General features: G+C 41.6%; 3 protein-coding genes across 4 annotated transcripts; 1 reads left to right on the top strand and 2 right to left on the bottom strand.

Annotated features, from left to right (window-relative positions):
* Nucleotides 1-14,053: 14,053 nt before the first annotated feature.
* Nucleotides 14,054-24,762, bottom strand: TMEM80 (transmembrane protein 80). Its single transcript, XM_075187825.1, has 5 exons — nt 24,107-24,762; nt 20,453-20,469; nt 18,273-18,366; nt 16,057-16,149; nt 14,054-14,624 (listed from the first exon to the last, which is right to left on the bottom strand). Exons 1-5 carry the CDS (start codon nt 24,123-24,125, stop codon nt 14,419-14,421), a joined length of 429 nt encoding a protein of 142 aa, XP_075043926.1. The 5' UTR covers nt 24,126-24,762; the 3' UTR covers nt 14,054-14,418.
* Nucleotides 24,619-61,663, top strand: DEAF1 (DEAF1 transcription factor). Of its 2 annotated transcripts, XR_012679425.1 has the most exons (13): nt 24,619-25,020; nt 33,653-33,741; nt 33,850-33,979; nt 36,757-36,903; nt 37,364-37,503; nt 38,653-38,718; nt 43,742-43,868; nt 45,165-45,293; nt 46,457-46,671; nt 48,618-48,680; nt 54,008-54,097; nt 57,242-57,823; nt 60,862-60,929. XR_012679425.1 is itself a non-coding variant. In XM_075187824.1 (12 exons), the coding sequence occupies exons 1-12, from the start codon at nt 24,867-24,869 to the stop codon at nt 60,952-60,954; spliced, it is 1,443 nt and encodes a 480-aa protein (XP_075043925.1). In that variant the 5' UTR covers nt 24,619-24,866; the 3' UTR covers nt 60,955-61,663. The 2 variants fall into 2 exon arrangements, 1 of the variants encoding a protein (XP_075043925.1); XM_075187824.1 differs by lacking the exon at nt 57,242-57,823 and having other exon boundaries at nt 60,862-61,663.
* Nucleotides 61,664-64,422: 2,759 nt separating this feature from the next.
* Nucleotides 64,423-119,838, bottom strand: DRD4 (dopamine receptor D4). Its single transcript, XM_075187823.1, has 5 exons — nt 119,526-119,838; nt 118,996-119,423; nt 111,760-111,872; nt 101,470-102,035; nt 64,423-65,317 (listed from the first exon to the last, which is right to left on the bottom strand). Exons 2-5 carry the CDS (start codon nt 119,233-119,235, stop codon nt 65,115-65,117), a joined length of 1,122 nt encoding a protein of 373 aa, XP_075043924.1. The 5' UTR covers nt 119,236-119,423; nt 119,526-119,838; the 3' UTR covers nt 64,423-65,114.
* Nucleotides 119,839-121,896: the final 2,058 nt, after the last annotated feature.

Genomic DNA, 121,896 nt, shown 5'->3' with positions numbered 1-121,896 from the left:
ACCATATGAATTTCACAGCAGATATGGAGACCCTAAACGCTAGCTAGACATAGACAATCTCTCTCAAGACCAGCCAGCTTCCCCAGCGTTGGTCTCAGTGCACAAATGACACAAACAAGCTTTTATGCATGATACTCCTCCCCCAGCCTTAACATGATGGGCAGGTGACACACCCACCTTCTCTTTAAAAGGACACTCCCATCACTGGCTCTGTTTGCACTAACAGACACACCCTGTCTGTTTGCTGAGAGGAAGGAGCTTTCAAATCATGTAAATTAACCAAACTTTAAACTACACATAAGTTTTTACCTGGTTTAATCTCAATCTAGGTGCATAACTGCGCCAATGTTTTATTCTGCTTGTATGCTTTCTCTGCATCTTGTCAGATAAATGCCTCCCTTTGTTACAAAATATATATATACAAGTTAACCCGTGCATGATACTCGTGCATTCTAGTCAAATCAAGCTACTTAAGGTGTTAAAAAGGTTCTTGTCATGCATTTAGGGCTAGGCCAGGACTCCTCAGGGGAAGAGCGTTACTTCCCGACGCAAGCGCCCTTTTTTAACGTGGTTTTGTCCACATGTCACCACCTCATCATTTTTCTCCATCACCTTATCCTTCATCTTTATCGCCACATCTATCAAGATGTCTATCCAGACACAGGGATCTCTCTCAGCGGTCCTGAGTATCACACTCCTCTCGCTCTGTCACCCCCGGCAACCCCAAACCACTCCCTACTGTCACCCCAGGCAACCACCAACCACTCCCAACTGTCACCCCCGGCAACCACCAACCACTCCCAACTGTCACTTCTCCTTCAAGAAATATATATATATTTTTTTTAAATCTTTATAAACACTTTTAACAATTAACAAATTAAAAACATCTTAGTATACCAAATTTCAGCCCTTTCTGAGTTCTTTTTTCCAAACACACTAAGAATTTAGTAGGTCAGTGTATAACTCTGCCCAGCAGGTGGCGCTGCAGTTTTTTTTTTTTTTTTCCCACACACACACACAGACTAACACACGCCACTAGGCTTTTATATTATAGATATATATATATATATATATATATATATATATATATATATATGAGAACACAAAAATTGATATACTCAGGCGCTATCTATCACATCGGTAACAGTTATACAATATTCAGAGATTTTTTAAAGTACAATAATATTAAGTACAATGATAGTCCCAATATATCAGAAAAATCACTTCACTCTTGTGTGTGTGGCAGCCACACAGCCTGAATCCAGATGGTCAGTCCAGAAGGAATAGTTTACTAAAACAAAGCACAAGCAGGGCACCTCATAGTGTAATACCAAGATGATAATGCAAGGGAAGATGTATATATATGCGTACCGTCAAATTTGATTCGTAGAACTTTAGAAACGAGTGGATCTTCTTTGAGTACTGTAACTCTAGATCTCAACTCAGGAGCAGTAAGGAAATGTGGAAAAGGGCAAACATAGCATAATATTGTCGTATTCAAGTTAGTACACCACGTGAGGCTTAGAAACACTACAACAACTTGAAATGTGTGATATCCGGTGTTAGCTCGAGTGCATATATTCTAACCAGAGAGGAACAACACCACATCTATGTGTGAGTAACAAATCATATGCGTACCAGATAACTGGGGATCAAATAACCTTAAGAATAACATTCAGGAGATGTTTCCTTGGAGACAGCCAGATTCTTATAGAAAGCCACACTCCATTGGGCCCAGCTACCAGACACTGCAATGTCTCCTCTCTGCTTCCTCCTACACTCAGCAGAAACACTCAAATTTGACTGTACGCATATATATATACACATCTTCCCTTGCATTATCATCTTGGTATTACACTATGAGGCGCCCTGCCTGTGCTTTGTTTTAGTGATATATATATATATGACGAAGTCTATACGACGAAACGCGTTGAGGCTGTTCTACATACACTATTCCTGGTATACATAAGGCTGGACTGTCTACCTGATCCCTGAAAAGTTACCCCATTGAGAACTTCTGTGTGGAGCCCATTCTGTGTGGAGCCCATTGGTGTTTACTTTTTATACATCCCAGTGATCTATATCGTGTAGCAGTATCCTATGTCCACAGGATTAACAGATAAGCTTTTAAACCTTTTATATATTGTGAGTGTATTTTATTATGCTACATGCTGAATAAATTATTGCACATAAGTACTACACTATATGGCTTTTTCCTCTCTTAACACACCGTATGAGTGGAGTTTGTGAGCAGTGACTGTGCTGTGGCTGATGTTCCAGTTACCATATACCTACATAAGATATCTACACGTCTGTTCCTGACCTCTTGAAGCTGACTGGAGCTCATTGCCAAGAACCTCTGATACAGATAAGCTGTTTATTTATATCTTTTTGGTACGTTGCCACCTATCACTTGCTACTGATTGTCACGGATACATCTGAAACGTTGTTTTCTGCTTTCTTCTGTCTGCATTCCGGCATATGATCAGGAATATGAACATTGGTTTATACTGTTTACACCAGCCTGACATGTTGAACACTCTGTATTTATATTTCTGTATACAGTAATACTGACTGTCTGGACGCTCTGTACCAGTTAGCACTACTAGATTTGGCGCCATCATCCCTCTTTCTATATTTACAATACTTATTTTTCGATCGGAGTACCATCCGAAAATTAAGAGGGAGGCTGCCTACTCTTATGAAGAAAAGTGTACACCAAGTTTGGTGATCTATATCATTATTCACTCTCATATTTCGAGTTTGAGCGCCAATATTTATTATATCTAATAATACATATATATATATATATTTATTATAAAATAAATTACTGGTAAGTAAAAGAAAAAATAAATAAACATAACATGCAAAGTGAGCAGAATGTCCCCTTCACACCTGCCACCCTAAGCCTGGGGCTGTGTGCATGCAGCCTAGACATTCTCCGTCAGACCAAGGTACATTATAACCTAAAAATACACTACACTTTGTCTTTGAATTCAAAACATCCAACATTGTCTATTTCCCTAGTAACACTGCAATTTTAGATTTTGATCTAGTACCATCTCTGTAAGCTAAAATCTTATTGAGTGGGGTACGGTTTTTCGGTTGCGAAAAATCCGACACCCACCTGACCTGCAAAAAAAATCTAAAGTATTAAAACAGTGATGTCAATATTAATAGACTTACCTGAAAAGTGACTGTCTACATCACCGATGATGCAGAATGCTGAGCGCAATGAAGACCTGTCCGGCAGTACAGTTTATTGTACTACCACCCAAATTACAGTAGAGACCCCACCCACGCAGCAAAAAATTAATAGCATTTACGTTTAATAAATATACTTATTTACCGCAACCATCACTGCCATTAAATAATTCATATTAACATTTAATAAATAGACCTCATTCTCCACCTTATTCTCACCCCACATTCAATTAATAGTCCCCAACCCACACTATCTTAAATTAATAGGCCCCACTATTAAATTAAATTGCCCCACCATTACCCCACAAACAAAATAGCACCCACTAATTAGCCACCACCTATCTCACACTGACATTACATTACTACAAGCCCCCCTGCCCTCACCCACATTACCACAAACCCCCCTGCCCTCACCCACATTACATTACCACAAGCCCCCCTGCCCTCACCCACATTACCACAAACCCCCCTGCCCTCACCCACATTACATTACCACAAGCCCCCCTGCCCTCACCCACATTACATTACCACAAACCCCCCTGCCCTCACCCACATTACATTACCACAAGCCCCCCTGCCCTCACCCACATTACATTTCCACAAGCTCTCCTGCCCTCTCTCACATTACATTGCCACAAGCCCCCCTGCCCTCACACACATTACATTACCACAAGCCCCCCTGCCCTCACCCACATTACATTACCACAAGCCCCCCTGCCCTCACCCACATTACATTACCACAAGCCCCCCTGCCCTCACCCACATTACATTACCACAAGCCCCCCTGCCCTCACCCACATTACATTACCACAAGCCCCCCTGCCCTCACCCACATTACATTACCACAAGCCCCCCTGCCCTCACCCACATTACATTACCACAAGCCCCCCTGCCCTCACCCACATTACATTACCACAAGCCCCCCTGCCCTCACCCACATTACATTACCACAAGCCCCCCTGCCCTCACCCACATTACATTACCACAAGCCCCCCTGCCCTCACCCACATTACATTACCACAAGCCCCCCTGCCCTCACCCACATTACATTACCACAAGCCTCCCTGCCCTCACAACCATTACATTACCACAAGCCCCCCTGCCCTCACCCACATTACATTACCACAAGCCCCCCTGCCCTCACCCACATTACATTTCCACAAGCTCTCCTGCCCTCTCTCACATTACATTGCCACAAGCCCCCCTGCCCTCACCCACATTACATTACCACAAGCCTCCCTGCCCTCACAACCATTACATTACCACAAGCCCCCCTGCCCTCACCCACATTACATTACCACAAGCCCCCCTGCCCTCACCCACATTACATTTCCACAAGCTCTCCTGCCCTCTCTCACATTACATTACCACAAGCCCCCCTGCCCTCACCCACATTACATTACCACAAGCCTCCCTGCCCTCACAACCATTACATTACCACAAGCCCCCCTGCCCTCACCCACATTACATTACCACAAGCCCCCCTGCCCTCACCCACATTACATTTCCACAAGCTCTCCTGCCCTCTCTCACATTACATTACCACAAGCCCCCCTGCCCTCTCTCACATTACATTACCACAAGCCCCCCTGCCCTCACCCACATTACATTACCACAAGCCCCCCTTACCATCACACACACGCACACAAAGCACCAGCCCCCTTGTCAATACACACACAGCACTGACACCAGCCCCCTTGTCATCACACACACACACACACAGCACTGACACCAGCCCCCTTGTCACCACACACACACACACACACACACACACACACAGCACTGACACCAGCCCCCTTGTCACCACACACACACACACACACACACAGCACTGACACCAGCCCCCTTGTCATCACACACACACACACAGCACTGACACCAGCCCCCTTGTCATCACACACACACACACACACACACACACACACACACACAGCACTGACACCAGCCCCCTTGTCACCACACACACACACACACACACACACACACAGCACTGACACCAGCCCCCTTGTCACCACACACACACACACACACACACACACACACACAGCACTGACATCAGCCCCCTTGTCATCACACACACACACAGCACTGACACCAGCCCCCTTGTCATCACACACACACACACACACACACAGCACTGACACCAGCCCCCTTGTCATCACACACACACACACACACACACAGCACTGACACCAGCCCCCTTGTCACCACACACACACACACACACACACACAGCACTGACACCAGCCCCCTTGTCATCACACACACACACACACACACACAGCACTGACACCAGCCCCCTTGTCATCACACACACACACACAGCACTGACACCAGCCCCCTTGTCACCACACACACACACACACACACACACACACACAGCACTGACACCAGCCCCCTTGTCATCACACACACACACAGCACTGACACCAGCCCCCTTGTCACCACACACACACACACACACACACACACACACAGCACTGACACCAGCCCCCTTGTCACCACACACACACACACACACACAGCACTGACACCAGCCCCCTTGTCATCACACACACACACAGCACTGACACCAGCCCCCTTGTCATCACACACACACACACACACACAGCACTGACACCAGCCCCCTTGTCACCACACACACACACACACACACACACACAGCACTGACACCAGCCCCCTTGTCATCACACACACACACACACACAGCACTGACACCAGCCCCCTTGTCACCACACACACACACACACACACACACACACACACAGCACTGACACCAGCCCCCTTGTCACCACACACACACACACACACACACACACACACACACACAGCACTGACACCAGCCCCCTTGTCATCACACACACACACACACACAGCACTGACACCAGCCCCCTTGTCATCACACACACACACACACACACACACACACACACACACACACACAGCACTGACACCAGCCCCCTTGTCACCACACACACACACACACACACACAGCACTGACACCAGCCCCCTTGTCACCACACACACACACACACACACAGCACTGACACCAGCCCCCTTGTCACCACACACACACACACACACACACACACACAGCACTGACACCAGCCCCCTTGTCACCACACACACACACACACACACACACAGCACTGACACCAGCCCCCTTGTCATCACACACACACACACACAGCACTGACACCAGCCCCCTTGTCATCACACACACACACACACAGCACTGACACCAGCCCCCTTGTCACCACACACACACACACACACACACAGCACTGACACCAGCCCCCTTGTCACCACACACACACACACACACAGCACTGACACCAGCCCCCTTGTCATCACACACACACACACACACACACACACACACACAGCACTGACACCAGCCCCCTTGTCACCACACACACACACACACACAGCACTGACACCAGCCCCCTTGTCACCACACACACACACACACACACACACAGCACTGACACCAGCCCCCTTGTCATCACACACACACACACACACACACACACACACACACAGCACTGACACCAGCCCCCTTGTCACCACACACATACACACACAGCACTGACACCAGCCCCCTTGTCACCACACACACACACACACACACACACAACACTGACACCAGCCCCCTTGTCATCACACACACACACACACACACACACACACACACAGCACTGACACCAGCCCCCTTGTCACCACACACACAGCACTGACACCAGCCCCCTTGTTATCACACACACACACACACACACACACACACACACACACACACACACACACAGCACTGACACCAGCCCCCTTGTTATCACACACACACACACACACACACACACAGCACTGACACCAGCCCCCTTGTTATCACACACACACACACACACACACACACACACACACACACACACACAGCACTGACACCAGCCCCCTTGTCATCACACACACACAGCACTGACACCAGCCCCCTTGTCATCACACACACACACACACACACACAGCACTGACACCAGCCCCCTTGTCACCACACACACACACACACACACACACAGCACTGACACCAGCCCCCTTGTCATCACACACACACACACACACACACACACAGCACTGACACCAGCCCCCTTGTCACCACACACATACACACACAGCACTGACACCAGCCCCCTTGTCACCACACACACACACACACACACACACACACAACACTGACACCAGCCCCCTTGTCATCACACACACACACACACACACACACACACACACACACACACACACAGCACTGACACCAGCCCCCTTGTCACCACACACACAGCACTGACACCAGCCCCCTTGTTATCACACACACACACACACACACACACACACACACACACACACACACACACACACACACACACACACACACAGCACTGACACCAGCCCCCTTGTTATCACACACACTCACACACACACACAGCACTGACACCAGCCCCCTTGTTATCACACACACACACACACACACACACACACACAGCACTGACACCAGCCCCCTTGTCACCACACACACACAGCACTGACCAGGCACAGGCTGGGAGAGGGAAGCCCGGGGGGCACACAGGCGGCCGCATCACATGAAACGGGATGCGGCTGCGTCATTGATGACGCGGCCACATCGCCTGTCATGTAATGCGGCTGCCTGTGCGCTGACGCGGCCGCATCTCATGTCATCAGATGCGGCCGCCGGTGAAAAGGTGGTATATTGCATAAGGGGGCCGGCCTACCCCCCCCGGCCCTAATAGCGGTCTGACTGCCCCCCTGCCACCCAGGCCAGCCCGCCCCTGGCACTGACACCAGCCCCCTTGTTATCACACACACACAGCACTGACACCAGCCCCCTTGTTATCACACACACACAGCACTGACACCAGCCCCCTTGTCATCACACACACACACACACAGCACTGACACCAGCCCCCTTGTCATCACACACACACACACACACACACACACAGCACTGACACCAGCCCCCTTGTCATCACACACACACACACACAGCACTGACACCAGCCCCCTTGTCACCACACACATACACACACAGCACTGACACCAGCCCCCTTGTCACCACACACACACACACACACACACACAACACTGACACCAGCCCCCTTGTCATCACACACACACACACACACACACACACAGCACTGACACCAGCCCCCTTGTCACCACACACACAGCACTGACACCAGCCCCCTTGTTATCACACACACACACACACACACACACACACACACACACACACACAGCACTGACACCAGCCCCCTTGTTATCACTCACACACACACACACAGCACTGACACCAGCCCCCTTGTCACCACACACACACACACACACACAGCACTGACACCAGCCCCCTTGTCACCACACACACACACACACACACACACACACACACACACACACACACACAGCACTGACACCAGCCCCCTTGTCACCACACACACACACACACACACAGCACTGACACCAGCCCCCTTGTCACCACACACACACACACACACACACACACACACACAGCACTGACACCAGCCCCCTTGTCATCACACACACACACACACAGCACTGACACCAGCCCCCTTGTCACCACACACACACAGCACTGACCAGGCACAGGCTGGGAGAGGGAAGCCCGGGGGGCACACAGGCGGCCGCATCACATGAAACGGGATGCGGCTGCGTCATTGATGACGCGGCCACATCGCCTGTCATGTAATGCGGCTGCCTGTGCGCTGACGCGGCCGCATCTCATGTCATCAGATGCGGCCGCCGGTGAAAAGGTGGTATATTGCATAAGGGGGACGGCCTACCCCCCCCGGCCCTAATAGCGGTCTGACTGCCCCCCTGCCACCCAGGCCAGCCCGCCCCTGGCACTGACACCAGCCCCCTTGTTATCACACACACACAGCACTGACACCAGCCCCCTTGTCATCACACACACACACACACACATAACTGACACCAGCCCCCTTGTTATCACACACACACACACACAGCACTGACACCAGCCCCCTTGTCATCACACACACACACACACACACACACAGCACTGACACCAGCCCCCTTGTTATCACACACACACACAGCACTGACACCAGCCCCCTTGTCATCACACACACACACACACACACACACACACAGCACTGACACCAGCCCCCTTGTCATCACACACACACACACACACACACAGCACTGACACCAGCCCCCTTGTCATCACACACACACACACACACGCACACAACACTGACATTGCACCCCACGCTTCACACTTACCCTCCAGTCACGCTGTGTTCTCTGCTCACATGGGACAGCACCTGTCCCATGGTGCGCGTGATATCTAGTTCTTATGGGATTGACCACATATAGGGGGTGGGAGGGACGGATCCGCAGCCACTGGAAGGTAGGTGGCTGGTCCCAGGAATTGGTACTAGCCACCTTCCTTGTTTAAAAAAAAATATGCACGGCACACCTACCAACATTTAGTGGCACACCTGTGTGCTGCTGCACACTGGTTGTGGAGCACTGCTCTACACTTCATTAACCCTAGTAATTGAAGGCGCCACTAGATCTTCTACACAGACTGCACTAACACACACACACACAAACAAAATAATGTCTTATCCTTTCGCTCTGGCCAAGTCGTCAGTGAAAACAACTTACTATATAAATACCGTGACTTGATCACTTATAAATAACTTATGGTATAAATGTATTTAAAGGAAATAGCGCAGGGCGCTTGTTTATATAATTGCAGATGTACTGGTTTTGTTGTATCGTGTGGCTCTTTGTTTAGGAAATGCATTCATTTCTGAGGTATATGTCTGAATAATAGTCCTCCTGCACTTGATGCTGCAGCACACTGTGGCTCCCGACTTCAGGTAACAGGAGGGATCCTGGGGTCGGACCATTCAACTTGCTACAAGAGGGGTAAGACCAGGACTACGAATAACCATTAAGTTCCTGATTACATATTCGCTCTTCCTCTCCTGTCTCACTTTTTCTCTGACCTTTCTCTGATGTTATATAATAATGTGTTTTCTGATAATATTATACAGTAATGCATTACGTGATAATGTTTTATATAGCAGTGTTGTGTGTTATCTTATGTGTGTTATGCAACCCTTGATTGCAGAAACAAGATTAGTATAAAAGTGTTAGGAGAATAGTGAGCCACTGGTATAGTAAAGCAGAGCCCCTTCATTTCTTATCAATAACCCACTTCACAGTGTAACAAATTACTGTACATGTAATAACCTCATAGGAACCATTATTGTTAATATTATTTAACTATATTTGCCTGCTTCTTTAAGGAAAAGAATCTTTACATGTGTACATAAAATAACTTTTCTTTCATTTTGCTTACAACACAGCTCAGGATGAAGAGGAGAGCAGTGGCATTTGGACGATCGAAAATATCTTAGATATTAAGATTAAATTAGATATTATAAAGGTTAAGATTAGATTTTATTATTATTATGACTAAGGCTAGATATTGTTATTATTAATATTATTAATATTATTAAGGATCAGATTAGATATTATTATTATTAAGATTAACATTAGAGATTATTATTATTAAGATTAGATATTATTTTTATTATCATTATTATTATTAAGAATAAGATTAGATATTATATTTATTATTATTATTGTTAAGAATAGCTATTATTAAGGTTAATATTAAATATTCATATTATTATTATTGTTATTATATATATTATTAAGATAAACAGTAGAGACTATTATTATTAATATTATTCAATATTATCAGTATTATTAAAAATATCATTATTATTAATAAAAATATTATTCTTACTATTATTATAAATACAATTATATATTATTGCTATTATTTTTATTATTATTGTTATTATTAATAATAATATTGTTATTATTATTATTATTAAGATTCTAAAAAAACATCCTAAAAATGGAGTGTGATTGACCGGCTATTTAGGGGAGGTGGAGGCCGAAACTTTAAAATTTAAATTACATAGTTTTATACTAGTATATACAGTATATTTAAATAGTATTATTATTATTATTATTATTAATATTATCTTTAAGATTAGATATTATTATTATTGTTAAGATTAGATATTATTATTATTATTATTAATAATAAGATTAAGATTCTAAAAAAGATCTTAAAAAAGGAGTGTGATTGGTTGGTACTTAGGGAGGTGGAGGCCAGAACTTTAAAATTTAAATGTCACAATATTAGACTTAATTCTTACAAATGGTGACAGATTATTTGATGTGGGTGAGAACTTAGGATCCAGTGATCATCAAGCAGTATGGTTTAGTATAAAGACAGAGACTGACAAGTCGCAGTTCTAATAGCTGTGTGGCACCAGTATATAAAGCCCTCAAAAGTGCCCAGTAGGTGACCGGAGGCTCACTATAATATATTAGAGAGTCTGTGCCTGCAAACATACAAATCCATCTGCATAAGCATATTTGAATAAGAGTGTATACTGCATATACATAAGACTCCATAAACTGTATTGGCTGCTGTACTACAAGCAGATGTGAGTACCTGCATTCATCTGTTGTTATCATCTTAATAAACAGCAACCTGTTTAAGAAACAAAAGCATTGTGGCTTAACATCCACATTAACACCGCTGAACACCTTAAATAACATCAATATGTATAACCAACAGAAAGGAGTGCAGGAGAGGTTACAAAATTAAGAAGTGCAATATTAAAAGCAACAGATCATTGTATCAAACGGGTTAGGAAAAGCACAAAGAAAAGAAGTATTGTGGATGCAAAAAAAGAAGGCCCTTAGGAAATATAAGCAGACTCAGAATAATGAAGACAAAGATGTGTATCTCGTTAGACAAAAGGGGGCTAAGAAGGTAATCAGATGCTCAAGGGCTCAAACTAAAGAGAAAATGGCCCAGTCACTAGGTTAAGGGGAAAAACTTTTTTTTAGGTATATAAGTGAAAGGAGAAAAACAAAAGGAGGAATAATAAGAGTAAAGACAGAGTGTGAGTCTTGTTGAGGGAGACAAGGTAATAGCAGATCATCTTAAAAATTATTATTGCTCAGTGTTCACTACAGAAAGAGAAGGGAAGGGGCCACAGTTACGTTGCAAGTATATTAATAAAAATGAAGTAGATACAAGTACGTTTACAGAGGAGAAGGTCCTAACAGAGCTCTTAATACTGAAAGTGGATAGAACAATGAGGCCAGATGGGAAACATCCAAGGATACTTAAAGAACTTAAAGGGGTGCTGGTAACATCATTAACAGAATTATTCAACCAGTCACTTGCTACAGGAGTAATTTCTGAGAACTGGAAAAGAGCAAATGTGTTTAATTTACGGTAATTCAGGCGATGGGTCCCAACATTGGGTCCATGACCACTGATGTAATTTCTGACCGCACACATATGGATAAGTCACTCTTTGAATGTGGAGTTCATTAAAGCAGCCAAAAATTCTGGATGACTGTTACATGCTAAGTAGTTTTTTTTACATTGTCGTTTTCATACTTTTATTTTCGTGTGTCAAGAAGCGGTATTGTACAAAGCACCTGTGTGACACTCCCTTAAGCCACACAGTTTAAGAAAACAGAGAGCTGAGTATGCTTGTAGGATGATAAGCACCAAGGGCCTGATTCATTAAGGTACGGATCCGTATCTTTCCGCATTGTACGGTGCGTAGCGCACTCTAAGAGACGCAGACACTTACGCTATAGAAATAAGCATCCCAAAGTCGAAAAACACACCCACCTGCGGTCCTTTAGACAACGTAGAAGAAGAGGCAACGGATCCCAAGCACTTTACGTTAAGCTAAGCAATGTATACGTCACGGCCAATGTGGGGGGTCCGACGAGTTTGTTTACACATATCAAAACACAATCCCTGTGGGTATTTTAACAATATAGCTGGAACCTAGCTGATTCATTATCAAGTTTAACAGACGTGGTACACTTTGAACAATGTTTTTCGATTGCTATTAATTAGCGTAATCAACACTTATCCCTAAAAGTCAGATTGCAGAAGGGCTTTGTGTGCTGTGGAGTTCAAGTGCCCGCATAGTAAGCAAAATGCATGTACATCGCTCGATTAAAATCAAATGAATAAAGAATCTCTGGAAATGTATGTAGTTGTATAATTCCACCTGGGTCGTTATGAAAATGCATAGCGTACTCTTCCATAAGCGATACACACACACATAGTAGAGTGCATATAACCACCACACAGATAAAGGGTGTGTGTCTGGATTAGAACTCATGACTGCCTTTTTGGAAAGTGGGGTAGCTAACCACTTACACAAACTGCAATTTGAAAAAACAGGGAGAAGAGCAACAAGACAGCATGCGTGATACACAGGAAAGTGATAGTTAATAGTACTCTTCATTATTCAGACAAATTACATACAAAATAGGAATCTCACAGGTAGCGCAGTGGTTAGCACTTTGGACTAAAACTGCAGGCGTGAGTTCAAATACCAAGCATACCCATAACATTTGTGTGCAGATTGTGGACCTTAATCATTCATCTAAGAAACACCTCAGGAACTTGCCCCATTATGTATGGAGCCCACCCTTCTCTCTCCATACATAACCTCAGGGACCCATATCAGCTTTTCCTGAAGCTGAATACACTCTTTGGGAAGATCCTTCCCATACAAAACAATCTCCCTGGAGTTTAGAGCACATAAGACAGACAGCCTAGGACACATATACCTGCCATCTGCTACTCCCCAGTACTTCTATCACAGTAACTTATTTATTACTTTCAGGAGGGTGTGTCTGTAGTAATAATGCAGATATTTGTACACAAAGACATTTTTATATATTTATACTGATTTTCAAATAGAGTATAAAAATAAATCAATGTAGTCAGTAAAAAAACATTTCTATAACATAGTTATACAAGTGATCACAAAGCAGACACATATAGAAAGTGGAGGAAAAGCATAAGGCCACAGTTATGCATTTGACTTTGGTACCTTTAAAACTATTATCTTTTACAAAAAGTGACATTAAATAACAAAAGGCATTGTAGCAAGACATGTATAAAAATAGCTACAATTTGAACAACATATATTACAAGTCACAAACAAACCATGTTTTTTTACATGTCTTTCAACAAAATCAAGGCCACCTTTAAACCACTTTAATATATTTACACCAAAGTGCTGTTTACTTTTAACGGAAAAATCCTGCAATGGTGAACACCTCTAGGATGGCTTCCAGACCATACAAGACCAATAGGACGGCAATAATAATGACATCAGCTCTCAGGATATAGGTCTGCCATACTAAAAAATATACAGACAGGAGGACATTGCTAGCAGTGAAGAACAGACTGAATCCTAAGGGGAGTCCTTCTTCTGTCAGGTTTCCCATTGTACCTGCAATTAAACATTAATGTAATGGTGATGATGTAGTTGCACCAAAAATGCTATCATTTTAACAATTTATGATGAAGATGATATTTTTGGGCCTGATTCATTAAGGAACGCAAAGTTTATGCAAATTGCGTTTTTTTTTTTTAAAAGAAAACAGACGGAAAATACAAGCAGGTTCCCCTGTATTCAACAAGGAGAGGATCTGAAGAAACGTTTCTAGCTGAATACAAGGTACTTCTGTGTGCCATATGCACACAGACACAACACACTGAAGGATAACCACAATGCATATGTATATATAGAATCCCATCTGAACTTACAGAAAATATACAACATATTAAATACATTAACATCTGTTAATAATATAATCATTAATAAAAGTACTTTAAAAAAAAAGTTTTTTTTTCTATTCCCTCCCCACATTAAATACATATATCACAATGTTCTACATGCCTACTGTACATAAAAGGTATTTTTACAGTTGCTCTTGACTACAAACACATGTTCTAGCGTGCATAAGCAACCGTCATCGCTAGCAATCGGCAGTCACATCTGTCTGTAGCTGTATGGCTAAAAATCACGTCAGAGATTCCCAGAGCTTGAAGCGGATGGATGTGCTTGCGCTCCTCCTTGGCACGTCATTACTGTACATTGACTACATCCCACCCCTGGCTGTCGGAAGTGTCCTTTGGGTTTGAAGATTAATTGAATGCACTGGTGTACAGTCCGTTTCATGCGCAGAGCAATTTTCCAGAAAATAAGGCAAGTTTTGCCCTTTACATTCCTTACAGGTGCTGTATGTTTCAACTTAAATGGGTATGGGTGAAGAACCAGGGTCATTTGATCTTTAACATAGTTAATAGTGCAAAGCAGGTTCACAGTGCAAATGCCAGGGCAATTTACACAGTTATTGGCCAAAATCAAAGCAACTCTTTCATGAAGGTCATAGGACACGTAGATTGAGTTCTGCTGATTAAAGCATATATTGATCTTCACACACCAAGATAAACTGTTATATTTGCCAATGCTTTCTGCACAATTTAATACTAAGGGATACATGTATCAAGCTGAGAGTTTTCCGGCGGGTTTGAAAAGTGGAGATGTTGCCTATAGCAACCAATCACATTATAGTTATCATTTTGTAGAATGTTCTAAATAAATGATAGCTAGAATCTGATTGGTTTTTCAAACTCGCCGGAAAACTCTCAGCTTGATACATTTACCCCTAAGTGTTTAATCAAATAGGTAATCAACTAAGACAACAGTCACCCAAACAGTTGCCCTTCTGTCTCAGTACGCTACTAGCCAAAATAATCAATCTAACTGGCAGAGAGAAGAATCTGTTGATAGAATATTTTAATTCACTGGAGCTTCTTTGTTTCGTTGAAGCTTTGCGCATCTGAAAATGTGTTATATACTGTGATTTGCAACTTACCCATGTACAGCCTCACAGATTCAAGAATTGCCATAAGGAAGAGCAGACCAAGATCTAATGCTAAGTTAGAGTCAGGATAACTGAAGACCTGACCTGCAAGTTAAATGCACAAAGTCAAAGTGCATATTAGAAAGGAATAATCAACTTGGCAAAGTCCAAAGTAGACCACATGGTGGGCTAGATTCATTAAGGCATGCAAAGCATATGTAAATTGCATTTTTTTGACATAAAGTACCAAATGAACGCACAGAAAAATAATAAAAGTATTCAATGAATCACCTGTTAATAATATAGTCAAAGTTGTTTTTTATTTTTACAGCAGAGCGCATCTAGACCCACATTCAACAACACACATATCTTGAGATCCGTTCCTAGTTTAATACGGACATGTGTATGCCTGATTTATGCACGTTTAAAAAAAATAAAATGCAATTTACTATTGTTTTGCGTGTCTTAATGAATCAGGCCCTTAATGTCTAAACTGATTACATTTTGTATTAGGTCTAAATAGTTAGGAAATCATTATAGAGTACTTTGAAGGGTAGAAACTTGGGGGTAAATATATCGTCGACTTTGCAAGGCAAGTTTAAAACGGCAATGTCTTTACAGGCAAGTTTTAAATCTGCCCTGCAAAGTCGACAAATATCAGGTAAGTTGTCAGAAGGGGATTGAACAGTCTACATGAGCAGTTAGCAATAAAGCAACCTCAGTTCTCAAAAATAAACATTAATGCATGACCAGCTCAATAGAGATCACCTTGCTATAGTTCAACTCTTTTTGAATAATGTAATCTTGGTTGGCAAATCAAAGGGTGGAACTGACTGCAACTTCAGATCTCACATTTGGTGCAAATGAAAAACTGTCATTGAACAAAGACCTCCATACCAACCGTAAAGCATGGATGTATGAGCATTAAGTGTTGGGGTGCTTCATTGCTTGGGCATCTTGCTACAACTTAGTCAACTTTGAATTCCACAGTGTACCAGATAAAACTTGTGCAACGTGTTGATGCTCTACCTGTCAAAAAGCTAAGCTCTCTGAAATATCACACAGCTGAAGGAGCTCTATGTAGAATAATGGGACAAAATAGCTCCAGCTCAAAGGAAGAGACAGACGAAGATCAGATATTCATACTGTCTGACCAAATAGGTTAAAAAAGAAATATACCAAATGGAAAGTTTTGTACTTTCTCTCTTAACTGTATTACCACAGAAACTTATAATTACAAATAGAATGAATGGAACGAACATACTGTACTAACGTTAATACAATAATTGCAGATTATATATTTTTTCATTATTAATTTTTATTTATAGGGCGCCACTAGGCGTCCGTAGCGCCGTACAGGGACAAACAAAGTTACAATACAAGGTGAGACAGCACAGTACAGTAAACAATAAGCACAGTAACTCGGTGAGCTCAAAGCACAGCTAGAGGTGCGGGGGAGGGGAGAGGGGAAGGTCCTGCATACGGCTGAGCCTGAGAAGGAGGGCCCGGATGACAGGGAAACCCCCAGAGGGGAGAGGAAGGAGCGAGAGGGTCCTCGAGGAGGAGGGCTAGGTAGCTGGAGAGCCGAGTTAAGAGTGGTGAGGACAGGAGGAGAGATGACCCTGCTCAGAGGAGCGTACAATCTAAGGATTATAATACTGTTGTAGCAGAGCAATGATGTCAACAATTAAAATTCAGTCATATTAAATAAAAAGTAATGGACGCTCAAGACACACTGTAGCCTGGATCATTGCACAATATAGTCACAAAAACATGTGGTCAGAATGCTCTGATAGGATTGATCAGGTGCTTAAAAGAAGAATAACTACAATAAAAGAAGTTAAAGTATTTCCCTGTGTTAGTTTTCTTATATTTTGCAGTGTTCTGGGTCATTATATATTATAATTTATTAATTCATATCTCCCAACTGTCCCGATTTAGCCGATTTGAGGGTACGATCCCACTATCCTATTATCGGGACTTCGATTCGAGGGCAGTTGGGAGATGTGTCCTTATGAATGATGTACCGTCAATGCCAGACAGGTGCATGTGTCATTGAAGGGCTGCTTTTAGGGGAAAAGAAGGGGGCTGGGTACTCCCCCATTGTGAATTGGCGACGCAAGCACTGTATCCCAAATGTAAAATCTTTAATGTTGGGAGGTATGTTAATGACTGTTTTCACTTGGAATTAACCGGTTAGTTCCACTTAACGGCCACAATTTACTTACTTTTGTAAATGATCATAAGTAGTGTAGCTAGAAAATAAAAGATAAAATATACAACACTGAAATAGAGAAGTATTTGCAGGGGTACCGATGAAAGCTGTTAAAGAGATATTAAGGAAGTTGGTTTTTAACAAATTGTAATATTTATAAATGAAAAGACATTTACTTTCAGGGAATCCCAGCAACAATGAAATGTCAATGCTTAATAAGAAATGGTCAAATGCACAGGGATAATTATCCATATGCATTTGACCATTTCTTATTATGCATTGTTATTTCACTAAGTGTGTGAATTTCATTACTCACCAGTAACCTCATAATTTCATTGTTTCAGTACACAATTGAAACTGTTAACACTAAAGAATATGGGCGTAGTGCAGTGGATTCCAAACTTTTTCAGTTCAAGGTCTCCAGAATATTTTCAAGGCACCCGTAAGCCAAAATAATTACCAAGTAGTCCCCCGCCTTGCTTACCACTGGCCCTGGCCGAGGCACCCTTGTGAGGTCTCCAAGGCACCCCAGGGAGTCTAAGTGCACAGTTTGGGAACCACTGGCTTAGTGCTCGAGTTTTTGTCTTTATCAATGTATGTAAAATAATGTAACTTACAAAATTGACATTATTTTCCCTATAAACCTGGGTCTTTTCTTCTCCACAACGAAAAGTCATAATTAGTATTCGATGCACCGATGATGATCATATAGAGAATAATGAGCACGATGTCTGATACTTTACAGACACAGGAGCGCCACACTGGGAAAGGTGTCCACTTCAGTTTGGGACGCCAGACATTTGGCCTCAGGCAGTAACAGTTAACATGCCAACATTTTGTGAGCTTTAGTTAATCTTCAAATAATAAGGTGCTTCTTGTGCTAGCATGTTATGTGCACAGATACAGTTCATATACTTTTAGTGGTAGAACAACAAAGACTGAAGAGGACTTGAATACCACAATCCCTACAAAGGCTTCTTTCTGGCTGGTAACACAGGATTCTTTCTCCTTATTTTCTTTAACGGTGCCAAAATAAGCTAGTTATACTCTTAGTATTGCCTTCCAACCGAGTCTGGTGAATGCAGCCAAGGCCAGTGCTAGGGTACTATGCTCCATAGGCAAAGCTTTGGCCCCTCCCACTAATACAGGTGGCATGGTCATGATGCCCTCAGTTTCATGGCTATGCCCATTCCATGTCATGGCGTAGACCACATCTAACTCCCTCCGCATCCATTTATCCTGGAGATTCTGCGCTTTGCAGAGCAGCATGAAGCGGGCATACCTACTAAATGTCCCTTCAGTCACGGGACAGTCCCCTAAAATTAGAACAATTGGGGTGTATGTATCATATTCTATTGTAATTTATTCCACTTCCTTAAACTCAAACCCTGTCTTCTCCACCTATTAAATATTGATAGAATAAGTCATTTTCTTATCCAAGATGCATTCCCCTCACTTATCTATCCCTGCTTCAATCTATTCTTTATGCTGCAGCAAGACTGTCCTTCCTCTCTCAATTATAATTACTGCTGCCCACTAGCCACCAATAATAAATAGATTCCAATGAGTCACTTCACAATTTCCAAAAAAAAAACCACCACTCTTACAGTTAAATGGAGGAGATAGCAATATCTAGGAGTTCTAAAGAACCCAGCAGCAAAACATCACGTCCAACCTTCTACCACTTTAATACCACACCTTTAACTTTTACACTTTTCCATATTTCTCCCCAAATACTGCTTGATTTATCTAATATTATCCCTTATATTATTATATGGCTTATATTAATCATAAGAGTGAGGGGATATGCGGCAGGTCTGTGTGTGAAGCTTATATTCCATTTCTCAGAGTCAACGCCTCTGCTGAAATTCAACATGGAGCCTGAAAACAGGTCCCGTTAAAAGTGTAGTACGAAATCTGAAGACCATTAACTCTGAGCTGGTGCAAAATTATAGTCCTTTAATAGAGTGGAAATGGTCGTGCGCCACTCCACAGAGCAAGGAATATCTTTATAAATGTGCCCACTATACACCATTATCTCATTTTAATAATCAATCAATAATAATCAATCAATTACGTTTTCTTCCACTGCAGAACAGACATTTTGCAATTTGAAAATAACCTCATCTGTGTTCAGAAATCATAAAATCTGTGACCAATACATTTACTGTATATTTGAAGTGCAAAGGATACAACCAATGAGCTCTTCCCTGTGAACAAAAAAAATCAACAATTAGAGAAAAGATGAAATAATTACAACACATGATAAACCATTATTTGGTGGACAGCCCTCTTTTTGGCACGTGCTTTAGCCATGTGGGTGGCTAATTTGGATGAGATCCGGAAGTTTGGTGTACAGGTCAGATTACATAGAGATTCAGTGGAGCCTGTTAGTGAGTTCGTAAATGTCTGTGTGCATAGGACGACAGCAATCATTCCAACCACATTTACCAACATGTTATAGATAAAGGGCCTATTCATTTCACTATGATCAATATTGGGGATTGTGATAATTTTTGGAGCACATATGCAGTATGCATGGCCAGCATTGTCCTTATCCAAGAATTTTTAATTTCCTAATAAAAAGTAGACAAATAAATGTAAATTATCTATGAAACATAACATCTGCAGAGTACATCACGAGCACTCCAGCTACTCGGCAGCATAATTACTACAGGACCAATCTGCCCATGGCAAACCAGAGTATGTGTAGCCTTTGCTGTAATGATCAAAAAGTGTTTTATGATTTAACATAAATGTTTCAGAACACAGTGTGCTTATACCATACAATGGGCCTGATTCATTAAGGATCTTAACTTAAGAAACTTCTTATTTAAGTCTCCTGGACAAAACCATGTTACAATGCAAGGGGTGCAAATTAGTATTCTGTTTTGCACATAAGTTAAATACTGACTGTTTTTTCATGTAGCACACAAATATCAACTTTAAATTACAGTGTACAAATAAGCTATCAAGTATTTGTGTGCTACATGAAAAAACAGTCAGTATTTAACTTATTTAAAAAACAGAATAATAATTTGCACCCCTTGTATTGTAACATGGTTTTGTCCAGGAGACTTAAATAAGAAGTTTCTTAGGTTAAGATCCTTAATGAATCAGGTCCAATGTCTTCAAATGTCTTGTTGCAATATATTGTATACAGTAATAAAAGATTACCATACTTACCAACTTTCTTGCATGGTCTTCCGGGAGCTGCCGTGTGGGAGGTGGGCATGTGGGGGGCGGGGCTCCAAAAATTGCGTCATTTTGGACCTGCCCCCGTGACGTAATGACGCAAATACGTCATTTTACAGTGGGTCGGGGACAATTCCCGGAGAATCGCGGTATTTTGGCCCTAATTCTTCAGATGCGGGATTTTGCCATACTCTACCCGAGAGTCTGGGAGACTCACCCAAAATGCGTGAGTCTCCCGGACATTCCTGGAGAGTTGGCAAGTATGAAGAACACTGAATGCACATTTATCACTATCACAAATAAACACACTGCGTTCCACTCTTTGTTTGTAGTTTTGTTTGCGAGGTTAGATGTTAATTTTCAGATGTTAGGTATGTTGAGTTACCAGATCATGCATGTACATCGAAAACATATGACATTCACAAGTTGTATGGTATTTGCCCACATGTATGTCAGTCTGACTGAGATGTTTTTGTCTCATATGACAAGACATGTCCTGAAGACCTGCATTCCCTTCATCCCCAGTACTTCCATCACTGAGCTAAAAATAATACAGTCACACTGGGGCCTATTTATTTATTATTATTTTACTGTAAATTTGTTTTCAGGTAATACATGCAAAATTAAGTATTCTTCAAATTTATTAATAGTGCATCGCAGCAGATATCATAGATACCTGTTGCTTTGCATTTTTCAAAAATAACGGAGCAGTCCCCATAGATGTCTATGGGGACTGCTCTGTACCGCAATTTAACAAGTATTGAAAGGACATTTACACATCCGATAATGTGTGCTAGCTCATGCACCTACAGCACAGGCTGGTGTACATTACCGTATGTGTAAATTTTCAGTTCTGCTCTATAGGGAAAGCATTGCGGTACAGGGATCTTTGGATCCCTCACTGTATCTTACTGCTCTCCCCTCCGGTCACTATCGCAAAGGTGGTCACCTTGCAATAGTGACCATAGAAAAGATAGGAGAGGGGTCTTTGCAGGAACAGCAGTCTTGTGTGATTGCTGTTCCTGTTGAAGATTTTTAATAAATACAAACGATCTTTCAATCCTTATCATTGCGATAAGGATTGAAATAGTTTGTTAAAATTGCTGTTATTAATAAATAGGGGCCTTTGTGAGCGAGCACACTCTGACACAGAGCAATGACTAAGTGCCAGCACTGACAGGGAGAGTGGAAGAGGTGACCAGTAGAAGGAATGGGTGAAGGTACACTGGAGGTGAGCGCTTCATGCCCAGCCCTTGCTATGGTCTTCTGCCATGTAAAGGAATGGGTGAAGGTACACTGGAGGTGAGCGCTTCATGCCCAGCCCTTCCTATGGTCTTCTGCCATGTAAAGGAATGGGTGAGAGTACACTGGAGGTGAGCACTTCATGCCCAGCCCTTCATATGGTCTTCTGCCATGTAAAGAAATGGGTGAGAGTACACTGGAGGTGAGCCCTTCATGCCCATCCCCTCCTATGGTCTTCTGCCATGTAAAGAAATGGGTGAGAGTACACTGGAGTTGAGCGCTTCATGCCCAGCCTTTCCTATTGTCTTCTGCCATGTAAAGGAATGGGTGAGGGTACACTGGAGGTGAGCGCTTCATGCCCATCCCCTCCTATGGTCTTCTGCCATGTAAAGGAACGGGTGATGGTACAATGGAGGTGAGCGCTTCATGCCCATCCCCTCCTATGGTCTTCTGCCATGTAAAGGAATGGGTGAGGGTACACTGGAGGTGAGCGCTTCATGCCCAGCCCTTCCTATGGTCTTCTGCCATGTAAAGGAATGGGTGAGGGTACACTGGAGGTGAGCGCTTCATGCCCAGCCACTCCTATGGTCTTCTGCCATGTAAAGGAATGGATGAGGGTACACTGGGGGTCAACGCTTCATGCCCATCCCCTCCTATTGTCTTCTGCTATGTAAAATGAGAGATTAAATTTGCCTCATCCTAGGATGGGCTCATTATATAAAAACTGCGGATATGGTGTACTGAGGTGGACTAACTGCAATCAGGGGAGGGCTGGCAAATTTTAGCCCGGGGGGCAAGACTCAACTCAATAGCCCATTAGGAACATTTTAAAGGAAGAAAAGTACAGGTGGCCCAGTGACTCAGCCCAAGGTGTCCCACAGGCGCCCCCCTGCCCCTGACTGCAATGCAGCTACACAGCATATGTAATTTATTGTTCCCCAAGTTTACGCAGCTGATCTGGTAACACTAGTTATATCATATAATATACTGCAAAAGCAACGATATATTAGAAGCATAATAAAACATAAACTATGGCAATCATACATTATTCCAACACCGTGCCCATTGATAATGTGGATGACTGGGTTCTGTCCTTGCAGTTAGAATAATTGGTGGCTCTAAACATCATGTGTATTGTTAAATATGGATATAGTGTCCAAGCACAAATATAACACTTGTTATCATATCCTGTACACAGCATTCCCTAGTGTCTGTCGGCTATAGTCAGACATGGCGGTATACACTGGTCTCTCCATGCAAATAATCTAACACGGATCACATTATAGATTGTTTTACTATGTCAACCTATAGCTGTTACAATTGCGCCTAGAAACACAGCAGAAGAAGGGGTACAATGCCTAGTTGGAGGGGAACAGTACATGTAACTATGGCAACGCGTCTTGCACGTACCTCTTCTGGACATCGCCATATTGCTGAGAACTTCGTAAGGTTTCGGTTATCTCCGTTAAAAAGATCCGAGCGGAACCTTAATACAGAAACCGGGGCAGCCATCTTTACCATGGGCAAATTGAAGGGCAATTTTAATAAACTTCGTTTTAAAAAAAATTGTATTTTGTATTGGGATAGCATTGATTGTAGTTAGAACTTTAGAGCATATGTGACTATCCATGAGGTAATGTAGGAAGAGCTAATTCATGTTGCTGTAATTCTACTGGGTGGACATAAATTATACTTAATGAGCTGACAGTAAGACTTAGTCATTTTCTTTAATTATCGAATCAAAGCTCAAACAGTGTATATATATATATATATATATATATATATATATATATATATATGTGTGTGTGTGTATGAGAGAAATGTGCCCAATTCCAAAATGGCTTCCTTTGAATAATCGTCTCCATAGAAACGCAACGTAGTCTGGCGTTCAGACGACGGCGTGTCTACGCATGCGTAGTAGGTCTCGCGTTCGGGTGTGAACATTCGGCCCCGCAGTCATCTTCGGCGGGAATCGGCTACACTCGGTGGTTTCCGTGAACGGGCCAGATCACAATCTGGAAATCGTGGAGAGCTCGGACATTTCCGGAACTCATCGGGTCTTTTCGAATTATTCTTTTTTTTTTCTTCGGTATTTCGGAAAGGGTGTTCGGGTGGTGTCGATGTCCACTTTCGTTTGTTTCCGGAAGTAAGTTCGGTTCTTTCCGGAAGGATGGATGAGACTCAAGCGTCCCGGCTCGGGTTATCGGAAGCGGCGGCAGCGGTGGCTGCAGTAGCTGCGGCTGTACGGGATGGGCCGGAGGTAACGTCGGTCACCGTCATGACTGGGCCTGATGGCAGAAGTGCGACAGGAAACGGGTATACAGGTGAGATCTCTTGCTATTCCAGTTTACGTGCGCTAGATGGCGCTCTACGTATATTGCTGCAGCTCCTGCATTTCTTGTTGTAATGCCCTGTATTACCGCTAGATGGGAGTGTCTATCTGAGTTAGATGTGGTCTTATTTGCCCACAAATATCTTGCTCAGGATTGCAGCTGTATCAATCAGCACATGAGGTTGTTATTAGGACAAACAGCATGAGGGTTTAGGAGAACCTGTCTCTATAAGGGCTCATGCACATGGGTGTTAATATTATGTGTTCTTAAAGTCTGGTAAATATCCTTTAATAGCAATAATATAAACCTCCCAACTTATGCACTTCTGGAATCAGGACAGCAGTATTGAAGACGAACGCTTCCCAACTGTCCTGAAATTGGGACTGTCTCACCTAAATCTGGACAGTTGAGATGTATAGATAATCCATAAAATAACACATCGGAATGGTCCTGTACACAAACACTTTATGGCAGTCCTTTGCTTTGTGTCACTTTCAACATTGCCGTTTTCAGGAATACTAAGGCTAAGTACAATATAATGCAGTATACTAAGGGAGGCTTTGCAAAAACTCTTAAAGGAGAGTAAGTCTGATTGTAGAGGGTTGAGAAGGGAGTTAGAGTAGAGAAAACAAGGTAGGTGGCTGTATGTAAGTAGTTTGGAGGCAAGGAGATTAGGATGGCAGATGAAGAGAGACTGGGGCAGAGCATCTATAAAACTGCAGGTCTTGTGGGGTGTTTCTGGTATGGGTCATTCCACATCAAATCAACAAAATTTTGCAATACATTTTTTCACTTTACATTCTCTAATTTCAATTAAATTTGGTATAATAAACGCTGCCATGGAAGTAAAGAAAACCCCCCCAAATCTTAGGCTGATATGTGCACTGGTTTTTAAGTTATAAGCCTTTAAAGTTGCAAATTTTTAACTAAAATTTTTTTTTAAAATTGTTTTTAAATTGCATTTGTAGCTCACCTAATTGAGCTAGAGAGTTGGGCAAGGTCTCATTTTAAAATCCTTTAATGGGCTTTCATGTGATATACAACACAGCAGTATGTTTCAATAAAAATTTGTAACATTTTCAAAATCAAAATTTTGATTTTCTCAAAACGCCATATTTTTTAATTTTTGAAAAAAATCTCAAAAATTGTTCATACTGTTGTTAATACATCCCCGCAGTTTTATTTTGTGATCATGATGGGATCATCTGCTACAAGAGCTTTCATTTTTGAGTGATTAATGAATATTGTATTTATTGAGGCACTACACATCATCATCATTGTCATCACCATTTATTTATATAGCGCCACTAATTCCGCAGCGCTGTACAGAGAACTCACTCACATCAGTCCCTGCCCATTGCAGCTTACAGTCTAAATTCCCTAACACACACACACACTATTAACCTACCAGTATGTTTTTGGAGTGTGGGAGGAAACCAGAGCACCCGGAGGAAATCCATGCAAGCACGGGGAGAACATACCAACTCCTCACAGTTAAGGCCATACACATGTGAGAAAATCCACAAAATATTTTTTTTTTCAGCTCATATCATTAGAGGAATGTACGTTCCTCTTCAGGTGTGATTGGGGACGAAATTCTCCAGACAGCGCCTGCTCCCACTTCTGTGCAGGGGTGTAAACTTAAGTGGAAGGATACTCTACGTGAAAAGACACTTCAATTGTGTTGAATAGGCCCGTCTTTTACAGGGACAGGTTAGGTTTGGGTGGGCTTTACTTAGTGAAAAAAAGCCATTAGGTCACTTACAGTGGAGTATCTGGGGTATATTTACTAAGCTGCAAGTTTGAAAAAGCAGAGATGTTGCCTATAGCAACCAATCAGACTCTAGCTATCATTTTGTAGAATGTACTAAATAAATGATAACTAGAATCTGATTGGTTGCTATAGGCAACATCTCTGTATTTTCAAACCCGCAGTTTAGTAAATCTAGCCCTGGGAGAATGTGTGCTGGGAGCAGGGAGGAGCAGAACCTTGCAGAAGGGGTACACAACACAAAGGCAGTCTACTGCTTCCAGAGGAAACTCATAAACTTGTTGAAGACAAACTTTGAGAAACCACCCAATTTTTTTTCTCCTTCTCTGATGGGTCAGCCACACAATTTAAGAACAAGAAAAACTTTGCCAACTTACGCTCTCATAGAGATGATTTCGGTATAGAAGCAGATGGGCATTTTTCAGCGACTGCTCAAGAGAATGGCTCTTGCAATGGTGTATGTGGCCCAGAGAAGAGGTTAGCATCCTGAGCAAGCCTGCAACGGCCATATGATAAGGACAACACAACAGCTTTTTGACTGGGCAGAGGAAAACCTTACAGGAACGCATTTTACTTTCTCAACACAAGAAAAATATATTGAGACATCAATATTTGTAGATGATCACTTCAAAAGCACAGTAACAATTCCTGGGGCCCTGAAATTCCATGTGTTCATACGTACAGCATCCACAACAATGATCTTTGTGAAGACGTTTTCCTTCTCACAAAAGTCATTGGAACGGACAGTGACAACATCTCAAGAAAAGCTTCCACTTGCTGACATCAGAGGGTCTGTGACTGCTCTGGAGAAAGATGAAAACATTGATGAAGTGACAGTGACCTTCCTCCATCCAGCTGGTCTATCACCATCTTTTTCATACCCAAGGAAGCCACACATTTTATGGATCACTATGGTAGATCTTCTGTGGATGGTGAATCCATTAACTCCAACAGGTGGAATGTACACTCTTTCTGAAATGGAAATACTAAAAACAAGTGAAGCCTTCAGCCAGTTCCAACTCATCGAGTAGCACCCTCCACCCGGCAGCAGCAAATGGTAATGATCTGTAGTAAGCTTTCCTAAATTATGTCTTTTACGTATAAGTCATACATGCCAACTCTCCCGTAATGTCCGGGAGGCTCCCGAATTCCAGGGTAGGACTCTCAGAATCCCGGGAGAGCTGGCATTTCTCCCGCATCAGAGCCGGCATGGAGTTCTGTATGGGCGGAAGGGGGGGCTTGGCGAATTGTGGCATTTTGGCCCCGCTCCAGGGACGTAATGCCTGCTTTGGGTCTTTTTACACTGGTAAAATGACCCAAAACAGACATTACGTCACTGGGGGCGGGGCCAAAATTATGCAATCCACAAAGCCCTGCCCCCTTCTGCCCTCCCCCTACACCCCTCTTCAGTGATCCCCCAGAGGGAGCCAGCCAAAAGTAGGCAAGTATGGTATATCAGAAATGTTTTAAATATTTTAGTATTTCCCCTTTCAAAAGTGGTGAGTAATTGCCCCATAGGAAATGCACTTACATCATCATCATCATCATCATCAACATTTATTTATATAGCGCCAGCAAATTCCGTAGCGCTTTACAATTTACATCGAACACACTTGAAAACCGCATGTAATCAAAACTGAACCGATAGTCTGCCTCCTCTAGCCATCCCCAAGAGGGAGATGAATCTCTATATGTTGTTATGAAAGAAATATATAAAAGGGAGAATCTAGTGCAATATGTTTGAAAAACAACAATTTTAATTGAAAAACAAAACAGAATACAACCGGGGAATTTCAAATGCTCGAACCGAAGAATAGAAAGATGCTCGCATGTAGACAAAAGATGTCAAATCTAAATCATCATACTACCGACCCTCTCTATATCCGTCGAGAAAGAGTAAGTAGTCCACCCCTGATAAACTCCCCAACGCGTTTCGACTTTGACGAATAAGTCTTTTTCAAGGTATTGTATCGTACGGTAAGATCCTCCCTTTTATAGTCTCCAACAATCGCGTGACTCTAACTGGCCAATCACGGACAGAGCTCTTTGTTACAAAGTATCCAACTTCTTAAATGTTATGTAGATAAAGTTTACACCGAGTAATAAAATGTCCAACAAAGCGGAAATTCTATGATAAAAACATATCAGTCTTAACAAATATGTAAATTGCCTTTAGAGCAAATTTTCTTTCTAATCAGGACTATTCTCTAAACATGTAAAACCTCGCTATCAATCCTATACATATTTATTACCTCCTAGTGTTCCATGGCTAAATATAAATAATACAAACATGAAATGCATACGTCTGTTAGAATACATATATCATGTTTAGAGATAGACAAATATAAATATAGGAGATCTCTTCCTCTTCATATCCATAGGGTATTATCTCGAAATAAGAGAGAAGGAACAATTTGAAAAACATACATAATAAAAAGACATATAATAATAAAAAATGTATATCATTCTAAAAAACACATTATGTTAAAAACATTATTCTAAAAAACATTTCAGTTCAAATTCTTTGTTCAAACCCACAGGTGAACCACAACTTAATTTATAAATCCACAACATCTCTCTTTTCGATAAAGCATTTTTTAGGTCTCTATACTTCCAATTTGTTTGTATGTGAACTATCCCCAGAATTTGTTTTTTACCCCTTTTACAAAACAGTTATGATATTGTTTAAAATGAAAAAAGAGGTTTCCTTCTATTAATTTTATGCCAATCTAATTTATGATGAGGAAAAGGAGAGATATTCCTAATTCCTTTATTCCTTCTATCACGATCATCAGTCCTATAGTCTTGTCTGAATGATGTTTTTCTATTCTTAATAATAGGACTTGTTGGTGATATATAGTCTTCTAAAAAATAATGGCTAATTTTCGAAGTATCTGGTTGAGTTGAAGAGGAAGTTTCTAATGTTTTTCTGTTTTTTTGGAAATACGTTGTTTGGTGTTCTTATTAATCCTATTCATACTTGCCAACTCTCCCGGAATGTCCGGGAGACTCCCGAAATTCGGGTCGGTCTCACGGACTCCCGGGAGAGCAGGCAAGTCTCTCGCATCCCGCAACTGCTTTCCCAAAATGACGAGATTTGCGGTGAATCGCATCATTTTGGCCCCACCCCTGCAACAAAAATGCATTTTCGTTGCAGGGGGCGAGGCCAAAATGACGCGTTTGGCCGTGCCCCGCCCCCTCCCGCCCTCCAGTCACGCCCCTCTCCTGGATAGAACTTGCTGAAAGTAGGCAAGTATGATCCTATCCCTGATATGTAACAAACTTTCCTGGACGGAAAGAGGTGAGGTGCCAATCATAAGTATTAGCAGATATGGTTGCGCTGGTACAATTCCGAGGATACAATACATTCTACAGACTGACTAGTATATCCACAGGCTGGGTTATTAAATGTACATAAATTCTGTTTTATATGCATTGTTTGTTTATCCACTGACAGTGCCATATATGTTTCAAATCTCTGTATTGGAACAACTGCTATTATGTCAGCCCTTTCATTAATAATTGTTTATATCCTATAGTTAACCATTTACCTAACTTGTTACTATATTTTTAACCTGGATAACTAACTTGTCAATTCATTGATTTAGATTAACAAATGATTGTTTTTCTTGTCTTAATTTTTGTTTGTATTATAAAAATCTTCCAATAAAAAACCCGATAAAAAAAATAATAAAAAAATGCAGTATTATTAACATACTGTGTCATTGTACATAATATACATCAAAGGGAGTTTGCGGAGGTAAAAGTAATGAACAGGCCTAAATAGTTGTCATTCTCATTATTTTAGCAAACAGTGGAAAATAAAAGTTCTTGGGGATTAATTAACAGCTGTATGAACAATTTTTGAGATGTTTTTCCAAAATGACAAAATATGACTTTTTGAGAAAATCAACATTTTGATTTTGAAAATATTACAATTTTTATTTTTATTGAAACATGAAGTTATGTTATATATTATATAAAAGCCCATAAAAAGAGGTTTCAGATGAGACATTGCTAAGTTCTGTAGCTCAGGTAGCCAAGCTACGAATGAAATGTTAAAAAAATAATAAAAGCAATTTTTTCGTTAAAAAAATTGCAGCTTTTAAGGCGTATAACTTCAAAACCAGTGCACATATCAGCCTAAGATTTGGGGCTTTCCTTTACACTCATGGCAGCATTTATTATATCAAGTTTTATTACAATCTGAAATGGTCAGTTTGAAGCCCTGTGTTGATTTGATGTGGAATGACCGTATGCAGTGGTTAGTATCTACCAAAAGTGGCCCAAGGAAGGACAACCAGGGAACCAGCGACAGGGCTATGGGTGCCCAAGGCTCACTGATGCACGTGGGGACAGAGGACTAGTCTTCTGGTCCAATCCCACAGAACTACTGTAGCACAAATTACTGATTAAGTTAATGCCGGCTCTGATAGAAAGGTGTCAGAACACACAGTGCACCGCAGCTTGCTGCGTATGGGGCTGCGTAGTCGCAGACCGGTCAGAGTGACCATGCTGACCCCTGTCCACTTCCGAAAGCGCCTTCAATGGGCACATGAGCACCAGACCTGGACCATGGAGCATGGAGCCTGGTCTGATGAATCATGTTTTCTTTTACAACATATGGAGGGCTGGTTAAATGTGTGTCATTTACCTCAACAAGAGATAGCACGCGGATGCACTATGGGAAGAAGGCAGCTGACGGAGGCAGTGTGATGTTCTAGGCAATATTCTGCTGGTAAAGCTTGGGTCCTGGCATTCATGTGGATGTTACTTTGACATGTACCACCTACCTAAACATTGCTGCAGACTAAATACACCCCTTCATGGCAGCGGTATTCCCTGATGGCAGTGGCCTCTTTCAGTAGGATAATGCCCCCTGCCACACTGCAAACATTCTTCAGGAATGGTCTGAGGAACATGAGAAAGAGTTCAAGGTGTTGTCTTGGCCTCCAAATTCCCCAGATCTCATTCTGATCGAGAACGTGTGGGATGTGGGATCGGTGTGTATATATATATATATATATTGCTTGAATGTTTCCTCTATTATTTGAAACTAAATAAGTCATCTTGCTGTCAGTGAGGTGGATATCAATTTCTATCACCATACAATACAGGTTGCATTGATGACATCTCTGTGAACAGGTTTTAAAAATAGCCATGGCAAGAATTTGTACCTACTAGTAGAAGGTCCAAGTCTGTACTCAGCAATCCAACTCTTTCCCTTGTTTATAGGAATTAAAGGAATGTATCATTATAATCTCTATTGTAGAAATATTAGCGTTTATTATAATAACATGTTGATAAATATACTCAATTTTCCATTGATAGAAAGGGTGTGACATCTATGTAGGTTGGATAAGGTTATTTTAAACATCGATCTGTACTGCTAGCAGTGCAACTCCTTTACTGAAAGGTGCATATGTGCACTAAACTATAGTGGTCAATTAGACTAGACCATACATCATAGTTGGCTACTCTCTTGGAATGTTCGGGAGACTCCCGAAGTTCTGGGAGTCCTCCCGGATTCCTGAGAGAGCAGGGCAGCCTCACGGATACTTTCCATCTTAGTTAATTCAGTGGTGGGCGCGGGGCTTAGGACAAAAATTTATGTGTCATCATGACATCGCCCCCTCCGGTTATTACCATTTATGGGGTGGGGCCAAATGACGTGATTCGCAAACCTACCGATCACCCGGAAGACAAATTGCCAAGTATGCCATACATGCTCAATCTCCTAGGCACGTGGGCCTTTTGCGCCTGCAAGGTTATATCTTGTAGGGGATTAAGGGGTGACCTAGTGCTTCTGAAGCGCTAGGCACCCCCCTTTACCTGCTGGAGTGGTACGCCCTACATGACGTGTCCCAGCCCCTGCCACATGCTTCTATCCCCATGAGGACTTTCACAATATTGAGAGGTATTGTGTAAGTGCTATGTATTGTACTTTGTAAGCAGGTTTACTCTCAACACAACCCTCTGACCAAAAAAAGGTTTCACTACTACATAGATAAAAGCTATTTGCTGATGTTAGTAAATAACACTCAGGATGTGCTGCTCTAAAGTGCACTTTAGTGCTTGTCATTTTTGTTTTAATTTTCTTTTTTAGCTTTATCAAGACATTAACTTTGCTTTGTACAAAGTTTATATAAATGCACATTGTTTTACTGATTATATGAGTAAAAATGTAAAGAATACATTGCATTCTTGAATATTATTTTGGGATAGAGAATATGATGTCAGATGCGGTGGATGCAGAGCCGTTCCTAACATGATTAATTCTAGAGGCAGGAGAGTTCTCTGCTCCTTCATGTCCGTTCCTTACAAATGTCTCCTGAATTATTGATTACAGAAGGAATTGCAGTACAGTACGTAACAAACTTAATCCTGCACTTGCTGTATTATCAGAGCAGTGACACACAGCAGAACACATTCTCCCTATCCAGTAATTACTAGACTCACGTTGTGAGTACAAGTCTAATGCAATGAGTGCAGGAGAAATGATGATTTGTATATTCGTTACTCTGTGCCTCCTGCACCAATTATTCAGGAGCGTAGTTACTAGTTTCACAGCAGGAATCCAGGGAATCAATGGAGTGGGGTAAATCATGCAATGAATATAGTCCCTAAATATGAGGACAGGTCTACCCTGGACTGGGACATGTGGTTCTGTCTGTCACTGCCTGCATAGCGCCTCCTGGATCTGTCAGTGTGGACGTAGCCTTCAGCGGCCATGCACTTGCTGAGATTGGCTAATTTGGGGGAAGATATCTATGGTACAGAGATAGTCCCTTATGTATAGTAGTACCCTGTAAAGTCTTTGATATGAATTTAACAGCCTGCTTTACTCCACAGAGGTGACCGTGTCCAGCGTTGGAGCTCCAGGGGAGAATGTTTTCACCACTTCAGTGGCCAGCACGGCCTCTCTCTCCGATCATGTGCTTGTGAGTATGTGTCTTCAGAACAACTTGTCCTTTTGGTCACCTGTAAGGTCTTAGATGTTGGTTAACAGATTAGTCCCAATATAATTTGCACCCTCCTCTAAATTGTAGGCGGAGAGGGCTTCACTACAGATTGGGGACAGTTTGAGCACAGAGAAAGCCACTCTGATTGTGGTGCATACTGATGGGAGTATCATGGAGACCCAGAACATTAAAGTGCCAACAGCCTCAATGACACCAGGTGAGAAGACTCCTACGTTCTGCCAGTCTCTGATATGTGTACACCACACTACTGCATGCTGTGCATCGCACTCATGGCATGACACACACAATATACTATAACAGACTGATGGAAATAAGAATCTGTCAAAAGAAGACTAGTTTATGTTGGATATGGTTAAATTAGTTTCTTCAGCTCTGCCTAACTAGTGCTCGAAAATGAATGCTTAATATCCTCATGGGTGCAGTAAAAGTGTTTGGGGCACATTTATCAATATTCACATAAAGTGAAAAGTAGTTTTCAATCCTTATCGCAATGATAAGGATTGAACTACTTCTCACATTTATGTACAGCCCTGCACAGAAACAGCAGTTCCGAAAAACTGCTGTTTCAGAGATAAAAAAATCATACTTACCCCCCTCTTCGGAAGCGCTGTCTTCGGGTCTTCTCTTCACTCTTCAATTGCGCATGTCCAGTTCCAAGAACTGGACATGCGCACACAGATCCCCTCTCTGTCTCTGCAACGATAGTTGCAGAGAGAGAGCGCTGAGTGACAGGGAGGGATCATGTGATCCCTCCACACATGCGCTGTCCAGCTCTGCTCTCCGGAGCAGAGCTGACAGCATTAGATTTCTTCAATTCGGATGATGTACGCCAGCTTCAGCTGGTGTACATTAACATGACAAGTTCCCGAAAAAAATGTTTTTTCGGGACTTGTTAGATTGCGGCCAGGAGCAGTCACCATTCTGTTGAATGGTGACTGCTCCCAAAAACGAAGAGGAATGCAAAGCAGCAGATATCCATGATATCTGCTGCGATGCACCCTTAATAAATTTGCGGAGGACACTGTGGGACCTTAATGACCCGTTAAAAGCACTATCGTGCTTTATTAAATATGCCCCTTTGAATCTTATTAATGATACTACAAAGTTATACTAAGCTAGTTGTCCACATTTGTACAATCCCACGTCATTATGACCATCCTCATTAGCATATAGGTGAGGTGTGATGCCCCCCCCCCCCCCCCCCGTTACCTGAACCTAAGGGCTGATCCATGCTTTATTCCTTAGAGAGCTGAGTCTGACCAATCACCTTCTCCAACACTGACTAGACGAGTTTTATTCAGCGCTATTGAAGAGGACAGAGCGATTCAGTGCTAGCGCCGTATGCTCACAGCATGAATCTGCCCTGTCTTAGGTAAAGGGGGACACATTTTACTTAAAAGGCAGCACCCAGTTGAATGGTGACAACACCTTAAGGTAGTGGATCCCAAACTTTTTCAGTTCAAGGCACCTTTAGGGTCTCCATAATTTTTTTCAAGGCACCCCTAAGTCAAAATAATTACCAAGTAGTCCCCTGCCTTGCTTACCACCGGCCCTGGCTGCGGCAACCCTGTGAGATCGCCGCGGCACCCCAGGGAGCCGCAGCGCACAGTTTGGGAATCACTGCCTTAAGGCATATTTATTAACATGGTACTAATAGGTATCAGCTGTCAGCTTTGAACAGTCATGTGCATAGCTGATGAAACCAAGTGCTTTCTGTGAGTAGCGCACAGGATAATTGTACTATTATTTTATAGAGTACAGAGCCTTAGAGTATTTAGGTGTAGTAGATGGGGACAGAAAGCCCGTGCAGAGGACTTTACTACATGTATATTGATGTTGAAACCCTCTGCAACTCAACAGCGGCCCTGTTATGCGTCCTTATAAGGTTACAGCAAACATGAGTTATGGAATTTGAGAGTTTAATTAAAGTTTCTCATAAAAGGATTCAGCACTCCACTGGCTATGCCAAGAACACCAGTTATAACCAATATTTACATAATAGATCATGCAAGGAATTAACTTACTAAAATTAACCATAAACAAATCGCTCATAATCTCAAAAACCCATTCTACTCTAAGCCTAAAGGGCTCATTATTTATCATTCATTATGTAGCTGTTTTGTTTAGGATTAGTGTTTCAGCAATGAGTTCACCACAGAAGCCCCATGACGGACCTGCACAGGGAATTCTGGGAATAATAGTTTCCAGTCAGCCAGTTCAGATAAACGCCTTGGAGAAACATCCAGCGTTATTGATTTAGAGTTGATTGTAAAGTGGCCCCTTTTACATGTGAGCAGATGCATCTTGCACACTTGCGTTTCACCTCTTAAGATACGTGCAACTTTAAATCTAACAGTGTCATAATCATCATCATGAAATCCAAAATTGCACCCGGTTTAGGTACAAAATTTACATCTTGTAGCTAATGTGTTTCAAGGTCCATGTAACTCACAATGAGACACAGGGCTTGCTTACCTTGCGTCTGCACGCTGTTATTGTACTGCACTTGCGTGTTAGCTACATCTCTCCAACTGTTCACATCTAAATAGGGAGGCAAGTTGTGCAAATGCACTCATGTACAACTCTAAATCAGGCCCTATGTGGTTACTTGTAAGCATAAAATGATGGCATATGGGTCTGTGTTTGCTATTGTTGGTACAGCGATTACCTTATTCACTTTCCAGGCAGCTTGGCCTGTGATCTAGTGATTGACGTTGCTGGGACTTGGTCACGTCATAACATGTTCCAAGTTTCTATAATGTGAAGGTATGGCGGATCAGGCATGGCTCCGTGTTATCTGACTCATGATAGATCGTTTCCTCTAACAGAAACACATTGTAATATACCCAGACAGGTTTTGGTCCAGTAAACAAAATCTCTAAAAGATTGGGAGCAGGCAAATACAACTGAAATTTTAAGTAGATTGGACATTTCCTTTAATGAATATTTAAGGAACTATTTCACTGTGTTTAGGATCCGACGGGTCATCCACCCCGCAGTCCCCAGGACCAGAGAAAGATGGCACAAAATACAACTGGGATCAGTCGGCGTATGATAATGAATTACCCGTGCGGTGTCGTAATATCAGTGGCATCCTGTACAAGAACCGCCTAGGATCAGGTAGAGCATGTTACAAGACTTTCTTCCAGCTGGCTTATTTGTCATCACCGGTACATTTTAGCCCGATGGCACATAAGGTATAAACTACAGCAATGCTCATTTACACATCATATATATGTAGGTGCTGCCAATATGCTGTTTCTTCCTCTTTTGTGTTGTCATGCTCCTAGTTTAGGGACACGCATGTATTTAAGGGTCATGGTGGCTGACCGAAGGACCTTGATCTTTGAGTTGGCGGTAATTTGGTGCCAGTCCCTACTTTCAACACACTGGAATGATAAGAATAGACTCTGCTTCCAGATTTTTCCACTTTATACATGACCATCATTGTCTTAAATAACCATTTGTGTGGGAAATCTTATGCTCACAGTTCAAAAAATAAATAAACAAGAAACAAATGAATAAGGGAGGCAGGTATATGTCTGACGTATATATTTTGTCACTGTGCGTCCTGTCCCAGGGGGTCGGGGCCGCTGTGTGAAGCACTCGGATGGGTGGTACACTCCTACTGAGTTTGAAGCCATGGCGGGCAGAGCCAGCAGCAAAGACTGGAAGAGAAGTATCCGTTATGCTGGGAGACCCCTCCAGTGCCTCATACAGGTAAATACCTAATGTACGCTCATAGCTGTCACTCTTCTGCTCTGAATGGTGGGGATGTTTGGCGCTGTATTGGGGTGTAGCGTTCAAGCCGAGATAATATTGTCTATTTCACCATGGGAAGTGGCTGAGTGGGTTTCTAGGAATGTGTCTCCTATTAGTAGAAAGTATTCTCACACACAACCTGCGACTGTCCATCCTGCTGTCAGATAACCTTTTGGTCTAAACAGCCGCCCGCTTAATTTCTAGAAAGCGGTGACATAGAGACGGAATATATATTTTCCCTTCCTAATGATTGACACATTGAAAGTAGAAGACACTAGCACATGTATGATTACATAGGAAACCATTGTAGCGTGGTGCAGATATGAGGAATATATTATGATCTCCCTCTACCACAATATTGTATTATCTTCCCACCTCCGCTACAGCCACACTACTGGGTAATTTATCTACAGGGCTTATTTACTGTCTAAGAACTTAGTTTCTGGACAATGGGACTTTAACTCTGTAAATCACTTTTTTTTTATATTTCTTAAACTGTTTATCTATTTAAGTTATTGCAGGAAACTCTTTTATTTGGCTGCAATGTATCTGTTGAACATAGACCTGTAGCCGAATACAGATGTCACGTAACATGCTATTTATATCCAGCATTTGCAGATGACAATAGCAGCCTTCTAACATAAAGACAATATCACAAAACAAATACATATAAAGCTGCATTTACTTTGTAATGAACTAAGCAATATATTAAAAACAAATGCAATGTAATTGTCGGGGGAGTGCCTCTGGATTGGTCACAATGGCTCTCTGCGGCGATGTAATACTGCGGATTTCTCCTCGCACCTCATAGAGGTATATGCCGGAAAATCCGCAATGTTGGGGTACAGTAGTACCTGGAAATGTGTGCAGCGATGTACAGCGGATCATTGCGCACAATTAAATGCATTCACTTTGTACATGAACCCTCTACATCATCCTGCATTGTATAACTACTGAATAGAATTTTACAAGAGGCTTTTATCTAATTGCGCTAAAGAATATCACTAGTCTGAGACATTACTACTGTAAGTGCTATCATCCAGGGCTGTACTATAATCTCTTACAATGCAGTATTCCCAGCGTTTAACTGTACACCTGTGTTTTTAGGACGGCCTGCTGACCCCCCATGCTGCGTCCTGCACTTGTGCAGCCTGCTGCGACGACCTCAGTTTGGTAAGGGCACATGTCATATAGAGAAATGACCGCTGGGATATCTTGGGTGTGTTACACTGTTTATTTCATTGAATATTTAATCTAGAACAGGTGGACACATTGCATACTTTATATTATTGATGGCGATTATTATTATATTATTGATGGCGAACAGAAGAAAAGTTAAACAAAACTAAGATGTCAAAAATCTAACCCAAATCTGTAAGCAAAATTATATACACAAAATATTATTCTACAATGTATCTCTTATTGAATTACAACAAATGTAATTTTTAGTTAACAAGTGATTATCAGCCGTTCGATTGGTCATTTTCATGAGAGCGCTCACCCAAACACAATGCACCATAGACACGTTGGAAAAGTCCATTTATGTGAGTTGAAAGTGCAACTTTAATGCGCTACAGTTAAGGGTCATTGAACCATCAAGTCCTTGTGATAAATGTTTGATGGGCCCAGGATGCAAGAAAATGCTTCTTATAGTTTACAAGAAGGTGTACAAGGATTTGTAATCTAAAATCATGGTCTGCGAGTAGCTTATTCTTTTGTTCATGGTCCATCCAGTGTTCATATTTATTGAAGGTTAATCTTCTTCATATGGATCAACAATTCCTACACTATGATGTATTGCGGTTGTGTTGGGTATGTGGGTAGAACTACACTCAAGTTACTCAAGTTACACGCAAGTTGCGCTCGAACATGAATCGGCCCAACGTGATTAATAGCCCCTCAGTGCATCATACCACAGATGAATGGAAGCACCGTTGTGTATCAGGACAAGACTAACTATAGGGTTTAGGAATAAGACCATCACGTAATGTTTTGACCTTGTGTATCCTCCTACTTGTGGATTATTAACTAATGAGTTTAGACACATATTTTATCACTATCAGTGTCAGCTGTACTGGGTGCACTGACCAGCAAACTTGAGTACATCTTTTTTTAGGAAAGAGTTTTCTTTAATTTCCAGAATGCACAGGCTCTGTCATACATGATAAAGTGGAACAATTCAAGATCATTTCAAAGTGTTCTGATCTTTTCACAGTTTTTAGGATGTGAAGCATGTGACCTCTCCAATGCCCCCCTGGGATGGTGTTTTGCTGATTTGTCAAATTGTATTTTCTGGTCCTGCTGGAGTAATTGAAGGCACTGGCAGTTCTAGGCACCATTTCAGAGGAAACGTCAATCTTGTCTGCAGGGCCAGGCTTTGGAGGCTTTGGAAGAAGTGCTGATTCTGCCACCTATACTCGTCACCTCATGCACTTAATTATCTAGTTACAATGTCCTGTGGCATTTTTAATTTTATTCAGGTGACATGAAATGCTTGGTAGCCAGTGGCTACCATGGTGGAGGAGATTTTCTAAGCCATCATTCACTGACACTGAAAAGGTATTTAGCATAAAAATTATGTAAAATGCTGCAGCAAAGTTTATTTTTAAAATCTTTGAAAGTCATGACAGCATATATTGTTTATTATTCCATTTATACTCCATACATTCCAAACTAGTACAGGCTATGTTTTTTCTCTATCAGACATTTTATGGCTAAAGTTGGCCAAATGAGGTTTCCTGCAGTGTCCTTCAGTAATAGTACTGACAGGAAGTCTGTGTGTGCAGGAAAATATATCCTCACAAACAGAACTTTGTTTATTCAAGGATGAAACGCCCCATGGCCATTATAAACAGTGCTCTCACTGAAGGTACCCCCACCGGCACCAATAGCTTTCCAATATTTAATAAGCAACATGGCAATACATCATCATCATCATCATCAGCTATTTATATAGCCCCTCCTGCTGCAAACTCTTCTCTCTCTCGGCCTTTCCGGTTCGGTCCATGCCTGGTTCACCTCATACCTTGCTAACCGCTCTTTCTCTGTATCCACGTCTGGTTCTTCCTCTACCCCCTCCCCTCTCCCTATTGGAGTCCCTCAAGGCTCTGTTCTGGGCCCTCTACTATTTTCGCTCTACACTTCCTCCCTTGGCGCTCTCATCTCCTCTTTCGGTCTTCAGTATCACCTCTACGCTGATGACATTCAACGCTACATATCTTCTCCTGATCTTTCCACCTCCCTCCTCTCTCGTGTATCTGACTGCCTCTCAGCCATCTCATCCTGGATGTCCTCACGCTTTCTCAAAATTAACATCTCTAAAACTGAACTCATTGTCTTTCCCCCACCTCGACTCCCTTCCCACCACGACCTCTCTATCGTTGTTAACAACTCCACCATCTCCTCTGTCGGCCAACTCCGCTGCCTTGGGGTCACTCTTGACTCCTCTCTCTCTTTTGCCCCCCACATTCAATCCCTCGCCCAAGCCTGTCGCTTCCAACTCCGCAACATTGCCCGCATCCGTCCCTTCCTCTCTCAGGAAGCCACCAAAACTATCATACACGCACTCATCATCTCCCGCCTTGATTACTGCAACATCCTCCTTACTGGCCTCCCCCACTCCCACCTCGCACCCCTCCGCTCTATACTCAATGCGGCTGCAAGACTCATCTTCCTTTCACGCCGCTCCTCCTCTGCCTCCCCTCTCTGCCTTGCCTTACACTGGCTCCCTTTCTCCTACAGAATCCTTTTCAAACTCCTTACCACCACGTACAAGGCTCTCTCTCAGTCTACGGCCCCTTACATCTCTAACCTCATCTCCATTCACACTCCTGCCCGCTCCCTATGCTCAGCTAATGAACGCCGCCTCTCCTCCACTCTTATCACCACTTCCCACTCCAGAATCCAAGACTTCTCCCGTGCCGCCCCCCTCCACTGGAACTACCTCCCTCGCTCCATCCGTCTCTCTCCTAATCTGTGCTCCTTCAAACGAGCACTCAAAACTCACCTGTTCCTTAAAGCCTACCAACCTTCTACCTAACCTGCATCTCCTCCAAACGTTTTACCCTCTCTCCTCCCGGTCCCTCTCCCCACACTTCAACTTCCTCCAATTGTGTCTGTTTCGTTCACCCACCCTTAGGATGTAAGCTCGAATGAGCAGGGCCTTCTTCCCTCTTGTCTCCACACCTGTTCTTCTACTCCGCCTCTACTGCATTGACCTAACTGGAGTTTCTGAAGCATTGGTATTTTTGTTTATTGTTCTGTACTGTTATACCCTATATAGTCTACTGTTTGCTTTGTGTACGGCGCTGCGGAAATCTTGTGGCGCCTAACAAATAAATGATAATAATAATAATTTATATAGCGCCACTAATTCCGCAGCGCTGTACAGAGAACTCATTCACATCAGTCCCTGCCCCATTGGAGCTTACAGTCTAAATTCCCTAACACACACACAGACAGACAGAGACTAGGGTCAATTTGATAGCAGTCAATTAACCTACCAGTATGTTTTTGGAGTGTGGGAGGAAAACGGAGAACCCGGAAGAAACCCACGCAAACACAGGGAGAACATACAAACTCCTCACAGATAAGGCCGTGGTCTGGAATTGAACTCATGACCCCAGTGCTGTGAGGCAGAAGTACAAATCATTAAGCCACCGTGCTGTACCACTGCAATACTTGTTCTATTATCACCTTCTGAAGAGGGTGATGACAGAAGAAAATCAATGAAACAATGCTTTATTCTTTGAATAAATAATAAGCTGACTGAATCAGCCCATCAGAAATTGTTGAATAACTCTCAACATGTGTTAGAACACGGCAGCAAAGCTGGAAAGCTGCTAACAAAGAATCTGTACTCTGCCACTATTTTATCAGTGATTTATAATAGAAATGGTGAATCATTAACAAACCCTAGAAATATCAGTCATTGATGTGCTGAATTTACTCTGCCTTATAAGCTTTAATCTGAAATTGAGAAGTATTTATCATTTGCTCAGAACTTAGATTACGTGTGCTTTTTAGAAGGATATTTTACACTTGAGGAAATCCATCTGAAGCACCAGGCACTGACTGGTTACCAGCAAAGTGCTATAAATCTATATGTACCAATCTGAGTGGTTTATTAATCCCTACTCCTTCTATGAGAGAGGCCTTGATGATAATAATAATATTTAAAGCCTGGAACAAAATGTGAATCTTATCGCCTTATTTCCCTTATCAATAGGGGCACTAAAATATTAGGAGACCGTTTGCACGCAAACAATTTTCACAATGGTAGTACATAGAGACCAATGTGGGTCCATGCTAAGAAGATCTACCGCCACAAATGTTCATGAACTATGTGCTAACATGAGAATACTGGTTCTAGCGCATAGTGTCAATAGAAGCTGTTAAGGCGTTCCACTCTTAGGGCTAGATTTACTAAGCTGCAGGTTTGAAAAAGTGGGGATGTTGCCTATAGCAACCAATCAGATTCTAGCTTTCATTTATTTAGTACCTTCTACAAAATGACAGCTAGAATCTGATTGGTTGCTATAGGCAACATCCCCACTTTTTCAAACCCGCAGCTTAGTAAATCTAGCCCTTAGTGGGATCTCCTTTGGTCTGCCATGTTAGTAAAGGGGTTTGGCCCTACAGTAAGGGACCCAGGTATTCCGAAATTTAAACATTACTATATGGCAGTGCAGCTCTTTCAATGTGCTCAATGGTGCACCCCAAAGACCTCAAAAATGTGGGCTGCAAGTGAGACAGACTCGGTTAAGGTCTCTCTGACTACAGCAGGCCTCAGCAAAGGCTTTGTTTCATCATTTTATATGTCCGAAGCAACCCTTGGATACAAAGCCCACACGTGATACTAATATTAATTTAATCAAGTTGTATATTATGATTAATCATTTATGTAATGTTCTGATGTCATTAAACATATATGCTAATCACCTATATGCTTGTCGTTGCTAATATTGGTAAATAGGAATTTATGCACACCAGTTGTTTTTAAATTTCATTCTTATGTTGTTTTTTCCCAGTCTTTAGTATATAATATTGTAATTTATTTAGTTATGTATTGTTCTATTAAATAAGTAATGCAACAATAGAAGGAAATAATATATAAACAATATACACAAGTCAATATAAAATACAAATGTGTATTGTATTTTTAATAATAAGATCTGTTTTTTTGTTTTCCCAATAGAGTGGCCCCGTCCGTCTCTTCATACCTTACAAGCGGCGTAAAAAGGAAGGGGAGATGTCGGCAATTTCAGCTAAAAAAGATGAAGCTAAGAACATCAACCTACTTCCATCAACAGCGGAAACCACTTGTAAGATTCTGCAGGGATACAAATGACGGGACTGAGTCATTAAGGAGAGTAAGGCAAAAAAAAAGGAGTAAATTTGATCCTGAACAAACCATGTTACAATGCAAGGGGTGCAAATTAGTTTATTATTTTGCACATAAGGAAAATACTGGCTGCTTTTTCATGTAGCATACGAATACTTGATAGCTTTATTTGTATACTGAAATTTAAAGTTGATGTAGGACATGCCCTACCGCAACTATAAATCTGTCCCCACATGTTAAACTTACCTCCCCCTCCAATGCAACATGGTTTTGCCAAGTTACTCCTTTTTATTTTTTTTTTATTTCTTTTCCTTAATGATTCAGGCCCGACATGTTTATAATGGAAGCAAGCCTTTAAAACTATTTATCACAGATTACTTTTCACAGAATATTGTGAATGTCCATTGAACATGCAAAGTCACCGACTTTATATACCAACTTCCCCAGTCATCATATAAAGTATATAAACTGCTCTTGATAGCGTCAGTGTTTCTTAAAGCCGAAATGATTTATCTGTGTGCGTAGACAAAAGCTTTCCTATGATCATGGAATATATTACATTAGGGACCCTTGTAGAATGATTACAATGTAATCTCCCAATCTGCAAAGACTGAAATTGTAGACCTGATATGTCAGTATATACTGCCAATTTCTCACCATCAATAGATGCTTCTTACATGTAGCTTTAATCATGTTCATATATTTTAGTTGCCCTGAAATACACTGCTTTGTCCTTATGCCCTAGTAATGTGATTTTCAGCCATGTGCATTGGAATGTCCTGCCCAAGGACAACAGTAGTGAATAACTCTGTCTGAACACAAGGCTGATAAGCACAAAAGGGCAATAGAAAGGAAAGGCAACATACAGTGATACAAGGACATTTGTTGTTTAGTTCTATTTTAACATGTAATAACTTGATGAACTATTAACAGTGCATACTCCTGATCCTATCTTCAAGGTCATTAAGAAATACATTTAGGTCTTTGTATATAAAATATATAATGTCCCTTTAATGTATGTGCCATTAGCCTCCATATTGTCTAGTACAGTGGTCCCCAAACTGTGTGCCAGCGGCTCCCTGGGGTGTCTCGGACAGGGCCGTTGGAAACCAAACCTGGGGACTACTTAGTAATTATTTTGGCTTAGGGGTGCCTTGAAAAAATCATGGAGACCCTAAGGGTGCCTCGAACAGAGAAGGTTTGGGATCCACTGGTCTAGTATATAGGAATATACAGCTTTGCCATCTACAGTGTGACCCTGGTTTTCCTGTTGCAGTTACTGTAACGTCTTCTGGACAGATCACAACCACAGACTCGCTGACCTTTGAGAGAGAAGCTACTGCGGAGGCAACTACTATCCTGACCGATAGCCCTACACAGGGAGATGTGTACTCGGGGGCAGCAGGTGAGGGGCAGATTTGGTGGGGAGTGTATTATTATTTCATATCATTTGTCCTATTGTTATTTATTTATAAAGGGCACTGTACAGTGTAAGTAACACCTACAGCGCATTATAACAAGTACATGGTTTTTACATTTACACTGACATGTGACAGGAGCTATGAGAACCCTGGTCGGATACATAGTTTTCTGCTTTGTTCTGTTTCTCTTGTTTGTTGTACACTGTATCTTTCCTCTTATGGGTTATATCTTTATATAACAGGCAGCACATCAGCTTGGATGTGAGACTTTACAGGGCTAAATTTATATACTCTTTGTAGTGTTTGGAGCTCCAACACCCTAAGGTGCAAATTGGTCTCAAAAGTATCAGAGACACATCTGGGAAAAGTTCTCTTCTCCGTCACCCGCTGATCTTCTTTATAGTTCATTGTGACTGCTGAAAAGCATTGACTCCTTGTTAATTCTCATGTCTCTTAGAGATCTTACCTAAACTTTTCTTTTTTTTAATACCAACCCCATATCTGTTCAAACAAGCACCAAAGCCAGAAAGTAATTGGTAGCTGAGAAGAATATTGGTCAATGCCTCAACAGTGATCTTGAATAAACAAGTTAGAGATCCCAATATAGTACAGTTTCTCCAAGTACTCCTTAGTCCATAGTTCACATCTATAAAGTCTTCTCCCACTGTATATCATAGACTACGGGCCTGATTCATTAAGGATCTTAAATGAAGAGGTATCTTGTTTCAGTCTCCTGGACAAAACCATGTTACAATGCAAGGGGTGCAAATTAGTATTCTGTTTTGCCCATAAGTTAAATACTGACTGTTTTTTCATGTAGCACATAAATATCAACTTTAAATTTCAGTGTACAAATAAGCTATCAAGTATTTGTGTGCTACATGAGAAAACAGTCAGTATTTAACTTATGTGCAAAACAGAAAACTAATTTGCACCCCTTGCATTGTAACATGGTTTTGTCCAGGAGACTGAAATAAGATACCTCTTCATTTAATATCCTTAATGAATCAGGCCCCACGTTCTCTAGTTATTTTTCACATTTATTTATATTTTATTATTTTTTATATTTCTTTACACATGCAACAGACTATCTCTTTATCTCTCCCGTCATTGCTCATTGTTTGCTCATATATCCTGTTCCCTAAAGTGTTGTCCTCTCTACCGGCGTTGGCACTCGCACCCAGCACTCCCACTAAGGAGTCTTCCACTGGAGTGATGAATGGGCTGGAGGTCTCGGAGCATCAGCGACCCTGGCTGTATCTGGAAGAAATGGTGAATTCCTTGCTCAGCACTGCACAGCAGCTGAAGAGCTATGTGGAACAGGCCAAAAGTGAAGCAGCAGCCGCCGCTGAACGGAAGGAGGTAGGAGGACATGATGTAACTGGGGGAGGAGCTGGTACCAACACTGACAGTTTTGTGACTTTTGGACAACTGCTGCTATTAGTCAGACCACCCTCCCTGTAGTCCCTCTGTGATATTTTCCCTGACTTGTAAAGCAGAGAACTGACACCACAGCTGGGCTGGAGAGTCAATCTCCCATTGCTGATGAAAAATATTATATGTGGCTCCTGGAAAGGAGTTGCAGTCAATCTAATAGCCACTATGGGCCTGATTCATTAAGGAAAGTAAATAAAAAAAAAGAGTAACTTTGAACCTTTGCAAAACCATGTTGCATTGAAGGGGGAGGCAAATTTAAAATGTGATGACAGATTCATAGTTTGGGTAGGGCATGTCCGAGATCAACTTTAATTTTCAGCGTCATAATAAAGCTATCAGGTATTTGTGTGCTGTATGAAAAAACAGCCAGTATTTATCTTATGTGCAAAATAATAAACTAATTTGCACCCCTTGTATTATAACATGGTTTTGCCAAGGAGAAAACTTACTCCTTTTTTTGCCTAACTTTCCTTAATGAATCAGGCCCTGTATAATACACACTTGTTTACTAGCTTCTTGATGGGTCCAAAGTGAACCCGTAGCCATGTAACATCTGTGGAGGGACCACAAAGGGACCATCAGGGTAGGGGGAGGACCTGCCTGTGAGTCGGGATTGCCCAGACGTGGATACCCCTTTAATCATCACTTCTTTAGCTAGTGTCAAAATGTGTACTTAAAACAGACTAAAAGAGAACGAAAACACACTTCTTACGATTAAATATTTTTAATAGCTTCAAAAACCTCCCTCCCAGGACACTGAGCAGAGGAATAGAAGGATTACGACACATAGTACATGCAATAATAAGGGAGATGGTAATCTGACCACCTGGCTATTGTTTGCACTGTTTATTTCTACCTTGTTTCCTTTGGATTTCAATTGAAACTCTCATCATAAGCAGCATTTATTGTAAAGGACAATTCTAATAAACAAGGATCTGATGAATAAATGTGAAACAAACGAAGAATAGAACATATGCTATAACATCAGTGTCATATGTCTGATACATTCCATGGACATTATATCATGCACTCTTTTTTTTCTGCTATCCTTCCACAAGGGTCAGAGGTTGTGACCCTTTTTCCAGAACAGTCTTCACCAAGGCATTACCAGCTCACCCTCACCATGCCTATGACACAGGTCAGCGAGATGATCTGTAATTAAATCTATAATCTTCTTATGGGACAGACAGGACCCATTGAGTCTGAAACCTGCGTTAAATCCTTAATGGTTGAAGAGATTGTTTCTCTTTCAGAACCTCAGACAGTGGGTGTCAGATAACCAGTGTCAGTGAGTTTGCTGGCAAGCACTCTTCTCTGACTGCCAACACAGCCACGCCAGGGGCCGTCTGAGTGCTAGCCGTGTACAATGTGCTTTCATGTGGCTCACTCATACCCACATAAACCAGACTGTATCTTTTATAGTTTTATTTCCATTTATATTTCAATGTCAACACTATACGAATCACTACTGTTTGCCACTTATACATGTTGTAATATTTCAGCAGTATACTTCAATGTATACTCGATTATCATTGGACATGTTATCAAGTTTTTTTTTCCATAGTGTCTTTGCAGGGGATAAGGCATATACACAGTGGTGGTCAGGACAATAGAGGGTCTCAGTGCTAAACATAGAATTCCCCAATCCCCGAGTACTAAATATAAATATTAATAATAAATATAATACAGCTAAAAAAGAAGCAAAAACTAGTAATGCACACACATGTTTTATATTCTATACTCCCTCCATTGAGCACTATACAATGCAATATTCTCCATAAAAATACTTCCCCCCCCCCCCCCTGACCCCATAGTAATGCAGAATGTACAGATTGTTCCATTGTTTGATCTTAATAACTCTTTCCCTGCAGTTCCCCGGTCATCTGTTCCAACAGACTGAGGAAATAGATGGGAAACACGAGATTTTGCTTAGGGTAAGATCCACATTTGTGACACTCAGATCTCTTTCTATCTCCATTATACTGCGCAAACGAGCCGCACACGATTTGCCAGTGCACTAATTTCCGGGTACTCGCTGTCTTCCCTGCCCACCTTCATGGTCTGTTCTGGAGGTACTCCGTGGCACATTGCCGAGCCTCTTTTAAAGTTAGGAGCCTCCAACTAGACGGTGTGGTGTTGCTTCTTGTTTCTCTGCTGGGGGGTGGAGGGAGGTTTGGGGGCTAGGTCCACTGTAAATCTCAGTGATAAAAGAAAGCTGCCCAGTATTTGTGTGTTACAGGCAAAGGCGGGCTATATTATCCCTGCATGCAAAAACATTGCACTTGCACCCCTTTCAGTGTAACATGCTTTGTCCACTATATCTGTTTTCTCTAAATGAGGTTCTTACTCCCATTTCGTTTGCTATCTCTTGAGAAGAGTCTTTTCTGTTGTGAAATATAACATGATATTTTTCAGCAAAACCTCATGGGTTCAATACTGTGACCTCTGCCGGGTTCTATATATGTGATAATTGTATTTCTACTGAAGAATTACACGTAAAACACACGTTTTTGATTATTAATGCAAGAGTCTATCTTTAGGGTGTGTGCGTCATATCTATCTATATATATATATATATATATAATAAATATATATATATATATATATATATATACACACACACACACATATATGGAGTATATTCCCACACAGAGCAGTTGAAGTGTGACAGATTTCTGAATGTATCGTCACAGCGGGTCACACCTCCCTCCTCTCTCACTCTGCATCTCATTACCTCTCGCTATTTTAAGGTTCTCTTGCTTCCTCTTCTTCACACTCTGTCCTCCACCCCTCGTGTTCTGTTTGATCATCTCCTTGCAGCCCTGGATTCAGGATCTATCCTGTGCTAAGTTATTTATCGTACTATCTATCTTACGTCTCAAGCTTATTTTTCTAATTCTGTCTCTCTAATTGCTGGCAAAAGTATTATTTGTGTCTTATCTCTGCTATAATTCTATTCTACATGGCTCTATCTCTCATTGGTTCCTTTTTATACACGAGTGTCAATGATACAAGTATAAGCTTCTGTAAGTAATAACAGTCATGCCCTAGCACTTCTATGTATTATAGGAGATACTGTAACGTTCTTGTATTGTAGGTTATATATAGGATAATGCAGCTCGTACTGTGAAAGAGAAAGATTTGAGAATCCGCTAAGGAGTTCTGTGCCCATATAAAAGCAGGCCAAGTACTTTTATTTAGGGCACAGTATTCCACTGTGACTTCTTATATGTCACATTAGGGGGGGAAGGGGTTGTTCCTAATACATATAATTATAGTTTTTGACAAGGCAACATCTATTTTTACTCAATGGCGTTTTGGTATATTTGCCTTTCTTGTATTAGAAGCTGTGTAGCAGCTTTCATTTCTCTAACATTACATAGTTGTTCTTTTGTATAAGCCGGAAAGTTCATTATGTATCGAGTCTGCCAAGTTGCTGCGCTCACTGGTTGCTTAATACAAATTGTAGTTTAGCTGGAGAAATATATCAGTTATCTATAATATAAAAGCCTAGCGGCGTGTGTTAGTCTGTGTGTGGAAAAACTATTTTCTCAGAAAGGGCTCATCCAATTGACCTGAAATTTGGTATACTGACATTATTTGACCAAAAAATTAGAATAGTGAAGTCAGTTAACTTACATCATCCCTCCTTCCCCCCGTGGGAGGGTTAGTAAAGGCTAAATTTATGAGTTGAGGGCTCAAACTCATTTTCGTGAGGTAATTTTACCTCATGAACACACATGTGTACAGTGGCGGATCCAGGGGGGTGCGATCGGAGCAATCGCCCCCCCTAGCAGGGGTTTGCTGCCGACAGCTGCACAGTATGTGCAGGTCCGTTTGGCAGTGACAGTGTGCTGACCGGCTGCTCTGAGCAGCACACTGTCACTGTCGAGCGGACCTGCACATACTGTGCAGCCGCCAGCAGCCTCAGAAGTCGGAAAGGGGGCGGGGCCTAAATCGCCCCGCCCTAACAGCGCCCCGGGTACAAACATTTTCTAGTTCCGCCCCTGCATGTGTAGCGGCGGCGTGTGTTAGTGTGTGTGTGTCTGTGGAAAAAACTATTTTCTCAGAAAGGGCTCATCCAATTGACCTGAAATTTGGTATACTGACATTATTTGACAAAAAAAATAGAATAGTGAAGTCAGTTAACTTCCATCATCCCTCCTTCCCCCCGTGGGAGGGGTAGTAAAGGTTAAATTTATGAGTTGAGGGGTCAAACTCATTTTCGTGAGGTAATTTTACCTCATGAACACACATGTGTAGTATATTGCTGTGCTATCCGCCTTCCTAACAACTTGGCAAACACCTACTATTACTACTCACGCCTTCCTAACAAGTCGCCAAAAATTACTACTCACGCTCTACTGACAAGTCAGCAAAAAACTACTACTGACGCTTTCCTAACAAGTCAGCAAAAATTACTACTCAGCTCTGTACTAATAAGTCCGCAAAATATAAACCACAATCTAACTTCTATAGCCCTCACTATCAAACAATAGCAAACAAATTCATTATCTTATTTTTATATTTTTATTCTTATTTAAATGGGGAGATCAAAAAAATACGCAAATGAACAAGAGAGGCGAAGGGCGAAAACTGCCCAAATGCGCAAATCAAGACAGAGTCAGAGTGAAGATATGCAAAAATTTCCCAGTTGAGTTTTTGAATACCTTGACTTTTTCCGGAATGCCAAGGCGCAGATAAAGATTGAAAGTTGGAAGCATTATTATGCTATTGAGAAATCTGAATGTTAAGAGAGGACTGTGCAATTGTGCAATGGCACTCGATTAGTAGTGACATCACTGAAAACGAATGTGATACAAGCAGAAGTTTTGACTGGCTCTGCTAAAGGAGAAAAGGTGATGATACCTCGGATTGACTTATGTCCATCCAAAACAGGACTGCCGTTTAAGCTAAGACGGCGGCAGTTCCCTTTGAAGGCGGCATTTGCTATGACCATTAACAAGTCACAGGGTGAAACACTTGACCGCGTGGGTATTTATTTACCGCAGCCTGTATTTGGTCATGGACAATTGTATGTCGCATTTTCACGAGTACGGAGAAGCAGTGATGTGAAGGTGCAGGTTATGAATACTGCCCTTCAAGGAAGACTGATTGAGCACAGCGATAAGGTGTTTAGCAGAAACGTTGTGTATCGAGAGGTTTTAGAACTGTAAGACGATGGAGATGAAGGATGTGGCGATAAAGATGAAGGATGAGGTGATGGAGAAAAATTATGAGGTGGTGACATGTGGACAAAACCACGTTAAAAAAGGGCGCTTGCGTCGGGAAGTAACGCTCTTCCCCTGAGGAGGCCTGGGCTAGGCCCAAATGCATGACAAGAACCTTTTTAACACCTTAAGTACCTTGATTTGACTAGAATGCATAAGTATCATGCACGGGTTAACTTGTATTACATAATTGCAGTATTTTTTCTAAATGAAGACGTAGCCATGTTGTCCATTAAGCTAGCCATCCCTTGTCTTCTAAGGTTTTCCCAAATAGTTCCTCCCAATGTTTCGTGGCTTTGAAATTTGCGCACGGGTGGTCGCGCAAAATACAACTTCAAAATCATGCCTGGGCCTGGGTATGTCTAAAGAAAGGAGTTCAAATTAAGTTTCCGTACAGTCCATGTGTGATCCGGGGCTGGCCCTGACAAAGTGGGGTGCCTGTAAATATTTGAAATAGTGCAAATCACAAATACAGCAGGTGAGATCATACTGACAGTCATGTCAGGGAAGTATACTGTGGATGCTGACGAGGTCTTGTAATTTATGTGTTTCGGTCGGTCTCCAATTCTGCCAGCTCTATAAAAACAGGCTAGGTGTAAAATGTGGGTTGTCAAAAGTGGGTTCCTATTTGCTAGATTTTGGATAATCCCTTAATGAGATCCCACAAATGTAAAGGGTCCTTGATGAAAGGAGAAAGGCCATGAGGAGGTCTATGGATCATGGGCAACCACAAGAAATCAGGAATATAAACAGGTGGCCCTATATTATTTTCTATATATGTCCATATAGCCCCCACCATATAACACTGGATCATCTGGACCAACATGACTGATGTTAAATTCAGTTGGGGAACAGGAAGGCTGAAGCCATCCCTGCTCTACACCTAGTCAAGAAACTTTTAGAAATTTTAGGCTTCCCACATGTGCAGCAAAAACCTGTGACCACCTTTTGCAAATTATTAAAATATGGTCTCAACACAGGGATAGGTAATGACCTGAATGAGTAAAGCATTACAGACAGCATCAACATTTTTTCCTTCATAGGGATATGTTATACTGACTCCATTAGCGGAGTTGATCCAGCAGTATCTTTAGGAGTAGGGAATAATTTATTTTATATAACTGTTCTAGATGGCTGGGGATCTTAATGCCTAGATATTTAATATTGTTTTCCACCATACGCGCCTGTAAAGGCGGCATGCAGATCCTCCAGGAGAGCTACGGACAAAGTCTTTTATATGGTTTTGTTAACTTTACAACTAAACACAATGCTGAACTCTGCCAAGAGAAAGACAGGTTTGGTAGAGGGATTCTGGGGTGGCTGAATATAAACAATGCTATTTTTACACTGTTTACCGTTACCAACCCCAAAAGTGCTATTTTAAATTCCTCTCACTGCTGTCTTGGATACAACCGGACTAGCTTGAAGAAGAGCCAATATAGTGGGCTCCCCCTGTCTGAAAGGAACCTATTTTTACACAAAGGAATATGGTAAATTTATGCTGGAACGGGAAGGTTTATACATTTGATCCAAGTCACTGCATTGGGTTTTGGCCATGTGCAGTGAGTTCATTGGGAAATATGGTCATGTGCAGTGAGTTACTTCTGAGTTTTGGCATTCAATGAATAGAAAAATTATGCAGTTTGTTCTTCTGTACAACATAGCAAAGCATTATTTTAGGCTTGGTTCTACATAGAGCAACCTACGGCACTTCAGCTGCTGTTGAACAACAAGAGCTGGAGACCTGTGGGTGCATACGCAAGCATTGTGTTAAGGCACAGGCAAAGCAGAACTAAGGCACTAGTGTTTTGCAGTGTGGTATAACACAGCATGAATGGTAGGTTTTAGTAGTGGATAATTGACACATGAACTTCTCATCAATGATTTTATTTATTTTTTAGCTGGATGACCCTTGTATTTAATTTATTTTATTGCATGGGAGATGGTGGGATTTATATGTAGCCATGAAGTGCACTCTTTTGACAATGTCTTTGTCTTTCTAACGCTGCTCTGGTCTGCTCTGTATTTAGCAATCCTGCGTGAACTGCGGCAGAGAGGCCCTTAATGAATGTACTGGCTGCCACAAAGTTAATTACTGCTCCATCTTTTGTCAGCGCAAGGTAGGAAGTATCTCACGTATATCTGTGTGAGCTTTGTTACTGTGCAAACTGTACTGTACATTGTACAAATGGTATTTTGACATTCATTCAACAAAATAATTGATATGGAACATATATATTTTAATCATGTATAGAGAGGAAGCAGGGCTTGTTTATAAGAACAGTCCCTGACCTGTCCCACCAAGCTTTACGTGTACTGTGTACATTCAATCGTGCCGCACAGATGTATGATGGCGACAGGTACAATAAAGCAAGATCACTATTACTCCCTTCATTGTGCCCATAATCACTATGTTCCTATTAACAAGCCCTGTGGTAGCATCAGTTATAATTAGAGATGCTCAGGCTCGGTTCCTCGAGAACCGAACACACCTGAACTTAGCAGATCCGAGTACCGAGCTGAGCTGAGCTGGCCCGGTTCTTTTGTGCACCCTCAGAATTCAAAAAGGGGCAAAATGTCATTGTTACGTTGTCGGATCTCGCAAGTTTTGTATTCTATAAATACTGCCCTCCATGGCGATTCAGTGGGACACAGGAGGAGTAGCACGGTTCTTGGCAGTCTCTAGTGCAGTTGGACAGCGACATAGCTAGAAAAGAATGAGGAAGGGTAGCAGTGTTCTTCAAAGTCTCCAGTGACATTCAGGAGAGCTCCATTGCTAATTGTCATTGCTGAAATAGAAATAATAGGGCTGGCAGTCTTGGTCTAAATTTGCAGTCACATTGTACAGTGTTATCAAAATGGATTCACAGCAGTACACAGAAGACCAGGAGCACCAAGCAGCTGCTGGCACCAGTCATGATGATACTAATCTACGTCATCTGCTAAAGCCTATGTTAAAGTACATAGTGTTTTTAAGTCAGGGAAACAGAAATGTAAAAAAATACCTTTTACCTTAAAAAAAAACCTGTAATACAGGCAAAATTATCTGCAGAAAAAAAAAAAATTGCCAACATGCCATTCTACACACACAAGAAAAGAATGAGGCCTTCGTCTTTCTCTAGGTGTGCTAGTTCTGCAACTGTCACTAAGGCATCTTCTTGTAAGGTCAGTCATGACCAAGCAAGACCTTGTCATTCTGACTCCAAAATTGGTGTCCAAATACTTTTACGTGTAAAAGCAGAGATGGAAGAAAACAGTTAGGCATTAGAGGAAAATATATGTTCAGATTCAGAAATTACACAAATCCCTGAGGAGAGTGTATCCATGAGTGCTATGTGTAAGCCTGACCTTTCTGATAGTTTACCCATAAAGAAGGCCCCTTTCAGCATTTCTGCTGATGTATGCCTGAACAGCCCAAGTGTAGCCGGTGATACACAAATTGAGGATGCCACTTCGGAATTGCAACAGGATGAGGGGGATATTTGTGTAGCTGACAAGGGCGTTAATGAGGATGTTGATGAGGATGATGTTGTTTGTGTAAGTCCTGCCCTAGTGGAAGCAGTTCTTGCACGTGATAAGAAGGCCATTGTCATGCCTGGGTATAAGATGAAAAAATACACCTCTTATGTGTGCAATTATTTTTACCCAAATCCTGACAACAGTTTTCTAGCCATTTGTAGCGTTTTTAAAGCCACAGTCAGTAGAGGTAGGGACCTTAACCATCTAGAGACCTCATCCATGTTACGCCATTTGAAGACAGTTCCTGGCAAGCTGTTAAGAAAATTTGAAAGTTATGCTAAATAAATAACAACAAGCAGTCCAACATCAGCCAGGTCCCTTCTCTCATCTAGATTCCGACACCTGCAATCTACACCCACAACACCGTCCTCATCAATATCCTCAGTAGCGATCGGAGTTAGTCCTGTATCCAAGTTGCTAAGGCTAGATGACTCCTCCACTATCCTGGATTCCTCAGAAGAATTCTTGAGTGTAAGTCCCATTGCTGCTGCTTCTGCTGGGGGTGAATCTTCATACCAGAAGCAGACCAAATAGTTTACAACAATTGACTTTTAAACAATCCTTTGCAAGAGGAAGCAAGTATGAAAGCTGTCACCCAGTCGCAAAGCGGATCACAGACGCCATGGTGACTATGCTAGTTTTAGATCTGCGTCCAATATACACTATTAATGCAGCTGGTTTTAGACAGTTACTTGAGGTCTTGTGTCCCCGTTACCAAATTCCATTACGACACCATTTTGCTAGATAAGCTATTCCTCACCTCTACTAGAAGCTTTGTGAAAATGTAATTATTGAGCTACAAAATGTCATTCTGCACACTCTACACTTAACCACAGATATGTAGACAAGCAGAACTGGGCAAACTAAATATTATTTTACTGTGACAGCCCATTGGGTTGGGGAGTCACCTTCACCAGCCGGAACAGCAGCAGCATGTACCCAAGTACGTCACTTTTTTCAGAGGCAGGCTACTCTGTCTATCACCAGCTTCATTAAGAGGCATACAGCTGACAATCTGTTACAAAAACTAAGGGATGTCATTGCAACATGGCTTATTCCGCTTGGACTCTCCTCTGGATATATAATTTCTGATAACGCCACCAATATTGTGATTACAGCTGGGTAAATTGCATCACAATCCCTGTTTTGCTCACACAATAAACTTGGTGGTGTAGAGCTTTTTAAAATGACAGGGACGTGCAGGAGATGCTGGACATTTCCGGCATTCGGCAACAGCATGTTGGAGATTGTAGCAGCTACAAGAACAATTTAATTTTCCCTGCCACCAACTGAAGCAAGAGGTGGTGACAAGGTGGAATTCCACCCTGTATATGCTTCTGCAGATGGAGGAACAGCGAAAAGCCATCCACGCTTTTTCCACAAGCCATGACATTGGGAAAGGAGCGGGGATGTATTTTAGTCAAGCGCAGTGGAGAATACTTTCCGTGTTGTGCAAGATGATGAAACCTTTTGAAGTAGTCACCTGTGAAGCGAATTCAGACACTGCTAGCTTGAATCAAGTGATTCCCTTAATTAGACTTTTGGAAAAGCAGCTTGAGAAACTGCAGGAGGAGATTAAACAAAGCAATTACGCTAAGTATGCCGGACTTGTAGATCAAGTACTTTATTTGCTTCGCCAGGATCCAAGAGTTTTCAAAATCTTGAATCGGATCATTATGTTTTGGCAACTGTGCTTGATCCTAGGTTTAAGAGCTATGTCTTCTCTTTGTTTCTAATTGACCCAGATCTGAAGAGATGCAAGAAACTCCTAGTGAGCAAGATGGCAACTCAAGTGTTATGTGACAGGACGGCGTCTCCACCTTCAGTTTCTCAGTCAACTGCTGTTAGGAAAAAACTTTCCCAAGAGACCCAGGGATGATGCAGATGACTCGGCACAACATTTTGACATCTGGTCTGATCTAAAAGAATTGACCAAAACACGTGACACCTCTGCTGTAATTCCACCTGATCCTACTATCAACATCCAAAGGAAGGTGGAGGATTATTTTCACAACAGCGTAGAAATCGACACATCAGACAGTGCCTTTACATACTGTGAGGAAAAAAGGGAATTTGGAGACCCATGCATCAGCTGGCTTTGCACTACCTAAGCTGCCCACCCTCCAGTGTGTACTCGGAAAGAGTTTTTAGCACAGCCGGGAACCTTGTCAGTGATCGGCATAGGAGGCTACATCTTCAAAATGTGGAAAATATGATGTTCATAAAAATTTACTTCAATTTCCATGAGGAAAGCCTTTCCTGCCAATTACATAAACATACTGAGACTTCTGTAATGGTGGATTCCAGCGGTGTTGAATTAATAATGTGTGAGTATGATGTACACACTGATGAGAGTGAGGATGAGGCTGAGGATGATGACAACAACATCTTGCCACAGTAGAGTTCATTAACAGCATTGTTACCTTAAGTGCCTTAAGGCCATTGTTAGCTTTCGGGATCTCATCCAGTGGGTCACATTTTAACCTAAGTATGGTCTCCTCAACTGCATCTATATATTGGTTTAAATCTCTGTTCAGTGCACCTTATTCCAACTTGACAGATTCCATGCTGCCCACATGTTCTGTGTCACAGTCTGTCTGAAGCAGATCTAATGCCACTCCAGTTATAATATCCATTCCTGTGTCTACATAAGTTTGGCATTTCTTCATGGATGAGAGAGAGGTATCCACAGAAGAGAAGGAGATTAAAGATGCATCACGAGCAGACATGGTTTAATAATGTAGAGTTCCTTGACAGCACTGTTAGGCAGCTAAGCTATTGGTAGCTTGTTTTGTGGGGTTCCACTTTTGAGGCACTCCAGCCTCAAAAGTGGCACTTCTTGTCGCTGAAGTGCTTGGTATGTTAAAGTGTGCATGTCCTTTTTAAGATCCAGCATACGGGAAAAAATGTTTGACACCCGTCTATGATGCAGATGACTCGGCACAACATTTTGATATCTGGTCTTGTCTACTGTAAAAGAATTGACCAGAATTAGTGACACCTCTGCTGTAACATTACCTGATCCTACTATCAACTATCAACGTCCAAAGAATGGTGGAGGATTTTCAATTTTTTTGAATGGTATAAAGACAACAGTTTTATTAACAAAGAATAACGTTGCTTGCAGAAGTATTGTAAGCATGGATGTCTAAATAGACGTGTATATGTATTACCTTCCACTTTGCTGCTGTTTCATCAGGTGTTTAATCTGAACTTTACATAAAAGGTACCTAACTATATTATAATTTTGTGGGAATTGGGGCTCATTCAAAGCTCAGTGATGAACTCACTTTTTGCTGGGAATTACAATGGCTCTGTTTAGTGCATTGTCTGGCACCCTGGATTGGTCTAGGTCTGATAAAAGCACTCATCCCCGGGAGGGGGGGGGAGGGGGGTGTCAGCGCTCGTCGCCATGTATTAGCTTTAGAATTACCACAGTTATTCAAGGAATGGGTGGAGCGATCAAATGAACCATAGCTGATTTCATGATCCAAGGACAATTTCATCTTGCACCACTTTTCTTTTCTGCCACTGCTGTGTGGCACTGTTTCCTAGATGTGCTAGGAACTGCCGTGTGTTTGAGTCACTGCTCTGTCACTTAGCATCCAGCCAGGTCGCTGCCGTCTTTGTTTGAAAGTATATGGAAATAATATTGTGACCTGTGAGGTGGTCAAAATTGACTGCAAATGATTCGAAATTAGTGTTATTGAGGTTAATAATAATGTAGAAGAAAAAAGGAAAATTATGTGATTTTAGAAAAAAAATTGGGATCCAAAACCAAAACACGCAAGGTCGGTTTTGCCTAAACCAAAACCAGAACCAAAACACAAAGTTGATCTAGATCCAAAACCAGAACACGGGTGTTGGTGAACATCTCTAGTTATAATCAGGTTATTGACAGATTATCACCTAATAGAAAGTGTCAATAAACAATTGTTTATTGCAGTTACCATTCCAGCCAAACATTTTTGTAAAACGTAACGTTGTTATTGTGATTGCTGATCTGCTGGGACAGCCAATACCATTACATTAATGAATGTGTATGAAGGAGACAGCTGTCTGCGTCCTAGGAAAACAAAGTGTAGCCTGACCTGGAAGGCGCAGCAATGTCTCTAAACCACAGACTTTTTATTATATCACAGCAGACAGTGTTTTTATTGGGGTGGTAAATGCTCAGATAACATTTTATTGAAGATAGACAATATTTATTGATGAATTATGATTACAATTACAAACAGCAATATAAATACAGTGTGTACCTGGTGTCTCTTTCATTGTTGTCCTGTGACTCTTGTCTCTTAGGAGTATGTTTACTAAACTGCAGGTTTGAAAAAGTGGAGATGTTGCCTATAGCAACCAATCAGATTCTAGTTATTATTAATTTAGTACATTCTACGAAATAACAGCTAGAATCTGATTGGTTGCTATAGGCAACATCTCCACTTTTTCAAACCTGCAGTTTAGTAAATATACCCCCTAATGTTAATTTTGTTAATACAATATATTTTTAATAGCCTTGTGGCTTTATAAAGTATGGAGGCCACATGCCTTCTTCTGTTACTGTGTCCAAAGTTTAAATACTACATATGTCATCAGTACTTACTATTATAACAAGGTAAAGGTAAATCCCGCCTAAAAAGGAGAATCACATCGTACAAAATGAAAGGATTATTAGAAGTTATACTGGAGTTCCAATGACATGTATAAAAGTACCTGCAAGTGAACTTGGGTTGTCATATGGAGTGACACTCCTGGGTGACTTCAGCTGCCATCATATATGGGGAACAAGCCTCCTGGCTCTTTTTGCAACAGCAAGCATGACACTAGAGAGAAACACCAGGCTCCAAACTGACAAATAACCACATTATCGCCTGTGCAGCATGCAAGCAAAAGCCTCTTCTAGAACCTGTAGAGGTAGGACGTTCCGTTATGATGAATGGAGAAGGACAGCTATGGTTGCCAGCTCATTTGGGCAAGACCATCTTTATCTTCTGTTTCATGTCATTTGTTTGTGTCATGTCATCATCGCATCAATGTACAGCCCTGCATAATATGTCAGTGCTCTATAAATAAAAAGATACCATAATAATAATGTACAACAGAGGAAATATCTGTTGTAACCCATGTAGTTTTGCGGTCATTATATACCTGTGTAAATGTGGAATAGTGATCCATTAATAACTCATCGTGTTCTGCTAAGATTACTCTTAGTTCTACAGCTTTTTTTTTTTATTTATTTTTTTATTTTCTTGAAGTCTGTTTATTTGTAAAAGTTTTAAGGTAATATATAACGATGAAACAAGCAAACTTGTATGGCATTGCAAAATAACTTTTTTTATCTACACCTCTGATTTGCTATTTATAGGACTGGAAAGATCACCAGCACCTCTGTGGTCAGGCGGCTACCTTGTCAGTTCATGCTGAGGATGTTCACGTCACAGAGAAGGATCCAGTCTGATCATCTTTAGTTACTATGTCGTGCAAAGAGCTTTTAATATTCTGTTGACCAAAAGCTGAAACTAAAGTGCAAACACCGTCTCTAGATGGTTTGTTTCATTATTTTTCGCCCCAGACCAGGGAGAAATTTCTTACCAATGCAGAATGCAGTGCGCGGCCTGAAATGTGTCTGCGGAGAACTATTTATCAGGCATAAAGAGGACCTCATTGTAATTGGCTCTTACTATTATGAAAATCAAAAATCATGCCATACACTAAAATGACGACTAAATATTATGGTACCAGTATACCATAAATAGGTTTCTAATGTTCTGCTGCGAGCAACGTATTAAACAAATCTGACATCACTGGATGTAAGGTAACTAATATGCTGCTTAGATTATTCAGAATACAATGCCCTATGAGTGCCGAGGACAACATTGCTACAGGTGAGATGTTAGAATGGGAAACACAAGATTGCTTGTAGATGGGATATACTGTGTACTTTGTCACATGAATATGTGGCCCGAGCCTTCTGTCTATACAAAGACTGAATTGATACAGTGTTTACAATGCCCATTTTGTGATTCATTTTAAAGTGTACAGACATGTATTATATATGAGAGAATAAGAACAATGTACTATTTTTATCACACTTCTGGAAATGCTAGATTGATTCTGCATGGAGCTGCTGTTTTACTGACATTGTTTAATAAATACTGCAAAAAAAGTTTCTGCTTTTCCTTAATTTATTTTTTAAACTGAATGTAGTGCCACCATTTACATAAAAATACATGCCGTCTTAATGACACCCCCCCCCCTTCCTCCCCTGAATGTCCTCTCGTTATTTAAAGGGGACCTGTAGTTTGCTCCAGGTCAGACCTGGGCGTCTTCTGGACTTTTTTGTGCCTCAATGTTATACTTCTGCAGAGAAGAGCAGTTTCAGGCATATTATGAGTAATGTAATAAAATACTTCACATACACAATAGCCACATGGGGCCTGATTCATTAAGGATCTTAACTTGAGAAACTTCTTATTTCAGTCTTCTGGACAAAACCATGTTACAATGCAAGGGGTGAAAATTAGTTTTCTGTTTTGCACATAACTGACTGTTTTTTTCATGTAGCACACAAATACTTGATAGCTTATTTGTACACTAAATTTAAAGTTGATATTTGTGTGCTACATGAAAAACAGTCAGTATTTAACTTATGTGCAAAACAGAATACTAATTTGCACCCCTTGCATTGTAACATGGTTTTGTCCAGGAGACTGAAATAAGAAGTTTCTCAAGTTAAGATCCTTAATGAATCAGGTCCATGATGTCTAAAACAAGGAGTATTTTAGGAGAAAAAAGTTTATTTTATTAAAAAGGGGAGTCATATTGCTGAAAGAGGTTATATTTAAGTAATATTAAAAACGTCATTGATATATTCACCTAGATATGTTGAAGTAGGAATAATCAGTGGTCATATAGGCAACAAATAGTTAAATCATAAAATAGCACCTTGTCAATCAAAAGATATCTCCATCCCACACCAAAGGTTGAACTTACATATCCTACATTTCCACATACAGGGCCTCATTTAAGAAATACAAAATGGCCAAGGAGCAGCACCTAATCCTGTGGAGCAGGCATGGCCGACCTGTGGCTCTCCAGATGTTTGCGAAACTTCAAGCCCCAGCATGCTTTGCCAACAGATAACCAGCCGATAGATGGCAGGGTATGCTGGGACTTGTAGTTTCACAACAGATGGAGAGCTACAGGTTGGTCAGGCCTTGATTTGCACATGTAGAGATCAAGGTGGTTCTAATGCAGTAAGAGATCAGACTTTTTTTATGTGACACTTTTTCACAGATTTTTTTGCTTTTCTACACACCATAGGCAAACCGAGGGGGGGGGGGTTTCCTAGTGCCTGGAACCCCCCTCCAAGCCTGTGGCACTGTATAATTGAGGTGGCTGGACCCTGTCACACGGCTCTGCTTGAAAAGGAAGTGCTGCGTGCACCTAACAGTAGTGCACTCAGCATTGCCCATGTATATTATGGGGATAGCAAGAGTTGGAGAGCAGCCAAGCACTGGCTAAAATTATAGCCACGCCCCCATGCATGCTGGTCACGCCCACTGGCGGCGTGGTGTGGAAACCCCCCTCTACAAATCCTGCATTTGCCCCTGCACACCTAGTCACACTAGTGCCGCAGAGGTGTGTCACTGATAGCACCTATATGATAGGGACTTGCTGTAGTTAAAATGTAATAGTGGTGATGATCTCCCCATCTGCCTACCAGGGCTGGGCCATTATCCTGTGTGCAAAATGTTGCTCAGAGTGCATTCTCCTGCACAACTCCATCCTCCTTGTTATTGTCTTGATTTGACACATCAACATGCATTTCCTGCCAGCTCACAGGGCTGGCTTTGAATAATAACTTCAGAAATAATGTTTCTACTATTTCTTAACATCACATGGTTCTTCACCTGTTCCGAGACTTACAGAAGACCCATCTAACACATACCCTGGCTAAAACACAACAATATAAAATGTAATTAAATAGAAACACCTCCACAGCTGTAGTTTCTACCTTTAAAAATCAAATGGAAATTTTCTTTCCTGCAGTAATATAAAAGTAAATGTCACTTATGTACTGCAAATAGACTTAATGTGCTATAATATACCCACAATGCTAATGATGTAAGTACTATGAGCCGGAGGGGTTAATACCCAGCCAATCAAATTCGTTAGATAGTGCTGCTGCTGCTGCTAGTCATCATTATTGATTATTATTCCTCCAGCACCCACAAGTGATAGGAATCCTAAGAGGTGTATTCGGTGATGTGTCTACATGAACACACCCTTACTGTACTCGGCTTACCCATGCCCGCACTTGCCTGTCCCCATTGTGCCCCCTCCAGATGTAAGGAATTGCTAGTTGAAGATCATCATCATCAACATTTATTTATATAGCACCAGCAGGCGCTGGCTGGGAGAGGGAAGCCCGGGGGGGCACACAGGCGGCCGCATCCCATGAAAAGGGATGCGGCCGCATCATAGATGACGCGGCCGCATCCCCTGTCATGTGATGTGGCCGCCTGTGCGCTGTCGCGCGCGGCCGCATCTCATGTCATCAGATGCGGCCGCGGGGGAAAATGTGATACATTGCGGCCGGCCGGCCTACCCCCCCCGGCCCTAATAGCGGTCTGACTGAGCGGCCCGGGGGGGCCGCTACCCCACTGCCCCCCCGGGCCAGCCCGCCCCTGAGCACCAGCAAATTCCAAAGCACTTTTCAAGTATCTGGATACAGAGCTATGTGCATGATTTTTTTATGCATATGCAGCATGAAAATGTTTATCCTACACAATTAAATAATCCATGCATGTCCAACTCTATATGAGCCGCTAAGACTATTCGCCAAGTGAGGTTTTCAGTGTTGTATCATGTACTCACATTCAGTAAGAGAGGGAACATTTTGTTGTAACAAACAATCCGTTTATTGAACTATACAAAATCTTTCTCCTGTTCTGCATTATGGGTAATTGTTGTACAAACATACATTTCGCCAGTACTGTTTAGGGTCACAAAGTAAGTATTTTTTCAGGGATCTCCCCTCATTTCATTAATATATTATTTATAGGTGGCTGTTGTGGACAGGTCTTCTCCCCGATTCTGCACAGCAGAAAGTGGTTAGAGATAACAAGGTAACTTTAGTACATACTTCCACTCATGGAAAGCTCTTCACAACCAAACTTTACTAAGAGATCTGTATAATCATTGTAACTTGTATGCATTATTAAGCCCTGCTAAGAACTCAGAATAGATGATCTCATTATGAAGTCTTAGATCCCAACAACGAGGGCCATGATATAGTAGAGAAAATTGAAACTACATTTGAAGATGACCCATTTCTATAGTTTACCTGTTTTCATCTGTAGTACAAAATAAACCAAGGACATTTCCAGACTTACATCGGGATCATCAAAGAAGCACGGTGAGATGTGTAGCATTCTTCTTGTCCTGCGGGAGACTCCGATCACTTACCAGGAATTGTCCATCAATAAAATATAGTTGAGTTGACAACAATCTCTCAATTAAAGTCCACTGTGAAGTTTAGAAGAACTGATTTCTTAAGTTATTACATAATCAACAGGACACGTTGTCCTATGTACTGTCCAAAATCCAGATGGGTCAGCAACACAACCGAAGGACTTTGCGAAAATAGTTCCTAAACTCGGTGTTGAATATGGTGTAGATGACAGGGTTCAGGGCACTATTGACGTATCCCAACCACGTGACCGTGCTGAAGAGCGGCTCAGGGATATAACACGACTCACACAGAGCCCGGGTGATGTGCACCACAAAGAACGGTGTCCAACAGAACAGAAATGCACCTAGCAGAGAGTAAAACATAGTAATTAAATCAGTAAGAAGACAAATAACAGAATAAATTGGAAGAAAATAGAATGTAATAAGAAAATAAATAACAAAGTATTCTGGCAGCCATCAAAGCTATTGTCACTGAGCAATATCCAATGAAAATTGTTTGAATCATTTTTGGGCATAATGGTAAATCCATTCGGCAGAGGACCTATATAGTTTTCTGTTGACCACATTAAAGGTGTGCTGCAGAGGTGGATCTGTCAAAATCGTCCAATGGGACCAACTATCCACATGTGACCCAATCCCATTGCTCAGCTGAAGTAACAACATATGTTTCCATCTGCCAGTGTCTGGCAGATTTTAGCTTGGGGGACAAAACTCAACTCAGCAGCCTATTAGGAACACTTTAAAGGGAAAAAAAATGCAGGTGGTCCAGTGACCCAGTCCAAGATAGCCAACTATGGGACCGGGGTGGGGGGCAAATGCCCCCCTTCCGCTGGCCAGTGTCATGCTCAAAATAGATAATGGTTTATGGATGAAAACAAAATATTATTCTAAAGTGAGATTTACTAATGTTACCTATGTGCAGTAACCAATCAGCATTAAGATCTCTCAGTCCGATAAAGGTGAGACTAACTTAAGCCAAAGTTGGCTTTCTGCACTTTATCACATTTAAGGCGTTTTAGTAAATCACCCCAAATGACTAAAAGTGATACATAAATGGGTAGAGAAAAGATGGCTATGAGCTTAAAGCATAAAACCCCACTACTGACAATTGAGTCACTTTTGTGGGGTTACCAAAAACTCTATAAAAATATGTATTGTGTGTAGTGGATCAAAGTTTATTTTGCGTAAGTATGTATCATATTGTATATTGCCTTACTTCAAAAGTATGGCCATCAAACAAATTGCGCGATGACAGATTTAGCACATAAATCAGCCATTTTGTCATCATGGTGACACATCACATTGTTATAAAAATGTCTGGCTGAGTAACACACAAATGAGATACTCAGTAACTCAACCCATTGTATTTACTGAAACAGCAGACCTTAGTTGCAGTTAGTGTTTGCTAACTTTTTTCATCTTGTGTTTATAGAGGTGCAGTGCAGTGGTCGCAGTGGAAATTTAGAAGTGGCGGTATGGAACATGTAAGTGAATGGAGTTTGATAGCGTTACAATGAAGTAGGAGAAGTGGCGGTATGGAACATGTAAGTAAATGGCGTTTGATAGCGTTACAATGAAGGCAGTAGGAGAAGTGGCGGTATGACATACCACAGTATACCAGCCCACAACCACCACTGGGTGAAGGTATTCCCTTGATCTGACCTTGGGCCTTTTGCAATGGACATCCAGTAATATTGTCCTGTACTAGGTCAGAAGTTTCTCCCTGGCTTGTTTTAATCTTCTCACACAAGTAGCCTACATCTGTAGTTACCTTATAACCACATTTATTAAAATATCAATGTCAACAGTATTATTTTCAGGTATGCAGGTCAAATTGAGACCACATATGCTGCAATATTGTGCTAAAGGGCCAATGTCATTGCAGATATCACAGCACGTGTGCCAACATAATTTATACACTCTACTCTCCATTGTATATACTCTGCTGAGCACGTTGTCTTTATAGAGAGTCAGGTGACCCCCTGGCGTACCTTTAAACTTGACCCCTGGCACATAGGACACAATAATCTAGATATGTCTCTCCCACTTAGGTCTCACTAACAAAACTGACCTGCTTGTTGTGTGGTGTGAAGCATAACTGTTGTATGAGTATAAAAATAAACAAGCCATTTGACTAAATTTCTAATCAAAACCATTGAAATGCAATATACATGTCACATTAAAGCATTTAGAATCAGTATTGCTGACAGCTGCATTGTTATGGCATACCTGCATATCTGCTGTGCAGTATTACAGCTAACGTAAATGACAATTATCTATTTTTAAAATAAGCTTTACTAAACTGGGATGCTGGGATTGGAGCTCACAGTCAGTTAGTGATTTAGAAGCTCAATGATGTCAGCAGTCTGCACTAATCATTAGCAGAAGGAGAGGGAGGCCTGCAGACTTCACTACAGCAATGACTAGTTTACTTGAATATAAAGATGTGATTTGCAGATTGGGCTGAACAGCGATACACAAATTAACAAAGCTAGGTGACTTATTGTATAGTCAAACAAATTAAATAGGCATTTATTAAAGCAAATGAAGCCTAAAAAGAACTGGACTGTTTGTTTAATAGATTATCGGCTAGTACAAACACGGTTAAGTAAAATTTTTGTGTCTAGTATTCAAATCTGAGCAAATATGAATGTCAAATGCTCAGGGTCAATCTCATGGAGTATATACATAGGACAGGTACAAATACATAATTTACTTTGAATACAGAGAAGCAATGTACATGAGAGGAGCACACTGGCTATTTTCACACAAGTTGATTGTATCACATCATAAAATTCAAGTATAATAACTTATCTCCAATACATGAAATTTAAGTTGCTCACAGTATACATGAAGCCAAATTGCTAACACATTTGTGTGTACTACAAACACCCTAGAATGGCTATGTTGAAGGTGTTGCTTGCCAATTGGATTGATTATATAACTATAAATGGACCACTATGGACATCCCTTTAAATGTAGTTGTCTTTGTGGAACTTTGCATGCTGAGCAAAAAAAACCACCATCCTGCATTGATGAGCCTTAACATAGGGGAAATATACTGTCTGCAGGTTTAAATTCTGACTCAGCACTGGTCTGTGCTATTGCTTGAAAATCGACTGGGTAACAGTGGTTGAGGTGATGGTGTATACAGTGGTATGCAATGCCACCACTTCTTCTACTGCCTTCATTGTAAAACAAAATTACATTCACTTACATTCTCATTACATTTTCCATACCGCCACTTCTAAATGTCAACTTCCACCACTGCTGGGTACAGTATAGAATCAAAGGCAAATTTATTTTCTATAAGGGTCTTGATACTTTCCATAAAATCATTTTTTTAAAAAATGCTTTCATTGTTTTACTAATTTACAAATTCTTAATATTCTGGCCACAATTTTCCATGGAACAGTCCACATCTGAAATGCTCTGGTGGTGATGTTCTGCTCAGGTACAGCAATTTACTATTTATTTGCTGGTACAATAGAGATGATCTTATGATTCTTAAGTGCATTAGCCTAACAGCTGATAAGCCTATAGCAGCAAGGTCCAGACTGGCAGGCATTAGATTGGAACTGATCTGTCAGGTCAGAAAATTCTGAAAGTGGAAGGGAGCCGCAATCAGACAGACCCAGAGGGGCTGATGCACAGTTGAACTTAAGCTGGGTACACACTGCAGAGAATTCATGCAATTATTGTGCAGGTTATTGGCAGAACCTTGGTGGTGTCTGTAAAAGGTGTCAGCAGTGTCGGATATGGATGTTAAGCAACGTACATTTAAACTTAAACAAGGTGTTGGTTTATTGAGCAGTTCTAACAGATGTCAATGAGGTACTCACAGATGTCAATTGCTGCAACAGTCAGGCAGTTGAACAGACTTATGCAGGTTGTGTGCTGAATAATTATCTGTATACACATATGCAATTGTTATGCTCTATAGTATGCTGCACATCTGTGCAGAATATGTTCTGGGCACTGTTAGGACAGGTCTCTCACTATTTATAAAGCCTCCGGTCACTGATAGAATGTGTCCGAGCAGACACAGAGATGCAGCTACTATAATATGCGCCTTCACTCCTCACATACAAGGTGCGAACCCGAACTTCTGGTCTTAGCGTGCGCTGTAGCATCATGCTGACAGACGGACTTTGCCCCACTTTCTGTCTCACTAGACCACCAGGGAAACACGTAGGAGATGGAGCGTAGCGCTCCATGTCGACACGATAAGCCACCGTTTAGTCAGATATTGCATGATAATGTTTTATTGTACAAAGCACATCGCATCTGTTAATTTGGTTTTAAAAGCTTCCTAAAAATCACGATCAACGATGGAAGGATGTCGGGCAAATGTGTAAGTGTGTACGCACTCACGACCAGCAGTGTAGGTGTCACGAGCCGCGGCGGTACTCACAGCCGCCGCGGCTCGCTTCCTGTCGGTCCCAACGTCCTGGCCGTCACCATGACGACCGGGACGTCATTTCCTTTCAACTCCCGACCGTTACCAAGGCAACGGTCGGACGCTTCCTCAGCGCCGTGTCCTGGCAGCCAGGCGCGCATGCGCTCTAGGGACAATCAGGCAGATTTAGCCTGTGGCTGAATTAGCAGGCATTAGCCTGCAGGTTTGGATTTCAGGGCTAAGCCCTGATTGGTCTTGCTAGGTGCTGGCAATTAGCCTACAAGTGTGGCCTTGTCTAGGGGCAGGTTCTGATTGGTTGTGGGTTGTATTTAAGGCAATGAGGTCTGCTGCCTCATTGCCGGTTATAGCTTCTGTGCTCCAGTCTGCTGACCTGCTTGTTCCAGTTCCTGTATCTACGTTTTGACTTCCCGTGTATGACCCTTGGCTTCGTATTTGACTTCGCTTGTGTTTCCTGTGACCCTGATCCTTGGCTCGTTTACCCGTTCTGCTACTTTGCCTGTGACCTCTGACCTCAGCTTGTTCATTGTTACTGTTACCTGCTGCCGACCTTTGACCTCTGCGTGGACCTGACTCTTCTTGCCTGGGTTCTCCCCAGCCGGTACACACTTCATGACCCTCTGTCAGTCTGCAGCCCAGTCTGTCCCCACCATCAGGGGCTCCAGTGAACACCTGACTGGCAGAGTAGACTCCGGGTTGTGTAGTGCCGGCTGGAGGGGTTCCTAACAGTAGGCAGATCTCTATAGAGTTTATAGTTACGATCTTTTCAGCAGATGGTTATGAGAGATGAAGAGCACAAGGTAAACTGTGTAGGTGTGTACCAGTAGTCGTACAATCCTCGGGACTTTCAGTCATTGGTAAAATCGTTACAGATATTGCATCTGCAGTAATTTTATGTAGTGTGTGCCCAGCCTTACTCAGTTTGCCCAGCGTAAATTGTGCACATTTGTACTAAGTATGTCCACAAAGAGAAAACGGATGAAAATGCGCCAATGCACACTGGTGGGTGTGCGGCACTTTGCCCCTTTCTACTGGCGGAGGAGAATGTGGGAGGGAAGGGGCGTGCAAATGCAGGCTGACTACAGTAATGGTGCAAATGCATCTCATGCAGAAATAAGCATACATGCCTATCATGTGTATTTGGTGTTGTTATAGCTCTTATGCTTTTGCCAGAGTGGGGATTGACAACTTTGTAATTGGATGTGAGCAGCTGTTTCTGCTTCCCTTGATAAGTTTATATGTAGCCTTTATACAATCTCTGTGGGGCAGTTTTGATCACAAAGGAATAGTTTCCTTAGGTCTCTTGCTTTTCTCTTAGCCCCGAGGGTGCTAAAGTAAGCTGAAAATGAAATAAGAATGGTATTGGGTACTGGTAGGCAGTGCCCACTTTTGCTGGAAGTGGTTGGAATTAAAATGTTGTTAGTATAAGCCAATGATACTGTATAGTGAATGTGTGTATGTATATATATATATATCAATCAGTCACAACCTTTGATGATTACCAAGTGGTCTACACTTAATGATATTCTATGAAGAGAAGAATGTTAGAGATGGATAACATTATATGATTTATGAGTTGAAATTTTTTTCAATAGTTGTAATTTGAAGGTGAGTCTTTAAAGGAAATCTTAATTGAAAGCTTAAATTTTAGTAATGAACAGAGTTCAGTATGTTAAGCTAGTGGTGAGGCATTCATCCTATATGGTAAGTCTCCTGATGCCTCGGACGGTCTAGCTTTGATCCCCTCCTCACTGTGCATCTCCAGCTACCCTACGTCAAATAAAAATGAGAAGTATATCTGACCAGCCTATTACAGCATACAGGATACAGCCAGAGGCCCCATTGGATTATTAGAATGGCACTGGTAAATACTACTCTTTATATTAGCTTAACATACTTAACTAGTTTTGGGTGTAGTTCTCCTTTACGTTGCTCACTAACCCTCACTTGGAATGAACAATGTAGCAACTGTAGAACAGCCTTCAGAAACAATGTTGCCAGCTTCATGCAATTCAGTTTGGCTCATTCCCAACCGTGCCACAAGTTACTGAGTTATGAGCTCCCCAGAGTTGGGTGAAACAGTGTGTGTGGATCTCTGTATTGCTGCCTGAAACCATAATCAAGTGTAGTATATCAGGGTCTCAGAAGTATACAATTAGTACTTACTCAGTTGATTAATGAACATATCATTTCTGAGTGCAGACTGTATACCAAAATAACCCCTCACCCCAAAATAACCAAATAACCTCTGAAACCATAAATGAAGCGGAGAGACTCAAAAGTGGTAAAAAAGAGCCTTGAAGATTCCACCCCCCTTTCCTTGGCTTTAAAAAGGACCCCCGACAAGGATGGTATAGTTTATATCGCTGCACTGCAATGGGGAACCAATTATGCCACTGATGGCGGCTGGTGGCATTGTTTCTGCAGCAATGTAACCCATCTGCAATAAGTTAGTATAACATCCTACATCTTAGCAGGGTGGAAATTTCAAAGTTCAAAGTCCCCAACAATATACATTCCTTAATGGAAAATACGCCACATCCCAGTTCACTGAACCATGCCCAAACACTCTTGGACCATTAGGGGTAAAAACTATCAGAATAAATATCTGGACTGTCAGCGTCTGGGTGATTTTATGTAGCACAAGGCCAAACCAAGATTTGAGTGAAATGAAAGAGTTACTGCTGGAGATACACTGCTATTACTGGCGGTAACCTGTGTTAGCAATTTGATTTTTCTTTCGCATAGGAAAGCCTACTTAATAAGTATGGAAATTTGTTCAATACCACTTCAACTTACCCCCCTAGGTGATACCAGCCCTCTTTTGCTTGCAGTCCCCCTGGTTCCCACCACCTCACCTCCCACGTGATTGCATTCTGCATTTCCTCTCTCCAGGGGTTCGACACTCTCTGCACATTCTCTCCTCCAGCAACTCCAGCCTCCCACAGATGCTCCCTGGCCTTTTCCTTTGCCACAGGCAAGCACCATCGTCAATGAGGACCCTACCTCCTCCCTTCTCACTACACATCCCCCCACAATTTCATTCTGGGTCTATGGCTTGCACCTCCCCTTCTCCCCTGGTTTACCCCTGCTTTTTATTCTCCCCTATTTCCACTTAGATGGATGCCCTACCACCAGCTTGCACACTGGGATCCAGCCACCACACCTAGGCTGCCAGCCCACCTTCCCATTTGCTCACATAGCACCCCTTGTCCATCTACTACACCCCCCCATTGGCCATAAACAGAGCAGCTGCACAATCAGGGTGGTAAGAAAGGCACCTTATGGTCCCCCAGTACATGAGGGACAGTTGCAACCTCCAGTCCTTTTTTATGACAATCACCTCACTTTCACAATTCAGGCCTTTGCATCAGAAGATCAGGGAAGGTAATGGACCAGATAGCACTTAAGAAAGCAGATTCCCCAATTAATTCAAATACCATGGGAAATGATTAGGATGGTACCAAAGCAGGGAGGATCAAGAGTTTTTATCCAAGGGGTCTACAGGAGGCTTTAAGATACCAATAGCAGGGAAGGGTAGAAGTGCAGTGCCACGCAAGATAAAGATCACCCATAGAAACGTCTGTGATAAGATCAGAAAAGGGCTAGAGCAAGGCCACATAGCAGTGCAGGCTGCAGTACCAGTGTTTGTTCATAAATCCCTGGAGATTGTTAGAGCTTGTAGTGAAGGTGTCTTTGACATTAAATCAGCATTCAGATTAGAATCCCGACCTAGATCCTGAAACTTTCAGATTTATGATTTTCAAGTTTAACAAACGGTATTTCATTGACAAACGGTTGATGCACCTTTTTTGAAAAGTTCAATTAATTTCGGTGTTGGTGCCCAGAGAGGGGGACACATTACAAAACTGTTGCACATTAAGTTGATGATTTTTTGTTTATGGGGCCAGTATGCCAAGGCCAAGAAACACTCATTAAAAGCGGTATTCCAAAATTTCTGGTGCTCCAATAGCAGATGATAAGACAATGGAACCAAACACAAATATTTCATAGGCATGAGATACACATGTAGATGGTAGCCTACATGCGAACACTGACAGAACACTGATAGAACAGAACCCCTGATAGCACTGACAGCACAGACCCCTTGACAGCACAGACACAGCAGCACTCAGACACACTGATGTACCTCAAACATCTCCGCTCACTTGCTGATAAGTGTCAAATCAAATGGCAGATGAAGGGCACTTATCGTTATAAAATTGTTATAGTGTGTACACGGGAATCAGCATGCTGATTGGGACATTTGTTTTTGTTTTTTTTGCTAGTTTTTTGCTAATATTGGTGAAACTATTGCAACGGGAGAATTTTCTTGTATTATGTACCTAACCTTAGATAACAATGCTGCAGATGTATTCCTCTGTGAATCAATGCTTTCAGGCTAGCGGCACCCAAAGCACAAACTTCCGGTCCCACATCAGTAAATTTTTAGCACCCACTCAAAGGAAATACATTAGACCAGGCAATGCATGGAGCATAGCAGCCGGTCCTGCGCTGTATGTCTAAGGAGAGGGGGGAGTGGGATCACTCACAATTTTACCTAAGAACACAACAATGAATAAAGAATGGTACCAAAACATCCTCCAAGAGCAACTTCTCCCAACCATCCAAGAACAGTTTGGTGATGAACAATGCCTTTTCCAGCATGATGGAGCACCTTGCCATAAGGCAAAAATGATAACTGAGGGCTCAGGGATCAAAACATCGAAATATTAGGTCCATGGCCAGGAAACTCCCCAGACCTTGATCCCATTGAGAACTTGTGGTCAATCCTCAAGAGACGAGTGAACAAACGAAACCCACAGATTCTGACAAACTCTAAGCATTGATTAGGCAAGAATGGGCGGCCATCAGTCAGTATGTGGCCCAGAAGTTGATTGACAGCATGCCAGGGCGAATTGCAGAGGTCTTCAAGAAGAAGGGTCAACACTGCAAATATTGACACTTTGCATAAACGTAATGTAAATGTCAATAAAAACCTTTGACACTTATGAAATGCTTGTAATTTTACTTCAGTATCCCATAGCAACATCTGATAAAAAAGTCTAAAACAACTGAAGCAGCAAACTTTGTGAAATCCAATTTTTGTGTCATTCTCCAAACTTTTGGCCATGACTGTAGAGACTTTGGGAGATGAGAAGGACCATAGATCCCTTAGACAGAGCTGCAAGTCTCACAGATAAAGCTACACACTTAATAAATAAAGCTGCCAACCATAAAAAGAAATATGTCAGTCTTTGCTTAAGAGCTGCCAATGTAATAGGAAGAGTTGTCAGATTGCTAGAGCTAGTTAAAAGAGGCCTCTAAGTACTCAAAACTGGTCAGTGTCTGCTGCAAGTGTGAGTAACCTACTAAATACTACAGTGCACCATACCAGGAGCCAATTGCTAGTATTGCAGCCTATTTGAGTCAGAGGTTTAGTTTCGGACTGCTTTACTCTACCGGGACTACTCCTCACATTGCACTTATTTGTCTTTATTCTTAATCAAGGGACAGTACTTCTTGATGTTTAATAAATCTGCAGTTGCTACTTTAACTGGATATTCTTCATACTTATTATTTGCACTAGAACTCCAATACTCACTCTTTTACACAGTGAAGGTTGACTTCTTCAGACGTTACTTTTTGTTATTCTTCCAAATTATTATTGTCTTCATTAGCATATAGGTTGCCAATAATACATTTTGCTATCTTCTTTAGATTCAAGGCTCTAGCTATGGTTCAGAACATGCACTTAGCAGGGGTTACCGTTTTCCATTTCCTCTCTGTCTCCTGTATTCAATTTCTTGTAATAGGATGTGTTTCTGTAGGTATAGGCAAGAGTGATACCTCTCTTAAAGCCACATTAGCCCATTATCCCAGCAGAGTATAACTTTTAACATTGTGAAGTACACCACCCATTTTAGATGCCTAGAATATAGTAAAAGCTCTGCTTAAGAGTCATTTAAAGGTATCCTAACTGTGGATGTGCAAATTCACACTGGTTACTATTATTAACCTATGGACTTGTTATTAGGTATTGCTTATTTCAATTGTCTTCAGATATTGTCTTCTTATATGTGATTAGTGAATACCATATTTCAGTTAATCTTTATCTTCATTAGTACATTGTACTATTGTCCTCTGAACCAGACCTTGTTACCTGGCTTCTCAGCATTGACTCTTTGAACCATATTATTGACCATTCTCTGCATCTGTGGCTTCCCGAGTTATCTATGCTATAGCTGTCATACCCTGCTGTACTTGTTGCCACACCATTTATTGCAATCTAACCTGTGTACATGTGTTAAGAATAAACCACTTTGTTCAACTTACGCTCTCTCTCAGTGGTCTTCATATTGGGATTCCTGACAGTCGCCAACTCAGAGACCAGTCTCACAGGTGATATGCTGAGTAAAAAGGAGACCTTACAGGTCATAATCTTTAAGGGAACAGATTCTAAGGTGGCAGAATTTTTGGAACAACGCAGGGAATTGAATCTGCCCATAAAGTTTCAAACAGTAATTCTACAACAATAAAAGAACCAAATTCAGGTCCCACGGCACCACCGGCAGAACAAAGGGTGGTTTGATGTGAAGGACCACCTGAGGAAAGGTGTGGACCTCCAGCAACAAAGCCAGTCATTTTTGAAAAAAGACAGATAAGGCTGATACCTAAAACTTCAGAGAAGCCAAACACAGGCCCTTGTCCAGACCATCCTGGAGGAAAGACAAGAGCTAAGCCAGACGGAACAAAGAAGTGGGTGCACCTTGCCGTTCCCACCAGCCTATGTAGGACTTCAAGACCCAGTGAGAATTCATAGAATACTCTGGTTTCCTGTCCTTAATCATTGTCTGAATGACCCTGTCAAAGAAACCTTTTCCTTGGAGAATCAGGGCCTCAGCCGCAAGGCCATCATAGCCAGCCGTACTAAGTCCCGATGAAAGAACGGACCCTGGTTAAGAAGATCCTCCTGAGAGGAAGTCTCCAGGGCAGTTCTATCACCATGCCGAGAAGATTGGTGTAACAGGATCTTCTCGGCCACTCTGGTGCCATCAGAATTATCTGCACCCCGTCCCTCTTGGCCTTCTTAGCACCTGAGGCAACATAGGAATCAGATGAAAGATATACAGGTAATTCCAGTGAACTGTCATGGCATCCACTGGGAATGCCTATGGATTCTTGGTCCTTGCGTGATAACAGAACACATTGTGGTTCAGCTGAGAGGCTGATTCGAAGCTCAGTGATGACCTTGGTTTTTGCTGTGACTTTCAAAGGCTTTTTTTAGTGCATTGTCTGGAACAAGATCCGATATGCTCATGTTAGAGTAATCACAGCCAATTTTTGGACACCTGGCAGATTTACCCTTCTGAAGTTTGTTTTCAATCATTCATTCAATTGCTTCTCTCTTGTACGTCTGACCACATACTTTATTTTACACTGGGTTCACCATCTCCAACCCACCGAGGCACCCTGATTTGGTCTTGGTCTAATAAATGCACACATCCTGTGGGGGTCAACGCTGGTCACCATGTACTAGCTGTAGAATTACCACAGTTATTCAAGGAACGGGTGGAGCGATCAAATGAACCATAACTGATTTCATGAGCCATTCTCAGTTTCACTGTACTGGCCGTGTGCTCATGGTGACAGCGATCTCCTCATCTTCATTTTCCAAAGCTTAGTCTACAGGGGCCAGCGACACACCCATTTGTTTTCTGAGGTCTCTTAGCTGTTCTTTAAATTGGACATATTTATCATCCTGCCTCAGGGCCTCCTCTGTATTATTCCTCTGAAGCGCAGTGTGTCTCTCGCGTACAAGCTCTCTTAAATCCGGGATCTCATCCAGTGGGTCACATTTTAACTTAAGTACGGTCTCCTAAACTGCATCTATATATTGGTTTAAATCTCTGTTCAATGCACCTTATTCCAACTTGACAGATTCCATGCTGCCCACATGTCTGTCTGAAGCAGATCTAATGCCACTCCAGTTGTAATATCCATTCCTGTATCTACATAAGTTTGGCATTTCTTCATGGATGAGAGGGAGGTATCCACAGAAGAGAAGGAGATTAAAGATGCATCATGAGCTACAAAAGTGGCACTCCTTGTCGCTGGAGTGCTTGGTTTGTTAAACCGTACATGTCCTTTTCAATATCTTACATAAGGATGGATGGGAGGGTCCAAGGACAATTCCATCTTGCACCACTTTTGTTTTCTGACACTGCTGTGTGGCAATGTTTTCTAGATGTGCTATGAACTGCCGTGTGTTTGTGTTGTTGCTCTTTCGCTTAGCATCCAGCCAGCTCGCTGCAGTCTTTGTACGAGAGTGGATGAAAATAATATTGTGACCTGTGAGGTGGTCAAAATTGACTGAAAACGACTGGAAATTATTGCGGTTAATTATAATGTAGGAACAAAAAGAGTTGCAAGCAAAAGGCACAAGTGCTTGTTTCAACAAATTGATCAGACACAAAAAACTGAATTTGGCATTGGTAATAAAGACAAGATTGAGCTTAGGGAACTAGAACCAGGGTACTTATAGGACTTGATTGTTTTTTCTTAAAAAAATACTTTTAATACAATACTAAAACTTTTAAAGGGTAGAGTTTCAACAAATATGGGGGGAGGGTAGTGAATTCCATAGAATGGGACCAGCACAGGAGAAGACTTGGAGACATGCGTGGGGCATGGTAATATGGGGAGATCATAGACCTAGGTCATGAATATATCAGAATGGACTGTTGAAGACAAGGTGGTTGATGCAGTGTTTTGGAGGGTTTATAGGTGACCACAAGGATTTTAAAATGTGCTTTGAAGGAAACCAAATGCACAGTTGCCAGAAAATTAAGGAAAATATAGGCATGGTTATAGATACATCAGGCATACGACAAAATAAATGACAATACTAACTTAAATAAATAAAGATATTAATTGAAAAACTGTTCTGCACATCAAAATTATTGTGGATAAAATAAAATAAAACAATTAACATTAAAACAAAATTTACCCAAGGACCTACTTTGAAATTTATGTAAGAAGAGTCAGGCACGCATGTAGTTATTCCTCCTTTATAATACAACATGAATTTTGTAAAGAGAGAAAGGCTATTATGTGATGCTGATGATTAAAGGATCCCTTTTCAAAACTGTTATAACCTACTTATTAGATAATATAATTCTCACACACTGTGATAGATTTCCTCGAAGCTGTGTATAAAAGATATTGTCATGTTCTATATTTGGCAAAATGACAGTACATGTCAATGCTCATTGCCTGAAAATACACTACTTAATATAGATTTCTAAATCTACACAGGAAATCATTTCTTTGACAAACTTTTGTTTAGAAGACACATCTAGGGTTACTTATAATTGGGTATCACCGGAATAGAGCAGTACAAAGGACAAGATGGCTCATTTGTGATGTCAATGCGTTTGAGACCAATTAAGATTGGTTTTACTATGTCAAGTTAGTAGCAATGCCATTGCTAAAGGCTTTTGGGACCTGAAGCAAAATCTGGCTGGTGCTCTGCTTATCACATCTCCTTAGCCTAATTCCTACCCATAAAAATATTTCTCATACACAGAAAACATACATAGGAAACACATCAACCATATCTCGTCTCTAGTACAATCGCATATGTGGTGTATACTCTGTCTCCTCTAATGGTTTTTGTTAGCAAACTCTGCCTTCACCTACATCTGTTGTGAGCTCTCTGTGTGCTTGTGTTTAGCACCCCCTGTTACAAGTCTGTCATTGATACCTGTTTTCTCACTGTTATGTGCTTGTCTTTATGAGACAACTGATATGTTAAACATGTGTCAGGACTGAGAGCTGGATGGTGCTACTAACTATTAGCACTACTGTACAAGGAGTCTAACGCACTCCCGGTTTTCACCAGGGACCCCCACAAGGAGGTCTGGACTTCGCTGCTAGAGGTGCGCAGGTCGGAGTTCTCCAAGACAGTTACCAGGGAAATAGCATAGAGCAGCGTTTCTCAAATCCAGTCCTCAGGACCCACTAATAGTGCAGGATTGCCAGGTGACCAGTGAAATAATTATACCACCTGCTACACTGTGTCAGTCAGTAATGAATACACCTGTGCTCCAGCAAGGAAATATGGAAAACATGAGGACTGGAGTTGAGAAACACTGGCATAGAGGGTAGACAGGATAAGCCGGGTCAAACCAATAGGACAATGTAGTGCTGATGGAGATTCACGAGAATGGTCAGGAAAGCCGAGGTCAGACCAGGAGAGTACACAAGCCCTAAACAGGATCCAAGAGGGTAGTCGAACAAGCCGGGTCAAATACAGGAGATCTGAAGTATAAATATAGGAACGCTGGAGGCAGAAAATAGACCTGATACTCTGGCACTCAAATGGTGCCAGAGTCAGGTTTAAATAGAGGGACCCAGGACAGGATTAGTCGGCGGACAGGATGTCATATACTGCTGATCGAAGCTAGAAAATAGTGTCCCGTTGCCTAGCAACAGGGTATCGCCCCTGCACAGACGGAGCTTCTGACGGCTGGGGGAGACTGCTTCCCTGTTACCTAGCAACAGGACTCCCACGGCCGGAAATGACAGGCGGCCGTCCCCACTTCCTGATCGCGATGCTAGGACACCGTCTGACAGCATGCTGCAGTAGTGAGCAGTGTTGGGCCGATGGTCCAGAGTGTCATTCCTCCAATTTAATATGTCTACATCTACTACAAATACATGACATGCTGGGACTTTGAAATGTAATTCCATTGACAGACTGAATGATGTGGCAGGAGGTGGGTCCAACATTACATTATATTGCAATCTGCTCTACAAATGGGTGATGTTTGTGGAGGTAAATTTCTTAAAGGTCCCACCGGCATTGAGAATAGCAGCCTAATGGTGGTGGGAAATGATGCCCTGACAGCCAAAAACAGAACAAGCCTTCAGTCTGGCTCTTCTCACACCAGGGGATACAGGCGATACTACAAATTGATAAAAAATCGTCATGCACTTACTTGAGAAAAATGTGGGCATGGTTCAGCTCTGCTGTGTTCTCTGCATGTGCTACACCTGTATCCAGAGAACAACTTTGTGTTGTAGCCAAAGGCAGTACAAAAATTATCTACCTGCTCAAATCAGTAGAGAGGCTCAAAACTGTTTCAAAGTGGTCTCAAACCAATTTATTCAACCAGTGCTAAAGTTCAAAAATGTGAGTTAAACTCTCAAAAATTAGGGGAACAGTTTCAATGATATTTGAGCTTAGAGGGCTACATTCTATTGTATTTGTAACATTTTTCCATGTGAATGGTGAATTCAAACAGTAATGTTCGCTGATGAATATATTTTTTTTTTTAAAAAAAATAAAAATACCATAATATTTAAACTCAAACATGTTTAAACATGCAACGGGCCAGATAGATTTTATGCTATTAATAATTTAAAAATAATTAAAGGGAAAAAAAGGTAGGTGGCAGAGGAGGAAGATAAGGGATGGGTGAGCCGGGCTTGACAAATAGTGTTACTGTTATTAGCTAGCAGCATTAGGACAGTCTGTGAACTATTATTCAATTGCTGGAGGCTATCAGACAGAAAGCTGGAAAAATGATGCAAGAACCTCATGTACCAACAGTACAATGTATTCAGTGATGTGGAAATATCACAGGGAGACCCACAGAGAAACCCAACACCATCTATGTCTAATCTGTCCTCTTTCAAACGAACATTAAAAACCCACCTTTTCCTTAAAGCCTTCCAGTCTCATGCTTAACTCCCACCGGTCGGCTACCTCTCTTTCTCATCCCTTCTTCCCTTCTCCCCCTTCCTCGACTCCGTCTCCGTTTCTCCCGTCTCTCCGTCTCATCCATGTGTCTGTCTGTCTTCCCCTCCCTTTAGATTGTTCGCTCCTTTGAGCAGGGCTCTCCTACCTCCTGTTTCCATCACTTTTAACTGCGCTCTCCAGCTACTCAGCTCACCTCCTCTCAGTCCCTCTGCCCTCTGTCTCCTCTCGCTTCTCTCCGCTCCCCTCAGTGACTCTCAACCTGTCATCCGTGCCCACCCTCTTGGGCCATAGTTACCTGCCTATACTCACTTTTCCCCTCCCTCCCCCTCTTTCATGCTGTGCCTGAGCCCCCAGAGTTATAGTGCTTACTGTTACTTGTACTGTGCTGTTTCACCTTGTACTGTGCCATTGTTTGTCCTTGTACAGCGCTACGGATACTTTGTGGCGCCCTATAAATAAAAATTAATAATAATAATAATAATAATAATAATAATAATCTATGTGTACTCCGATAGCATCATCAGAGTACAGTGTCATGTCAATGTGCCCTTTTATCCACTCAACCCATCATATTACATGATCCATTCCCCCACATCACATTACATGCTCCACTTCTCTCCATCACATTACATGCTCTGCTCCCCCATCACACGCATGCTCTGCTCCCCCCATCACATTACATGTTCCACTTCTCCCCATCACATTACATGTTCCACTTCTCCCCATCACATTACATGCTCTGCTCCCCCCATCACATTACATGCTCTGCTCCCCCATCACATTACATGATCCACTTCTCTCCATCACATTACATGCTCTGCTCCCCCCATCACATTACATGATCCACTCCTTCCCTCATCACATTACATGCTCTGCTCCCCCCATCACATTACATGATCCACTCCTTCCCTCATCACATTACATGCTCTGCTCCCCCCATCACATTACATGATCCACTCCTTCCCTCATCACATTACATGCTCCACTCCCCCCATCACATTACATGTTCCACTTCTCCCCATCACATTACATGCTCCACTCCCCCCATCACATTACATGCTCTGCTCCCCCCATCACATTACATGATCCACTCCTTCCCTCATCACATTACATGCTCTGCTCCCCCCATCACATTACATGATCCACTCCTTCCCTCATCACATTACATGCTCCACTCCCCCATCACATTACATGTTCCACTTCTCCCCATCACATTACATGCTCCACTCCCCCCATCACATTACATGTTCCACTTCTCTCCATCACACGCATGCTCCACTCCCCCCATCACATTACATGCTCTGCTCCCCCCATCACATTACATGCTCCACTTCTCTCCATCACACGCATGCTCCACTCCCCCCATCACATTACATGCTCCACTCCCCCACATCACATTACATGTTCCACTTCTCCCCATCACATTACATGATCCACTCCCCCCATCACATTACATGTTCCACTTCTCCCCATCACATTACATGCTCCACTCCCCCCATCACATTACATGCTCCACTTCTCTCCATCACACGCATGCTCCACTCCCCTCATCACATTACATGCTCTTCTCCCTCCATCACATTACATGCTCCACTCCCCCCATCACATTACATGCTCTTCTCCCTCCATCACACGCATGTTCCACTCCCACATCACATTACATGATCCACTCCCCTCATCACATTACATGATCCACTCCCCCACATCACATTACATTCTCCACTCCCCCCATCACATTACATGCTCCACTTCTCCCCATCACATTACATGCTCCACTTCTCCCCATCACATTACATGCTCCACTTCTCTCCATCACATTACATGTTACACTTCTCCCCATCACATTACATGATCCACTTCTTCCCTCATCACATTACATGCTCTGCTCCCCCCATCACATTACATGATCCACTCCTTCCCTCATCACATTACATGCTCTGCTCCCCCCATCACATTACATGATCCACTCCTTCCCTCATCACATTACATGCTCTGCTCCCCCCATCACATTACATGATCCACTCCTTCCCTCATCACATTACATGCTCCACTCCCCCATCACATTACATGTTCCACTTCTCCCCATCACATTACATGCTCCACTCCCCCCATCACATTACATGCTCTGCTCCCCCCATCACATTACATGTTCCACTTCTCCCCATCACATTACATGATCCACTCCCCCCATCACATTACATGTTCCACTTCTCCCCATCACATTACATGCTCCACTCCCCCCATCACATTACATGCTCTACTTCTCTCCATCACACGCATGCTCCACTCCCCTCATCACATTACATGCTCTTCTCCCTCCATCACATTACATTCTCCACTCCCCCTTCATCACATTACATTCTCCACTCCCCCCATCACATTACATGATCCACTCCCCCCATCACATTACATGCTCCACTTCTCTCCATCACATTACATGCTCCACTTCTCCCCATCACATTACATGCTCCACTCCCCCCATCACATTACATGCTCTTCTCCCTCCATCACACGCATGTTCCACTCCCACATCACATTACATGATCCACTCCCCTCATCACATTACATGATCCACTCCCCCACATCACATTACATTCTCCACTCCCCCCATCACATTACATGCTCCACTTCTCCCCATCACATTACATGCTCCACTTCTCTCCATCACATTACATGTTACACTTCTCCCCATCACATTACATGCTCCACTTCTCTCCATCACATTACATGTTACACTTCTCCCCATCACATTACATGATCCACTTCTCTCTATCACATTACATGCTCTTCTCCCTCCATCACATTACATGCTCCACTCCCCCCATCACATTACATGATCCACTTCTCTCCATCACATTACATGTTCCACTTCTCCCTATCACATTACATGCTCTTCTCCCTCCATCACACGCATGCTCCACTCCCCCTATCACATTACATGTTCCACTTCTCCCCATCACATTACATGATCCACTTCTCTCCATCACATTACATGCTCTGCTCCCCCCATCACATTACATGCTCCACTTCTCTCCATCCCATTACATGCTCTGCTCCCCCCATCACATTACATGCTCCACTCCCCCATCACATTACATGTTCCACTTCCCCCCATCACATTACATGCTCCACTTCTCTCCATCCCATTACATGCTCCACTCCCCCTATCACATTACATGTTCCACTTCTCCCCATCACATTACATGATCCACTTCTCTCCATCACATTACATGTTCCACTTCTCCCTATCACATTACATGCTCTTCTCCCTCCATCACACGCATGCTCCACTCCCCCTATCACATTACATGTTCCACTTCTCCCCATCACATTACATGATCCACTTCTCCCCATCACATTACATGTTCCACTTCTCCCCATCACATTACATGCTCCACTTCTCTCCATCACATTACATGCTCTTCTCCCTCCATCACACGCATGTTCCACTCCCACATCACATTACATGATCCACTCCCCTCATCACATTACATTCTCCACTCCCCCCATCACATTACATGATCCACTCCCCCCATCACATTACATGCTCCACTCCCCCACATCACATTACATGCTCCACTTCTCTCCATCACATTACATGCTCCACTTCTCTCCATCACATTACATGCTCTGCTCCCCCCATCACATTACATGCTCTTCTCCCTCCATCACATTACATGCTCCACTCCTTCCCTCATCACATTACATGCTCCACTCCCCCCATCACATTACATGCTCCACTCCCTCATCACATTACTTGATCCACTCCCCCCATCACATTACATTCTCCACCTACCATCAGATTACATGCTCCACTCCCCCCTCATCAGATTACATGCTCCACTCCCCCCTCATCACATTACATGCTCCACTCCCCCCTCATCAGATTACATTCTCCACTCCCCCTTCATCACATTACATTCTCCACCTACCATCACATTACATGCTCCACTCCCCCCTCATCAGATTACATTCTCCACTCCCCCTTCATCACATTACATTCTCCACCCACCATCACATTACGCGCTGAGCCCCCCATCACACTACATGCTCCAGTTTCCCACATCACATTACATGCTTCACTTCCCCCCTTCCCATAACACAGTAAATGCTATGCCCCAATTCACATACTTTGTTGTGGGTGCCATGTGGCGGCTCCTAGTCACTCATTGACTGGGAGCGTGCCGCACAGTGACGATATCACCGCGCCTCGCTCTCCCAGCCTCAATGTCTGGGAGCCGCCTCATTGCGAAGTGGGACAGGAGACAGGCGGCCGGGCCCGGACAGACAAAGGGGTCTGTCTGGATCCCCTTGTCTGTCCGGGCCCCTCACAGCTGTACCAGCCATAGCCCCCTGATGGCGGCCCTGGCAACAGCACTGCCCAGTAGTAGTCCTCATCTGTAAAAAGACTAATTGACGAATGCATGCCCATGCAGAGCTTAAGCCTATTTAACAAGGATTGTGGCGGTATATATCAGGATAGTAGGAGAAAATTAAGAGTGAACTGGTCCAGCGAAGCATTAAGTTATCTCTTTTCGCTCCATGCTGGTATTCCCTAAGCAGCTAAGCATCACTCAGCTGCCTCTTTGAGGCTTTATTAGTAAATGATGGCAACATATAAGCCCTATTGTCAGATCTTCATAAATAGACTCCTAAGCCCAGGCACCATTTTGGCTGCAAGACCGCAGCTAGGACAAATCACTGATGTAAGATGAGAGATAATATTTTCTTGATCCTGCAATGGTTCTTATTTTTTGTATATTGACAAATGCATAGTGCCACTTCTCTTAACACACTTAACTCGTAACACAGCCTTGGGTTCAGAAAACTACAATTCCCAGCATCCTGGAGCTTTGAGGAGACAGGAAATTACATCAGAGCCGACCAACAATCAGGACTGTGGCGCTAAAATCATAAGAAGGGGAGGAGTCAGAGAGGAGAGTGGCAGAGGAGTGAGGAGCCATGGCCATTGTCTGTTCTGTAGTCACAGGGGCAAACGCAGGAATTGTAGAGGGGGGTTTCCACACCACGCCGCCAGTGGGTGTGACCAGCATGCATGGGGGCGTGGCTATAATTTTAGACAGTGATTGGCTGCTCTCCAACTCTTCCTATCCCCATTATATACATGGGCAATGCTGAATGCACTACTGTTAGGTGCACGCAGCTCTCCCTTTTCAAGCAGAACTGTGTGAAGCAGGAGCAGGGTCCGGTCACCTCAATTATACAGTGCCCCAGGCTTGGAGTGGGGTTTCCAGGCACTAGGAAACCCCCCCCCCCCTCTCGGTTTGCCTATAAGTCATACTCATAGAAGCCCACTGTAAAAGTAGTAAGTAGAGATGGGCGGGTCCAGTTCCCCGAGAACCGAACCAACCCGAACTTTGCCTATCCGAGTACCGAGCTGAGTATGCCCGCTCCGAATCCAAATCGAGGCCGAACGTCATCGTGACGTCGTCGGATCTTGGGGCTCGCGATACTTCAAGATTATAAATACACGCCTCCACAGCAATCCATCACCATTTGACAGAGGGAGAGAGCAGGGTGTAGTCACAGGCTGATTAGAGCAGGGACAGAGAATCCAATATTCTTCTTGCAATATAATCCATAATTGTGCATAAATATTTCTGGCTGTCAAAAGTCATATCTGTCAGCAGTATCTACCAAATAATTTTTAGCACTCCCCAGTGCTTTTGGGGTGTCCCCCATAATTGTGCATAAATATTTCTGGCTGTCAAAAGTCATATCTGTCAGCAGTATCTTACCAAATAATTTTTACCACTAGAAGTGCTTTGCGCTCAGAATGGATGCAAAGCAGTCCACATATGATCAGAATGAGCAACCAGGTTCTGTCACCAGTCCTGATGTTAGTGTACCCAGTACGTCATCTGGGCAAGGCGATGTCAAACTACAGAGTGTTTCGAAATCAGTCCAAAAAACAAAGTCCCCCCCAAAAAATTACTGTGTTGAAGCGAAAAAGAAGTGTTACTGAGCAAAAGTTAAGTGCCGATAAAAAAAAAAATGTCAACATGCCATTCTACACACGCAGTGGCAAAGAGAGAATGAGGCCTTCACCTTTGGCTATTAGTGGCAGATCCAAAAATGTTACCGAGCCTACAAGTGGTGCACAACTACTGTTACGCGTCAAAGCTGAGCTGCAAGATAACAGTAAGGCATTGGAGGCTAATGTTTGCTCTGAATCAGAAAGACACCGATCCCTGTGGAGAATCCATCCAACAGTGGTATGTCTAATCGTGAGCATTCTGTTAGTGTACCCATAAAGAAGGGCCCTTTCAGCAGTTCTGCTGATGTGTACCTGAACAGCCCGAGTGTAGCTGGTGATACACAAATTGAGGATGGCACTTTGGAAATAGAAGAGGATGAGGGGGAGATTTATGGAGGCGACGAGGGCGCTAATGAGGATGTTGGTGATTATGATGCAGACAGATACCAAATTGCCTTTCTCAATTTCTATTTATATTCTAGATTATAGAACAGCTGAATAGTTTTCCATTTTATTCCTAGTGGAGAGGGGATCTGATGCAGACAGATACCAAACTGCCTTTGTCCATTTCTTTGTATATTTGAATTTCTAGTTCTACAGTCTATGCAGGCTGCTTTTTTTTCTATTTTACTACACGTGGAGGGGGGATGTCTGATGCAGACAGATACCAAACTGTCTTTGTCCATTTCTTTGTATATTCAAATTTCTAGTTCTACAGTCTATGCAGGCTGCTTTTTTTTCTATTTTACTACACGTGGATGGGGGGGGGGTGGTCTGATGCAGACAGATACCAAACTACCTTTGTCCATTTCTTTGTATATTCGAATTTCTAGTTCTACAGTCTATGCAGGCTGCTTTTTTTATATTCAACTACAAGTGGAGGGCGGGGGGGGGGCTTAGATAGCCACTAAAGTACCGTGGTCCATTTAATTTTACTTTCTAGCTCCACAGTCTGTGCAGGCTGATTTTTTTATATTCAACTACAAGTGGAGGGTGGGGGGGGGGGCATAGATAGCCACCAAAGTACCGTGGTCCATTTAATTTTACTTTCTAGCTCCACAGTCTGTGCAGGCTGCTTTTTTAATATTCAACTACAAGTGTAGGGTGTAATATACACCCAAAGACGATGGCTACATTGCCAATAATCAAAGATGGAGGAGGTAGACAACCAGGTTTGACTGTATAATTTGCAGACAAGTGTTTGCATTAAGGACGGCCTACCAGGGATTAAACTGTTTTTTCATAATTTATTAGCTTTAGAATTACCTCACTTATCTAAGAAACTGGTGGAGCACTAAATTAGGTTATTTTAGACCAAAAAATTGTTTTTTTTTCAAAAAAAGCAAAACAAAACCAAACAAAACCAAAACCAAAACCAAAACACGCAAGGGCGGTTTTGCAAAACCAAAACCAAAACACGAAGGTAATCCAGATCCAAAACCGAATACAAAACCAAAACACGGGGGTCAGTGACCATCTCTAGTAGTAAGTGTCTGCAAGTCTGCAAGAGTGAGAGAAACACACAGCAAGAGATCCTGTCAACACAATGCTTAGAAATCCTGAAGCCAGCCAGAAAAGCAGAGAAACTGCACAGTACTTGGTCATTGCAACTGCTGGGAAATACACAATACAAATACTGTGTGAGTAGTATGAATGTGAGAGCTCTGCCACCAATCAGCATAATATAGAAACTTTGCCACTCAGAGTCACCAGTCACAAAGCAAGCTTCTACAGACTAGATAACAAGACTCATGAAGAGGGCTGTTAGTCTGTCAGACAAGGCTGCAAGAATATTAAAGCTATTTGCCAGACAATCAGAAGGAATGCCAATCAAATAAATAGTTCACTGTGTATGCCCCTTGTTCTACACAATACCTTACATAACCAACTTATATAAAATAAAGACACGGAGACTTGAGTAACGTGGCACTAAAAATATTTTATTATAACCTAACTAGAACCTGGTGTCGGAGAAAGGGCACTGAAGATCAGCTCCAGCGATACCCAACCAAGCGTGGACATGGCAAAATAGCCTTAAGTCCACCCACTTCACTCATAACCCCACTGCTTGGCCGGCCCTAACCTGGCGTCAGAGTAAACTGCACTCACGTCACTACTCACTCCTCCTCCCTCACTGAGCCGGGCGAGGCCCCTCCCCACGGAAGGGACACGAGTAACCGATTGCCTTGTAAGGGGACAGATACCTGCGACCAATCACGATAGAGCCGTATATATCAGCCGCTGATCGCAGTGCCTTCCTCCCCCACCAAAATGTAATTAAACCGGCTTTATGCTAAACATCAATAAACTCTAAGATTACTTAAAAATGGCGTGGGTGGGCGGGATTTTGCAAGCCGAGTGACTAAGATCAGGAAATCTCTACAAAGCCACAAGGCCCTCCCCTCAGTATCATTGGCCAGCTCTAAACCCCATGTTAACTCTTTCAGGTAAGTGCAACTACGAAGCAACACTGTCACTATTTAATTTCGTTCCTCTAAAAGGGGACTCTCTTGTACTAAAGCTCCTGTACAAGCTGACAGAGAAGCAGAGGAAATCCATGTACTGTTCAGGAAGAAATAGAAAGCAAGACATCAGTCATGAGGAACAGCGAAAGAATGACACCAACACAGATAAAAAGAGAAAGCAAGAAGTCAATACAGAGGGAAGAAGCTCCCTTCACTTTGCCATATGGTGAGGAGAGTAACCGGAGGAGATTCCAGATCTTCGATTCAAGTGCAGAGACTCTTGACAGTTTCCAGAGTTGGTCAGTGTCTGCTACATGTGTGGGAATAACCTGCACTGCACCACAAACAAACACAAGCAGAGCTATTTACCACTGCCTTGCATTACTCTATACTACTGACACTACACCCTCAAACACGAGCATAGCTAGAGATTTATGTTTTGGGGAAAAAAATTCTCAACTCTAATTCCTCAAATTTTAAACTCAAGAGATGTGCAGCTAAACCCTGCAAACCAACTTTCCTTTGTGATAAATAACTGAAGAAATGCTTTGTAGCGTTCACATCAAGGAATTTTAATCACAAGGACAGGGAAGGCAATTACAATGTGATTCAAATTCCTTGTGATTTTCACATCACAATAAACAATCTAATTAATAAAATAAAAAGCCAATAAATTATCACATAAACGATCAAAGGAGAATGTAACTTCACACAACATAGTACCAGTATCAAAAACTGCTTTGTTGACTGTGACATTGATTGAATGAAGAAATGCCATATGGAACATCGCTTGTCTATGATTCTGAAGTGATCTGCAAACTCCAATGCTTATATAACATCTAAAGATTGCCAAAGGATTGCACTATCTCTGGCAACAACACACTTCTCTATTTTAAAGTTGTCTTTGAAATTATTTCAAGCTTATTTTGGCAGAACGCAAACAACTGGATTTTCCCAACTATGATGTCAAATTGCCAACTTCCAAAATCTAAGCCAAACAATACCAAACAAATGGGAGGCGAATCTCCCCTCCCCCTACTCTTAGTGATACCTCTGCCCTCACCTAACCATACCATTCATTTAGTAGTGACTACCATTTTAAGGACTACTCTACCCCTTTTCACTACATCTACCACTACCTGTAGAGGAACAGTGTATTCTTACAGTGTTCTAAATGTCTATTTATGCCGCACTTTGAACATACTGCCTGCATTACATTCCTCACATCAGACAAATATAGGGACTATAACTCTTATCATTGTTTTTTGCATTTTCTAAAGTATTCACTAGCAGAGACATTTTCAAAGTAAGGACTAACTGTCCTAGCCTGATACAGGTTTTAACAAGAGTTAATATTATTACATCACATTTGTACCAGTATCACTGCATGTCTGTGTACTACATTATTAGTCTATGCTATTGTCCAATTTAATTTCAATTATTGCTGTTATGAGCAATCATTTACAAACACCACCCACTAGTCACAAGTTGTTAGGCCATTGGTTAATGGACCTTTGTCCTAATAGATGTGCCATGTGGTTGATCCCGTTTACCTGTGCGTGTGTGTACCTGCAAGTGGTCTTAGGGAGTCAGGTTTTCCCTAGTCGCCCTCTGGTAAATCCTGCCAAGATCCACAACCTGGCACTTATATTACTTGGATTATACCATTGGGCTCATGTCCCCCACAGTCCCATGTTCACCAAGTACAGCCATGTATGCTGCATAACAGACCCATACACACCATACACAGCCCTGTGTACACCATTACAACTCCAAGCCAAACATGGTACTGTTTGTGCCAACGATACACATTTATTCAATTTATATAAGATCCTGTAACCACCATCATAGTCCCATGTCATTCATCCAGTCCCAGTTACATACTCTGTGCTGGCTAATGTTCTATCCACATAGGATGCTAGTGTATAGAACCAATGGAAAGGAAGCCTATTGATTCCATACAATAAACCTGTTCCATAAAGTGAAGACACAGGTTTTTCAACCACTTAAACCCCTATGATTTTCCCTTGTTGCACAGAAGCTGTCGTATGGGCCACAGGTTATAGTCTCCAGTTGGACAGAGCAGGTTTACAGAACATGTCAGTCTTTGCTTTGTCAACCTTTAATAACTAAAATTACATGTGACACTATTTATGTTCTATATTAGAATAGTGAATCTGCAAACTGTCAAATTAATGTGTTGAATCTGACCATTGTATTCTTTAGCTCGTTCTGAAGTTATCGAACTTTCACTGTGTTCAGTGCAGTATGTCTAATAAGTCACAGCAAGTTTGCATCACTAAGATCTCTGTGTGTTATTGTGTGAGCCTCAATCATTGCTCATACACTATAACCAGTGACAAGGAATCTACCAAACCCAGATTGCAAACAATACTACCAGCGTAGAAATTAACTGACTATTGAAATTGGCTGTATCATTTGGGACATGAGAACCATAATCCCTGCAAATTTGCAGGCGAGAATGCTAGAAGAAGTTCATGTTGCACACCTCAGATTAAAGCGCTTACTAGAAGTTTTGTCTGGTTGCCAACAGGTACAAAGTATGACCAAATCATCACCAATATGCTTGTGTAAATGACTGACTACACCGTGGAGTTCATGTTGAGTTTGTGAGGCTGTTCGTTGGTGGTCCAAAGCATTTATCATGGCCGGCCACTATGGTTACTCACTCTATAGAGGTGCCACAGAAACGGGTTTGCCAGAATAGAAGTGCCAGAATAACTGGTCAGCAATAACGGACCCCAGTTCACAGCCGAAGACTTTCAAATATTCCCGAAGAAGAACAACATTCTTGTCACTACATCCCCCATTATCATCCGGCCATGAATGGAATTGCTGAGCGGTTTGTTCAGACAAGCATGTTGGGCGATGTCCAATGATATGGGTATGTTACAACAAAAGGTTGCTACATTTCTATTCATGTATTGTAACGTAAGATGCTGTTACCAAACAAACTCTGGTAATACTATTCTTCAGACAGAATCTGTGACCCTGGTAAGATCTACTGAAATACAGCACCAGCTGCCTGGTATGCCACCACCAGACATTAACTAATTGTGGCACAGAAACCTGGAAACTACACATAGGACATACTGTGTTGGCACAGACCTACCAGGGCAATCAGAAGTGGATTCTTGCAAAGGTTAAGTAATAACAGCAAACGTTCTCCTACATAGTGGAACTAGCTGCAGATGTACCACCATATCGACCAGTTACAGATATGTATTACAGCACCAGAAGAGGAATTGAATGGGTTTTCTGAAGGTACCCCCGTATCATCTGAAGGACAGACCACCCATAAAAGTAACCAGAAAGGTCAGTCTGATGTCATCCAACTAACAGAGCCCAGTAACCTGACTCAGGTCAGTCAGAGAACCACAGAGCAGTCACCTGCGCCAGTTATAGCCACGGGTGATCCATCCTCTGCGGTTACTGAATAGCGTTGCCAAAAACATCGTAATTTTGGCTAGGTTTGTAGTTATTGAATCTGCCATACTTGTTGAATTGAGCGTTGCTGCATTCTACGGTGTACAGTCCGGTTCTGGGCATGTGCAGAGTGATTTTATGGATGACAAGCACAAAATCGTCAGATACACTCTTTGATTAATCAGGCCCTCTGTGTCTTATTGTGTGTGCCTCCATCATATCTAATACACTACAATTATATCAAACATATCCAGTATTGTAATTGTGTGTGTGTTTAAGGCTTGTTGAGAGGGGCATTTCAAGCTTAACGCTGAAAGCCAGTTTGTCTAGGTACTCCCCCCACATGGACCAAATCATGTTAGCACCATAATGTCACATTTTCAAAAGAGCAATTGGCTATAGATGTGTTTAAATACATTTACAATTACGGAATGTGCGGGAGAGTCTCAAATTCTAGGTAGGTCTCCTGGACTCCCGGAAGAACAGGCAATTCTGCACACTGCCCACTTTCTAGTAAAGTGGGCAGGTTGGAAGCCTCAATGACAAGATTTGTGGTGAATCGCATCATTTTGCCCCCTCCCTCCCACAACAAAATGTTGATTTTGTTGTGGGGGCAGGGCCAAAGTTATGTGATTGGCGAAACCCCCCCTGCCGCCCCGATAGCGATAGCAGCTGCGATAGAGGAAAAATGCTTCATTTAATTAAATGTTGTGGTTTTTTTAACATTTTTTATTTATTTTAATTTATTTTTTCCTAGTTTTTAATTTTCATTGAATCTGCTCCTGGAACACCAAGAACAGGCTTCCACTGTAGTTCACAAGGCCGCTCTGGCAATGCATCGTCACTATGTGTAGAAGGGACCCCATCTCGAAGTAACTCTCTGCTTACCACTGCCAGTCAGTGTTGCCAGGGTGCTGAGCATTGCTCAACTGCCCTAGTGACCTTTCATTGATAAATAGCAGTGATAGAAGATCAAAATGAGAACTACAAACAACTTGCTGGATGAAAACCTGGATTTCTGCATTGGTGACAGGAAAGGATGTGGTGTCACATTAGTGATTTCCCCAGTGTTTTTCTTGAATGAAGGGAAGCCGCGGGTGCTGCCTGGGAGACCTGTCTCATATCTCTCTCCTCTGGTAGCACTGATTCAGTTTGACTTGGATCTAACAGTGGCTGATATTAGAGTTACTGAAAGAGCGTGGGAGCAACAAGTCACAAGTGTCAAAACTAATGTGAGGGGATGTAACACAGGACATATGAAGGACAGCGGAATAGTCATTAAGACTCTATCTTGATCCGGTACTTAGAACTGATGCATACATAGGTCATTGATTTTGGCATTGGGAAATTGACCAAGCTGTAGATTAACACTGACAAAACATATGGGTATTAGCTATTCTGCTCATGGAACGTTGCCCAATTCTCTACTTTTTTATGTTAAGCCTGAGAGTTCCGAGAATCTATAATGTTTGTATTCTGGGTTCGTGCTCACTGTGCACAGAGCTCAAAATACTCTAAATGCTAGGTACAGCTAATGCAGAAGTGTCAGGACCTTTTGCATGAGAAAAGAAATCACGTGACCAAACTTGCTCATCGTCCCTAATTGCTAAATCAGGACACATTATTCTATGCCTGAAATCATCCACACCCCACCTTAATTTGCTCAATGGCATGAATATTTCTAGAGAGGCTGAAAGCCTTTAGGTCACTGGAAATGTGCAAATTGTTCCATGGAAATGAAGACTTTTGGCAGGTATGTGTTGTCAGTATGTATTTCCCTATATCTCCCCTGCCAGACAGCTCTAACTGATCCATGTAAATTGTATTTATTGGTAACAGCCCTGTATGTTGGCAAAAGATTTGTTTACCACTGGATATAATAATGCTGTCAAAATGGGACTATAAGGGTTATATAGGACCTTTCAGGGTCAACAGCGGTTTTAAAAAAAGATAAACAAAACATTAAGATCTTGATATTGTAAATATTATCTGGTCATAAAGGGTTCATCTAGTTTTGATATTTAATCGTCTCTAAACAACACACAAAAACGACCACAAAATACGCCAGCAGCAGAGCTTTTTCTATTGTGCAAATGTGTCAAATTGTCCACTTCGCCCATAAACAAGATCACGCACACGTTCCAGTTTTTGGAACCGTTCCTATTAAATCAGTCTACACCTATTTTTTGTAAGACTGTAAATGCGGTTAAAACGTCATTACAAAATAAAGTCTTTTATTAATATTACTCTGTGTTTATTTAGGGTTTTATTTGTTACAGGGTGAAAAGACTGATGTCCTGGGAAAACGGAGCACTGTTATTAGCCGTAAGATTTTTTGAGTCTTGCCAGCGAAGCACGGGGAAATCTACGCATGCAAAGCCAAGGAAGTCTATTTAAGAAAAGAAGTACAGCCACAATTATGCTTTATTCTGTGAATTAAGCTTTTTTTCCAAGGGTTAATATATATATATATATATATAAAATGTATATCTCAGCTATTTATATAGCGTCACTAAGTCCAGATCACTGTACAGAGAACTCGGTCACATCAGTCCTTGCCCCATTGGAGCTAACCGCTAAGCCACCATGCTGCCCAAGATATTTTTATATATATATATATATATATATATATATATATATATATATATATATATATATATATATATATATATATATATATATATATAGATCTATCTATCAGGTATTATTATTATTACTACTACTACTAAGTGGAACTGAAAGCCCAAGGGGTATATTTACTAAACTGCGGGTTTGAAAAAGTGGAGATGTTGCCTATAGCAACCAATCAGATTCTAGCTATCATTTTGTAGAATGAGCTAAATAAATAACTAGAATCTGATTGGTTGCTAAAGGCAACATTTCCACTTTTTCAAACCCACAGTTTAGTAAATATACCCCCAAGTCTGTTTTAAATGGTTGATCCTAGGATCAACATAGGGTGAATCATCCAGTGAATGAACATTACCAGTGAATGAACATTTTAAATTTTAATACCTTATAATTCAATTGAATATACCATCTATGTAAGTTAATCTGTTGCCTATGTTTTCTAAAAAAGTAAGTCACATTGATTATTCACTGGAATTGTGCTTTCATTTGCTGGCTTTGTGCGTTCAATAACTTGTAATTCCTGCGCCTCTCCAGTTTTTTTGGTTGCACAATTCTAACTATTACTTCAATCTTTAAACCAAAAACTTCTTTTAAAAGTACACATAGTAATGAGGATGATGATACATGAGTCAAAATAGTTTTTATGTAGTGTTTTCTACATAAACCATCCTCTTAAACAAAATAATTCCCTTAACCATTCATTCTCTGGACTATTCACCCTACCTGTCTACATTCCTGATTGCAAAATTGGGACAAATTAAGCTGCACCCTTATTTGGCACTCCAAACCATGCCTATATTAGATTAGGTCACATGTATTCTGGGTGAAGACACTTTCCCTTTTGAATACTAAAAATAGGATCTGATGGCTGGTTAGGAGGGACACATTGCTTATTGTTGATATTTTGTGGCACAAAAGATTTAATATTACAGGAAACATTTGTGAAATTTATGATAAATAATTTACAGCCCTGCGGTGCATTTCCCATATGTCCATGTTAACACAGCCTATTTACTGATCATAAATGCACTGATTATAAATTCAGTGACTGCTGTAGTAAGTAAGCGGTCAAACTAATCCATTTACACACCGTCATCTGCGAAGCATCATTGGCTTTTAACAAGGTCTGGTGTTTCACCCTTCCCTGCCATCTGGAAGCCCGTCTGTTTCCCTACATGCACTTGGTATTTAGCAGGTGTCTGTCCGAACAGCTGGCTTCTGGTGGACGCCAAAGTATTAACTCCATGTCTGCTGAATTTTACTGCTTTAGAATGAATGACGTTTGATTTTCAAGACTCCACTTATAGAACTAAATAAAAATAATCATCAATATTTTTTATGTATATTCCTTAAAACTCCTTCATATAAAGAAAGAGCATTATTGTTAGTTTTAATAAGCAGCATAAATTGTTACAATTATTGCTTAGCTAAAGAAAATGTGATTAATCTTGTAAAGGTATACTTGCATAAAGGGATGGGGTAAGCAATTATTAGAGTTCTATGGACCATACTCTTATTGGATGCAGTTTTCATCTCCTATTCCTCCGGGATGTCCCTGTTTTGTAATGGGCATCATAGGCAAGTGCAAAGAAGGTTTTCAAGTTCCTGGAATCCCCCTCCATCCCACTTACTGATAAAAATACAAAGAGAAGCAGTGGCATGTCCATTTCTATTACTGTATAAACACACTGTCTTCCCTTTTGGACGCAAGAGTGATTCTAGGCTTTGCCAAAGCAAGATGTCTACATAATGTTTGCTATGTATAGCGCATGATGTATTGGAATTGTTTATATGGATAATTTGGTGATAAGTAAATTTCAATTGTCCCCTATCAAAATCCAGCCTTTGCCCCTAGGCAGGGATAGATAAGTTTGTAGTCAATCCGATCATCAGAATATTCACAACAGCACAGAGATGAGGGTGCTGGTGGTTCAGGAGACTGTGGTCTGTCCATTGTATGATGGGGTAAGTGAGGAGCCGACCATGTGATGTGTCAGGAAAAGAGCTCATGTGACTGATGTGGTAAAGGAAATAAAGGCAAGATGGAAACCATAGACTGATGGTCACATTTAAAGTTAAGAGCAAAGCAAAAAAGGGACCAAATTTGTTTCAGGACATGCTGCAATGCAAAGGTTGCAAATTAATCATTTTTTTGGGCATTCAGGGTAAATACTGCCTGCTCTTGCATGTAGCACAATAAGAGTGGAAATGTTTATTTCTTTACTACAATTTATAGTTGAGCTAGTACAATGGAAATATTAACATTTCCATCCATTGCACAAACTAAAATAAACATTTACATTAGTGCAGTATAAAGGACTAATATTGATTGTCATATTAACTTTATAATATCTATACCTATGGTAAGAACCATCACATTAGTTGAATGTAACAAGACAATTGGCATGCTATAAATTTTTACATATCAGTCAGTTCCATATCCTCCAATTATCCTATACATCATTATGCTTTCTAGTCACTTCTCTTTAGCTTCCTACATATCTAACAATTTTGCCCTCCATTCACTACCTTTCTGCTTCCCGCCTACCACTTATCACTATACTCCACAGTTACTCCCATAAGGGATCTGACCTCTCCTTTCTCCTCCCCCTACTCCAGACATGACCTACATAGGGCTTCCACCTACCTCTTTTCCATTTCCCTCCCAACACTTCCTATTCTCTCCATCCAGGGGGGCTGCCTAGGGAGGAGGACAGGGGGGCATCTGTCCCTTGGTCCGGTCCCATAGTGAGCTACCATGGGCTGGGTCACTGGGCTAATTTCAATTTCTTTCCTTTAAAATGTTCCTAATAGACTGTTGAGCTGAGTCTCGCCCCCCCCAGGGTAATATTTGCCAGCCAGTCCCTGTCTCCATCAACCATGTACCCTCACCCATGGTATCCAATAGTATTACACATTTGTCCACCTTGGATACTCTCTCCCTTATCCCTCCTATACCATTCCACCTTATCCCTTGTTCCATTTCATATTCCCCCCCTCCTTCATTTCTGAGACCTTCATTATTTCCCCTTTCAGTTTCCACAAACTCCCCACACCTAAACTTCTTAGCCATTCCTTCCTCCCATCTCCTCAGCCATATTCTCACATCCCTGCATCCAGTCTCTACCCAGCTCACGCCCCAATTTACCTCTATTGATTCCTCCAATTCACCCTTCCAATCACTGCCTTTACCCACTATCTCATCTTCTGTTCCAGCTGCAGGAACTGCCTCCACCACTCCTGCACTCTTGTCACTATTCACCTGCTGTCTACTTCCCGACACTATTCCTTCCCCCCCTTTTCACTCTTCCAACCCCTGGAACCTTGTCTCCACGTTCTTTCCCTTTACCTGCACACTCTGGAAAGCTAGATCTATCTGTAACAGGCTTGCTGCCAACCATGACCTTTTCCTGTCTTGCTCCGTAAACCTACTTGCCCTTACTGAAACCTGCATCCCACCTTCTGGCAGTGTCTCTGCTGCTGCTCCCTCCTTTGGCAAACTATGCTTTACACAAACTTCATGCTCTGACTGCTGTCCAGGTGGTGGTATAGGCATCCTTTTATCACTTAACTGCATCTTCAGCATTGTTTCCCTTGTCCCTTCCATTTCCTTCTCTTCCTTTGAGACTCACACCATATGTCTTTTCTCCCCTTTCTACCTCACCATCTACAGCACCCCTGGCTCCACCTCCCACTTCCTCAACAATTTAATCCCAATGGTAATTCTACCTCCAAACTCCTCTCAATCACCTCTGCCCATGATCTCACCCAGTGGACCTCTTCAGCTACTGCCCATATCCTTACTTCCATTTCTTTCCAAACTTCTTGAACAGCTATTCAACAATCATTTAATACACTGTCTCACCGTTCACTCCTTCCTTGATCCCTTACAATCAGGCTTCCATCCTAGCCATTCCAACAAGACTGTTTTCACCAAGGTGACTAATGATTTACTCTTGGCTAAATTGAAGGGCCACTTCTTGCCCCTTGACCTCTCTGCCACTTTTGAAGCACCCTTGATACCCTTTACTCCCTTGGCCTTCGTGGCACTGTCCTTTCCTGGTTTACCTCCTAGCTCTCTGAATGTTCCTTCAGTGTCTCTTATTCTGGTGCCTGCTCCGCTCCTGTTCCTTAATTTGTTGGAGTTACCCATGGCTCTGTTCTTGGCCCATTACTGTTCTTCTTTTACATCTCCTATCTTGGTCACACCTTTAACCTCCAAAACCCCGTCTATGCTCATGAGACTCTTAACTACCTTTTCTCTTCTGACCTTTCTCTCTCCCTCCTCTCCCATGTGTCCGACTGCCTCTCTGCCATCTCCACCTAGATAGCTGGATGCTACTTCAAATGCAAAATATCCAAAACTGAACTTTTCATCTTTCCACCACCTAGTGTAACATCCCCTCCTCTGATCTCCCTTAAGGTTTATGTTGCCGCCATCTCCCACATTCCCCACACATGCTGCTTGGGGGTTGTCATTGATTGCCCTCAATTTCACTCACAACATCCAGTCCCTTGCCCATTCCTGTCACCTCCACCTTTGCAACATTGCCATGATTCACCCTTTCCTTTACCTGGATGCTACCAAATCCATCATCCATGTTCCTGTCATATCCTGCCTTGATTATTACAATCTGCTATGACTCTCTGCAAAACCCTTCATTGTCTCCCCATCCCCTCCAGAATACAATTCAAGTTGCTCACCCTCACTTATAAAGCCCTATGTAATGCCACCCCCTCCTACCTTACCAAGAAATACTCCCCTGCTCACCCACTATGTTCTGTGAATGTCATTCGCCTCTCATCAGCTAACATCACCTCAAACTTCCGTCTTCAGGACTTTTCCCATGCTGCTCCCCAAACAAGGGACTTCCTGCACCAGCCCGTCAGACTGACATCAAACCTGGAACCTTTCAAATGCTTCCTCAAAACTCACCTTTTTCTCACTTGCCAGCCCAGCACCATCCTATCCTATCTTTTTAATGTTAACTCTCACAAGTTTGACCCTTTCTACCTCCTTTCTCCATAGTATTTCCTTGGTTCTTATTGTGTCTTCTTATGTAGTAGCTTTCTTTATAGATTCTTGTATTGATTTTTATTGATTCTATCGTTTCTCCTGTCCCTTACTTATCTGTATTTTTTTCTGTTTTTTTTGTGCAGTGCTGCAGATCCTTTGGTGCCATATAAATAAATTAAGATGCAGTTAATAATGACTTACACCAGAGGTGCTCAAACCCAGTCTTCAAGAGCTACCAGCAGGTCATGTTTTCAGGATTTATGTCTGTAGAAACAGGTGGGATAGTAACAAAAATAGATTAACTCGCCTCAGCATAATTAAGAGATCCTGAAAACATGAACTGTTGGTAGCTCTTGAGGTGGGACACCTGTTGTCCACAACTGCTGTGCAGATAGATCAGTTGAATAGATACTGATCTGTACCAGGACTCCCTGTAATATTGCAGTGGGGGTTGGCTCTTGAATGGATCACTATACATATTGCTTGTATACGAGCAATAGCTGTTATACACAGCTTGCAGTGTTAAACATCTTTAAAAAATCTGAATGAGTTACATTTTCATGTTGCATTTCTAAACCCTACTGGTGCCATAAGTCCCAAGCAGCTTCCCCATCATCGTCATTGTAATCTACCACTGGGAAATACTTCTGTATAAGGTGGCAATGTATGAGAGCGGCTGTAACTAGTTGTTTTGTTTAATGAGTAACAGTTAATGTAGAGTACAACAATGAAACTACTCAAACTTCAGACTCACCCACAACAACTGGGAGCACCCTCATAGCTTTTCTCTCCCGCCCATTGATCTTAGAGTGCTTTCTTTCTGGCTCCATGTTTGATGAATATTTCAGATGAGGGTAGGCTACAGCTTTTATCCCATGACCATTGTCCACATAAGCTTTGGAGAAGGGGCAGTCTGGCTGGTCATATAGATGAATGTCATCCAGCTTGCTGTCAGTAGGGATTCGATCAATCTTATCAAATATCAGTGTTTGGCTTTGTGGCTTACGTCTTGGAGACATGTGACTCCGTAACTTGGTCTTTCTGGTTTCTTCCCATTTGCGCAGTCCATGAAACATGGCGCAATACAGAACTATCATTATTGGACATGGAATAAAAAAGGAACAGACAGAGGAGTAAACCACATAATTATTGTCTTCCAGTTTGCACTCGGAGGGATCCCGGTCCTTCACATTATTAAGTCCAAAAATAACTGGAGAAGCCACAGCAAAGGCAAAAATCCATGTGGTGGAAATAAGGAACAGCTGGCGATTATCCACCTGCCGCCTATTATAGTTCAGCGGGATGAACACGGCTATGAACCTGAATAATAGGGAACAATATTTTGTTAAACAGTAACTATAGATGCATTTTATATTGAGTGACGGTTATGAAAACGTTTCTACAAGTACCTGTGTGTAGGAAAGGAGGTTTTGCCCATAGCAACTAATCAGATACTATTTCTTTAGTGTAGTTTTAGAAAATGAAAGTGAACATCTGATTTGTTGCTATGGATAAAACCACCCATATGTACAGTTTGAGAACAGTTTTCTTTATTTGCATGTGTTTAAATCGGTGGTAGTCATTATACCGGTGCTTGGAATCCTCACAAACGGTATAAAGACAAAATAATGCCAAATGCACTACTTCTGATACATATAAAATGCAGAGTTACTATATTGAAGATAGATCACATGTCTGATACCACTCCTACATGGCTGCAATACATTCCGATACCAGGAAATGATGCCACTTCAAATTGACGTCTCTTACACTGCAGACGGTCATATTATTGTTTTTAAAATGGCAATGCTAGGACCCGCCGCCTGAATAAACTAATCGAAGGGTTAGGGTTAGGATGAGGGTTAGGGTCCTGTAATTGCCCTTTTAAAACAGCAAAACTCACTGTCTGCATTGTAAGTGACAACAATTTGAAGTGGCATCATTTCCTGGTATCGGAATGTATTGCAGCCATGGAGGAGTCGTATCGGACATGTGGTCTGTCTTCATTATAGTAACCCTGCATTTTATAAATACCGGAATTAGTACGATCAGCATTATTTTGTCGTTATACCGTTTGTCGGGATTCCAAGCCCCGCTATAACGTACCCAACCGATTTAATTACCACCAACATACTCTACAGCAATTTAGAATAGGGAAATACACAGTATTAACAATAAACAGACAGACATAGAGGTTATTTTACAATCTTTACAATTTCAAAAAACATGTCCCTATGGACTCATTAATTAAAGAGATGTCCACTTATTTTCTTATGTGTTTTTGCTAACTGTACTACACATGTTGTGAAAACATTTTTAAACTTGCTATGGTGGACTGACATAATCTGTTGTGCTGAACAAACAGATTTGAAAGCTCAAACTAGTCTATTTCTCCTTGACTTGACACAGGTTACATAAAATTAGAGATGGTCACTGACCCCCGTGTTTTGGTTTTGTTTTTGGTTTTAGATCTGGATTACTGTTGTGTTTTGGTTTAGGAAAACCGCCATTGCGTGTTTTGGTTTTGGTTTTATTTGGTTTTGTTTTGCTATTTTGTTGGAAATTCAATGTTTTTGGGCATAAAATAACCAAATTTAGTGCTCCATCTGTTTCTTGGATAAGCAATGTAATTGTAAAGCTAATAAATTATCAAAAAAACAGTTTAATACCTGGTAGGTAGGCCTTCATTAATTCTACACACAAACCAGATTGTTTTCCTCTCCATCTATGCATATTGGCAATGCAGCCATCGTCTTTGGGTGTATATTGCACCCTACACTTATAGTTAAATATGTAAAGAAATGGACCAAGGCAGTTTGGTTTCTGTCTCTATAGCCCCCTCCTCCACTTGTAGTTGAATAGAAAAAAAGCAGCCTGGATAGACTGAACAATATAAAAAATAAATGGACCAACTATGTTACTATGTAACTGCTGAAAGGGCCCCTCTTTATGGGTACACTAACAGAATGCTCACGATTAGACATCCCACTGTTGGATGGACTCTCCACAGGGATTGGTGTCATTTCTGATTCAGAGCAAACATTATCCTCTAATGCCTTACTGTTATTTTGCAGCTCGGCTTTGACGCGTAACAGTAGTTGTGCACCACTTGTAGGCTTGGTAACATTTTTGGATCTGCCACTAATAGCCAAAGGCGAAGGCCTCATTCTCTCTTTGCCACTGCGTGTGTAGAATGGCATGTTGGCAATTTTTTTTTTTTTATCGGCAGTTAACTTTTACTTAGTTACACTTCTTTTTCGCTTCAACACGGTAATTTTTTTTTTTTGGTGTGTGTTTTTTTGCCTGATTTCAAAAGACGGTGTAGTTTGACATCACCTTTCCCAGATGAAGTACTGGGAACACTACCATTAGGACTGGTGACAGAACCTGGTTGCTCATTTTGCTCATATGTGGACTGCTTTGAATCCATTCTGAGCCCAAAGCACTTGTAGTGCTACAAATTGTTTTTGACACTGCTGCGAAATAAGACTTTTTGCACAGCCAGATAAATTTCTGCAAAAGAATGGGGGACACCCCAACAGCACTTGGAATGCCAGAAACTGAACAAAAACCCTCCTCTCTTCTCCTCTTACTGCTGTAACAACTGATTACAATGGTATTGAATACAATCAATCACTGTCCCTGCGCTGATCTAGCCAGTGTGACCTAACCCTGCTTTCTCCCTCTGTCAAATGGCGATGGATTGCTGTGGAGGCTGGTATTTATGCTTTTCAAATCTCACGAGAACCGAGCTCAGAAAAACGAATACGTCACGATGACGTTTTGCCTCGATTTCGAATCCGAATGGGCGGGAGAGTACCAAGCGTGCTCGGCTCGGTACTCGGATACCCTAAATTCGGTAGGATTCGGATCTCGGGGAACCGAGCCCGCTCATCTCTACATAAAATATACTGTGTCTCATTTGGAGATAGGAACAAATCCAGCAAAAGTGTGTGTAAAGGAGCCCCTAATTGTGCATAAATATTTCTGGCTGGCAAAAGTCATTTCTGTCAGCAGTATCTTACCAAATAATTTTTACCACTAGAAGTGCTTTGCGCTCAGAATGGATTCAAAGCAGTCCACATATGATCAGAATGAGCAGCAAGGTTCTGTCACCAGTCCTCCTGTTAGTGTTCCCAGTACGTCATCTGGGCAAGGCGATGTCAAACTACACAGTGTTACGAAATCAGTCCGAAAAACCAAAACCCCCCCCAAAAAATTACTCTGTTGAAACGAAAAAGAAGTGTAACTGAGTAAAAGTTAACTGCCGATAAAAAAAAAAATTGCCAATATGCCATTCTACACACGCAGTGGCAAAGAGAGAATGAGGCCTTCACCTTTGGCTATTAGTGGCAGATCCAAAAATGTTACCGAGCCTACAAGTGGTGCACAACTATTGTTACGCGTCAAAGCCGAGCTGCAAGATAACAGTAAGGCATTAGAGGATAATGTTTGCTCTGAATCAGAAATGACACCAATCCCTGTGGAGAGTCCATCCAACAGTGGGATGTCTAATCGTTAGCATTCTGTTAGTGTACCCATAAAGAAGGGCCCTTTCAGCAGTTCTGCTGATGTGTGCCTGAACAGCCCAAGTGTAGCCGGTGATACACCAAGTGAGGATGACACTTTGTCTTCAGAAGAGGATGTGGGGGAGATTTGGGTATCCGACGATGAGGATGCGGTTGATTGTGTGAGTCCTGCAGCAATGTGGCACCAGTGGGAGCAGTTCTGGCACATGAGGTTCTGGCACCAATATGCACTTTCCAAACACAAGCAGGGATGACGCAGGTGGCAAACTACAACAGTTTGACATCTGGGCTGGTTTGAAGGATTTGTCAAAAAAAAATGTGTGACCTTGACCATAACTCCAACCAATCCTACTATTAACATGCAAAGGATGGTGGAGGGCCTATCAGGGATTAAACTGTATTTTTCCTAATTTTCACTAATAATGTTTGTGTGTAATATACACCCAAAGACGAGTGCTCAATTGCTAAGAGTCATTGATGAAGAGGAAGACAAGCAGGCTTGTCTGTAGAATTTGCAGGCAAATTGTGCTGCGTTATATATGTAACACCCAAAGAGAAGAGCTTCATTGCTAATTGTAATTGCTGAAATAGAAATAATAGGGCTGACAGTCTTGGTCTAAATCTGCAGTTACATTTTATTGTTCCATAGCTCACTGCGAAACAGGAGAGGTGGCAGGGTTTAGTGATAATCTTCCTCAAACAATACTAATTCATCCCACCATCAAAGAAGTCTGTGTAGTATGATGTAATTGCCGATAATGGCCTTCCAAAGGGAATGACTAGTTGATTTTAGGGCAGAGCTGTCACGATTTTTGGGCAATTCTTTTACAGCACAGCAAATATCAAAATGTTGCGCGGTCTCATCTGCATCACCACTGGGTGTCTTGGGAAAGCAATTTTTTTTACAACAAGCAGTTGCCATAGAAACTGAAGGAGAAGATGTCCAAACAAGATGTTTATAAGTCTGGGATCCTTGCAAAGAAAATTAAGTATTTAATCTACAGTTAAAATATAGTTAGCACATTTAATTTGTTTTATTGCACACTATAATTTTCTGTAGCACCTTTTCAAAATGTATTATTAAGGCAATCACTTGACTCAAGCTAACCGTGTCTGCACTTTCTTCACAGGTAACTACTTCGCTGGACTAAAGCATATTCCACTCAAATGCTAGTCTTCTTGCAGCTGCTGCATTCTCCTACATGCTGTAGCAGAAACCAGATATTGACCATAAATGTTTCTGGACACAAACAGCATCTCCTGCATGTCATTTTTAAAAAGTTCTGTAACACCAAGTTGATAGTGTGTGCAAAACAGGAAATGTGATGGAATTCAACCCCGCTGTATTGCTTGACCAATATTGGGGTCGTAATCAAAAATGACATATCCTCAGGAGAGTCCAAGCAGGATTAGCCATCTTTCAATGACATCCCTTAGTTTTTTGAACAGTTTGTCAGCTGTATGCCTCTTAGTGAAGCTGCTGATACACAGAGTAGCCTACTTCTCAAAAATGTGACGTACCTGGGTACATGCTGCTGCTGTCCATGCTGGGGAAGGCGAATGACCAACCCAGTGGGCTTTCACAGTCATATAATCTTTAGTATGCCCAGTTCCGCTTGTACACATATCTGTTGTTAAGTGTACAGTGGGTAGAATGCCATTTTGTCGCCCAATAATTACATTTTTAGGAACTTTCCGGTACAGGAGATAATTAGCTTTTCTAGTAAAATGGTATAGTGATGATATTTGCTAACAGGGACAGAGCACCTCAATTAAATGTCTTAAACCAACTGTATTAATAGTGGACATTGGACGCAGATCTAACACTAGCATAGTACCCAGGGCGTCTGTGATCCCCTTTGCGACTGGGTGACAGGTTTCATTCTTGCTTCCTCTTGCAGAGGATTGTTTAACTGCCAATTGTTGGTTATGGGGATATTGATTAGGAAGGTGTTGGGGGGGAAGATTGCAGGTGCTGGGATGTAGATGAGAGAAGGGCGGTAGATTATGCTGGACTGCATGTTGTTATTTTTTTTAACCGAAGTTTCTGATTTTCCCAACAGTTTTCCAAGAACTCGCTGAAAAATGACGAAACATGGATGAGGATCCCAGATGGTTAAGGTCCCTACCTCTACTAAATGTGGCTTTAAAAACGCTACAAATGGATAGACAACTCTTGCCAGGATTTGTGTAAAAATAATTCCACACTTAAGAGGTGGATTTTTGGTCTTATGCCCAGGCATGACAATGGCCTTTTTGTTATCACTGGCAAGAACTGCAGCAATTTTTCTTTTCAAGTGTATGAAAATCATATTGTGACATAGGAGGTGGTCAAAATTGAATAAAAAATGACTGGAAATTAGTGTTACTGAGGTTAATAATAATGTAGCTACAAAATAATACCTAAATTATTTTATTTTAGCACCAATAAATGTCATTTTTTAAACAAATTGCAAAACAAAACCAAAACACGCAATGGCGGTTTTGTAAAGCCAAAACACGACGGTAATCCAGATCCAAAACCGAATCCAGAACCAAAACACGGGGGTCAGTGACCATCTCTAGTTCAGACCCAGATGCTGCACTGTGTAATTAAAAAAATCATATGACATGGCCATGAGACTTTACACACACTCAGACATCATGTGGTGCAACAAATAGGGAGCAGCAATAGGCACAGAAGCCTGTAGAGGAACTGGGCAAAGGGGAACAGGGACAGAGAGCCTATAAAGACAGGTTTATAACCTATTGAAGGCTAGTTGTACTTAGGATATTTTGTATTAGGTTTAGGAGTAACAATAAATAAAGTGTCCACCTCTTTTATTTTATATATCTGAACATTACTTTTAAATTACCTTTGTTATTTTTTTTTTACAAAAGTTCTTTACTTTCTTATCAGTTTTATGGCTCGTTAATACTAGCTTTTGTCTGACTAACCTTTTTTGAAGAGCTATGAAGTTATGTCAGGGAGGTGGTGAGGATAGATTCTGCTATTTCTTCACTTAAATAAGTCTTTATATCGTTTGTGACACTCATCTTAAGCTTAACCTTACCCAACCGCTGAAATGTCTGTGCGCCACTGGCAGATTCCTCAAAGCAGACACAAATCCTCTTATTACTTAAAAGCATAATCTCATTTTTTAGAATTATATTGGTGTTCATTTTATTTTAGAAAGTACTGTAAGTACATCGGCCGGATTGTTCTTTTCTTATAAATCCTTTTTATAGTTACTAAGAGATCAGAAGAGATTAAAAACACAGTGAAATATTGAATGGACTCAACACATACCAGAAGTTAAGAGGAATGTGATTTAAAGTTTCACATTCTTAGAGACTTTGGCTGGGTACACACTACAGGTTTTTCAGCTGATTATCGGGTCAAACACCTGTAAACCGGCTATTTGGCCCGATATCGCAGTAGTGTGTACACTTGCACAATGACCGATAGTCATTCCAAAGCACCGATTGTCGGTTCATTTGGTTGGTCGGTAAAACTAATAATCTCGTTCCCTAGCAAGTGAAATAAGTATTTTTCACTGGATAAATCTAGAACAAGAGGTCATAATTTAATGTATTATCCACCTAGAATTTAGCCGATAATATGACCTACCTGCTCTGCGTGCTTATATATATATATATATATATATACATACACACACATACACACACACACACTATATGGACAAAAGTATTTGGCCACACCTGTTAATTATTGAATTGAGATCTTTCAATCAGACCCGTTGCCAGAGATGTATAAAATTAAGCACCTAGCCATGTAATCTCCGTTTGCAAACAATTGTGATACAAAACAGGTCGTTCTGAAGAGCTCAGTGGCTTCCAGCGTGATACTGTGTAGTATGCCACCTTGTTATTATTAGAAAAATATTAGATACAAGTTAACCCGTGGATGATCCTCATGCATTTTAGTCAAATCAAGCTACTTAAGGTGTTAAAAAGGTTCTTGTCATGCATTTGGGCCATAGCCCAGGCCTCAACCACCAACCACTCCCCACTGTCACCCCCGGCAACCACCAACCACTCCCAACTGTCACTTCTCCTTCAAGAAATATATATATATTTTTTTAAAATCTTTATAAACACTTTTAACAATTAACAAATTAAAAACATCTTAGTATACCAAATTTCAGGCCTTTCTGAATTTTTTTTCCACACACACTAAGAATTTAGTAGGTCAGTGTATAACTCCGCCCAGCAGGTGGCGCTGCAGCTTGGTTTTATTTTTTCCACACACACACACAGACAGACAGACTAACACACGCCACTAGACATTTATATATTAGATTATTAGAAAGTGGAAACGTTTAGGAACAGCAGCAACTCAGCCACAAAACGGAAGACCACGTAAAATCACAGAGTGGGGTCTACGACTGCTAAGGCGCATGATGCGTAACAGTCGTCAATGCTCTGCTGATTCCATAGCTGAAGAGATCCTAACTTCCACTGACATTAATGTAAGCGCAAAAACTATGTGTCGGGAGCTTAATGGAATGGGTTTCCATGGCCGAGCAGCTGCATGCAAGCCTCACATCACCAAGACCAATCCCAAGCATCAGATGGAGGGGTGTACAGCACACAGACACTGGACTGTGGAGCAGTGGAAATGTGTTCTGTGAAGTGATGAATCACGGTTCTCTGTTTGGCAGTCAGATGGGCGAGTCTGGGTTTGGGGGATTCCGTGAGAACGTTCCCTGCCGACTGCATTATGCCAACTGTGAAGTATGGTGGCGGAGGGATAATGATATGGAGCTGTTTTTCAGGGTTTGGGCTTGGCCCCTTATCTCCAGTGAAGGGCAATCTTAATGCTTCAGCATGCCAAGTCATTTTGGACAATGCTATGCTTCCAACTTTGTGGCAACAGTTTGGGGAAGGCCCTTTTCTATTCCAACATGATTGTGCCCCAGTGCACAAAGCAAGGACTACAAAGACATGGTTTGATGAGTTTGGTGTGGAAGATAAATGATCTACAAAATGAATGGGCACAAATTCCCACAGAAACACTCCAACATCTCGTAGAAAGCCTTCCAAGAAGAGTGGAAGCTGTTATCAACGCAAAAGGGGTCCATTCCATATTAAAGTATATGTATTTGAATACGATGTCATTACAGTCCCTGTTGGTGTAATGAACAAGCGTTTGAATACTTTTGTCCACATAGTGTGTAAAATATATATATATATATATCTATATCTATATATATATATATATATATATATATATGCACTTAATCCCCCTCCTCTGACACCTTTTGTGCTTCCTGTCTCTTTGCCCTCCCTCTAGGATGTAAATCTTACAAGCAGGGCTCTCTTCTGGGGGTAAATGTATTAAACTGCGGTTTTTGCAAGTTGCTGATATTGGGTGACTTTGCAGGCCATATTTAAAATGGCAATGTCTTTAATGGCAAAACTTGAATGACTGTAACCTAGCGTGAATAAAGGTCTCACTTATGACCAGCTAGTGGCTAAGGGAATTTTCTGGTCAGTTCAGTTCACAGTCATTCAACATTCATAACAAGCAATTGAATTGGCTTTTATTATTTTTTTTCACATTGGATTACAAAGAGAGAAATTCCCATAGGTTTATAAAACAACAAGCAATTTTCCATTAGATTATGATAAAGAACTAAAAGAAGGTTTTATTGTATGTTAAATTTGTGATTAAGAGATTTCTGTGTTATATTTTAAAATGTGTCTTTTTTGGTGGCTATTGGGTAGCAATGGCTGCAAGTGCTTGCTGAAACTTGTAGTTCCACAACAACTGACAGCAATACTAGGCAAAACAGCTGGGGAGTCAGCACTGCTCAAATTCTATCTTCCCTGCTTGTCATAACCCGCACTTATTGCTCAACATCCGGCAAGCAGGTGCTTCCATTGAATTGGGTGAAACTTTGAACGCTATAAATGATACTTTGGGTGTAAAAAATAAGCTTTATTTTTTTCATGAGTGAAATGAAGTTCCTCTTATCGCGCAGGATTGAATCAGCCCCTTAGAGTCAACCCATCCCCATCACTGCACATAAAGGAGGCAACCGTTATTTAACTAGGAGCTAGTGACATCACTGAAACATGAGGCATTTATAATCAGCCCATCTCTTCACTAAGAACGCTTGACAACAATAAGAGCAGTAGTTCTGCTGAATCTATAGACGGAATGTTGATGTCTCATGCTCAGTGATGTCACTAGTTAGGTTGGTTCAGGACACAACATGACTAAAACCACTGTCCATTTGCAAACAATATTCATTTTTTATATAGTATAACCAGAGGCGGAACTAATGAGCTGTGGGCCCAGGTGCAGGGAAGCATGGAGGAGAGAACCGGGGCCCACAGCTCATTAGTTCCCAGTGCAGTGAACCCCATTATCTCCATGGGCCCCGGTGCACCGCACCTGCTGAACCAATGGTAGTTCCGCCACTGAGTATAACATTTTACAAGTCAGACAAATAAATTATAAATAAATTGCTGTAGTATCGATTCCTTAACCACTGATTGGGGCTTACCTGTCCACACTGATTGCGCAGAGGTTAAAGATGGAGGCTGTACAGAGCATGACGTCCATAGTCATAAGAACATCACACAGGACAAGACTCAGGGTCCACACCCCTCCGAGAAACTGAAATGAAGAATGCTGGATTAGGGAGATATGGATAAATGAGGTAGGTTTAAACACAAGGAAGACATTAAAAGTGAATGTGACTAGAAGATGGCAAATTTTCTGATAATAGTAATAATACATCAAGTAGTCATCACTTAGTAAGAAAAATGTAGAGATCATTACAAAAATATGACATCCCCCAGATACCATGAGTACTGGATCCCATTCCATGTACACATTTATACATTTTCATATTAAAGAATGTGTATGTTTATGCAAAAGCCAGTGAAAATATTTTCGATGGTTAATTAAATTGCCAATGTGGAAATATAAACACAGAAGGCATGATTCTAAGTTGAGTTTCCACCAGCTTACGTAGCATAAATTGAGCAAATTTGCTATGTACATGCCCACAAAATAACGGGCGCATATGCACCAAGACTTGCAAGAATATGGCACTTGAGTTTTATTAGAAATGGAGAGGTGGAGTAGGGGGAGGGGAGGGGTGTGCAGTCACAGGCCGAGTACACTAAAGGCGTGTTCATGCAAATGGGGCTTATGCAGATCTAAATAATCTAAAGTTCTTAGGAATCATATCTTTTGCACCTGCTAGAGGGAGATAACTTACTGTAAACCCGGTGCATACGCCCCTCGAGATGTGTACAACTCTGCACATGGGCAGAAATATGATATTTTTTGGCTGTTTTTTCTCAAAGTAATTTACTCCCATTTTGCGACCAACTCTGTCTCAGCCCAAAGCCTCATAATTTATTTTTCCCTCTACTTTTGTGCTAATAATTTTTAGATTAATAATCTACAAATTAGGCTACTGTCCTCTAGACATCTGCAGAACAATGGAGTCATGGGGAAGCCTTTATAACAAGAATCACAGCGATAACAGATTAAAGCCATTTAAAAAAGCTTTACTTTTTGATTAAAGTATTTTTTAACGTATGAAAGGTTCTTATTCCAGTTTTACACTTTTGTTTAATTTTTATTGCTCAGTTAAACTGAAAGCTCAAATTCGACAGTCAGTGACACATGCGGAAGCTAGCAAGCTGCAAAGACTGACTGGTGAAGTGGGAATCTAACGCGTTCCACTAAAAGTATCATAGCCCTGGTGATATTTCTTTGTTAAATTGTTGCTATAATGGATTTTTTTGTCACTGTCATTAGGAGTTCTAACACCTCTTGGCTGATACATGGCGCTGTATTTTATAATGCAGAAAATATTTCATAATGTCGAAACTATGAACGGACTGGATTTAGTTTTTATTTTGGCCACTGCATATCTAAAGCTCATAACTAGAGAGCGCATGTGTCACTATTTTGCCTGGATAATCCAATCTGGATATTTCATACTTATCTTCCTACACTTTTAATTAACTAGCATAATAACAGTATTAGTAAAAAGAAGTTCCTGTGACTATTGTACTGTATCTAACACCCAAAACAAAGAATGGGGTGTCTCAACTGTTCTGAGGGGTTTTCGCTGGGCTGTTCGGGGTTTCTCTTCCAAATATAAGCAAATGTTGCTCAGTTCCTCCCCAGGGCACCTGCTTCGCAATATTAAGTAGAGATGAGCGGTTCTGATTTGGAGAAAATCGAACATATTTGGATTTTGTGGTATAGAGTCATGACTCATTTTCTTGTGCCAAATTAGGAATTGAAAACAAGGCAAAACATAATTTTCAGGAATATGTTGGATCTCGCATGTTTTGGATTGAGATCATCTATATATAGCGCTCCCTCCTATTCTTAGAAGTTATAGCATGTAGGTAGGATGTTTTCTGCAATAGTGTGCTCATAAAGTAGCTTGTAGAGGTTTAGACAGGGTGAAAGAGGCAATCAATGTATATTGAAATAGCTGTGATTTTAATGCAGAGGAATTTACAGTTTATTTACAGATTATTCTGCTGGAATTGTGTGCTGATAAAGTGGGTGTGAAAAAGTGAACAGTAGACCAACAGGGGCTACTGGTTGTATTAGTATATTTAGTATTAATTAATTTGGAGTGGATAAAAAAACTATATTTGCTTGCTTTTAAAATCCAAGTATTTGACTGTGTAAGCAATTGTGGAAGGGTGAGGATCACGGATATCTATACTAAGATGCTGCCAAAAAAAGGTGCTCTTTGATTGTGAGCAGCACACTCCAAAAAAATCTATTTATTTCTCTGTCTTAAAATCCAAGTGTTTGACTGTGAGGGCAATTGTGTGAGGGGCAGTAGCACTTACATCTGTACTAGCAAGGAAATATAAAGGGTGCAATTTGATGCACCCCCCAGGATTTTTTTTTCATTTTTAATAACCAATTGTATACGTTTTAATGATATGGAGTGTCTGAAAAAAAGTGTTTGAAAAATTGCAAGTTAACAGTCCCACCTAGCCCTATGTCATTGGGAGCTGGAGTGGTGGCAGCTAAATAGCTCCAACTTCAATTGGCTTTACTCCTGTTGTTCATCATGGATCAGGTTACAGATCAAGAACATCTCAGTACTATTACTGGCAGTAGCAGTAGTTTTTCAACCCATACTAGTAAAATGTATGGATTAAGGGAAAAGTTAACGATGATTATGGTGATTTTTCTAAAATAATGAAAATAGCTAATATTCCATACACCACCCACAGTGGGAATATAAGGCTCAGACCATAGCCACTTTGGCTAGGAGGGGTCCTGCTACTGCTGTTACATGTACTAGAATGCCCATTTCAAAAGCGAGTACCTAATATGGTCTTGCATCTTCTGTAACTCATCATCATCAATTTATATAGTGCCACTAATTCCGCAGTGCTGTACAGAGAACTCACTCACATCAGTCCCTGCCCCATTGGAGCTTACAATCTAAATTCCCTAACATGCAGAGAGAGAGAGAGAGAGAGAGACTAGGGTCAATTTCGCTAGAAGTCAATTTACCTATCAGTATGTTTTTGGAGTGTGGAAGGAAACCGGAGCACCCGGAAGAAACCCACGCAAACACAGGGAGAACAAACTCCACACAGATAAAGCCATGGTCGGGAATCAAACTCATGAACCCAGCTCTGTGAGGCAGAAGTGCCAACCACTGAGCTACCTCCCATGCACCACCTTCTTGCTCTGATTGTAGGTCTGTCACCTCCAAAACTGCCACAGTGCAGTGCATGAAAAGAACACGGAGGCTATAGGTGAGTCTGACAATTCAGATTCTTACACGGTAATTATAGAGCAACCACCTTCCAAAATGTTTCAACCATCTGGAAATGTGAGGATGAGTAGTAATGATGATGATGTAGAAGCTACAATGGAAGTAGTGGGATTCTTGTGTATCTGACAATCATGAATGTGTTGTATTTGAACAAGATGATGATTATTTCCAAGTAAATTAGCCCCCAGTGGGATCACCTCATGCCCATGATAAGTACATTGTCATGCCAGGGCAAAAAGCCACAAAAAATCCACCTCTTGCATTTGAAAATATTTTTATCCCAACCCAGACAACATTGCCAAGGCATTTGTAGCCTTTGTGATGCCACAATAAGTAGAGGTAAGGACTTTGACATCTATACACCTCCTCTCTGTTAGGTCATTTGCAGCGAGTTCATTCAAGTAGTTTATCAAAAGCAGAAAAATCATGTATATAATAATCAATTTCCATATGCAAACTGATTCCCCTAAAACAATCCATGCTTCCAAGCATACTCCTTGCACGCTACAGCTGCTGCTGCTGCTGTGTGAGAAACTTCTATACAGAAGGGCACTGAGATCACTAAGCATAGTTTGAAACAACAATTGTCTGTGAAACAATCATTTGCAAGAGGAACCAAATAATAACATGCAGCATCCTGTTGCACAGCGGATCACTAAAGCCATGGCAGCTATGTTAGCATTAAATGTGTGTCCAATTTCAGCTATCAATGCATTAGGTTTTAGTAAATTAGTTGAGGTCATGTGATCACGCTACCGAATTCTATCTCGACTCCATTTTTCCCGACCAGCTGTCATTAAGTACCTCGAAAATGCCATTGTACTGACTATCAACTAACTATGGTTATGTGGGCAAGTGGTAGTGGTCAAACAAAAGACTACATGGCCGTGACAGAACCACTGGGTAGGTGTATCACCTTCTGCAGCAGAGCCTTACCATCATAATCTTCATCCTCCTCCTCCTCCTCCTCATACTTTCAGCATAGTAGGACTAGCACACAATGCCAGGTCATTCACATGCAAAATACTCTGTGTAGCTGGCTTCACTAAGAAGCATAACGCTGTCAATCTGTTGGAAAAACTCAGGCATGTCATAGCAAAATGGCTCATCCCGCTAAGACTCTTCTCGGGATTCCAATATCATATAACGATATCAGATGGAACATTTTGTGTGCACTACGACTGGGTGAATTTCAACATGTACCATGCTTTGCACACACAATAAACTTGGCAGTTCAGAATTTGTTATAAAATGAGAGGTCAGTGTAGGAGATGCTGTCTGTGGACTGTAAACATTTTCGGCATTCAGTAGAACAATTCAGCAGCTGCAAAAAAATATCATCTGTCATGCCACCAACTGAATATATGTTTCAGCGACTGGAGAAACAGCAAAATGTCATCAAGACCTACACATCAAACCATGAGATAGGGAGAGGGGGACATGTTATCTTACTCTAGCACACTGCAGAATCCTTTCAGTTTTAATACAAGCTACTCAAATCATTTGAACTTGTAACAAATGAAGTGAGATCAAACACTGCCAGTTTGAGTCAAGTCATACCGCTAATCACACTACTGGAAATGCAGATGGAGAAGCTGAAGGAGGTGATGGAAGTAAGCGATTACGGCATATCTGTGTACAATATATGACTGGCTATGGAATATATCTGTACTATATATAGTTGACAATGGGGTATCTATGAGATATATATGAATGCTGTGTAGACTAGTTAGCTGTTGAGGAATAACTGCAAAGTATGACTGACAATGGGTATATCTGTGCAAAATCAGTTGCGGTATCACTAGGTAATATAAACTTGTCAATTATGGGACGGTTACCTCTGTGAATATGGCTGATAATGGGATATGTTCTCTGCACCCTTTAGAGGATGAATCCTCACAATGTTAGCCTAGGACTATAGCTATATTCCAAGCCTTGGTATATATCTATATAGCCTGGTTTAGAAATATGAGGAATGATCATATAAATAATGTGTGCAGATTGCAAGACTTGCTGGGTATGATGAAGATGAAAGGTTACTGCATAGAAAAATGTCACTCATTTGCAGTAGATGGAACATTGGTCATCAGATAATGTGATTCTACATGGTATACTGGTCAACAGATGATGGAAATCTGCCTTATATACTGGTGGGGCAACTGCATGGTGTCCTTATCACAAAATATTGGGGCTTTACCCAGTATAGTGATGAACAGACAATGGTGTTGCAATCTATACGTATAGTGATGAACAGATGAGTGTTACAATCTATACCAGTGTTGGCTAACCTGTGACACTCCAGGTGTTGTGAAACTACAAGTCCCAGCATACTCTTCCAGCAGTACATAGTAACATAGTTGATGAGGTTGAAAAAAGACACCAGTCCATCAAGTTCAACCTGTTTTGGATCTCCTGCGATCCCGCACTTATATTTGAAATTGATCCAGAGTAAGCTAACGCCAATCTGTTTCAATTGTGAAAATCCCCCCAGACCCAATATTGCAGTCCTACTTTTACCCTATATCCACTACTATACTTCATTTTAATTAACAGTCTTATCTCTGGATACACTTTTCCGGTAAAATATTGTCTAACCCTTTCTTTAACATATCTATTGAATCTGCCATCACAACCTTCCCTGGCAATGAATTCCATATCTTGACTGCACTTACTGTAAAGAACCCCTTCCTTTGCTGGTTGTGAAATTTCCTCTCCTCTAACCTTAGGGGGTGACCGTGTGTCCTGTGTATAGTCCTTGGGGTAAAAAGTTCCCATGAAAGTTCTCTGTATTGACCCTTAATGTATTTGTACATAGTAATCATATCTCCTCTTAGACGCCTATTTTATAAAGTAAACATGCCTAAACTGGCTAACCTTTCCTCATAACTTAACAACTCCGTACCCTCTATCAATTTTGTCGCCCTTCTCTGAACCCTTTCTTGTTCCAAATTATCTTTTTTATAGAGTGGTGCCCAAAACTGTACTCCATATTCAAAATGAGGTCTTACCAACGATTTATACAGTGGCAAAATAAGTAAGCTGCTATATATTGGCAAAGCATGCTGGGACTTGTAGTTTCACAACACCTGGAGTGTCACAGGTTAGCCAACACTGATTCATACTGTTCTGATTGAACAATGTTGTATTTAATCGTAAGTCTTTAAAATGGCAATTTGCCATTGCCTTTATTGTGTACGTGTAAAATCATGCCCACTTCCAAAAACCCACACCCATTGATGCATCACATTACAGGTCTGCCATCATTTTCATCTCCAGTCCCACTAAGCCCTTAATCCAGCATGGGGCGCAGTAACAGACATTGCAAATTTTTTCACAGAACCACAGCAACCAATCAGCAATGAGCTTTTAATTATCTACTTCAAGTTAGACAGTGGAAACAAACGTCCTATTGATATCTATGGTGCAGTGAAAATTTTGCAACTAATGCAAGGTTATAGAATGAGCTTTATTGATCTCTTCCACACATGCCTAACATGTGTATTTTGTAAATATACAGCTATAAACAGTTCATCTTTGTTAGGACAATTAAATATTTCCCTTTTAGGTTTTCTGTCAATGCAACATAAATGTAAAATGAACTCGCATCTTTGTAAAAGTAGGATTTGGACATTTACCATTGCAGAATAAAAACGTGTAGAAAATATTAAATATGCATCCCATCCACGTGTGCTTCTTATGCATTTATAAAATACATTTTTTTAATGCACGTTTGAATGAACCCTTAGTGCTATAGAAAACATTTGCACTCATTCAACTAGCTAATATAGTTTGTATAATTGCAATTATCCTAATTTCCATCATAATATGGGAATACATATAAAATAACCTTCCCTATTAATATACATACATAAATACATCACATCATCCCTGTTCTTTGTGTTTGGACATATGTTGCACATATGCCATATGCATGCAGAGCTTTGTGCGTCCACTTACCTCTGTATACACATATAGTGGTAGGACCAATACTGCCAGGAGTAAGTCAGACAAAGCCAGACTCACTATAAAGTAGTTGGTTGTGGTTTTCAGAGCTTTCTCTGTGCAGACACTAAGACACACTAAGACATTTCCACAGATAATAAACACAATCAGTATGAGCCCAAATATCAAGGCCATAAAGTTATAATGAGTGTCTTCTGAGAACTCAGAAGTTTGGTTGGAGATGTTCTTGACCATGGTGTCGTCACTGTACTACACTGTCCCATCAAAGCAGAAGAATGTACACCAGGCAGAATGTCTTTCTTGGTCAGGCTCCCTTGGTTCCCTTTGTCTTCTAGCAAGAGCTGTGTATCCCATGGAGAATTCATCTATTTCTCTTGGTTTTCTAGGGATGTCCTCCTCCAAAAGGTCATGAGTGCTTTGTCCTTGAATACAGAGCAACAGCATAGTGGACTTTAGATCTGCTTTCCATGGTTTATTATTGCAACCAATGGATTAACTTCCTAAAAAATAACCATTTTACTTACAATGAAGTCATAGGTGTCTTTAAAGTAGACCTTAAGCCCCCGATGATCCAAAACTTGCATGCATAGTATTGTGGTATCTACTCCAAACCTGTGTCCACATTTCAGAAACAGTGAAGACTGCAGAAAGACTGGACTATAGAGGAGATAATTGCTGGTGGTCTCCCTTAATTTGTTGTAAGCAGAGGAATTCTTTCCTTTCTTCTTTGTGAAGAACTGAATGATCCCAAGGTGATTAATTTGCAAGTGGGTCGCTTCCAGGAGAAGAAAGCCGATTAAGGTAGAGAGGGTTTGTCTGTGAGCTGCTCCAATCAGCACAGAGATCTCGGAACTGCTCACATCCCAACACAAAGCTCAGCTTAGTTTAGCTGTGTGAATGTGACAGCATAGGGAGGGAGTCTAACGTGTGTCTCTGTGCTTTGTCACCTGGGTCCTACACACATACTGAGCACACATGATATAGACATACAACATGCAACATATGTGTGCTTTTTATAGTAGTGAGTGGTTGTTTGAAATATGATTATACAAAAAATTAATAAGTACTGGCTATATTGCAAAAATCTGAATGTTAAGAACAGATTTCAAGGAGATGTAAGCTACCAATTTAGTTTTGTTTAGGGAAATACATCATTCTTCTTGTAAAGCATCTAGACAGACTGGGTTGATCAAACAGGGTATGTTGTGACATGGATTAATAAAGCTGCAAGAAGTTTGCTCTGGCAAGGTAGGGGTTAATGTAGATTCAGAGGAGGTCACAATAATAAGGCAAGGAAGGGGTTAATGTAGACTCAGAGGAAGAATGAATAAGGCAAGGAAGGGGTTATCCAGAAGAAAAGGAACACATCCAAGGAAAAAAAGGGTTAATGTTTATAAGGCAATTGTTAGTGAAGTGTTGTCCTAAGAAAGTAAAGTCTTATTTTGGAGTAAATTAAAGAGCACAGGATAATGTTAGGTATAGACAGTGTTAACACGTAGAGCAGTGTGAGGAAGAGAATATATGAACGGAGCATTAGGTTTTATTGGTAAAGCTGCTGGATTTGTTCCCTTCCCATCCTTAGAAGGATTGTGATTACAAGTGAAAGGTGTGAGCTGAAAAACAGAGAATGAGAGGGGAGGGGAGAGACCCTCTGCGCTAAACGATGTGAACAAGCAAATTTGAGCTGGAGATTAGTTTAACCATTGAAATCCAGTGAGGTTAATCTTTTCTATTGTCAGGTGACAGCTTTCAGCAGGATGAAATGTCTGGACAATCCACTAATATATTTTATTTATTTTGACAGTATATACAGAGCTTATACAGCATATACTTTGTAGATGCTTTGTAGATAAACTCTCTCTCTATAGGCCCCATAGCCTTTAATGAATTAAATAAATATATATCTTTATAAAAAAAGACTAATTCTAACTGAAAACTGGGGTGCAAGAGGAGTGGGGCCACATTACGTAAACAAATGCAAAGCACTCACTAAAACATTATTAGTGCTTTTCTAGCTACTTGAAGCTGTACTCTATATAAAAACAAAACATGAATAGTTCTGGATATTGCAATATATATATATATGTTAAGCTGACCAGGTCACACCAAAGTCTTCCTCTTCTGGCTAGTCCTACACATTTCAAAGCATATAATAATTATATAGAAAGCAGTAAATATAATATAGATAGGGTAGGAACTGAGCGCTCAGGTCATGTAGGAGCAGGGTTGGACTGGCCCGCCGGGGGTCGGGGTCGGTGCCTACCCATCTTCGTTGGTGGGGGGAGCGAAAAACTTGAAAAGAGAAAAGAGGGAAAAGTCACGTGACCGCGGCGCCTGCGCCCCTCCTCTCTGCTCCGCTCTCACTGAATGTCGGGCGTGACGTCATCACGCCCGACATTCAGTGAGGAGCACTGCAGAGAAGAGTCGGGAAGAAGACAGAAGACAAAAGAAGAGAAGAAAGAAGCTGAGATGAAAGAAGCCAATAGCAAAGGTAAGTGAAGGAACGGAAGCAAGGGTGGAGCATGGCAGGGTGAAGGGGGAGCATGGCAGAGTGAAAGAGGAGCACAGACAGCATGGCAGAGTGTGAAGGGGGAGCACAGACAGCATGGCAGAGAGTGAAGTGGAGCCAAAGCAGCATGGCAGAGAGTGAAGGGGGGCCAAACCAGCATGGCACAGGGTGAAGAAAGGGGGCCAGGAGAAGGGGGGGGGGCAAAAGCAGCATGGAGGGCCCAGTGTGATCATAATGATGTGTGTGTGGTAGGTGGTGGCTAAATAAAGGGTGCTCTTTTGTTTTTAGGGTGAAGGTGGGGCAATTTAATTTTATAGTGGGGACTATTAAATTAAGATGGGGTGGTTTGGGGGCTATTAATTGAATGTGGGGCTGAGTTTGAGGAG

This window comes from Mixophyes fleayi, chromosome 10 (assembly GCF_038048845.1).
Source record: "Mixophyes fleayi isolate aMixFle1 chromosome 10, aMixFle1.hap1, whole genome shotgun sequence".
In the NCBI taxonomy this organism is placed as follows: Eukaryota; Metazoa; Chordata; class Amphibia; order Anura; family Limnodynastidae; genus Mixophyes; species Mixophyes fleayi.
This window is presented reverse-complemented; position numbering and strand designations above follow the sequence as displayed.

Coding starts and splice junctions, on each gene's coding strand:
- TMEM80 (XM_075187825.1), bottom strand. Junction 16,150..18,272: donor ACTTATGATCATTTACAAAA/GTAAGTAAATTG, acceptor TTTAACTTGCAG/GTCAGGTCTTCAGTTATCCT. Junction 14,625..16,056: donor ATCTGTGAGGCTGTACATGG/GTAAGTTGCAAA, acceptor GTTTAATTGCAG/GTACAATGGGAAACCTGACA.
- DEAF1 (XM_075187824.1), top strand. CDS start 24,867: ATGGATGAGACTCAAGCGTCCCGGCTCGGGTTATCGGAAGCGGCGGCA. Junction 25,021..33,652: donor GACAGGAAACGGGTATACAG/GTGAGATCTCTT, acceptor TTTACTCCACAG/AGGTGACCGTGTCCAGCGTT. Junction 38,719..43,741: donor GCTGCGACGACCTCAGTTTG/GTAAGGGCACAT, acceptor TTTTCCCAATAG/AGTGGCCCCGTCCGTCTCTT.
- DRD4 (XM_075187823.1), bottom strand. CDS start 119,235: ATGGTCAAGAACATCTCCAACCAAACTTCTGAGTTCTCAGAAGACACT. Junction 102,036..111,759: donor TGCGCAATCAGTGTGGACAG/GTAAGCCCCAAT, acceptor CCTATTATTCAG/GTTCATAGCCGTGTTCATCC. Junction 65,318..101,469: donor GGTGCTCCCAGTTGTTGTGG/GTGAGTCTGAAG, acceptor ACTCTCTGCTAG/GTGCATTTCTGTTCTGTTGG.